The sequence below is a fragment of the Spermophilus citellus genome (assembly GCF_964194105.1).
Source record: "Spermophilus citellus genome assembly, chromosome: 1".
In the NCBI taxonomy this organism is placed as follows: Eukaryota; Metazoa; Chordata; class Mammalia; order Rodentia; family Sciuridae; genus Spermophilus; species Spermophilus citellus.
Window position 1 is genome coordinate 69,295,949 of NC_138182.1, and position 144,179 is coordinate 69,440,127.

The 144,179-nt window shown below is 36.9% G+C and overlaps 1 protein-coding gene across 11 annotated transcripts; it reads left to right on the plus strand.

Annotated features, from left to right (window-relative positions):
• The first annotated feature begins 10,997 nt into the window (after positions 1–10,997).
• On the plus strand, positions 10,998–109,732 carry LMO7 (LIM domain 7). Of its 11 annotated transcripts, none has more exons than XM_081307051.1 (31): positions 10,998–11,121; positions 11,620–11,726; positions 46,837–46,867; positions 47,784–47,897; positions 52,813–53,011; positions 56,008–56,260; positions 56,561–56,839; positions 57,147–57,428; positions 57,719–57,907; positions 58,791–59,510; positions 60,489–60,518; positions 68,489–68,606; positions 70,784–70,926; positions 72,195–72,618; positions 74,365–74,670; positions 86,225–86,339; positions 87,640–87,801; positions 88,520–88,710; positions 89,946–90,006; positions 91,649–91,705; positions 93,497–93,522; positions 93,781–93,885; positions 94,491–94,583; positions 95,142–95,500; positions 96,377–96,442; positions 98,708–98,760; positions 101,074–101,287; positions 104,176–104,487; positions 106,316–106,424; positions 107,578–107,680; positions 108,968–109,732. In XM_081307051.1, exons 1-31 carry the CDS (start codon positions 11,038–11,040, stop codon positions 108,988–108,990), a joined length of 5,328 nt encoding a protein of 1,775 aa, XP_081163177.1. In that variant the 5' UTR covers positions 10,998–11,037; the 3' UTR covers positions 108,991–109,732. The 11 variants fall into 11 exon arrangements, with proteins under 11 accessions (XP_081163177.1, XP_081163173.1, XP_081163174.1 ...); XM_081307052.1 differs by lacking the exon at positions 10,998–11,121 and adding an exon at positions 11,388–11,523; XM_081307050.1 differs by lacking the exon at positions 10,998–11,121 and having other exon boundaries at positions 88,601–88,710.
• Positions 109,733–144,179: the final 34,447 nt, after the last annotated feature.

The window sequence follows — 144,179 nt, forward strand, 5'->3', positions numbered from 1 at the left end:
GGACTTGCCATGTGCTTTTCTAAAAACCATTCTTGCTGGGTGCAGTGGTACATACGTGTAATCCCAGTGACTAGGGAGGTAGAGGCAGGAGGATCACAAATTCAAGGCCAACCTCAGCAACTAGCTAGATACTATCTCAAAATAATAAAAAGGGTTGAGGATGAAGCACAGTGGTAGAGCACCACTGGGTTCAATCCCCAATACAAAAACAAACAAATAAAACCATTTTGACATAATGACTTTGTTTATTTCATTTCCTCCCCTCTCTCAAGGGGAAAGGGGAAGTTTGTGGGCATTTTCCACAAATAAAACCAAAGCATGAGACCTCAGGAGAGAGTTTTTGTTTTTGTATTTTTTGGGTGGTAGAAACCAAATTTAGTTTCCTTTTCTTTCTCTTCTAGGTTGAAATAATATAAGAATTATGAATATAATTGCTATTTTCATTCAAGATTAGCACTTTTCTGGGTAGGATAGGCAGAAATTATGTTTGTATGGTTGAAGAGAAATTACTTATGAAATATTGGAATATTGGTTACGGGAAGGAGGAGACCATGTATGTTTGTAAGAGACAGAATAGTGATATAGGTTAGATTTGCTCTGTGCTTGGTCACATCCAACCTATGTCTTGGAGGAGTTGCTTTCTAGTGGTAATAAGCAAGACACTTTGTGAACACATTGGGGATTTTAACACTGATAACAAGGGGAGAAATGGAAAGATGATGTGGAACCAGTTTTTAAAAAAACACCTAGGGGTAAGATTTAGAGTATTTGTTCTCTTCTTGCATCTTATTACTGATTTTGTATCTCAGTGTGAAGAGATTGTCTACCTAGAAGATTTGGGAAAAACTTCCACCAATTAAATTCTCTGATTCACTTACCCTGGCCTATTTGTTCTTCTTGGCTTAGCCAAGAGGAACACTATTCTTACTGAGCTGATTCTGGTTGCCATATTCCCCATTTTCAGATGGATGTATATCAGCCCTTATGGGATAGAGAAGGGGTCAACATTGAGGACTCCTCAAAAACATGCTTTCTGTTCACACTCAACTCTTTCATTTCTTGTTTCCAATTTCTTCACATTTGATAAATAATGAAGATTATATGTTTCTATAGACATAGAATTACCATGCTCTTTAGATTTTGTTTTCTACAGATCACTGTCTTGGAATGAATTTTTACCTTAGATTTTGATGCTTCATTGAATTAAAAGAGAATTTTTATGTTTTCTAATAGAGACAGTGAATATTAGAGGATATTAGTAAACTTGACTAAAATCGCTAAATTTGGCTTCATTATTAAACTATACTGAAGAAATGTTTTTTACCCCAAATGTGAGCCACTTTCACAAATTGTGTAACTTTGCCTCAAACACTAAAATTTAAATTATTCTTTTTTTTTAAAGAGAGAGAGAGAGAGAATTTTAATATTTATTTTTTAGTTTTCAGCGGACACAGCATCTTTGTTTATATGTGGTGCTGAGGATCGATCCCGGGTCGCACGCATGCCAGGTGAGAGTGCTACCGCTTGAGCCACATTCCCAGCCCCAAATTATTCTTTTTTATATTTATTTTTTTAGTTGTAGTTAGACACAACACCTTTATTTCACTTATTTATTTTTTTATGTGGTGGTGAGGATGGAACCCAGGGTCTCGCATGTGGGAGGCGAGTGCTCTACTGTTGAGCTACAACCCCAGCCCCCAAAATTTCAATTATTCATAACCTTACTAGTTTGTCAATCTTGTTTTCTTTAAAACAAAACAAAAAACCTACCAATAACAAAACATGGAGTACTTTTTCTTCTAAACTATACTATATATTGTACTATAGATTTAACAACTTGTGTGTTGTTACACTTGTATCAGAGATTATAGCACAAAAACAAACATATAGTAAAAATAAGGTTGTTTTCCATGGTTATATGTTAATGTAAATGAGTTTTTGGTGATAAACATTTTACTGGAATTTTTGTGACTTACCGTCTGCATTTTAACAGTTTGTGATTATCCAATGTCAAGTCTGGCAAATAAACTGGGGATTGTGCTTTGGCTATCATAAGGTAACAGATATTAGATAGTAAATATCTGAATGCCTTAATGCTCTCATAAAAAACACATAAGTAAGTCTATGACAACTGAATTATTTATAAAGTATTCTCAGTACATTTTATGGTGACTTCTTGACTGTCTGCTTCTCTTCTGCTGCTTATTAAAGGTAAGTGTCACTACAAGTGGAAACTTAAAAACAGTGTCAACACTGAAGTTGCTTCCAATACACTCATGGTGATGTAGTGCTATAAAGCAGGAAACTCCTCTTTTATTTCTAGCCATAATCTCTTAATGCTGGTGCTGGCACATGTTTAGAAGCATTTCCCCAGAGTTCCCAAACCTTGCTTGTTTTTAAATCTAATTTCAACATTTATATGTCAAGTTTCAGCCTTGAGGGCAACTTTTTTTTTTTTAATTAATGCATTAGAATTGCTAAAGTAACCCTATAATTGTAGAGTTAAAAGATAATTGAGTGAAAAATCGATTCAGCATTTGAGTATTACATGATATATATCAGATTGGACAGTTTCATTTCAAATAAACCCTGACCACCTCTCTTTAGGTCCCTTTTGTTGATTAGGTTAGGTTTGGGGTTGTGGCTCAGAGGTAGAGCACTTGTCTAGCATGTGTGAGGCACTGGGTTCGATCCTCAGCACCACATAAAAATAAAGATATTGTGTCCACGTATAATTAAAAAAAGAAAGTGCAAAAGGAGCAGCAAATCATGTTGATAGAAATAGAATTGAAGGTGTAAAGCTGTTGGGAGGGCACAGGTCACTTGATGTATCTGGGGCCTATTGCTATCCATCCCTTTCTAGAAATATTTATTGAACATCTGTTGTGTGTCAGGCACTATCCTAGGCACATAGAACACAGCTGCACAGGAGGCAACACATCACTAATATCCTGACAGTGCCAGTGAAACTGGAGTTTTGAGATGAAACTCCATTCTCCACAGTTGCTGACAGGTGAGACCAGAGTTTCTCCCATTCTGCTGGCGGGAGGGGTCTGCGCAGGCGTCTGCAGCCTAGAAGTGTTGCAGCTCGTAATGGCAGGTCATGCTCACTAGTGTTGCAGCAGATCCAAGCAGCTCACTATCAATTTCTTCTTCTTTCCTAGTTCTTGTCTTGTGAATTTGAAGAATAAAATCCATAGACAAGGATGAGTGAGTGTAACAGTAGGGTTTATTGAAGAACGGGAACAGAACTTTACAGTTCAAGAGTGAGTGATAGTAGGTTTTCTCTGTCCAAGTGTATTAGTCTAGGGGCTTATAGAGTAGTACTTGGTTCATTGCTGTGGGCCCAAACTTATGCTAATTAGGGTTTGAAAAAAGTGCCAATGCTATTGGCCTGAATTTATGCTTATTAGGGCTTAGAAGTTTACTAACACTGTTAGGGTCTGTAAACAAGTCAAGATGGCGCCTGGCATTTTGCCAGAGGGAGTGGTTTGTGAAGTAATGCCAGCGAGCCATTAAGTGTGGAGATTCCTTATTGGTTGACTGCTGTATCTAGTTTATGTTAATTAAGATAAGCTGTGTATTCAGGAATGTATATATACCCCTCCTGTCCTACAATAAACGGCTCCCACTCCTGCTGTATCAATGTACACAAGTTGCTCATCACCCCCCGGTTATTTTGCTGTAGCCGGACTGCGGCAAAACACTATTGGTCAATTCTTTTTTTTTTTTTAAAGAATGTATTTTGACATTATACATATATGGAGTATAACTTCCCATTCTTCTGATTATACATGATGTGGAATTACATTGGTCGTGTATTTATATGTGAACATAGGGAAGTAACATCTGATTTATTTTACTGTTTCTTATTCCCATTCCCTCTCCCTTCTTTCCCTTTTGTCTATTCCAAAGTACCTCTATTTTGCCCTCCCCCACCCCCCTTGTTGTGAGTCGGCATCCATATATCAGAGAGAGCATTCAGCCTTTGGTTTTTTGGGGATTGCTTATTTCACTTAGCATGATAGTCTCCAGTTCTGTCCCACTTCCATTTTCTGGTGGCAGGCCAAAAGTGCAGAGTGTGCTTCTGCAGTAGGCATCCCCACTGCGTGTGGGCCGTGCTTGCCACTTGTGCTTCAGTTGGTCGCTGCTCCACTGCTCCACTGCTCCACCTCTTTGCTGCTGCTTCTTGGCGGGGCCAGTAGGCCTGCTGATCCTTGGCAGCCAGGGAGCCGTGTCACCAGTAATTACAGTGAAGGAAATATATGCCAGTTGCCAGTAGTTACACTGAAAGAATAATATAAATGGATAAAGAATGATTGAGTGTGTAGAGAAGTGGTTTAGAGAAGGTGCTAAGGACATCCCATATGAGTTGACATTTGATTAGGGGCCTGAATATAGTGAGAGAAGTATACCCTGGGGAGATATAGGGGCTGGGGGGAGTTTTCCAGATCAAAGAGCAGAGATCTTCAAGGAGGACTATGGGTATGGCTGAGTTAGGTAGGCAAGTGAAGTTGTGTGAAGCTTTGTGGACTTTGGTGAGTAGAGTGTATTTTATTTGATGTGTGATGAGGGGTGATTGGGGTATTCTGAGAAAAATTTAATTTGTTGGAAGGTAATTGGTTGCCTTTTTTTAATGGAAGCACATATCTATTAATATACTTAAACACCATTGAACTGTATGCTTTAAATGGGTGGCTGTATGGTGTGTGAGTTAATTAAAAATTAAAAATTAAAATGATCACAGTTGCTGTGTGAAGATTAGATTGAAGGCAGTCAAGAAGAGAAGAAAGCCAATTGAAGAATATTTTCAGTAGGTATGATGGTTAATTTTGTGTCAGAATTAACTTAACAGTGACAGCTCTTAGATACTTGGTTAAACATAATTCTAGGTTTGTTAGTAAGGGTGTTTTTAGATGCAGTTAACATTTCAGTCAGTAGGCTGAGTAAAGTATATTGCTTCCCCTGTGGTGGGCCTTATCCAATCAGTTGAAGGCTTAAATAGTACAATCAAGCTGACTCTGCTAGTAAGAGGGAACTCCTCCTACCTGAGCTGAGATACTGTCCCCCTGCCCCCTTTCTTTTTTTCTACTTTTGGACTTGAATGGAATGATTGGCTTTTCTTAAGTCTTGAGCTTATTGGCTTTCAGATTGGAACACACATAATTCCGTCCCCTCTCCTGATTCTCAGGCTTTCAGACTTGGACTAGCACTGCAGTGTCAGCTCTCCTTAGTCTCCTGCTTGCTAACTCAAATCGTGGGACTTCTCAGTCTCCATCATTCCTTGTTATAAGACTCTTTCCATAGACATCCCATTGGTTCTGTTTCTCAGAGAGCCTTACTAACACAGTTATGCAGGCAAAAGGGAGGTGGCTCAGGGACAGTTGAGAAGTGGTTGGAGTTGCCAAATGCTTTGATGGAAGAAAGTGTGCAGAAGCTGCTAATAGACTGAGGGTGTTGGGGGTTTTGCATCAGTACTTTACTGAGACAATAAATTGGGGGTGGAGGAGTGTTGGTGGTGCCAAGGGGTGAATCAAGAGAAAACATGTGGAGAGTGAGGCACTTGCAAAACATTATAGTTTGGTAAATTTAAGAAAAAAAGTGAACAGTGTCTATTTTAAATGATGTTCCCTGGCAACATCATGGAAGAGATGATTAAAGAGACATTTTGTGATTTAAATTTTTTTTTTTTTTTTGGTCAGGAAACAAGGTAATCACTAGAAGCCAATCTTGTCTACAAAAAATGAAATGCTCAGTTTTAATGAACCAAAATGTTTAAATTCATGCAGACCTAAGTAAGGCTTCTGGCCGTTTGTCTTAAGGATTTATATTATCCTGTTTATGTTAAAAAAAGAGTGAAAATGTGGGAAATACTGTCTAATTTATAGGTGTTATAGCAATGAAGTTTAGCTGGTATACTAGGTATCAAAATCTGGAATTAAAAATGATCTGGATGGGCCCAAGTCTCCAAAAGAATATTTATCAGGAATAGATATTAAGTGTATTTTAGTTGAAAGAAAGATTATATGAGTCCATAATCTTGAATTTTAAGCCTTTATCTGAGAACCCCACTGATATGATCACATGATTTTCAATTCAGATTCTTCTATATTCAACTTATCTTGCTTGATTAGACTGAACCTCTGTAACCATGAGCCAAAATATACTTTTCCTCCTCTAAGTTCTTTTTGTCAGATATCTTGGTCATAGTGACAAAAAACTAACTAACATGGCTGTAAGTCCTATTTCATAATACTTACTCACGTTGTTTGCCAAAAACATTGTTGTTTCCAAAGCCTCGTGTCATTGGGGGATCTCCTTCCTGTGCCTTCCGTGATGTAGTAGGTCTGAGATGGAGCTCAAGATTGTACATTTCTAATAGCTCCCAGGTGAGGCCAGTGCTTCTGTTCTGTGGACTTGGCATTCAGTTGCAGGTGCTAGTACTGCAGTTGTATATCATCAGCCTTACCTGGGGGCTGACTGCATAGCCCCCTCTCGTGTTTTGATGTGGCTAGTTGGGTCCGGTGTCTGCAAACCATTATTTTAAGATATGGACTCAGTTGAATTTCTCTGCTTCAGAGGGTATCTACAACCTCTTGATTGCTGATGCATAACTGCTATATGGACTCAGTTGAATTTCTCTGCATCAAAGATTATCTACAACCTTTTGATTGCTGACATTTAACTGCTAAGATTTTTAGCACTGTCAATTCCAGGGCAAGAGGCAGTGGCTTGGGTGATGCATCACAAAGAGGAAAGAAATTGGAATCACCAGGTCTCTTGGCCTCAGGTTAAATTGATCTATATCATGTCCTCGGGTTCAAAGGGCTTAACAGTCTCTATTGAAATTTTTTTGCGTAAAGTAGACACAGACCTTTTCTGGGAATTGCAGGCCTAAATAATCATGAGAAGTATATTTGGTTGATTGATGGGGAGAATTTCTAGATAATACTCAAAACAGTCCTTGATCTTGTGTACTCAGGAAACTTTTGCAGAAATGGGTCTAACTGGTTCAGTCTTCTAAGTGGACATAGAATAGACTGATAAACAGGAAGGACACAGGAATTGATGGTATTGATATCAGACTCTTTAAGTCAGTAAATGTTGCTGGAATTGAGAAATAGTTTTCAGACATAGATCAAATTCAGAGCATTGGCAGGAAAACAAGTTCTAAAGATGAAATTGAGGGTGTGGTTGTAAAATCCTAGAAAGATCCAAGTAGCTTCCTAGAAGGATCCAAGGTGGTGCCTGGAAGATCTGTCCAACCCAGCAGAAGGCTTCTAAGAAGCTTCAGGGTATTGTCCCTTTATCTTCTCAGAAGACCAGGTAGAGAGGGGCTTCTTCTCCAGAGATTCATGAGTGAGTGAGGCGTTTGTCTAATGAAGTGAAGTCTAGTAAGATTCACAGAAGATCTATAGGATCTTTGAGAGAATTGTATTTGCAGAAACACTGCCAACTTAGACTGAAAGAGACAGGATTATAAAATTAAAACTCCTTTGATTCCCCCAAATCTCTGTGGGAAAGATAAGAAATAGACTGAGAAAGCTACACAGCTGCAAATTCAAGCTACTTTCCAAGGAAAAGGGAAGATGATTTTTAGGGTGGAATGATGACTCTTGAGTGTGGAGCCAAAACCCATGGACTCTGCAAGACCCTGGTCTGTGTTCTAATAAAGGAACTTCCAGCCTGTGCCTTGTGGAATTTGAGAATTCCTGTTGGATCAGTGGCTCAGGTGTGTCTTTCATTTCTCCATACTTTAAAATGGACTATCTATCCTGAGGGTAGCACACCTGACCCATCATTGTATACTGAGAATAGGGGAGGATAAGCAATTTCCTTTTTGTTTATTGACAGTCCGGTTGAGAGAAACTCAAGAGCTGTACTTAAGGAATAATAAATACCTCAGGAACTCTGCTGCACACCTGAATCTGACTTAGATAATAAGGTTCTGGACTTTGAACTCATCTTGTAAAGAGATGAGAATTTTGGGCACCTTAGGAGGCAGTATTGAATTTTATATCTGGGCAAGACATGGATTACTGGGTTCCAGAGAATGAAATGTGGAAGCCAGTCCTTGAGTATGCCCCTAGTGATTCTCACCTGGTATTCATGTTCTTGTGTAATTTCTGCATCATAGGGCTGACCTTTGTAACCAATAGAATATTGAACACATGATGGAATGTGACTTTGAATGGTAGGGCATAAGACATTGCACGTTCATCTTGCTCTCTCTTGCATCATTGCTTCTGTCAAGAGGTTCTATGGAGATGTCTGTTTGGTAAAGAACTGAGGTTTCCTGTCAACAAGCAGTGCTGATTTTTCAGCCATATGAGCCAGTCACCTTGCAGACAACCCCCAGCCCCAACAAAATCTTTGGATGACTTCAGTCCTAGATGACATCTCAAGTACAACTTGATGAGAGATCCCCCAAGTTAGAATGATCCAGTTATGGCCATTCCCAAATTTCTAATACCTCTAAAATGATGTGAAATTATAAATGTCCATTGTTTAGGAGGTTAAGGTTTGGAACAATTTATTATGCAGCAATAGATAATTAATAGAGGTACTATGCAGAACTAATACAAACCCAAGAGTCTTTGTAGAGTTTTTTGTCTTCTTTATAGTTAGTTAGCATTCAGTTCTTTATAATTAATCAGGAGAGATAATTGATAATGAATCAGGTGGAGTAGATTTTGGAGAGAAAATCTTGTTTATGTTTCTGCCTTTATTCATACAGAAAAATTTTAAAATAAAAGGATTTAAATAGATATCTTTAGGATTTATTTTTAAAAAAATTTTCTAAGTAGCTGCTCTTGGTACTGTAAGTGTAGGGATTAGACATGTTGGCTTTTGAGTATTTTATGTAAGTTGGGTTATGAAGTATTTATGTGACAGATTGGGTGAGGGAAGATTGGGCTTCCCTCCCCTTACAGAGAGAAGTGTTTGTCCTTGTAATGAGTTACAGATCCACACTCTACTTGTTACAAAACATAGGGAAGATGGGGCCAGAAAGATTAACTAAGATTTCCAAAGCCATGCAGTTGGTTAGTGGTGAGCTAATTTGGAGTTCTGGCTACCAGTCCAATTAGATAAGATTTGTTTCCACTTGTCATCTATTTTTACTCTCATTTTTGGTAACTTCAAGTGAAAATGGTTCCATCAAATGAGGACTAAATACTTTACTGGGTATGACTAAGTATGGCTTCCTGATGTTTCAACAGACATGAAAATTTTATACTTTTGTATATTCCCTGAGGCAGCTATCTGCCTGGGTCTTTTGAAATAGCAAAAATAAATTAACAGTGGGCTCAAGTCCAGTAAGCACCATGTAGGTTAGTTCTGATCTAAGTACAGGCTGTTCCTGTTGTATAGGCCCTGTGTGACTTTATTTACCAGGTTTTTCTGCTTGAAGTCAACCATTTAAAAGATATTCTGCTTTTTGGTTCAGATAGAGGATTTACATAAGACTAACATTAATTGTTAATTGTATTTTTTCTTGAATATTGTCTCGAGGTGTAGTCACTTTAGATTTTAAGTGGTTTCTCCTTAAAGACTTAGATGGGTTTTGAGGAATGTGTGGCTTTATTTGTCCTTGTCAACCTGTACATATTGTCAACTAGATGAATGTTGATAATACTTCTATAAAATATGTGAAGAATTGTCTTGACTTGAAGTTCCATAAGTTTACTTTGAGTTTAAAGTATTATAATATGTTAGTTAAAACAGAGTTTTTTTTTTTTTTTTTTGCTGTGCTAAAGCCTTGCACACGCTAGACAGGTGCTCTACCACTGAAGTACATCCCCAGCCCAATAGTTTATAATACCTTAAACATTCAGAGCCAAATTAAGTTGGTGGGAAGTCTTCTATCAGTTTATTTTCCCATTTATTATATGAAATTGTTTCCTGTAGAATTTGGAGTATTGGTGAACCAAACTATTTGTTTTTGTCTGCTCCTCAGGGCCAGTTTTATACCATAATCATGTATCATCTGGTAATTACAGATAGTATAGTTTCTAGAAATTGTGTATTCAACACTACAATTACCTTTTGTTTCTCCTGGAATTTTGCCAATAAATTATTTCTTCTTTTTTCTACATAAAGTCAAATTAAAGTCACATTCAGTGCCTCTCATTGAATTACTCAACTTTTGACTTAAATTTTTTTTTAATCTTTGGAATCATCTTATTTAACATGATTCATGGATTTCAAATTCTAGCTAGGTAGTTTGCAGTGCCTTTTACTAAGAACATACTAGAGTGATCTACCACCTCTATGAATAGAGATTGATTTATGATGCCCCTTACTTCTCTAGCCATCAGCATTGCTTTTCTCTTGTCACCCCTCCTCCTGCACTTTCCCTAACTCCCCTCACTCTCTAGGAACCCAAGCTGTTCAGTTTGCTTCTTATCTCTCCTTTCTTTTTCTAATCATTCCCTCTCCCTTGGCCACACCATTCCTACTTTCCTTACTGTAGGAATGAGTGTCTTCTGGTCCCTGAACTCCTGGGGAGGGAGGTGAGGTTTCAGGGAGGCAGACAGCTTAGAGGAGGTGTTGCCTGCATGCTGAAGTAGACCAGCAATAAGTGTTGTCTGGTGAGGGGAATACTCCTGTACCCCAAATCCCTGACAAAGCAAAGACCAAGAGCTTACATAGGATCATCCCACATCGGCCCCACAAAGTGCTTTCTTTTTTAAAACTAACTAATTAATTAATTATTTTTCTTATTATTAGTTGTTCAAAACATTACATCTTTGTTAATAGTAGAGATGAAGCCCAAACTAATTTTGGTAACCAAATGTGTGTGGTTGAAATGCAGCTGATTGTAAAATAGGATACATAGTAGTCCGTGTTTGTACAGCAGTTTACATTAATGAGAAGCATTGGTTTGTGAGTGAAGGGTTTGGGTTTGAAATTAGATATGAGGAGAGCCTTGGATAGATTTTCTTTCTCTCTTTCTTTTTCTTTTTTTGGAGGCAGCTCTTTAAACAGGTGCAGGGAGTGAATAATGTGCCACTCCTAAACTGTGTGATTTAGCCAATGAGCACCAGGCTTCTCCTTGGTCTTATAGCATGGTTTCCCTGTCCGTCAAGAGCTGGCTCGGCAACCAAACCCAGATTCCAGGTGTGGTATTCCACAGTCATTCTGTAATTTGTAATCATAGAAACAGAACGTTCCTCCTCTTATTTCTTCCTTGCCAACAGTTTCTGGGTGGGTGAATGTCAGTAGCTGGAGTTATTTTTAAAGAGGAGAGGTGAGGCTTGTCGTGCAAAGCTGGGAAGAGGGCGTTTGTTTGCAGAGCAGAGCTGACATCAAAGTGTAGATTACTGCTCAGTGGCTAGGCACTTGTCCTATAACAGGTAATGTTTAACGTGCCAGTCACAAAGATCACAGAAGCAGTGTATGCTTGCACATAAGATAGCACTGCCTTTTATGCTCTGGAAGACTGAAAGGCTATTTGTGCCCATGTATTTTGTTTCCTGATATATGTTTGGATGGGTCTTGCTGCCGTCTCTTTTGCTGACTGTAATTGGACTTTGAAGCTGGGAAGTTGTATCATAAAAATTTGTAACCTTTGAGAACGAGCTCGGCTAAGCATTCACTTTCCAATTCTTTTCACAGGATAATATAAACGTATTTTTGAAAGCTTGTGAACAGATTGGATTGAAAGAAGCCCAGCTTTTCCATCCTGGGGATCTACAGGATTTATCTAATCGAGTCACTGTCAAGTAAGTTTCATTGGTTTGTTATATATTTTTTTAAACTAGGGCTTACAGCTTAAGTGAAATAATTGCTGAGAGCTTGTGATTACTGAAAATTTGTTCTTCTCTGTCTTCCTGTGTTCTCATTCCAGATTAGACTATTTAAAAAATGGCTCAGGGACTGTGAATGTGAAGTTGTCTGTAATTGGTAGCATTTCATAGACTTATTGTAAATCTCTGTACTGATCAAAGTGGTAGTTCATATTTTAATACTTGTCCAATGTGGTAGTGTTTGGTTGCTTATGTGGTGCATATTCTTTATATTTATCAAGTGTATTTAGAGATCATGTTATAGTTCATACAGTAAAAATAATTATTTTAAGATAGTTTTTCATGTATTAGGAATTAAGATACATAAAAATTTTATGTTAACATAAAAAATTAGAGTAGGACAGTGGTGAAAAAAAGCCTTATTAGTATTTGGAAGGCAGAAGTGCCTGAGACCAACATGTAATGCCGTGACCTTGTCAGTTGTTGCTTTTTTTAAAAAAAAAAAAATGAACTGTTTCTCACTTTTTCAGTAGTTTGGACAAGAAAGCCAAAGTGGGCTTGAAAGCATGTCTATAGGTATACTCTTGAAATTTAGGTGGAAAATGGTGTTCATGTGTGAGTGTATAGTTTCAGGAACTCTGATTTTAAGCTCTTCTGAGATTGTTTTTCTGTAAATTTAATTTGCTTTCAAGAAATCAGTAATAAACTCATATTGCCAGATAAATGTGACAGGAAAATTGTTTAATTTTTTAATGATGACTACCTCCATACCAGGGCTCTTAAGCCTAACTAACATTTTTCCAAGTGAGGAAATAAATACTTTGTTCTATCTGTAGAGATAATAAAAGTAAAACAAATCAGTTTATACTGATTTAGACAAAGATTTAGTTTATGTAGTTAATAGTCTCTGGATAGTGGCTTCAGTGTTCATTAAAAACTGAGTATAAAAATCTTAAATATGGCCATTTTTTTAAATGAAGGAAAATAACTACATAAATATTTTTGATCGTATACAGTGTCTTCTAATAGTACAATCTAAAATCTCAGGTAGCATTAGTTTTTAAAGTCTAACAATACATATTTTTAAATGAACAGTTTCAAACATACCTGCTTCTGTATCTGTTGAATGTTTTTCTGATTCTATGGCAGCGCTATGTGCATGTCAGGGAAGAGTTTGCAGTTTTGATTTAATTGAAAGGTAGTTGAGATCCTAAGTTTTATTACTGAAATGTTTCCTTCTGTAGTATGTGAGGTTGTGTTTAATGTCCATGAAAAAAATTTTCTTAATGCATTTGTTCTATTTTTCCTAATCAGCATATTCTTTCACAGCTGATAGGCAGAGAAACTGTAGATCCAAAAGTCATCTTTTGCTTGAGTAGTTGGTGTCAATTAAGAATAAGATTGCTTTCCCCTGAAATCCTATTGTTTTGAAACTCTGCATCTTATATTTGAGTAGGCTAAGGAATAGGCAAAACATGTTTGTTGGTTCCTAATTTCAAGTGTGCTATGTACCCCTTTCTTGGAGCTTATTTCGGGAGCTATTGGGTCTGAAATGTTTAAGAAAAATCAGTATCTGGGTTCAGCCTTTAATGAAATTAAATTACTGGCAAAGTGAAACCGAGAGGTCACGTATTTACAGCTGTAGTAAGAAGTATGCAGAATAACTTGTTTCAGTGGAAACCACAAGTCTATCAAAGCAAGGTGTGCCTCAGTCTTTCCAGCAAGGATGCCTGAGTGAGAACTTTGAGTAAGAACTTTTCCCCTGATCATTGGGATGAAGGGACGACTGGTTGGCTCTGGGTCTACCATTTCCAGAGCCCTGGAGCCTCCCAGCTGAGACACAAGAAAGCTGGCAAATGACTTCTTTAAAAATGTTGGCTAAACTCTTATGCCCTGAGACAGCATTTTTATTAAAGGAAGCAGGTTTAAAGGAAAGCAAATAATTGCTTACTGAATAGTAATGCTTTGTAGTTTTTAGTTTTTGTTCTTATGTGGAGGCTCCTATAGGTCAAATATTGTCCTATTATTATTGTAGATTAAAGGACTTGATTAGGTCAGTAGTTCTCAATGGGAGGCTGTTTTGCCTCCTTGGGGACACTTGGCAATGTTTGGAGACACTTTTAGTTGTCATAGCTGGGGAGGGGTGCCACAGGCATCCTCCGGGTCAGGGATGATGCTAAATACCCTTGAGTGCAAAGGACAGTCTCAATAATGAAGAATTTTTCTGATAATGCTGGAGTTGAGAAACTGGCTTAGAATTCCATACTTGAATCCTCTTTGCCAGCAAGATAGCCATGTGGAAATGAATGATACTGACAGTGACAGACTTTTGACACACTATTAGAATGCAACTACTTGTAGATATATAGTAATTGCTCCATTTTTGTGTTATGTTTATTATCTATTTTCTTTTGTTTTTTGGGGGGTGTATCAGGGATTGAACTCGGGCACTCAACCACTGAGCTAAATCTCTAGCCTTATTTTGTATTTTGTATTTTTTTTTTAATTAGAGAAAGGGTCTCACTGAGTTTCCTAGCACCTCGCTAAATTGCTGAGGCTGGCTTTGAATCCATGATCCTCCTGCCTCCCGCTCCTGAGCTGCTGGGATTATAGGTGTGCGCTACCACGCCTGGCTTATTATCTATTTTAATGTGAAGGCTTATTGTGATTTATCTGAGCATGTGGTAATGTGTATAAATACTTTGAGATTATTTTGCTCATCTATACATTCAGTTGAACCAACATTTGTCAAGCTCTGATTATTTTAAATGGTCTGTCATTATTCAGCTACTTAGGTTGCACCTAACAGTGTATAGAGCTGTCATTGGCCTCATTGCAAGTGCAATGTAACTGTGCCATACTGAGAGCAAACAGGAATGGATAGTTGATATTATCCTCTGTGCTGGTGAACTTGAGGTGCTTTTTGTTAGTGTGTGGAGAGAGTAAATATGGAGTGGGTGTGTGCAACCTGGGAGAGTTGTGTGTTGAGAATGACAGCAGAAGTTGCTAGTAGATAACTTCAATAATTCAGGCCCTTAAATAAAACTATTTTCCAGCAATTTGAGACTTACAGTTTAACTTTTCGAAAGTGAAACAAAACCAGAGTACACTTTATATGTCTGTAATTATATATACTTACATATGCTTTAATTTTCTAACTGATTTATTTTACATTACAGGAAGTAGTAGTTTGAATTCTTCCTATGTTCGAATGATTCCATTCATTTTGGTATTTCATCTATTCCAAGAGTCAGTTGCCACTTTTAATTTTGAGATCTTTGATTTAATGGATAGGATCCATCTTTACATTCTTTCTTCCCAATAGCAAATTTGTGATTTATTCTCCATAGCGGGTAGATGGAGGTCTGTTCCATTCTAAGGGTGTGAAATTCAGCTTACATTGTAATAGCCATATACCGAATTTAACATAGACACCCATACTGAATTTATCATACACAATCCACAGAGAGTAGGTGGTGTGACCTTCACAGAGCTGTCTATGCACACCTTCTGTAAAACGTCTGTAGAAGAGTAAGTACAGTGACCATATGCACATGCCACTGCATACTGGGGACGTGTGATACCAAATGTCATGGTCTCTGTGGTGGCATCTGGTCATTGATAGAAGTTCGGAGCAATTGCTTATAGGTGAAAGTAACTCAACAGGATAGGTCAGAGGTCCTGTATTGGTGTACTCAGAGTTGGAAGAAAGCTAGAACTTAACATTAACAATTATATTTTTACATGTTTAGCAACTTATCTTAGAAACTAAGTTCTGCATTGGAACCGTTGCTCTAACAGATTTATATCAAAAATTTTAGGTTGAGAATTTGAACAGATTGTAAACATGTTTTTACTTTCCACCCCCTTACTCTTTCAATCCAGCTTTTTTAGCACTTCTTCAGATACATTCTGTTCATAATATAATTACAGGATGGCAGTTTTTTGGAGCACAATATATTTCAGTCATTCAAATAAATTATTTTCTGGTAGAGACTTACTCCACCATTATTTAGGGTATTAATGTTTTAAGTATAAAATGTAACTTTAATAAACATTGATATTGACTAAATTATTAAAATGTACTAAAGTGAGGGTACAGAAATTAATAATCTGTCTTTACATGTGCTAGTTGCCAAAGGAACAGTGGTTGGAAGCAAAATTAGTGTTGACGTTTTCCATCATGAAAATAAAGGAGGCTAAAAATGATATTTTAAAGATGGAAGTGTTTCTAAAGCTTCAAAAGGGTGCTTGATTTTTGTGGCAATGCTGTAAGTCATTTCTTAGGAGTCAGGTTCCCAGATGACAACTTTTTCTAACAGTTTCTCAAATTGAGCTTGATGGGTGTGAGTGTATTAAGGTTTACTCATGAAAGTAAAAATATACTTATTTTGAGTTCTTTAATTTCTGCCCTATTCTGATTTAATCTAGATTTATATATATTTTTATTTCCCAAACCTGTGTCTTTCAAATGAATTTTTCAACATTTTAATTTTTTTTAAAGCAAGGTTAATTATCCAAGCTTGGATCTGTACCTTGAACATGGTGAATTCCACCTGCCAATTCATGTTATTATTTTCAAATGTTCCCTTACTATCATCTTGTGAGAAGGGAAAAACAGAAAGGAAGCTCATTGTACTGTATACATTTCTGTCCCATTCAGCCATTCTTTGGGGACAGGGATTTACTGGGAGGGGACATTAATTCTTCCAGATGTCTGAGCTTCTGTTTAAGGCTAGTAGCAAAAATGTGTCGCCCAGTTTGTAAATGCTCTTTTAATTGCATAGTTTGACTGACCAAGAGTCTTAGGTGCAAAGAAAAGTTGTGGAATATGAGGCAGGTCTGGGATAAGCTATGGCAGAACTGAAATTTTAATTGTGTCTCTTTTCTTCATTTCAAGTTCTTAATCTATTTCTCAGATACACAAGTTTCTAGATGCCAGTTCTCCTGACTGAGCTCTCTGCTCCCTCAAACCCCCAAAAGCCTTGGGGTCTGATTCTTCTGCCTGCTGGGTGTGACTTCATGCTGGATCTGGCCAGGTCTTTATCTTTAAAAGTTACCTCATGTATATTCATTGTTTCAAAGAGTCTCACTTGGTGCCTGATCTGATTAGCAGTTGATATGAGTCAATTCATGAGAAGATGACAGGATGACAACTGCAGTTTGTCACTTCCCCTGATCAGATAGCATTTATTTTATATCAAGGCCCTTCAGAGACTTTCTCAAAATTTTGTATGTAGGGCTGCTTGTGCTGAATGAATCTAACTTTTAAAATTCCACGCTCTATCATATCTATAGTTCTCTCAGCTGTTTTTGAAAATATGAGCTTCGCTAGTAACTATAGAAGTAGTAAGCATTTATTTTTAATCTCTTGAGTTTCGTTTTCTATTCTGGCCTGGTTTAACTGATCATTTGTGTAAGGATAGAGGTAGCAGGGTGTACATACTTGAATTTCTTTCTGGAGCTACAGAGTACAAAATGACAGTCTGGGGAAAGGAAATTTTGGTTTTAGAGAATTCATGCATTTGTCATCTTCTGTGTGACAGGTACTTACTTAATAGAGAGCTGCCCTCAGTGGGATTCACATGATAGTTGGGGAGATAGCCCCATGAATTCACCATTGGAATACATGTGTAAAAAAGGTACAGGGTTCTCTAGGAAGATAGAAATTGTATAAGCTTTTAATCAGGAAACTTTCTGATTGTTGACACAGTGGCTTCAGCTGGGTATCAAGCAATTTTCTCATCTATGTGTAATTTTTCTGAGACTATTTGAGGGCAGGGAGCACATATTATTTCCTTTTTCTCCTTGTTACCTGACACCATAGGTGTAAATGCTTATTTAAAAATTGAATTTTAATTTGGAAGACTTCCTGAACCTTTTAAAACCAAGCTTTGAACATGGGGAGAAATTGATATTGCTAAGTCTTCATCTATTTGTTCTTATCCTTCAAATGCAAGTAGGTCTGGCAAAGCAGCCAGTGAACTTTTGGTTTCAATTGCCTTTCACTTATCATGCCAGAGTAATGATACGGCATATTACAATGCAATCCGAAACTTGTACAGTTTAAAAGAGGGTTGGTTTCCTCTTTGTGGTGAGTAATAATATAAAATATGAACTTTGCACCATGTGCCTTTCGAAGTAGTCAGTGGAAGTTTCAATGAATTCTTATGTTGATGTATAAATGACAAATACTAATTGGTTTAACTGACATTGGAAGGATGTATATTTACATAAATATGTATACATGAAGTACTAGAAATATTCTATGCCTTTCTATCATTATTACCAATTATTTATCATCTTTTGAAATAAATATAAAATCTTCAGAATTTTGGGTGGAAAAATGTGATTATATAAGTAGTTGGAATATTTTGTAGAAGCTGCATGGCAAGGAATAGAATTTTTGAAGAACAAGAACCTGTAATAGAGTATGAAGAGTCATTAGTTTTATTTTAATAAGACTTTTACCAATGATTTTACTGTAAGGCTTACTGCTTCCATAGTCAAGCTGGCTGCTGTGGTCCCTCTTACCTTTGTCTAGCATTAAACACTGAAGTGCACCTCTCACCCCAGTCATACTAGCTTTGACTCTGGCATAATTAAAAACAATTTGAAGAATATGAACACAAAGAAGCTTAAAGAGAGAAGTTTAAATGAACTATCTCTATTAAACTCCAGGCTGAGTTTCAGTCACTTCTCCCTGGAATGGAACAAGAACATTCCATAGATGTGTAGCAATTTGTGGTGGACAGAAGCATCTTGGATGAGTGCAGAGGATTTGGTATCTCCTGATTTGAGTTTAATCATATCCTGTACTTTTTGGTGGCTGAATGACCTTACACAGGTTGTTTTTCCTCTTCATGCTGGATTAACTTCTCTGTAAGTTCAATATGGCAAATAATAGTTGACTGCCTGCTCTGTGTCAAGTTCTGTGCTAAACCCTGGGAGTACTTCAGTAAATAAGACAGATTAAGGACTCTTTGCTTGGAACTCATCCAACAGTACCCTTGGGTGATACCCATACCTCATAAGAATGTTGTGATGATTAAATAAAGTCATGTATGTAAAGTGTATGCCCCTGGAATTATAGTTAGTGCTCAGTAAATGGTATTGAGTAATTATTGTGAACATTTTCATAACTTGGCCATCCTTTTTTTTTTTTTGATCCTGTGAAGGTATGTGTACCTGTAGGGAAATATGGAGTAAAAAAAATCATCCTTGGTTACTTAAATTGTGATTATAAGCTACAGGACTTTATTTTTGAGAATGGCTGTTTCAGTCTTATGCCTTCTCTCTATTCAGGGCAGATATTAAAACAGATATGGGTTTTTTTTGACATTTATGTTTAGTTATCTCATTACATTTGTTGTTGTTAGAATAGTAAAACTGGAGACCAAAGTACAGACAGCTAAGTTTATTTGCTCTTGCCCCTGTGTATGTAGGGCCAGTTCAGTTTTATTAACTTTTTCGAGACTCAATTTTTTTCCTGTTTTTTTTTCTGACACATTTTATGTATTTTAACATGTCTTTAAAAAAAACTTTATTTCTGTATTTTAAAAAAGAGCATAACCCAAAAGTACTTTAATGAATTAAAAAAAGGCAATCTAGAATACTAATTTACATTCAGAGCTTTCACATTGATTGGCTTATTTTTATTGTTGCCTGTTTTCTCTTTCACTTATGTGAAAAGTTTTTTGTTCACAAATAGGTGATCTTTTAGATAGATGAGATCAGAACTTATCTGAGAAGTTTTTGTAGGACTTATAATTATTCATTTTGGAATAGGTATTCATAATCTTGTCTTTGCTGAGCTCAAAGACACACCACAGTTTTTTTTTTTTTTAACCCAGAAAAAAAACTTAGCTAATGTATAGTACAGTTGCCTTTTGATGGACAAATATGAGAGGTCCAAAATAGATCAGCTAAGTTTTTTTTCTGGGTTAAAAAGTCAAGAGCTTTGTAATGTTGTGAACAACCAATTAAAAAAAAAAAAAGGCAACTGTACTAACAGCATAAAAAGGCTTGATTAAATTAACCAAAGCATGTGGTTTTTGCCCTAGGTGTTAAAAATTATACATTGCAATAGGCATTGTCTTTGACTTGAAAAGACTTGCCCAGTATTTAGTTCTGGTTTTATTTGTAAACAACGAGAAAATGTCAAGAAACTAGGAGTATACTTTTATGTTGATGTGTGTTGACACAATTTGATACTTTTTTCTTTTAAAAAGTAAAATCTTTCAAATGTTAAATAGAATGGCATGAAAGATTTTTATTGGCTATTGTTTGTTTTTAAGAGTTTAGGTTAATGAAACAGTTACATTTTAGGGGTAATTGCCCTGGTATCATTTCTATCATGGTGATCCCCAGTCCTGGGTGAGAATGGTTGCTTAATCCATCATTTCTCAGAGACATATACCTTTCTGAACATCTCTTCTAAACTGGGAAACAGAGTTGTATGTTATCACCTTATCTTCTGAAGAGCTTAGTACTGCTGTTTCAGAAACCACTGATACATAGGCTCAGTAAATCGAAGATGGCTTGGCCCAGGAGTCACCGAAAAACCTTTAATTTTAAGGAAAGGTAGTCTGCTTACCATGTAAATCTAAATATCTCACATTAAAATTTAAAAATGTAAATGGTAGGTGTAATTTTTCCAGTGTATTCTCTCCTTCAAAAAGGAGTAGGTTTGAAAACATAGTTTAAGTCAACATAGTTCAGATAAGCCAATTTTTCTGAAGCTTAAAAAAAGGAAAAAGTGGCGATTTAGTGTACTGAGAGAAGCACCTGTTTTGAATTAAGCTCTGTTTGCTTTAAGTACTGTCAGTTTAACAAGGGTTTGCTCTGTGTGCTTAGAGCAATTTAGGGGAGGAATCCCTAAATAAATATCAAGTATATCTATTCTTATTACATTCATTGTTTTATTACATTAGAATCTTATTGATGGCTGCCAGATTTTTATTTTTTTGAAATGCTTTTCAGTGTTTTTTTTAATTTACTGAGATGTGGAAATAATCTTCAAAGGAATCAGTGTATCTGCATAAACAATTTGGCTGACATGTTGTTAGACATTTTTTTGGCTTAATACTGAGAAGGAAAAAATCATCTCAGTTTTGTATATAATTGTGTGTATTCACTTATCGAATGCCCAAGAATAAAGCACACACACACACATTTCTGAGGCTGCAAAGGGTGAGGCTCCAGATCCTTGAAAATTTTGGTGATGAACTTTTTTCAACAAAGGGGCTTGGTGTAATGTTACCATTAAATATTGGTACAGGGCATGCCAACTTGGGAAATAATAACTTGATGTTCTTTCTCCCCATATTTTCTGTTCTCCTTTTTGTATTGTTGACAAGAAAGAGAAAATTTCTTTATTACAGATGTGAACATCTCCTGATGGAAGCCTAAGCTTTGAGTTCTTGTTGCCAGAAGCCATTGTTTCCAGGGAACATAGAAGCAACATAATTGTGTTGGGCTGACAGGGGCAGTGGCAGGACTTGGCTGAGTGACTGTGTGAAGTGTGGTTGGGGCATTAAATGCCCTCAACTGTGGACCTTTTTCTTATTCGTTGTCCACCATCCGTTGAATATGTAATATTCAGCATCAGGTCCTGAACCCTGTGGGTGGGTAAGGGAAACAACACCTACTCCTGTTTGATCTTAAAATCATAAGTGTAGAATTGGAAACTCATTTTTAATTGTTGCTTTTGGATCTTAAGGGACTTTGAATTCTGTTGACAACTCTAAGAAAAATGTTGGATTTGGAGTGAAGAGTAGCAAGGAGATTGAGAAATCACTGTATTGGAGGGTCCAGAGCATCTCAAATATTCAATTACTGTTACTCAAATAGGTTTAAACAAACTGGATAAGAGCTATCTGGCACTGTCAGGTGTCTTACCTAAGTTATTTTCAAACTAGTAACTGCTCAACCAGGTGTTTCCCTTTGGCTTCAGATGCCTGAAGTGAAATGAGGCAGAGAAAAGACAGACTTCCTTAATTGTATGGCCATGAGCAAGTAATAAACCTAGGATTTTAATTCAAGTGCTATCTTTGTTGTCAAAGCCTGTTCTCCTTCCACTGTGTTGTGTAAACAGATTTAAACCCCTTGAAAAAATTTGCTGATATTTTTGTTAGTGCTGTGTTGCTAACATTGTCATGAGTTACTTTTTAACTAGGCCAGCTTTATTCAAAGTGAATTTGTGTATGTGATTGATACTACCTCATTTGATAAGTGGAAAATACCTTTGCATTATGATTTTAAGATTTTTTTCCTAGTTTTTGTGCTATGTAACTTCAAGGGGCTATCACAATATGCCATCAAATCTAAGATCACTGATTTTTATGATCTATTTTTAAGAATATTAAATAAAGATGTGTGCTTTAGAACAATTGAGATATGGTAAAAGTGTGATCCTGTAACATTGGCTAGTTAAGAAATAATAGAATATTTTAATTTCATTGATGGGGATATAAATGTCTTTATAGGTTTTATGACTTTCTTGCAGATATTTATGAAGTTGTACTTGTTATGAAATGCACTACTTGTCAAAAGCTGGAGATTGTAAACCCTTCCTAATCTAAATTGCTCAGGATTATACTCTCATACTTTGACCTTTTTAGCACCAGCATGGGACCTATCTTTTGGAACAAAACTGGTAAACATCTTTTACTTAGACTAATTCTTTTTTCACTAGTTTTTGATGCTGTGGTTTTCTTAATTTTGTTAAAAACTAAACTAAGCTATAATTCCCCCCTCTGCATAATCTTGTCTGGAATAAGTAGTCTTTGAGAGAGAAAATTTGACATGGGATTTTTTTTTTTTTTTGGTGGGGGGTTACTGTTTAGGTCATTGTATATTAAATTTTATATATTATAAAATTTATATATAATTTATATATAATGATTACTGATTTGAAGTCCTATTATAAAACCCAAATTATAAGTAGAAAGATAACTTACCTCTTTTATTGTATTAAAGAAGAAAAATTCTTAAAGTACATTGCCCATGGTCTTGTTATCTCTGTAGCCATTGAAAGGTTGGAAACAGGTGGTAAGCACAGCACATCAGTGTAACAATAAATAGCCTCCTCTAATTCCAGTAAGATGAAACTACTCTCTGGTTGCAAGAAAAGAAGTGGAGGGGATCAGACAGTGACTCAGAAAAGCAAAGTCCAAGAAATGACTCAAGTGCAGAAATACTTGAAGAATTCCTTTGCCAGGATTTACAATACATAGAGGGATCGCTTCTCTTACCAAGCTTTTAGAAACTATTTTTAAAGTTCTTAATGATTGACATTTCATTAATAGGAAGAAATAGTTACTAAACTTTCATTTTGTGAATGTGGTTTTAGATTATTACAAATACTTGAGATTAATAGTAACCTAAGATAAGAATATAGCAGAAAATTCTGACAAAAACAATTCTCCTTCAGATAACTAGTGGATGGGTTAGATGTGATACTAAATTGCAGCTTCAAGTTTACTAAATATGTAAAGGAAGGAGAAATACTCCTTTTGGGAGTATGTGGAGAATGAAAAGAAAATGTATGAATGTTTTGCTGCCTTGTGTAATCTTAGTTCTGCTTTAGAAGACAGGGTAGTTGTCCAAGTTTACAGGTATGGAACTTGAGACTGACACCTTAGTGACTTGCGCAAGGTCACATGCTTAGCAAGTGGAAATCCTTATTACAACTCCTAACCCAGTGCTCTTTCTGTTATCAAATTCTGATTCTAAATGTGTTCAAATGAAAGATATGAAGATGAATTTCTTTAATATGAAGAAATTTAACATGTTAATAATATCTGTCAGACATGAGCTCTGTAAAGCTGGGTGAGTGGGAAGGAAGATCTGCATATAATGGAGGAGTTTGTAATTTTTAGTAGACATGTGTGAAAAATAACTCAGACTTTATTGGGAGGGGGAGTGTTTTATTAAATAAGTGCTTCTCAAACTTCCCTTTGCTTATAAAACAAGAAGCAATTTGGTCACATGTGGCTCCATTCATCAGGTCTGGGGCAGGACTGGGATTCCATATTGTTAGCAAATGCCAGGGTTTGCCAGTGAGGACCACACTCTGAGTAGGAAGGGTTTTGACAAAAGTGATCACACACTCACTGGAGTGAAATTTAATGAAGATGTTGAGGATGTAAGTGTGGATCTCAAGGATAGATAGGATTTGCATGAGAAGTCAGAGACTACTACAAGAAGATTTGCACAATTTTTTATATTTCTGGTTGTATATAAAGCATGTTCACACCAATTTGTGTCTTTATACATGTACTTTGGATAATGATGTCCATCACATGCCACCATCATTACTAACCTCCTGCCCCCTTCTTTCCCCTCCCACCCCTCTGCCTTATCTAGAGTTTGTCTATTTCTCCCATGTTCCCCTTCCCTACCCGACTATGAGTAAGTTACCTTATATCAGAGAAAACATTTGGCATTTGTTTTTTTAGATTGGCTAACTTCACTTAACATTATCTTCTCCAACTTCATCCATTTATCTTCAAATGCCATGATTTTATTCACTTTTATTGCTGAGTAATAATATTCCATTGTGTATATGTGTGTGTATGTGTGTATATGTGTGTGTGTGTGTATATATATATATATATATATATATATATATATGTATGTATGTATATATCACTTTTTTATGCATTCATCTACTGAAGGGCATCTAGATTGGTTCCACAGTTTAGCTATTGTGAATTGTGGTGCTATAAATATTGATGTGGCTGTGTTCCTGTAGTGTGCTGTTTTTTAAGTCCTTTGAGTATAGACCGAGAAGAGGGATAGCTGGGTCAAATGGTGGTTCCATTCCCAGTTTTCCAAGGAATCTCAATACTGCTTTCCATATTATCTGCACCAATTTGCAGTCCCACCAGTAGTGAATGAGCGTGCCTTTTCTCGCACATCCTCCCCAACACTTATTGTTGTTTGTCTTCATAATAGCTGCCATTCTGACAGGAGTGAGATGAAATCTTAAGAGTAGTTCTGATTTGCATTTCTCTAATTGCTAGAGATGGTGAACATTTTTTCATGTACTTGTTGATTGATTGTATATAATATGAATTGTAGTGCATTCTGCTGTCATTCAAAAAAACAAAAAAAATAATACAGTCATCTTTAATAGAGTATAAACTTTCCTCATGAAAATATGAGTATGGAAGGCTTATGAGGAAATGGTTTTAATCCTCAACTCATAACTATTATAGATGTTTCTCTTTTTGTTATTTTTATTAATTTGAGATGATTTAATATTTTTGTTTTTATCATGAAATAAATTGGACATAAACTGAGGGGAGAAAAAAAAAAGATTGGCACATCCAGAGGCACAGAGATGAGAGGGTTCAGATCATACGTTTTGCAACGCCTTCTTGATGTGAAGTGATGAGTAAAGTCAAGACTTTAATAAAGTCTTGAGACTTATATTTTGGAGGAAGCTTGAGATATAAGTCTGTCCTATAGTTTGGCAGACTCTGGAGGCAGGACAACAGGTAGGTTGGGATGAACTGTAGTGGCATCTCAAGTATCCTGGTGAGGGAGTTTAAACTTTATCTCAAGTGTTTGTAGAGTTAGGAACAAAAGCTTTTGATGGAAGATTAAAATGTTAAAATCAGGGATTTGGAAAGATGGGATAATGAAAAAGTCTCGTGGATTGCATGAGATCCAGTATGGAGGCTAGCAGACAGAGAAGGAAATTGTTGCCCTTGGTGGGTGTTGTGATTAGGATGCCAGCTGTTGGAAGCAGTGAGTGTCAGTAAAGAGACAGATGCCGAACATGTTTGAACTAAAAGTTGGTGGGGATTGTTTAGCATAGAGGAGAAGCAAGAGTCAGCTTTTGAGCTGTGCAACAATTAGCACAAACAGGAAAGACAGTCGATTTGGAGACAAGATGGAATGTAAATTTTAAACACATTGTGTGTTGGATATTATGGCAGAATATTCAGATGGAAAGATAGGAGTTGTCAATATATTTAAGCAGAAATTAAGCCTAGCTTTGCAAATTGGGAGTCACCTATTAAAAAGTAACAACCATTTGTGGGAAAACAAAGGCCAGCTCTGAGAAAGTGAGGGTGGAAAGATAAGTATTCCTTTTTTTTTTTTTTTTTTTTTTTTAATAAAGAACACTTTCACTGGGCACAGTGGCACATGCCTATAATCCCAGCAATTTAGGAAGCTGGGGCAGGAGGATCACAAGTTAGAGGCCAGCCTCAGCAATTTAGCAAGGCCCTATGCAACTTAGTGAAACCCTGTCTTAAAACAAAAAATAAAAGGACTGGGGATATAGGTCAGTAGTAAAGCATCTCTGAGTTTAATCCCTAGCACCAAAATAAATAAATAAAGTAACAAAAATTAAAAGAACACTTTCTTGTATTACATTTTTTTCATGACTGTGCTTTCTTCTTTTTTTTTAACAAATTTTTTTTTTTTAAAGAGAGAGTGAGAGAGGAGAGAGAGTGAGAGAATTTTAAATATTTATTTTTAAGTTCTCGGCGGACACAACATCTTTGTTGGTATGTGGTGCTGAGGATCGAACCGGGGCCGCATGCATGCCAGGCGAGCGCGCTACCGCTTGAGCCACATCCCCAGCCCCTGACTGTGCTTTCTTGTTGGTGCAACTTGATGACCTTGACTTCAGAACCAAGCCATACCTTTGTGCTGTTTTCTTTTCCAGGAGACCCTTCTCACCCATTGTGTAATTTGCTTTAATTTTCCCCCAGGTTTAGAGTGGTGTGATTTACACACAATAAAATTAATCCATTTTATGTTTTGGTAATTAAATACAGTTTGAATTTTGGTAATTAAATACAGTTGTGTTATGATCACTGTAATCAAGATGTTAACCCTAGCAGCTTTCCTTGTGTCTCTTAAAAATCAAATCCCTCAATTGGTCTCTCACTACCATGCTTTTGGTCACTGTAGGTCACTTTAGTGTTGCCTTCTGCAGAATATTATACACATGGAACACACAATATATATATGCTTTGTGTTTGACCATTTTCAGTTTGGGTACTGTTTTTGAGGTTCATACATGTTGAGATTCTTGTATGTTGTGTAATTATTCTTGTATATCTGCATATATGGATTCCACATGTGGATATGCTTCAGTTTGTTTATCCATTTACTGTTTGATAGATGTTAATGTTTTCAGGTTTTGGCTCTTAAGAATAATGCTGTTACAAACATTTACATGCAAATCTCCCTAGGAATAGGTTTTAGTTTCTCTTGCATAAGTACTTAGGGATGTGACAGCTGGATCACTTGGAAGTGTGTGATCAGCTTCATAAGATGCTGCCATACTGCTTTTCAGAGTGGCTGTTGGGTTTCCAGCTGTAAGGTGGGAGATACCAATTGCTGCCAATCTCCCAACATTTATCATCATCAGTGTATTAGACTTTAGGCTCCCCACTTACTGAGTAGTGGTATTTCATTCATTACAATTTAATCGACATTTTCTTCAGGCTAGTGACATTGAGTGCCCTTTGTTATGTTTATCAAATATCTTCTCCCAGTCTGTCGCTCCCCACACACGCTTTTTTTATAGTTTCTTAACTGTATCTTTTAAAGAGCTAACTATTTGAATTTTGATGAAATTAGCATTTTTCAATTTCTTTTATGATTTATACTTTTTTTGTGTCACACTTAAGATATCTTTGCCTAGCCTAATGTTGCAAAGATAATTGTCTTTTCCCTTCTCTACATGAACTTAATAGTTTTTTTTCGGGGGGGGGGTGGGCAGGGAGGTACTCGGGGCACTCGACCTGAGTTCCCTCCATCTGGCCTCATCTGAGCCACATCCATAGCTTTATTTTGTATTTTATTTAGAGACAGGGTCTCACTGAGTTGCATAGTACTTCGAAGTTGCTGAGGTTGGCTTTGAACTTGTGATCCTCCTGTCTCAGCCTCCCAAGCCGCTGGGATTACAGGCATGTGCCACCGAGCCTGGCTGAACTCTTATATTTAGGTCCATGATCCATTCAGAGTTAGTTTTTTTTGTATGGAGTGAAATTAAGGTTGAAATTCATTCCTGTCAACACACATGTGGGTATCCAGTTGTTCCAGTGCTGAGTTTTACACGACGATCTTTTCTGGGTTTCATTATCTTAGCACCTGTTTGAAAACCAATTGCCCCTGTGAATGTGCATCTAGTTCAGACTCTCAGTTAGTTCCATTTAGCCATTCTGCAATGTATACATATTTTAAAACATGTTGTATGTGATAAGTATGTAGAATTTTTATTTGTTAGTGAAACATTTTCTTCAGATAGGCTAAGTTACTGTTGAAGGTTGGAGCATGTTTGTGTGTATATCTGGGAGCCACCTCCGTTGCCATCTTGACCCTAGTCTGGCAGGCCACTGGCAGGGCTTATCTTTACATTTCAATTTTACTCTCACAAATGAGTGAACTTCATCTTTTGTTTTAAGCCTTTTGTATGATTTGAATTTGATCAGATGGTTAAATGCTTTTGGTGTTTTTATTCTTGTTTTTTTCTTAAAGAGATTGGGTATCTTGCCTGTTCCTCTCCTCGAATCTTGTAGTGTACTTGACTTACACATTCTTACTCATGAACTTACCATGGCTCCCAATCACCCACCTTGTCAGGTCCAAACACACTCCTCTGACACACTAATTGCAATTCTGCCTGCTGATCAAGTACTTGTTCATCTGTTATTTCCCTTTCACACAAGCCTTGTCAACCATCTAGTCCAGCTACCTCTTTTTGTCCTCCCCTGGACAGCCGTTTATGGAAGTTTCCCTCCATCTGGCCTCATCCATGAAGCCATGTCTTCCTTGGAGAGGAAGCCAGATTCTGGCTACTAGTCTCAGTTCAGCCACTACTGACTGCAGACTCTAGTAAGTCCCTCAACTTCTTTTTCTTCCATTTCTTGAACATAAATTGGAGATAACATGAGTACTTCCTGCAGTAGACTATAGTGAGAAATGAGTTATTCAGGTGAAGAGCTTGGTTGTCTAACGAATAGCAAACTTAATAAATGTTAGCAATTTCACTACTGACACTCTTTTCAATGAAAGTTTAGACGTTTCTCTGTTCTCTGAACTCCCATGGTATACACAATCTCCATGACAGTTTTTTTCTATTTTTTTCATTTTCTAATCTTTATTTTATTAAAAATGTTTTCTTCTTTCCACGTTTTTTATTGGTTCATATAGTTGTACATAATGATGGGGTTTGTTGTTACATATTAATACATGCAGAAAATATAACAATGTAATTTATATTTTCTAAACTTTATGATAATTGGTTTCCCTTTTTTCTTTTTTTTTTGTCATTGCTGAAGATCAGACCCACAGTTTCACATGTGATAGGCACTTGTTCTACCACTGAGCTATATCCCCAGCCCTGTAGGTAGATTTTTTTTAACTACTAGCTCTCAGTATATCCAGAGCTAGATTGAATTAAAAGCATTTGGTCAAAGATAATCGGGTAAGAGCATGAATGCTGTGGAGGATGTAGGGAAAGTGTAGGGCTGATTCTTGCCCAAAGGTGTTATCCACTTGTATGACTTGTATCAGAGGAGAAAGTATTGCTGAGTTGCTGGCATTTTTCTGTTTTGGACTTTATTCTCAGAATATGGATGGATTTATGGATTTTCCCTCATAATAATCTTAATTTCATTCTGTTTATCTCAGTTTAAATCCTTCGTCTCTGATTCTAAGTAATTTCTTAATAAAATGCAGGTAAAAATGATTTTGTGGCTAGGTATATGGCTGAATCTTAAGAAAATTGTAAGAGTATTTCTTGGTGAGCCAAGCAATATGATTTTATCCTTGGGGGGAATAAGGCAGGAGGGAAAGTGGAGGATCTGTAATCTGGAGAGAAACCCTCCCAGGAGAGAAATATCTGCATATATGGAGGGAGGAGAGAATGGGGTGACCCAGGTGAGCATCCTGTGGACTCAGTCCTTCAACATACCTTAATGGGGAGGAAGGGCCTCGGGGTACTCTCAGTTTCACAAAGAAGAGATTTTCAAGAACAGTATTCCTGTTAAATCTAAATCTTAAGGAACAAAATCTTAAGGAACGAAAAACTATATATTAGGGGAACTAGTGAATTTTTTCCATAATGTTTGGGTATTTTTTAAAAAATAATTTTATGTTGTTGATAGACCTTTATTTTATTTATTTATATGTGTTACTGAGAACAAATCTAGTGCCTCCCACATGCCAGGCAACTGTGCTACCGCTGAGCCCTAGCCCCAGCCCCAATCCTTGGGTATTTTGATATAATAAGAGTTATAATCATTTGGGCTTATTTTACATAAACATAATGTTCAACAGTATTCTTAGATTAAAAAGGTGAAACTAAAAGTGATTCTGCATGCTAAAGGACATAAAGGTAGGGTTGGAGGTGTAGCTCAGTGGTATAGCACTTGCCCAACATGCATGAGGCCCTGGGTTCTATGCTCAGCACTTCAAAAAGAATGAAATACATAAAATTATAGAATAGTCCAGTAACAGTTCTTTATTTAATTCATTATTTAGGATTGATTGTTTTTATTATTTCCTTAAGGACTTGCTTATTAGTGCATGTTTTAGTCCCTTAATTTTAGTAATAGCTATTAAAGAAAATAATTAGGAAGTTAGCAGTAAGTCATTATGTCTAAGGGTTAAAACTTGATATTCATTCATGAGGAGGTAAGAGTTAAACAGGAAGGATTTTTTTTCTTTCTTTGTAAATATCTTTAGTTGTAGGTTGACACAATACCTTTATTTTATTTATTTTTATGTGGTGCTGAGGATTTAACCCAGTGCCTCATACATTCTAGGCCAGTGATCTACTACTAAGCTACAAACCCAGTTTGGGAAGGATTTTTCTTAAAGTTTTAACTTAATTCCCCTAGTGCTAAGGATTGATCTCAGGGCTGCGGCTATGCTAGCAAAACCTGTACCATGGAGCTATGCCCCCAGTCCTGATGAACTGCTCACTTTTAAATATTCATTCCCCACGGCATAAAATACATTCATTATTCATGATTCTCTTCTTCATCCCCTACTCCTAAATAAATAACCTGACTATCTATCTGGTGATTGATCTCTTTCTTATGTTCTATTGAAACTGTAAGAAGAAATTTGGGATTATTTGAATGCTTATTTTGTTTTTTTAATTGTGTCTCAGAATTGCTTTTAAGAAATGTCTTTGATAATTTACTAATTTTCTATTACCAATGACTGCAGTGGCAATTTCAAAAGAATTTTTAATTTCTGAAGACTTTAAAATAGGTATATTATGCACTTTGTCACTGAGCTACACCCCCTGGTGTACATATAAGGGAAGATAAATTGCATATTAAAAGTTGTCAGTCTTCAGTACCTCTGGAACATGTTATCCTACAATCATAATCAGGGTAATACATGGGGACATCTATTTATATCCATTTAGAGTGCTTAGTCATGACATAGTTGACACAGTGTGCATTGTTGTATTAGAACTTAACGGAAAGCTCTGAAGGGAGAAGGGTTTCCTAGGGAGACGTAAAGCTCTATGTTAAGTTTCATATAAACTTTAAAATTGTAGTGGGAATTGGTAATTTGAAAAGACATGTACTTCTGAGAATTTCCCTTTATAAGAGAATCAAAATATTGGAGCAGGAAGGTACCAAAAAGACAATCTTATCTAATGCACACTTCACAGATATGAAAATGTGGCCCAGAAGAAAGTGGTGCCTTTTGCGCTGTCAGCACTGAGCTGTGATGGGTGTTTGGACCTCCGTCCCACATCCCAATTCTGGGTATATTTATTTCCACTGTACCTAGTAGCTGCCAGCTTAGCCAGAGCAGCAAAAGACTTGAATAAGAGAAATATTCATTTTGAATATTATCTAATATTAACCTCATTTCTTATTTCAACTCTGTATATTTCTAGAAATAGTACTTTACATATTACTTTATAACTGTTCAGATTTAGGGATCTGAATAAAATATGACTGGATTTAAGTTTCAATGACAGCTTACCTGCTTAAATCAGCAGACCAAAATATATTCACATCATTACAATTACATAATTTCAATATAAAAAGGATGGAAATTTATTAATTTAGTTTAATAAATTAACATTATTAAAAACTTCAAACAAGGCAATTTGGCTTTTCTGTGTGGACACTATTCATGTTTTGTACCTATTTTCAAAAAGTTTGAACATTTTCCTGTTAAGTCTGGACCTTGCATTTACATATATTTATACAACTATTTGTATACAGACTACTTTGATGTTAAATTTTCTGTATAGTATTTTCCAATAAGGCATATTTAATAGATGAGGGAAAGGAAGTCTAGTAGAGCAGAGGAAAGAAAATGAGGGAGGGGAGAGAAGATAGGAAGAAAAAGGAGGAGGGAAAAGGCCAGGTTGGGGAGAGATCATGAACTGAAATCTAATTCCATGCATGTGTGAGTTTGTTGGGATGAACCAAACTACTATGTGTAACTATAATAAAAAAAGTATATTTAATCTTGCATTACATTTAGATGAATTAGTCTAACATTTAATTCATGTTTTCATAATTGGGAAAAACAGAGATTAGGCAATTAAGGAAAAAACATCTCTAGACTGGTTTCTTACCAATCACCCTTCTTCAGGGACTCAAAACAGGCTGCATGATGTTTTGAGAAAATTATAAAATGCAACAAAACCTGCTGAATAGCATTCCCTTAAAGCTGGCATTGGTTAATTTCAGAAATCTTAGGGAAGAAATTTCTTCAGTGCTGCTTGGAACATTTTGTTCTGTAGACTCAAGATATGGTGTTGCCCTCCCCGCCCTTCTTCTTAAGTGTTCTTTTCTAGGTCCATAGAGTGTTGGTGCTTATGGGGCATTAAATAACCAACTCAGTGACCTTCCCTGTCCTTTAGATCCCCTGGTCCAAGGCATCCTGTGTGCCAGCTTGGTGTGTAGTGATAGTAGCAAATCGAGTGCATTTTTATGGCGCTTTCTTAAGCATACCTAAGTACAGTGAAACATATTGAGGCTTTTTTAGTCAACACTCAAAAATCCTTGGGAGTCATTCCAGGCTTTTCACCTGGAGTTTCTTTGTGCTTTTTATTGTTTGTTTTTTAAATTCTACTTGGGTAGAGCCAGAAGAATTATGTTTAACTTTCCTTTTCAGAAAGCTAGCTAAACCTGTCAAAGCTGAGTTTTGTTTCAGGTCTTAAGTTTAAGTTGATATGTTTCTAGGGCAGATAATAATTCAATAATTATTCTTTGAATTATTAGTATGCATCAGAATCTACGAGATGGTTCATTAATTCATATTACTAGACCCTTCACCCCAAGGAGGATACACTTTAGGAAGGTTCTTGAGGGAAGCATCTCTGTGGAGGAGGAGGTATAAGGGCATGAATGAAAGCAGGCAATGATTTACATTTGAGAAGAAGAAATGCATTCAAAATGTATTAGAGGCTAGAATTGATGGGATTCAGTGATGGAGAAGTGAGTTTGAAAGACAGCTGTTTAGCTCTCTTAGCTTTCTGTCTCTGAAACTTGGGCCCTTCACCAGGGCTGAGCATTTGGAAGGATGAATAAGCTTAGGAATTAGGGGATGCATTCACTTAAAAAGAATTTAAATTTTAAATTATAAATAGGGATAATGACAATGGGACTATAAAAGACATAGCTCAGGAAACTCTTCTGAGAAGTACTAATAGAATTGGGACAGGAATAGATATGGGGAGTGGGAAAGTGTAGATGGGAACAATATTAGAGTCTGTCTCAGCAGCTTTTGAAAGGTATTCATAAATAAAATGAGAAAATCAATTGAAATAAATGTAAACTAGCTTAAAGGCCATCTGATTCAATTTGAACTTGAAGTTGACTAACACAGGCAGGGCAACCTGAACTTGAAAGCCAGTTAGGATATTTGTTTGAAACATATCTATTCTTTTTCAGTGGTTTATATAGGGTACTTGGTGATACTGATAATATTCTGAATTTCCAAATGTTGTATGGAAAACTAGGTAGTAAATGGAGTCTGTATGTTTGCACATGAATGTGCACATAAAATCAAGGGTGGTATGTGTAAATGGAAGATTTTAAGTAATTCATTTTGGTTACTTTTTAAAGAAAGTTAGTTTTATGCACATTAATTGGAAACAAAATATTGAGTTGAAGACAAATAAGTCTTTTCCCCCTGGACAGATGGGCAATTTTTCCAATTTCATTTATTTCTATTCCTGAGATACATTGGATTTGGGAAGTTGAGGAAATGTGTTCACAAAGAAGAAATTCCCTTTTCTAATAGCATATTTTTACATATTTGTCATTTATATGGGAAAGATGCAGTCTTCAATTTTTTTTTAAAAAAGCCTATTTTAAATTAATTGGAATTAAATAGTTTCTTGTAATTTAACAGAAATTTAGTGTTTTGGTTTTTTTTTTTGTTGTTGTTGTTCATTTTTTTTTTTTTTTGACTCTGGGGATTTAATCCAGGTGCTTAACCACTGAACCACATCCCCAGTTTAATATTTTATTTAGAGACAGGGTGTCTTGCTAAGTTGCTGAGGCTGGCTTTGGACTTGTATTCCTCCTGCTTCAGCTTCCCAAGCTGCTGGAATTACAGGCTTGTGCCACTTCGCTGGCAACAATTTAGTTTTGAATTTGAGTTTCACTGACATAAATACAAACAATGCTGCTAGCAGTGGGGGGCTGTGGATGAGGGTGGAAATGGAAAATAAGGAGTAAGTGTATCATTTCTCTGCCAGTTGATACCCATGTGATATGAAATTTAGGTCAAATAAATTTGGGTTTGAATTATAACTATGTAAGAAAGGTAACTTATGGAAAATTGCTTAATCTCATTAAACTTCAGTCTCACATCTATAAAACAAGGATCATGCACTATAGTACTACTGGTAAAATTAAGCTTCATGTAAAATATAGAGTAATATTGATATAATACTTGTTTTAGTTTCTGGTTGCCACTGTAGCAAATTACTCCAAATTTAATGATTTAAAACAATACATATTTATTCTGTTGTAGTTATGGATGTTATGTCAAAAATGAATCTAAAGGGGCTAAAATCAAAGTGTCCACAGAGCTAGATCCTTCTTTTGGGACTGGATTCAGAGGAGAATATATTACCCATGGATTCCATTGACTTTTAGAGGCTGGCCTTCCATGGCCCTTAACTGCCTCACTCCAGTCTCTGCATTTATGGTTATATCCTCTTCTCTACACTAGTCAGGTTTCCCTCTTTAATAATATTTGTGATTACTTTTCATATCAACTGAGATAATATAGGCTCTTGCTCTAAGATCCTCATTTAATCAAATCTGCAAAGTCACTCTTACCATATAAAGTAATATGCACAAGTTCTAGGACTTTAGAAGCAGAATACAACAGACACTAGTATTGCTGTATGAATAAATGTGGCTGTATAACCAAAAAAAAAAAAAAGAAAAATATAGACCTTATATGAAGAAATTGAATAAAATAAAAATTCAATCCTGTATGCAAATATGATATATTGGTTATATGTAAATAAAATATGGATACTTTTGAAAAAAAAAGAAGTGGGCATTCTTGGATAAATTATCAAGATTTTAAATAGAACAAGGAACAAAGAATTAATATTGAATATTTTTTCAAACTAGGAGAACCATGTATGATAATGTGATGTGGACTATTCAGAAGCACTAATTTATGTACAGATGCATTCTGGACAGCTGTTCTGGAATATGTGAAAAATAGGATCTGAAATGTGTAAAGATCACAAAATGGCTTAAACAAGACAGCGTTGGGGTGGGGTGGGGTAGGGGGAGCATGTAAGTTGATCAGACTTCCTAGGAATATATTACAGTGTTACTAATGGAGGAAAGGAAGATCTGATACCTCATTTCTTATCTCTTTAAATCCAAGACAAGTGAGCTTAAATGAGTGCTTTTCCAGGTAGCAAGAATTTTGAACTTGCCAGGAGTAATTCTTTCAGTGTTGAGTATAGAGTTCCTGAGTCTCTGTTATGATTCGGTTGAATTTGGGTCTTGTCTGTTGATCCAATAGTGTGTTTTCCTTTGACTTCTCAGGTCTATAATCTTTGCTTGGCTGTTTGCTTTGCTCATACATTTAATATCTGTTTCCGGATTGTAGTCATTAAATGACCTTTCAGTTAATTTTAGGCCCCTGGGAACCTCCAGTATATTCTGATTAGAGGAATTAGTTCTCTACATCAGTGGTTCTCAACCATAGGCAATTTTGTCCCACGAGGGACACTTAGCAATGTGTAGAAACATTTCTGATTTTCATGACCAGGAAGAGGTGAGGCTCCTGGCATCTAAAGGGCGTAGAAACCAGGAATGCTGTTTCACATCCTGCAGTGCACAGGGCAGGTCCCCTTATGACAAAGAAATATGATATTCAAAATGTTAATATTGCTGAGATTGAGATACCTTGGTCGAAAACTATATTATCTTTATTAGCCTTTGGCATAAATAAAATTGTGAAAAGCTTAGTTTTTTTAACCTTAGAATTGTTCCATGAAACATTAAAGAGAGGCATATGTAGAATAGGCAAAATTTAGACCGTAGAGACTTATGATTAAACTTGAGGGCTAGGAATCTCTTTAGGGGAAAGAGGGATGTTAATTTTTCCCATGGTTGAAATTAAAAATTTGAAACAAATCTCACTTATAGGCAAGGGAGAATAATTTATTAAGTTAATACAGAGATTTCTAAATGTGTTGTATGAATAGTTTGATATGTGTTGTTTTGGCTATGGAGTTTGTGTTTTTAATTAATTAAACGCATAGCATTTTTAATTTATTTAAATTATAGCTAAGGAATTGGTGTAATTATATAATACCTTACAAGTAACAATTTATATCATCTTATTCTTTACAGAAAACTTCCATATACATCAAAAAGGAAATATATATATATATATATATATATATATATATATATATATATATTAGATACTTTAAATATGTGTTCAAAGTGTAGGTTTTACAAACCTACAGGTAGCTATTATCTTCATTTCTTAAAAGAATGTACCTTCAGGAAACTAACTAAAAGATCTTCCCTTTAATTTTGACCATGCTTGATTTATAATCCTGTTTTTCCCCCTTTCTTTGTGGTGCTGTGACTCAACCCAGAACCTTGCACATGCTATGCAAACACTGTGCCACTGAGCTACATCTCTAGCCTCTGTAATCTTATTCACAGTTAATGGGTAATCTTCTTTCTGAAACCACACTTGTATAGGAAATAAATAGCTGGCAGATTGTCTTTCTGTCTGGGATTTGTTATGATGATGGTATTTCATTTACTTAGAAGGCTTTAAAAAAGTGTTTTGGCAATTTTCCATCTGGAATCCTAGGATGGATTGCATATGCAAAAATAGTATAATGCACATCTAAATTTTCTATTGTCATGTGGGAAATTTCTGCCATTGCCAAGTTTAAAAAGGAAATTGTTGTTGAAATAGGTAGATTTTGAACCAACACTCTGAGAAAATATTGCAGCCATATTTTAGGGCATTATAAAGAGAATTTATTTTTCAGGATGAAGGAAAAGTAAATAATTTTGAAAATTATTGTAAAAATTATTTGTGATTGCATTAATACTAAGATAGGATCTTAGGGAAATCTGTGAATCACATCAGATCCTTAATTTCAGAGTCTTAATTTCCTAATCTCTAAAGCATTAGATTGTACTGTGGATTAAAGGTGATAATAATGTAGAATAGTCAACATAAATGATATAACATGCTTAATAAAGGCAATTGTTATGATATATTAATTATATACTTACAAGTAATATAGTTTTAAAATATTTTTTTGGTTGTTCATGGATCTTTATTTTATTCATTTATTTATATGTGGTGCTGAGAATTGAATCCAGTGCATCACATATGCAAGGCAAGCACTGTACCACTGAGCCACAACCCCAGCACTCAAGTAGTATTTAAACAGAATACATCTGGAAAACACTTTATTAGTATATAATTGTTCTGCTAAAAATTAAAAGAAAAAGAATTTTTCAAGTATAAGTAAAATAGTCCTCTTGTTATAGGACTGATCATATTTTAATTTGCTATTAAATATATTCAAGAGGACAACATAGTATGTAACATCTAAAAAACAACTATTGCCTTGAAATCCTATTAACACTTGGCAAGTGTTTTCTGCTCCATGTTACACAGTTTGAGAAACACTTGAATGAAAGTATATTGCTTGCACAGATAGGATTGTTGTTCCAATGTCTTGAGTCTAAAACCAGAAGACTTGTTATTTATAGTTGAATTTCACATTGACTTTACTGAATGTGGACTAAAGCTGGAAGGACTTCTCTGAGTTCAGCTAAATCATATCCTCAGGAATGTTTGTGGTTTTGATAAGATTTTTGTTTCTGACTGCTTCTCCTCAAAGAATAAAAACGAGTGATTGTGCGTGGGGTGTGTGTAAGATACCAAAAGGGGAAGAAAATAATGTACTGGTTACTCCTCAGCCCTCATATTATTCCGCCTCTTAAGAGCATTGTTGATCCAGTTTGCAACACCATCTTGCTTGCCTTCAGTGTGGTAGGCAGCTCTGTCACCTGGGTGGTCTTCCTCAGTCTCTTTCCCAATTTCTCCTCTGCTTCTTAACCCTTATGTGTTGGGTTTCCAGGGTTCCATCCTCTTTGTACACTGTATTTATTTTTTTAGGTGATCTCATTCAGTCTTACAACTTTCCATTTCATTTAGATGCTGACAGTTCCCCAAATTATATCTCCAGTCTAGATTTCTACCTTGAGCATCTTACTTTGAATGTCTAAACTCTCAGTTACCGACTCATCATTTCAGCTTTGTTAAGTGTCTCAAACTTTGTACCTAAAACCCAAATCCACCATTTCTTTTCTTTAACTTTCCTTTAGTATTTTTTCCCTTTTTAATAAAAAGATCAAAATTCCAAAACATTACAGAAGCAAAAGCAAATGCTATATTGCATCTTATTTTTTAATTTCTTCTTCCTCTTCTCTTTTTATATTTATTTTTTAGTTTTGAGTGGACACAATATCTTTATTTTACATTTATGTGGTGCTGAGGATTGAACTCAGTCTTTCAAGCATGCTAGGCGAGCGCTCTGCCACTGAGCCCCAGCCCCAGCCCCTCTTCTTTTTTTTAATATTGATTATATTTTTTAAATACATGACAGGAATGCATTACAATTCTTATTACACATATAGAGCACAATTTTTTATATCTCTGTTTGTATATAAAGTATGTTCACACCAATTCGTGTCTTCATACATGTACTTTGGATAATGATGTCTATCACATGATAGATAATGATGTCTATCATTGCTAACTCCCTGCCTTCTCCCTTCCCCTCCCACCCCTCTGGCCTATCTAGAGTTTGTCTATTTCTCCCATGCTCCCCCTTCCTATCCCATTATGGGTCAGTCACCTTATATCAGAGAAAATATTCCAAACCCACCATTTGCATTGCTGCAGCAACCTAGCATGTTACCAAAAGGAGAAAAGTATGAGTAAGTTTCTTCGGTTGATATCCCCTCCCACTATACATTTTATTTGATTGAATGTCCTAACTTCATTTAATAAACAGTTCATAGAAAATGAATCTAAATTCTGCATTGTTGTTGTATTAAATATATTCTGTTTCTGATTTAACATGTATCAGGATATGCATAAAAATCTCAACTGTGAAGTCGGTTTTAAATGAAAGTGAACATATTGCATAAAGTAAAAAGTAGAATTATAAGTCTCTGATTGAGAGAGCTTGAGATAAAACCCATCACTCAGCTCCTGGAACAGTGCTCTTTAATTTTATTATTTAAGTGGAATTGTGTGCTGTGTCTTCAAAATGAACATGGATTTTTTTTTTCCTTTAAGTGAAACTGCTATTTTTATAGTGTGTGGGAGGGGTATGAAATTTAATAGCAAATTATTTTTAACAAGAGGGTGCTTATTCATGTCAGGATTGGAATAAGCATTATGTTGCCAAGGCAAAAAATTATATTTCCAAGAGTTTTTTCTCACATAGGTAAGTATAGGAATTAAATTTATATATTTGTGTTCACTAATTATCTCTAGGGGTGGTGTTATTTTCTCTATTCTCTTTTTTATGGTTTCTACACTAATCAGATAAAATTGCATTTTTGTAGAAATGGCAGATTTAAACCTGTGAGTCATACATCTCCAGCATAACTGGAAGGTTGTCAAATGGAATGCAGTTTCATTTTTAGGATGAAGGTGGGAGGGAAAGAAGAAGAATTTCAATTTCTTTTTTTCTTTTAATGCAGCTTGTTTTTTTGAGAGAATGAAAGAAAGAGTGAAGTATTCTAAGAATTCATCTCTGGCTTCTTTTATTCACAGCTCTTTGAGACAATGAGACAAAGTTGGTAGTATTTATTCTATTTTAAATAATACAAAGAATGAGCTTCCACTAATAGAACTTCCATTAATAGAAAATGAAGTCATTAACCCAAGAGATTTCTAAATTTCTAATTGATTCCAACATTTTGAGTAAAAAGCTCCCCGCCCGACTCACTTTTTGGTATTGAGGATTGAACCTAGGGGCACTTAACCACTGAGCTACATCCTCAGACATTTTTATTTTTTATTTTTTGGACAGGGTCTCACTAAGTTGCTTAGGGCCTCACTGAGTTGCTGAGACTGGCTTTGAACTTGCAATCCTCCTGCCCCAGCCTCCCAAGCTGCTGGGATTACAGGCAAATGCTATCATGCCCCAGTTCCCCTTCCTTTTTTGACAGTAGAGTTAGAAATTTTCTTGCTGTGTTTTAAAAAAAATCACTTAATATTCTGGGGTTGCTCATAACTCTTAGACTTTCCTTCCATTTGGAGATAGGCTGTGTTGTTGCATATATAAAAATAAGGCCACTTGCTATAGTCTGAACATGTTCCCCAAAATTCATGAGTTGGAAAGTTAATCCTCAGTGCAGCAGTATTGAGAGGTGGGACTTTTAAGAATTGATTAGGGCTCTGCCCTGATGAAGGGATTAATACTGCTATCACAGGAGTGGGTTCCTAGTGAAAGGATGAGTTTTGTCCCATTCCCTTTCTTCTTCTTCTATTCTGCTCTATCTTTGTCTCACTAGGTATAGGTCCCTTGCCCTGGACTTCCCAGCCTTCAGAACTTTCCAAGTTACTTTCCAAGTTACTCAGTCTGTAGTATTCTGTTCTAACAACACAAAACAGACTTAAGATGAGTTATCCTCTCATCAGAAGGACATCTGATTTGAGTTATCTGCAGTTCCCACTGCTGAGTGCATAGCTCTGCCCTTACCCCATACATATCTGACAGATTTAAACCAGTTACTGGTCCTATAATTTTTGTTCTTGTGGCTATTTAGGAAATCATGATTCATGGCCCCTTTTCTTGATTTTTTTTTTTTAAGTTGTGAACAGGTGGTCAGTTGTGTAAGCAACAACTGGAGAGCAGAGATTACTTAGTAACTTGGAAAGGGACCAAGTATCTGAGGAGCCCAGCTTCTGTAATATCAACCCACTTTTCCAAGAGTCAACACCCAGGTCAGCTGTTGCCACCCAGGGCAGGGCCCGGTCTCTAGGAAGATTCCATGCTTTGCTCTGGGAAGTGGCCTCAGGAAGTTGAGGGCTGGAGACCTAATACTCAATAAGCTTCAGTTATTCTGAGGAGCAAAGGAAGCAAGGTTTAATGTTATTCTAGAAGCAGGGAGAAGACTGAACTGCATAGTTAACTTTGCTGAGTCCCTTGTAGAATTCCATATTCTTTGTTAGCCAGAAGGCAGGACTGGAGGCTTGGAGTCATGGCAGATGAAGCCAGACTTTTCACCTTTTCTGTTCTTCTGCTGTACTTGGGGCAAAAGCATTCCTTCTGTATTAGAAATTCCAGGATGAGTTTTAAGTCACGTGTTTTCCATGTACTGATTCAGTGAGAGAACTCTATTTTATCTTTTTAAAAATCTTTTTCTTTCTTTTTAAATATACATGACCATAAAGTGTATTTTGACATACGTACATGGAGTATAATTTATTCTAATTAGGATCCCATTTTTGCAGTTATACCTGAAGTGGAGTTTTACTGAACATTCATATATGAACATAGGAAAGTTATGTCCAGTTCGTTCTACTGTCTTTCCTATTCCAATCCCCTGTCCCTTCCTTTCATTCTCCTTTGTCTAATCCAATGAACTTCTATTCTCCCTTCCCCTTACTGTTTCAGCATCCACATATCAGAGAGAACATTTGGCCTTTTTTGGGGCGGGGGGGATTGGCTTATTTACTATATTTGATCTTGATCAATTTGGCTTGCACAGTGAAGGGGTTGGAATACGGGGAGAAAAGATGATTTTAAAGCATGGGGAATTGAACTCCTAGGGATTTGTGATATTGTGGCAGAGCCTGGGAAGATTGGGTTTTCCAATGTTGCAAATGACAAAGGTTGTACTACCCTGGAAAAGACATACTGAGACACGGGAGAGAAACAGAGACTGGGATTTCATGTCAGATCCTCTGAAGCTTTACTCTTTTTGGAGAAACATTTTTCCTGTCACTTCTGGCTCTTGATGTGCTAGGTTGGCTGTGAGTGGCTTGAAGTAACATATATGAACACTTAAATGCTTGGCCTTTCCCAGGCCGTGATTGGCTCTGAGAAAAGAGCCATGTGTCTCTACAGCCCCCAAGGAAACTGCTGGAAAGGCTGTGGCAGTTGCATGAGTGTGGGTCCAGAGTTAGCTCTTTGAAGATTTTTAGAAATATTTTTAGTGCAATCCTAGAACACAGCTGGCTGGCACATACTGGTAAATGTTAATCTTACCTATTAACACTTTGTTCTCAAACTGTACTGTCAGATATGAGGGATAGATTTTTGGATTTGCAGATATATATATTTTTTCCTCAGATGTTGGGCTTTTGGAAAACTTAAAGGGTACTTGGTCAGGGCAGACTGTAGACCAAGGATGGGTGGGGAGGCTGGTTTGGTGCTAACATCAATGTTGAGAAAATGATAGCCATACCATGTCAGTTTGCTTTGCCCTTTGCTTGACCTTATTCTAGAAATATTTTCTTATTCTTGATTAAAGCCTTCCATGGCAAGAGGACAAGGAAAATATAACCTGGAAGAATGTCACAAATTGTTCCACAGAAATATCTCTTCTAAGGGAAGAGGGGAGAAATTGACCTCCTGACACTGCCCTTTCCCCCCAGTGGTTTGATTTAAATGTATAATTAGGGGGTAGTTGTGAAATGAATTATTTATTTTTTCTGTCTAGGTCAAATACGTTTAAAATCTTTTGTTGAAACTCAATGAGGCCAGCACTGCTCCTGTTTTACAGGTGTGGCTTTGAGGACAGAGTTAAGTGATGTGACTAGGTTCTTCGATGTTGAGCTTTTGGAAAACTAAGCTAGCAAGACTGGATCTAGATTTCACCTGCAGGAGAGCTGAACTCAGAGCCCTCTTAGCTGAGCTGCCTCCTGATGGCAGGACCCAGCATAGCATCTCTGGGGAGAGTCAGAGCATCTACTCAGACTATTTCCTTAGAGTTTCCTGATCTTAAGTTTACCAATTAGCTGTTAGGATACGTGGCAGCTGGTTAAATTGATAAGCACAAAGGTCAGAGGTTTGTGATAGACATGTCTTCTGGACCTTTGTCAGATAGCAAAAGGATTGCCAGAACTATTCCATTAACAGAAAATATATATGTATATCTATGCTATATTTGCTATTTTGTAAATATTAAGTATAGTACTAAAAAGTTGGGCTGGGGTTGTAAGGCCCTGGGTTTGATATATTGTGTCCAACTACAACTAAAAAAAACAAAATAAAAAATCTAAAAAAAAAATAATGTATGATCCAAGCATAGACTAAAGGCTTTCAATATATTCAAGGTAGTCATTTTTGAATATTATTTTAAATATTACTCAACTATTCTATCACTTTTAACCTGAACTTTTGTGCCATGAACTGTGCTAGGCACTTTTAAACAAGTATTTTTATTCCTTCTCAAGTGGGCATACCTTGTTTTAAGGTACATGGGAGATAGCAGTGAACAAAACCACACAAACTTTTTGGATTCTGGTGGAAGAGAGAAAGATAAAAAATAAATGCGAATAGTAGATGGTTGTAAAAACCAAGGTTGGGGGAGGGAAAGTCAGGGTAAATATGGGAATTAGGCAGGCAAGTTGGAATTTGAATACCAGGGTCCTACTTGACTTCACTAGGAGGCTCTATATGCAGAGTGGGAATAAGAGAGCCTTGGTGTCATGTAACATACTGTCAATTCTGAGAACTGTTTATTGATGAACTCTTCCTTGGGAGGCTAGGGATTCTACTAAGTACTTGTGTATATTCCTCCTTAGCTATTGAAATAGGGGGCATTAGCCCCAGTTTATCCAGAAGCAAACTTATTCTTTGAGAGTCAAGTAAATAACTCAGGTATAGCCAGAGAGACCCAGATCTGACTCTAAACCCCTTGCTCCTTAAACCTAGTACTAATCAGTGTCAACTATGGATGCATTTGCTATGGGAGAATAACTCTGATGATAGGACTACCTCATTTTTGGTTCTGATGGATTGGTTGTGCAGTAAATATGACTGACTCACATTGTCTTGTTAACCCTAAGCTTCTCCACCCTCACACTTGTTCTATTTAAAAGGCCTTGGGGCTGTGCCTCGGGGTTATCCCAGGCAAAGGAGTCTCCTGATTCCTGATATCATGCAGTGGGGTATTTGTTGTGTGTCAGTGTGAACTCTCTTTATTCCAGCAAATCATTGACTACTTGAATTCCTGGCATTACATTTCAGTGATAGGGCACTAATTTGGTTGGCCTGTGTATCACTGTGTTCAAGAGTATGTTGCAAATTCCTATATTTAGAAGGAAGGTAAAATGAATGAGGGCAATAATGCCAAAGTCACTGCTATAGTGAGTGTCTACAACACAATAAGCAGTACCCTGTACTTGCAGTGCTTGCTGTGTCATGACCAATAGCTCTAAGCAGATGAGATTGTTGGATTGGAAACTTTTATTGAGGGCTGTGCAAAGGAGGTCAGGGTTTTTTTTTTTTTTTATTGGTTGTTCACAACATTACAAAGCTCTTGACATATCATATTTCATACATTAGGTTGAAGTGGGTTATGAACCCCCAAGGTCAGGGGTTTAAGAGGGCTTTTTGCTCCTTCTACTCTGATATACTTATGGTAAAAGTGGGGCAACTTTTGGATTAGTACATCTTTGTACTGTGTTTTGATGATTCTTTCATGTTTTGGATAATTTAATATTTTAGTTGGGTATGTTAGTCATTAATCTAGTAAGGGGTATGAGTTTATAACTGTTATTTTATTGTCAGTTTCTTGTGACTTTCTCCACTAACTACTTCCGAAATGAATTGCTATTAATTTTTACAAGATGATTTTCTTTTTACTCAAGAGACAGTGTGAGCATTCAAGCCAAGAAATTTGTTCTATTTATTTACTTTTTTTTGAAGTAGACATATATTCAGAAAAGTATACATATGGGAAATGTACAATTCACATATTTATTTAGAAACTGAACACACATAGGTAGCCAGCTTTTAGAGCAAACTACAAATTTTTAGCATTCTGATAGCCCCACACTCTGCCAATGACTTCTGCCACTCTCTCCCACAAGGATAATCACTATCTGGTCTTCTAATAGCATATCTTTGTTTTGCCTGGTTTTTATTTTATATTGTTTCATTCATATAATCTGTATGGTTTTTGTGCTTGACTTCTTTTTTTTTTTTTAACTTCCCGTTGTTTGTGAGATTGTACCAGTTACTTGAAAATAGTTTGGAGATTGTTTGTTCTCATTGTGTGGGTATTCCATAATCCTTGCTCTCTTAAAGAGCGAATTCTCCAGTTTTTGCTGTTGTATATAATGCTGCTCTAAACATTCTTGTATATGACTTTTGATAAATTAGTAGAGGCTTTGTTGTAGAAATGGAATTACCTAGAAATGGAATTACGAGGTTGTGAATTGTCAGTGTGTTTAGCTGAAATAGATATCACCAAGCGGGTTAAGGGTGTGAATAGTTGTACCAGTTTGTATTTATATGAGAACATGAATTTTTTGTTGAGATGCTTTTTGGGGTTGGGTGGGAGATGTGTATTATTCTTAAGTTCTTATTTGTTCTGTGAAAGGAAATAATCACAGTTGCCTCACTTATTCTTTCAAAGATAAAGTTAAATAATTGTCTCTGTGCACTCCAAACTTACCCCTTTGTTTTTTTTCCTCTGCGTATATATTTGTGAATGCACGTTATATGTCTTCTACAAACATATTGATAATTGTATACAATTATCAATGTATTTTATTTTGTAATTGTATTTTTATTTTATAGTTGTATCACTTGTAGTTTGGCTGAAAAGCCATTTTAGAGGCCATCTAGTTCAGGCTTCTATGGTCTCTGAATTCGCATTGATCCTGTGTGTGTCTGACACAAAGCCCATTCTTTTAGGGTGACCCTACTCTTTGTTCATAGTTTATCGTTGCTGCTTCCACATTGAGATGATATTCTACTTCCTTTTAACTTCTCCCTTAAATATCATGCCCTACAAGTGAGCCAAACTCCCATGATTCTTAGTGACTTTTTTCAGGAGGAGGTTCATAGCCATTTTCTAAACTGGACTTTCAACATGTTTAGGGTCATGATCTCTGAGCCATTTACTGTGGGGAACTTGAGTGCAAAACCTTGTGGACAGTGAAGGAGAAATGTCAGCATGTGCCTGCTTTCTCTCCTCGCTCCATCTTCCTAAGATTTTTTTTTCTTTATTTCCCAATTTTCCTGTCCTAAGCACACATCGATCCCCCTGCCATTGGACTTAAATATTGTTTAAAATTAGAATGCAAAAATCTAAATAACATTTTAAAAATAAGACCATATTGGGTAAAATGAAGAAAAATTACTTTTTATAGAAAACCGTTATATTTGGTAAAATCAATAAACATGGAAAATTTTTCTCATGTGTAATATGTGCTGTTAAGATTTCTGAATTACCAGGTGATATTAATATTCATAGAACTTAAGAATAAAAATGAATTTCTAGTTATAATTAATTTAAGGTTCATGGATATTACTTAATAGATATTTTATTTTTCTTTACAGACAAGAAGAGACTGATAGAAGATTGAAAAATGTAAGATATATTTAATGAAGCATTATAGTTTTTACTTTGATAATCCTTAGGGAAGTAATAGAACTAAAATATACTCTGCATCCTTTTTCCAATTAAATTTTACATGGAAACCACCAGTCATAAACTGTAAATATAACTAAATATATGTATTGCAGTACATGGTTAGAACTTATATTCTCTGACTTCATAGTATAAGAAAGTAGGCTAGATTTTGGAAGCTAGTTATTAAAAGTTACTAATGTGGTAAGGGCAGACCCATTTTATAATTTTTTTAGGGGAGCAAGTAGAAAACCGTCATAACAGACTTTAGGGGAATACATAATGTTTAAGGATGCTGTGTTCAGTGTAGACTTATAATGTCCTTAGTATTCTGCATAGAAGAATGTCTAAAGTGGAAGCTTTGTTTTTAAAAAGCTTCATAGTATCATCACGGAAGCTGAAAATTATTGATTTTAGGTGTTCATTCTGTAGCTGCTGAAAAAAAATATTGATGGATTTAAAAGTTTCTTATGGTTTCCTTTTATAATATAGCAATAATAATTAAGATTTTTTTTTGTTTTTTGTTATGGGGATTGAACTCTTGGGCACTTGACCATGGAGCCACATCCCCAGCTCTATTTTATATTTTATTTAGAGCGAGGGTCTCACTGAGTTGTTTAGCACCTCAGTGTTTGCTAAGGCTGGCTTTGAAATCATGATCCTCCTGCCTCAGCCTTCTGAGCCACCGGGATTACAGGCATGCATCACTGTGCCACACTATAATTAAGATTTTCAATGAACCTTTCCCTTCCCATAAATTTAAGGGAGTTGGACTTTCAACCATAGAGTAGTAATATGAGCTATCCTTTATCTTGAGTATTCACCTGAATTGAGCTTACTAAATAGACTGATTTGTTCATGAATTTTTTTTTCAAAGGTTTTGATAACATTGTACTGGCTGGGAAGAAAAACACAAAATAACCCCTACTACAGTGGTCCCTATCTTAATTTGAAAGCATTCGAGAAGCTTTTAGGACAAGCTCTGACTAAGGTAAGGAAACTACATCTGTATAAAATGACTGCTACAGCTAACACTATCACTTTCTCCTCCTCCTCCTCCTTTCTTTTGCTTCTCTTCCTCCCCTCTGACAAATAATGGTGGGATGTGTTTGCTCTAGACTGGGCTGAGTAGAAAGGATTGTTAGTCTTTGCTGGCTTTATATACTACCACCAAGAGTCAGTGAGCCTATTCCAGAGCACTTTTTGAGGCATAAATTTCTCTCTTAATTTTAGGTAGTTTGATGACATGCACATTTACTTTCTTTCTTACATATTGTATAACTTATTTCTATGCTCATTATGAATTTAGCCTGCAGCAGAAAGGCATTTCCAGGACAATTAAAATTAATGGAAGTAAATTTCTTTATATTAATGTATTCTTGGGCAATTAATTATCACTAATGTCCGTATTCCAGTATCACCATACTGCCTTTATTTCCAAAAGAGTAGTGAATGCTAAGTGAAACTTGATAAGGTTTTAACGTTAGAATCTTTGGTTTTACACACATTTCTATTCCTTCATATCCGGGAACCTGTGTGACAGCCTTTTGAATGTTTAAGGTTTGTTTGAGAAGAATCAAGTGCCAAGACTGACAGTTGTTCTGCCAAGACTTCATTTATAAAAGGCCCAAGTGGAAAACTAATTTCTTTGTGGGATATTTATTTAGGGGAACTGATAGGGGTCAGAAGAAAATATGTAGTCAAAATAAATAAAACATTAAGAGTAGATGCTTTAGGGGTCTTTCTGATGATTAAATGATGCTCTATTAGTAAGGCATTTTTAAAATTAGTCTCTGACACTTTGTAAAAAAACATAATAAATTTTTTTTTTTTTAAAGAGAGAGTGAGAGAGGGGAGAGAGAGAGAGAGAGAATTTTTAATATTTATTTTTCAGTTCTCGGCTTTGGGCACAGGGAGAGCCTTGCTTTATAATTATTTCAGCTAAGGAAACTTTCAATTAAAAATGACATGGAGGCTGGGGATGTGGCTCAAGCGGTAGCACGCTTGCATGGCATGCGTGCGGCCCGGGTTCCATCCTCAACACCACATACAAACAAAGATGATGTGTCTGCCAAAAACTAAATAATAAATATTAAAAATTCTCTCTCTCTCTCCCTCCTCCTCCTCCTCCTCTCTCTCTCTCTCTCTCAAAAAAAAAAAAAAAAAAAAAAAAAGAATGACGTGGAACTTCAGCCCATGAAGTAATGCTCTTTAACTTTTTATGACAATCTGACTCGGGTTGAATAATCTTAATATAGTGTTTATGCTAGGAATGCTTCATTAAATGCTGTTTCCTGTTACCAGTTTCTGTCAGAGTGGTCAAAAAAGTTTTGGTAGATAGCTGTGGTTCTGTTATTCCACTCTTACTAAGTGGGAATAGGCATGAGAGGCATGTGATCATGTCACCTGTTTTACATTCATTCTGTTCCATCTAGATAGTGCTTAAGGCCAGTCCATTGTATCAATTAAAAAATACTTGGTGTAATACTTGTGCTAGTGTCATAACTGAAGGTGACTCATTTTGGGGACTTGTCAGGGTGAAATCCTCAAAAACCAAGCTTCAAGGGCTGGGAATGTAGCTCAATGACATATTGCCTGCTTAGAACCAAGCCATGAGTTCAATCGCCAGTACCACAAAAACAAAGAAACAAACAAAATGGTTTAAAACAAAACAGTCAAACTCCAGGGTCATACTCAGGTTGTCTTTTAACTATGGTAGCCCATCATCAATAGCTTTAACTTTATGATGTTAAATTTCATCTTGGCATGTTAGCTCTTAGGTTTCAAAGTATGTGTTAAAAAAAAAAAAAAAAACTGATGAAGCCATGCTTGTTGGTGTGTGCCTGTAATCCCAGTTACTCAGGAGGCTGAAGCAGAAGGATTGCAAGTTCAGAGCCAGCCTGGGCAACTTAATGAGACCTTATCTCAAGGGGGAAAAAAATACACTGGGGGTAGAACTCAGTGGGTAGAATGCCCAGTACAGCCAAACAAAGACCTTGATGGATCTGAAGATTTACTTTACAGTGGTTACTCTCATATTTTGTGAAACATTCTGGTACCAACACTAGGCCTCATTTCCCCATCTTCTTGGGGGCAGGGTATAAGGTAGGTGCTGGCGTTTTCATGACAGGATGGGAACTCGTGCCAGGATTCCTGGTCTAAAGCTTATGAAATCTCTCTTAAATCAACTAGACCCTTATTGGCGTTTTAAACACTTGTCAAACATTTGATCCAGAAATTCATCGTTCTATTATTAGTCAAAAACATGCCTGAGCCAGCTGCTAATTATTCTTTTATACATTTTCACCTTTTTCATGTTGAAAAAGTAATATGACAGATGCCCAGGTAATCATCATCTGACTCAATTATTAAAGATTTTTATATTGGCTTATCTACCCACCCATCTATGTTTTTAAAGTAACCATCTTAATTTCGGAAATATCTCATCCCAAAATATTCAGTATGCATCTCCTGAGAATATTCTTCTGTATAGCCACAATGTATATATTTAAGAAATCTCATAAATATTCCCCATTATTTATTATCAAGGACATATTAAATTTCCCAATTGTCTTCTGTTTTTCATAGTCTCTTTTCTTTAATATGAATTGTGATTTACTCAAGATTCATATGTTACATTTGGTTGTTAGTTATTCCTAGGTTCTTTAAACTATTAGTAAGTAATATCTGTAAGTAATATCACTGATTTTTTTTTTTTTACTATAATGACAAAATTACCTTTACCATATTTAAAAATTGTAATTGCTAGGTATTCATTGATTGCAGTGTCAGGACTATGCTAAGAACTTTATAAATTTTACTTAAGTTAAATCCATATTTAAAATACCCAGTTGTATTTTACCATTAAATTTTATAAGTGTTAATTAAAAATGGTTATTTTGATTAGGTTCTGTATAATTTACAAACCTATAGGTTACAATATTTGTCATATTTCTATCTCTTAGATGAGCCAAACCAATGTTTAATTTAGTTCCAAGGAAGATAAGTCTTTTGGGTATTGTGGGGGAGGTTGCATACCAGGGATTGAACTCAGGGGCACTCGAACATGGAGCCACATCCCCAGCCCTTTTTTTGTATTTTATTTAGAGACAGGGTCTAAGATACTTAGCACCTCACTGTTGCTGAGGCAGGCTTTGAACTTGTGATCCTCCTGTCTCAGCCTCCTGAGCTTCCTGGGATGGCATGTACCACCACACCTGGCTGGGAGATAAGTCTTACATGTTTGTGAATAAGTATGCTTCCCTTGACTCAGCAAGCGAGACAACCTAGCTGCCAGTACCTCAAATCTAGGTTTTATTATTGGTGAAAATAAGTGAATTCTCTGATGTGGGCACAGCTAGACATTAACAATGTCTTTGTGATTCCTATTTATTTATTTGTCCTAAACCATTTATTTATTTATTTAAATCAGTTAATATATAACATCAGAATGCTCATTGTACACAAATGGAGCACAATTTTTCACTTCTCTGGTTGTACACAAAATAGGGTCACATCATTCATGCAATCATACATGTACCTAGGGTAATGATATCAGTCTCATTCTATCATCTTTCCTATCCCATTTTCCCCTCCCCTCCCTTCCCTTTGGCCAATCCAAAGTTCCTCCACTCATCCCATTATGGATTAGCATCCACTTATCAGAGAAAACATTCAGCCTTGTGATTCCTTTTTTTAAATCTCTTTTTGTGCATGTGATACTGTAGAGCCATAGTTCTTGTTTTTTCCCCCCTTTAGCTATTTTGGGTTGAGGGTGGTGAATGCACTTAAAGAACTTTATTAATTCTTTTATGTTTACCATAATCACCCAAAATATTTCCTGGAGATAGACTGAATAATTTTACTGACTTATCTCCATTTGGATTTTTAAATTAAAATTGGTTTTTCTCTTTGACTCCTTTCATGTTTATTGTCAGAGAACTGTAAATAATCATTGACTTCAGTGTTTCAGTGTTGTTTTAATGAACTTTTGTTCATTAAACTATACCCTCTTCCTTATTTTTAATGGATCATACTACTTTATTAAATAATGTCAAATGCCTCCTAATCATCACATTAAACATCTAATACTTCCTTATCATATTAGTTGTGGGGGAAAATGTTACAGATGTCTATTCTTTTTTTGGGGGGGGGGATTCAAAATTTATTTTTCAAGAGGCAGACAGCATCAGCAGATCGTACAGGGGTTTCTCCATCCATCACACATTCACTAGGGGCTGTGAGCTCAGCAGTGAGAGCCACTGGTATGTTCACTGTAACAATATCTGTGTCATAGTATAAACAGGTGCTATGACTGTGTTTACTTACAATTCCAGAAGAAAAGGCACAACTTGGCAAAAGTCAGGTGCAATAACTAAGACAAAACTTTGAGTAACAGTATTGATCCACGTTTCAATAAGGGCCTTCCACACAGCGGAAAAGAATCCCTGACCCCAATGTTGGGTCCTTCTTTCTCTTTCCTCATTCAACCATTAGAGCAATGTTTTAGCCTCTGCTCTACATTATCACATACATAAAAGGCGATTTAAAAAAGGAATCACAAAGACATCGTGAATGTCTAGCTGTTCCTACCAATAAAGCAACTCTTAGGTTTAAGACAGGGCCTGGGAATACTTCAGAGGTCATAAAATTACAATGTATATTCTGATTTTTATCAGCTCTTTTCTTATGTTCAATAGGTAAATCACATTGCCTTATCTAGCAAAGAAGCAAAACATTTATGTTTTTGGAAGTTCATACTAGCTTACTATTTTTTTAAAATAACTTTATTTTATTTTTATGTGCTGAGGATTGACTCCAGTGCCTTCCACATGTGAGTTGAGCATTCTACCACTGAGCTACAACCCCAGCCCAAGCTTACTGTTTTTTATAAAATGTTTTTTTAGGCACTTGAAGACTCCAGCTGCCTGAAAAGAAGTGGCCGGGACAGTGGCTACGGTGATATCTGGTGTTCTGACCGAGGAGAATTTCCTGCTCCTCCAGGCAGCCAGAAGAGGGAAGATTCCTTTGAAAGCTTAGACTCTTTGGGGTCCAGATCATTGACCAGCTGCTCCTCAGATATCACATTGAGAGGAGGACGTGAAGGTGAGATATGTTTTTGGCTGTCAAATTATTATTTAAAAAACTGGAACAGGAGTGGGAAAACAGAATAAAACTAGGCAAAAATTTCACCAGAAGTAAATGTTAAGAAAGTCTTAAATATATTTGGGGTTTCATAATTTTTCTTTTCCTCATAGTGTTAATAGTTTCCAATTTTTTCTGCAGTTTTTGGACAGGACTGTGAGGAGACAGCTTCCTATGATTCGTTTTGTCAGCAATAATTTGTTCCAGGCCTAATAATATGAGGCCTATCAGCTGATATAATATAGTTAAACATCAAAGAAGAACATAAATAAGATTCTGCAAAAAAGTCTGGTTTCATTGCTGAGTAATTTTCTTTCTTTCTTTTACTTTACTAGAAAGGATTAAAAACTCAAGGAAAAAACAGAAATATTTTAATAATTATATTTCGATAGATTTTTAGGCTCCTGTTTAGAGTACCTAATGTGGTGGGAGAGAATATCTATCTCTTGGTCATGTCAGGGTCAGAGCTAACCCAGGACAGAGAAGGCATAAAAGGAGCAGTGGTAATGCAGTCTTTCTGTTGTGGAAGGGACCTTCTTGCAAAATTCTAAGCTTATGGTCAAATCAGTTATTTAAATGCATGTCTTATTCCTGTGGCTACTAGTTAGTGTCAGCAATTTCTGACTAAATACTTAGCTACTCTGAATTGACTACTGGAAACTACAAGTAAAATTTCTTAAAATGCTGGGAAAATGAATCTCAGTGCTGAGGCTCTAGATTCAATCTCCAATACTGCACCAACATTTTTTTTTTCTTTTAAGATATTTTTGTGCTTCCACTATCATGATGATGAAGGGTTGAATTCTGTCTGGGAATTTATGCTCAGTTGTTAAGGATTTCACTTTGCTTGTTTGTTATGAATATTATTTTATATTGTAAATGTTTTTTTCTAAGATTTTATTATGAAAACTTTCCAACTCTACATCAAATGAATTCGTTTTTCAAAAATTAAGCATGGGAACAAAAACTAAATTCTTTAGCACTTAAAGGAGTTGTGGTAATGGTAATAGTAGTAGTAGTAAGTAGTATTTAAAAAATGTGAGTGGCTATTTAAGCAGTTAACATTTATAATTATTAGTGCATTGTTGGCCGTTTGCTGTCTAGGTGTGACGTTTTTATAACCCAGATGATGATTATAATACCTTTAAGGAAATAAATTGAAGTTTATAATGCATCTGAATGATTAAAATTATAAATGCTGAGGCTAAAGTTCGCAACCCACTAGATTACTTTGTCATGACTGGAAAACCTGCAAAACGCAGTATTTAAATTTGCATCTGGTCAGTGAAGAATAAAAGGGGCTTGTGGGCATATCCAGACTTCAGTCCTTACAGTGTGGTGGGCACTAGTGTAGGATCTAGGTCCTTTTCTTTAGTCAGGTGTGTGTAACCCAAAGCAGAGGTCTGCAGTCACCTTCCTTATTGCTGAAATGTGTTGCGGACAAATCTTGCTTATAGAGCTTGGAGGTCTTGGCCTTCACACTTTAGTAGGTAGAGGGGAGTACCAAGATAAGAAACCATTTCTGAGATTGGTTTATTAAAATTCTGCTACCCACCAGATTGTAGTTGATGGTCACCAAAATTTGGGATATTTTTAGGATAAGAATTGCAAAGTAAAATTTCCTAGTTTTGTATGAAAACTTACATCAAGATGATATTTAGGCAAATGAAAACTCTGCAGAACACTGAACTGAGCTAAAAAAAGATTTTAACTTAAAAAATTCAAAAGTAGAATAGCCTGTGATTTTAAATTTTCACATGTATATTTTAGTAGGATTCATTGGCACACATTTTTAAAATGAGAGAAATGTCTTTTTTTTTCTTAAAGGAAGTAGTAAAAAAGGCATCAGATTATTGGCTGACCCTCTTGGGCATAGCTGCCTTGCATTCTTCCTTTTCATTTCCCTTACCCTGTGCCTTTGTCACAGCTGTAACCATTTCCTGTGGACTATTCTCAGAGTTATTCACTGTAGATTTCTGCTGGGCAGGAAGAGGAGAGTAGACTGCCTTTAGTTTTGGCTAACCTCTGCTGCTGTGCATGGGCGAGCCTGGAGATATGGGTGCTGTGCTTAGCCAGTCTTGGGAGGGGACCCTGGTGGGAAGCAACACTTGAAAACCATCTTTACAAATGTTCTCCAGGCAGAATGAAAAGAAAGCAGGAAAGAGACTTCTGAATCTGTACTGTTCTATCCTCTCTTTTTTTTTTTTTCTGTGCTTTTAAAAGAGCAGGTTTATGTTCTTTTTTAAAGAAGGTATATTATATATATTTATCTGAACTTGAGATGTATTAAAGGGTATCCTTCTGAGTTTCTTTTTAAATAATTTTGAAGAAAATAGGAGACTCTCACTGTAATTTCCATGGTCACAAGAAGTAGCATAAGTTCTGTGCTCTCATTTGCATATGACCTGAGATTCTGTGGGGACTTTAGATGTCACCCAGTCCATCCTCTCTTGTATTCATAGGGGTCTCATAAGGATTCGTCATGCTCCTTCACTATCTTGTGTATTTTTACTTCTATTCCTTCTCCCCTTTTCTCTCCTCACATACATTGGAAAGATGTGTGCTTTAATTTTAAATTAGTTTCCCTAGAATTTCTTTTGTATCTCATTGTAAGCACCTGCAACTTTCCTGCTAGGTTTTATTCACATGTATTACTTTGACAAATTTGATGAAAGATCCTGGAGGCAAAGATGATTGGGAAGGAGGGGCTCAGCAGTGAATAGGGACTTTTTCTGCTTAGAATGTGCGACAGCAGAAGAATGTACTGCATATGCCTTCAATATGCAAAGCAAGTTCCTCCTAATGGATCTTATCACAACTTCATGACAAGTTCTAAAAATATTTCCCACAGTAGCAGCACTGGGTTTCCAAGGGAAAGATAGAGCAGACAGGCTGAGGGGTTTTAATAAAGTGAATAATCTGAAGAATAAAACAAATTCTTGTGCTTTGTTTTATAGGTTGCGAAAGTGACACAGATTTGGAATTTACATTCAAAATGCAGGATTTTAACAAAGATGATATGTCCTATCGAAGGATTTCAGCTATTGAACCAAAATCTGCTTTACCATTCAATCGTTTTTTACCCAACAAAAGTAGACAGCCATCCTATGTGCCAGCACCGTTGAGGAAGAAAAGGCCAGACAAAAATGAGGATAACAGAAGAAGCTGGGCAAGTCCCGTCTACACAGAGGCAGATGGGACATTTTCAAGGTACTGGAATGTGATGTGATGGTGGAGTTCTTTAAGCTTTGTGAATTTGAGTGGTATTTAAGAATGGTTCTTAAAATGTATTTCAGAGATAATGAATTTCAATAATGAGAATTTTTTATACCTGTTTTTAGTCATATATATATTGAAGATATTTGTTCTGTTAACATGTGTCAGCATATGATCTGCTAGGTCTTATTTAGGTGTGTGCCTTCAGTTTATTGGTATTTTCAATGCACTGGATGACTAATATTGTTCATTGTGAGCTGCCGTGTTTTCTTCCATTTTTTTTGTTGATCTTAGTGGACGTGAAAAGAATCCTTTATTTCCCCATCAAATTAGCAGAGCAGAGTGTGATTTTTCATATCCAGCTTCCTGTAAGGAGGTGTGTGGTTCTGAAAGTGGTTCAGATACTGAGGATGAACGAAGGTTGCCTGACGTGATTTTGGATGACTTAGCCAACCGCAGATTCCAAGTGAAAAAGAGGCCCCTGAGTTTCATTTCGAAAACCACCTCTCTCCACTCTGGTCTGCATATATTTTCTCCTGATACATTAGCCTTTGGGCTACACACACTGACAAGGTCAGAAATGTATTTGTCCTGGATCTGGATATCTGTCATGCCGTTGATTTAATTCAGAAAGTCATTCCAAACTGCAATTTGTCTTTCTTTTAACATCTAATTAAGTGTCCTTAGCCGTGTGTATCTGGCTGTTCTCTAACTAGGATGAGATGGCACCTTAACTTTGTTCTAGGAACTGTGGTGACAACAGTGGGAGTTACTTTGCTTTCTTCACACTGCTGTAAACTGTGAGGTTGAATGCGTGCCTTATGTGCTCTGGTTCAGATTGCTCGTGCGGTATCTTAACCTGGTTGGATGTTTTGAACAGTAACCAGAGGAGAACTGGGAGCACCAATGCAGAGAATTGGGCAGCAGGCCGAGAACCTTCAAACTCCTCTCATTACTTGGAAGAGGAAGAAGAAAAACCAACAAGGTTACCCAACATTGTCAAGGATGATCTGTATGTGCGAAAGCTAAGTCCAGTCATGCCAAATCCAGGGAATTCTTTTGATCAGTTTCTTCCCAAATGTTGGATTCCAGAAGATGTGAACTGGAAAAGAATAAAAAGGGAAACCTCTAAACCGTGGTATAAAGAATTTCAGGGATTCAGGTTTGTCTTTATGCGTGTTTCTGTCCTTCCAGTGTTCATTCCTTACCCTGACCTTTGCATTCTTTGTGCATTGTTTTTTTTTTTGTGTGTGTGTGTGAGAGATGGAGAAAATCTAATTTTCCCTCTAACATCTGTAGAACTTCTAAAATTGAAAACATGTGTTCAAATTTAAACTTTAGAATCTGGATCTTAAAAAGCTCTCCTGTATGTAGTCATAGCTTGACATTAATTTCAGTAGTCAATTCTTTTCTTCTCTCCCTCCTTCTTTTCTCCATGTCACTTTACAATAGAAGGAATTCAGACTCTGAGGATGAGGACTCGGGTTCAACCATTTTTAGTAGAATACAGAGAGAACAGTGTAGGCTAGATGGCAACTGCCAGAGATCTTCACTCTTGCTGGAACTAGCTACTCAACAGGCCATAAAATTACCGGACACGCACACAGCGAGGAAAAGCAGTGGAGTCTCAGAGGAGCCCAGGTGCAGCTGTCGCCTGAGTCTGCTTGGGGATCTGGCATCAGATACCTGCTGCTGCCTACTTCTGCTACATTAACCTGGGACCTGACTATGCTCAATCTTGGAAACTTAATATATGTAGTACAAAAGCATAACCTATAACATATTGCTTTCTGTGTGAGCATGTAAGCTTGGAAATCTGTAGGATTTAATGTTCTTTATTAGCACAATAATGTTTCAGAGAGTATATTATTTACATGTGACATAGTTCTTTTGGAAAGCCATTCCAAAAAGGCTTTCCAAAAGATTACCTAATTTTACAGTTGTGCTGTGTATGGAGATGTGGAGAAAGGAAATAACTTTAGAGACTGGGAAGGGTAAGTCTTATGGGAGAATGAAAAAAAAATTCATCATGTTCTTTTATAAAACTTAAGAGCAATTAATTTTTTCTTTTCATTCTTACCTGTATCTATTGCATAAAGTACATGGTGACCAACTCTTGAAACTTTCCAAAGTTATTCTCTCTTCTCTAGTGAGAATATTAGGCCATTCTAATAGAATGAAGAATTGGGCACAAAGGAGTGTGTGTGTGTGTATGTGTGTGTGTGTGTGTGTGTGTGTGTGTGTGTGGTGTGTGTGTGTAAGGTGTACCCAATCTGAGTTCTAGGCCTAGGCCCATCACCTGGCCTTGATAGTGCCCAGCAGGGAAGTATACCCTGCTCTTGTTTCTTTAAATGGTACCCAGGAATGTCATGAGTGATGGCATTAAATGCTAGTCTGTCTTCCTTGCAAGAGTCCCTCCCCAGTCACTAAAATAATTCACCCATGGAAACTCTCTACTACCTAATTACCTTTTCTCTTCAAACTTAATAAGCTTCTCCCTTCCTTTTTCTTTTCTGTGCTTCAGTCAGTTTTTATTACTTCAGGCCCTCCAAACATACTCTGATGACATCTTGTCTTCTGAAACAAATATCAAAATTGATCCCACTTCTGGACCAAGGCTCATAACCCGCAGAAAGAATCTCTCTCATGCACCAGGCTATAGGGGAGATGACTTTGAGATGCCAACTCTGGATCCCGACTTAGAAAATGATGATTTCTTTGTGAGAAAGACTGGAGCTTTCCATGCGAATCCATATGTCCTCCGAGCTTTTGAAGACTTTGGAAGGTTCTCTGAGCAAGATGATTCTGTGGAGCGAGATATAATTTTGCAGTGTAGAGAAGGTGAACTTGTACTTCCAGATTTAGAAAAAGATGACATGATTGTTCGCCGAATTCCAGCACAGAAGAAAGAAGTGCCTCTGTCTGGGGCCCCAGATAGATACCAGCCAGTCCCTTTTCCTGAACCCTGGACTCTGCCTCCAGAAATTCAAGCAAAATTTCTCTGTGTACTTGAAAGGACGTGCCCATCAAAAGAAAAAAGTAGCAGCTGTAGAATATTAGTTCCTTCATATCGGCAGAAGAAAGACGACATGTTGATTCGGAAGATCCAGTCTTGGAAACTGGGAACTACAGTGCCTCCCATAAGTTTTACCCCTGGCCCCTGCAGTGAGGCTGACTTACAGAAGTGGGAGGCCATCCGGGAGGCTAGCCGACTTAGGCACAAGAAACGACTGATGGTTGAGAGGTCAGAGTGTGTTTCTGCAAGGATTTGGCTTGTAATGGATGGTCTTGTGTAACTTTTCTTGTACAAAACAGCATGATGTGTGCTATTTTGAAGCATTGTGTTAAATATATATATATATATATATATATATATATATATATATATATATATATATATTTGCTCTAAGAAACTTGTAATTTTGTAGAAAAAGTGCAGTTCCATATTTGCACATCTCTTAGGCATATTTAAGAAGGTGTATACATACATCTTACCTTTAGCTATAAGTCTGTGGTACTCTGCAATATGAAGTTTCCTAAAAATGTTTTCCAATTATATTTACAGACTTTTATTTCCATGTCCAGGCATTTCTGTAGTAGTCTAGTGTCATTTGGTTCTACATGTTTTTCTCATAATTTGGAATGTCTGCCTTTTTGAAGTAAAGATTTCCCTTAAAATATGGCATTGCAAATTTCATTTAACTTGACTTTTGCTTTTGACCTAGGTTTCTTGGACTATCAGTTTGTGATATTTTTATTTATAACTTAAACTTCAGTTCAAACTTTGTTAAAATGCATGAATGTTATCTACTGTCTGCTGAATTTTACATGTATGCAGTTGTGGCCATTTTGGCAATAATCTATGTGTTAGGCGACTTGTTTGTTTTTTGAATTGTTGTTTGTTGAATTTAGGGATGGACAAATCTGATTAGGCTTAGTTAAATTAGTAGACTAAATCTAACTTGTCAGCTCTTGACAATGGAGGCCTTTTCCTATGGATTTGTTTGCTTAGTAAGTTAAGCCTGTATTATGCTTAATCTTAGCTTCTTGAGATATGAGATTGATGAGAACTTGGTACATGATCAAGAATATTGCTGAGGAAGCAACCTTTTGAGATTTGCCCATCTTCAGTTAGACATGTTAAAGTTGTTAAACAATTAGAAACTAACAAAATTGGCAAAAGTTACTTTTTTTTTTAATTTTTGGTTTTCTGGTTTCTTAGACTCTTTCAAAAGATTTATGGTGAGAATGGGTAAGTTTTGTGGTTCACGTTAAAAATAAATCTGTGCATATTGCTTGTTGTTTGTAATTTACCATTGCATTTCTGTCCTGGCATGTCACTAAATGGGGGTGTTGTATGCAGTGCATGAGATTTTAAAATGGGAAGTTTTTAAAAATTAACTTTGCAACCTAATGGTAATATTTCTGTGTCTGAGCGCCTATTGCATGAAGTGCTGTACTCAACAGTATAATATCTGTTGTATTGAAAAATTTAAAATTAGCTCCATCTCCTTTTCTGTTTTTCAAATTTAGTGAGTTGCTCAAAAGTAATAAGAACACTTGTCTAAGATCATTTTGGTATTTGATTGCCAGATAAACTACGTTTCTGATTTCTGGTTGTTGAAACTCAAACAACTACATTTTAGAAAGTCTGTGATGGAAAAATATAGTATGCACTCAAGATTAGAATGCCTGCAATTGCCATAATTCATATACTCAGCTCACGGGAAGCTTTGTTAGTGGGGAAGTTGAGTGGCATTGATCGTCCATTAGAGTACATAGAAATATGTTCAAGATTCCTAATCAGGGTAGAGAGTTATAACATGGCTATGTGTAGTGTAAAACTGGACTTCCAAAATTGCAAAAACTAAAACTTTGATAGTTTTCAATTATTTTTCCAAAGACTGTATTTAAAACTAATTCTCGGTTTTTGTCCACTGATGTTTAATTCTACTTATTTGGTAGACATGATAACATATTATAAAACTAACTTTCCAGATTTTTTTCTATTTCTAGAATAACTGAAACTTAAAAGTAAGTCATTCATTCTTAGTACAAAATCACCAGATGGTTATATCTTATATTTTCCACCAAACTTTCTGTAACTTTTTGTTACTAGTTTTGGAGCAAGAGGAATAAAGTTTAAGGATGTCAGATAGTTTAATGTGCAGAATGTCTTCTCCTACCAGGATTTATTTCATGTCTAAGAATTGCTACTTTTGATAACTTTTGAGAATTTTGATAGTCCATAAATCTTGTTATGCTACCATGATTACCATTTCTTCAAGCTTCAGCTTATTATAAGTACTTCTTAGCCACTGATTTTAAAAATCAGGATCTCAGTATGTTTTCATGTGCCATGTAAAACAGGTTATCCCCTATCCAGATCCTTATGTGCTCAAAAACGTTTTTATCTGTGAGAGTGAACCACAGTCTTCAGCATGACAGTTAAGCATCTGCTCTTCCCAGTTCATTGTGGGAAAGCTGTTTTCACTTGATTAAAAATCTCTTTGCAGCTTCAAGAATTTTCAATAACTTTCAGAAAGAATTTTCATTTGTAAATTACATATGATATTATAACATAAGGAAGTCTCAGGAAGAGTTATTTTTCTGGAAGGGGTTACAAATACCCAGAATGCAAATAGTTGGTGGGCAAGTAAACATACCTAACCACCTCACTGACTACATGTTCCTCCTTAGTGTAGGGAATGTTATGTGGCTAAAAGGAAACCTTTGACTGAGGGTAGAACTCAGTGGTAGAATGCATTCCTAGCATGGATATGGCCCTGGATTTGATCCCCAGCACCAAAAATAAACAACAAACAGGATTTTTGTGAACTATAGCTAGCAGCAGCAAATGCTTCCTGTAGACAATTCCAAGATTATTGTTTGGCTGGGACAGTGTTTGTTTTAAAGGCTGGTCCCTATGCAGTTTAGTGCCAAGAAGGCTACACATAAAAAAGCAAGATAATCTGTAAATTGAGACTGATGAATAGTGCATGACTTGTCTAATAATGGGAAATAATGTGTCTTTAGAAAACTCAAGGGTGTTTTAGACCAGTTGAAGTAAAATCTGACATATAGGATTGTTTTTTTTTTATTATTTTTTTTATCAGCAATGCTTTCCTTGAGTTGTTCTCTGCAATGAAAATAAAATGGAAATTCAAATAGATTACATGTAGGCTTTTAATCTACAACATGTTTCATGTTTATGCTCAATGATCTTTCTCTGAACATATGTACAATGTTAAACCAGTTGTATTTTCCTAGAAAAGCATTATTATTATTCAACATCGTGTAATTGAAAACTAATTGCCTACAATGTAAATGCTTTTCTTTTCTATTTGGTTAGGACCTATTTAAAGAGAAGTAGGCAATGTATTTCAAGTTCTTAGGCAATTCAATTCTGGCTTGCTTTTTTTTTTTTTGGTTGTTTGTTTTTGCTGGGGATTGAACCCAGGGCCTTGTGCATGTTAAATAAACGCTTTGTCACTGAGCCACACCTCCAGTCCTGTAGCTTGCCTTTTAGTTGGCATTTAACACTAACACCTGTCAGTGTATTTTTAGTGAGATGCTTTATATGTGGCTGTCATGTCTTGTGTGTGCTTTTTTGTTGCATGCATTTATATTGGTCTCATTCTATGAAATTTGAAAATATGGTGAAAATTATGCCTTTTGGCATAAGTTGTTAATGACAGATAAAAATTTGTTATAAGGATATATGGAAATAATCTTGTAATGTGATTAAACCATTGAATCTCCTAGGAAATAAATACTGATTTAAGGTGAAGTTGTAGTCAACAACAACAGATTCTCCTTTATTTCAAGATCTGACCAGAAGATTCTGTAGACATAAGATAGCAGAAAGGAAGGGAAAATAATGCTCATGTGGGTTACTTTCTGGAGATTTGTTTTCACCCCAGAGGATATCTTGTTAATGTCAGGAGACACTTTTCATTGTCACACACACTGTAGGTGGATGCATGCTTTTAGAATTTGATGCCTTTGTAGCCAGGGATGCTACTAAATGGTCTGCCATATGCAGGATAGCACTCTGTAACATAATTTTCTGACTCAAATATCTGTAGTGATACTATGATTTACATGATAAATGTATAAATTAAAAATGTCCATTATGTTGCTGTATTCTAGTTTATGGTCATTTCAAAGACTTACATGGGTTTTAGCTTTTTACCCCCCCCCCACAGGATTTCTATAGTGCCTAACACAAATACATTTAGAGGTACATAATAAGTATTTTCATAGCTCCCTCTGACAGTTGGGAATCCCTAACTTGGTATTTTGGAATTTCTATTTGCTCTATAAAGCTATTAGTGATTTTATATTCAGGAAAATTTGATTCATATTCATTCTTTTTGATCCCTTACTTCTTATATATTCATCTATAAGTTTCCTGAAATTGGTTTTAAAATAACATGCCTTAACACTAGCCATAAAATGCCAGGGGCATCTTAGGCAATTTGAGTAGTAAGAGAAGAGAATCATACTTTGAGTGATTTTGTTTCATGATTAATACTTTCTTACTTAAACTTTTTCTTTTCTTTCTGTCTTCCCCTTAAATGCTATTATATATTAATGCTCATGCACATATATAACATGTACACATATATAGTTTTTCTATGTAACTGAAAAGGCAAGATGTTACACCTGTATATGTTTTGGAAAAAATCCAAGTGCAGTTGTAAATTGGAGCCTTTCCAAATAAGGAAATACAACTGTAGCAGGTAGATGAATTATGAGAGAATTATGATTGTCTTACCAGTGAATAGTCCTTTGTTCAGTAAAACAGACTAGATATGTGTAGTCCTTTATTGTTTTCCCAGTTTTCCTGATGCTACCTCTGGTGCTTATTTCAGTTCTTTGAGGTAGACAGGTAGTTGTTATCTGCTTTATAAAGACATGGGAGAAGGAGAAACAGTGATTGCAACTTTCCCAGGGATGTAGACTTATGAGTGGTAGAACCGGACTAGGGCTTTGCCCCGTGAGATAATCCACAGAGACTGCTTGGCAGTGTTGCTGGCACATGGTAAAACCCTCAGAAGTTTAGTAATTATGCAGTGAATGCTAATAAGGATGGAAAGAGTTTCATGATCTGATTGAGAGATTCCTGTCCTCTAAAAGTAATAGATTTTATCAGTGTGGTTTGGGCTGACTTCTCTTATTTGAAGTGGCTTGATGAGTTAGCTTTTAGGAGATCCCATGCAATCATATTTGCTTTAATAAGAATTGGTATGTAGCACCCAGGTAGTTTTTAAAAATGCAACCAGCACAGACTTATCTGGTTATCATAACAATCACCTTACCAGACAAGGAACTGAGGTTTAGAAAAGTGAACTGCTGCATGAATGGTGGGTGAAAGCTGGGCTGGAGTCCTCCCCTCTTGTCTGATTCATGTGCCTCCTATGGAGTATGCTTAGCTTTATGTGGGTAACTTGATAACCTTAGGGAACAAATTGTGCTCACATTTCTGCCTTTCCAGAAACTTGTCTACTCCAGACCATGTTTTGTCACCGTGTTCCTATTGAGGATGTCCTGGGTGTCATACTCTGCTTGGTACTGGGTGTACAGGGCAAGAAGGATGCAGCCTTAGCCTGGATGAGCACACTTTACAGGAAGATGCATGTTAATATTTGCAGCGCAGGAGAATGAGAGTAAAGAGACAGCAGCCATGGGAGGTCCTGAGGGCTTACTGTGTGTCAGATTGCACTATCCAGCCTTCCTCCCCTAAATGATAAAGTATTAATTAACATTTCCATTTTTGTCCTACAGTGTATTTAACTTCATGTATTGGGTTTCCAGATTTCCTTCATGCTTTGGTTCTGAACATTTTTTTCTGTCTTAGTGAGTTTGTAGTTGTGCTCGGTCAAATAGTGCCCTTTCTATTTGTGTTCAAAGTGAATTTATATTCTCAAATTCACACAAATCAGTTTTATGTGAGGTCCTACAGTATTAGCTTTTCATTACTGTGACCAAAATACCTGACAAGAATGACTTAGAGGAACAAAAGTTTGTTTGGGGCTTATGGTTTCAGAAATCTTGCCTGAGGTGAGGCGGAACATCATGGTAGAAGGCAAAGTGGAGGAAAGCTGTTCAACTCATGGCAGCCTTGGAAACAGAAAGAGAGGAAGGGGCCAGGAACAGGTAGAGTCCCCAAAGCCACAACCCCAGGGAAGATGGCTTGTCCCTGTAGCCATGCCAGTAGTCAATTTGAATTATTAGTCAATCAAATGGATTAACCTACTGATGGGGTTACAGCTCTTATGATCTGATCTTTTCACCTCTGAACATTGCTGCGTTACCCAACATGAGCTATTTAGGGCAACATTCAAGATCCACACCATAATACATACCTACTGAAATACATAGTACATAGAGTGATTAATGTATTTTCACAAGTGCACTCATATGTATGAAACTTATTCTTTAATCCTTAATAAAACTTTGGAGAGCACTAATGCTTTCTCAAAGAAAAAATTAGAAGCATTTCAAATTTAGTGTATTTTGATTAATTAAACATGATAAAACTTACCTCATTCTTACCACAGATATTAAATGAATGTATCCTACATGCCTTGTGCTGTGTCAGTGTGTTTTCCTTAAAGGCAGCATATAGCTTGTGAGGGAGATAAGCTAAGGATGCATGAACACATACTGTATAACATGAAGCTGAGTGTTAACTACCATGAAAGATATATAAATAAAGCATTAGAGCATTATTCTCTAGGTAATAGTCTCCCACTTGGAGAAAGTCTTCCTATCTGTTCCATATCAGCACTGTCCTATCCTTCTTGCAGTTGCTCTAGTGCTTGAGCTATAATATCATTAACACATTTATGAAGCAATTAGCATCAATTGGCCTTCATTTTTAGGATCAGCAAACAAATCAGATATAATTCCTACTTTATAATCTTACAGGGAAAATCAGTTGAAATGTAAATAACTATACATCTCAGGTGATAGTAAATGCTATGTAGAAAAGAGGGTAGGGATAGATAAGTCTGGAAGAGGGGCTAAGTAACATTTCTGCAGTTGACTGGAAGCTAGAGAGAAGCCACGTAGATGTTTAAGTGAAGAGTATTCTAGGCTGATTGAAGGGCATGGGGAGAAGGAAGAGGCCTGAGCATGAGCAGCGAGGCCATTTGGCAGGAGGAGAGTGAGTGAAGTGTGGTAGATATGATCCTGGAGAGGTGGATAGGAGCACATAGCATCAGACTTTGTGGGTCTTGGAAGAACCTGCTTTTAACTTGAGTTAGATGGGAAGAAGATGGTGAGTGCTGAATAGGGTATGCCATTACCTGGGTGCAACCTGAAAAGATCTCTCTGGCTGTTGTGTTGAGAATAAACTGTTGTGCAGGGAGGTTATTATGAATCTCCAGATGGGAGATGTGTTGGCATGGTCCAGGTAGTGATGGTGGAGGAGGAAGAAGTGTTGGTATACTAGAGATATTTAGAGGGTAAAGCACGGAAGGATGGAGATGAGGAAAGTGGAAGATGAACAGGTTGTGGAGTGAGCAATGTTATTACTCTGTGACAAGTTACATTTGAGATGCCTGTTAGACTTCAAGTGGGGAGCTGAGTTTAATCCAGCAGATATTTTGAGTTTTTTTTAAAGGTATATATATCAGAGAAGAGCTTTTGAGTTGGAGAGAGCATTTGAGGAAAGGCTTTCTTTGGGTGATAATAGAAGCATCTCCTTTGGAAGTCTAGGTAAAGGTTGACTGTTCTCTGATCTAGGGCGTTGGCAGTAGAGATGGAAAGAAAGAGATACTGAATGAGAAGACTTGATAACTAATTGAAAGAGGGGAAAAGGGAGAATCAAAAGTGAAAAATGGTTCTTGGGTTTTAAATATGAATGATTTGGTGGGAGGTACCACCTTTCACCATGGCAAGAGGAAAAGCAGGTTTAAATTTGGCTACATTAACAATAACCATGTGTTCAGTGGGTTACAGTTTACAATATCCATTGAAGATATTATTTCAACTGGCCCTTTTACAGTTAAGGTGCTTAGGTGAGATCCATGCAGAAGTGATTATTAAATGAGCAGTTAGAAATGAGTCAAAGGAGGGGACAGATCCAAAGTTGCAGACCAAAGAGTCATTTGCATGGAAGTTATAGTTGAATTCCTGAGTTAGCTAAGAGCAAGCTATTATGAGGAAAGCGTGGTGGCAGAACTATGGGGAAGGCAAAGTTTAGGTGACCAAGATGAGGTAGAGTTACTTCAGTAACTAAAAGTGTATTCAATTACAGTGAAATGAACCCAGAAGCACAATAGGAAAGGACATTCGGGGTACTGCACCGTTAAAAAAACAAAAAACCTCCCCCTCCCTCCCCCCTCCCCCCTCTCATATTCCTGACTGCTTTTCAGTATTCAGACCTGACCTCTTCTTTCCTGGGAGACCTTTCTTACACCTTTTTTTTTCTCTGGTGTAGTTAATGGGAACATACTGACAGCAGACATGTGCCTGTGACCTCCCCCGTTCTGCCCATTGCTTTCTTGCCTGACTGAACTCTTCAGAGCTAAACCTCAGCAAAATCTTGTGCAGGGGTTGCAAGTTAAACACAGAAACACTGCTTTAATCAAGGAGATGGCAGCTGAGGTGGTTCTAACTGGCTACCAGAAACTACCCGTGGTCCTTTGAGAGCAAGTCTAGTTCTGTGGTGGGAAGATCTTATTAGAATCATTGAGAAGTAGAAGCACATCTAGTCATGGTATTGAACTTGAGGAGAAAATATCAGGTAATCACTAAATTATTTAGTGAGTGCCCAGAAAATGCAGCCAAACCTTCATAGCTTATCTTTAGGGAAGGTAGAAAATAGGTGATTCTGGTGACTGGTACTTTTGTTTCTAAAGTTATCCATTTGTGCATTGATGCCTCCAAGTCTGAATGTTGGAATAATAATAATAATAATAATAATATTTGTTGTTGTCAGACTTATATAGGGTTAATTTGGCCATTTGATGTGTGTGTGGGGGGGAAGAACAAAAAAATTCACACCCAAGTTGAGTACTAGGCTCTTGTTTCTGCATTTTGGAAAAATACCATTTATCTTTCCAGAGCTATTTCGGTGATACTATCGCCGAAAGTGTCTAGGTGGTACAGAAGAAATTTAGGTGGAATTTCCAAATATAAGCCCAGCCTTCATTTTGACCTTAAGACCAGACATGCAAACCTTTGTGACTGTGGGTGTTTTTGTTCTAGGAGTAAGTCCATGAGTGACGTCAGCGCAGAGGATGTTCAGAACTTGCGTCAATTGCGTTATGAGGAGATGCAGAAAATAAAATCACAATTAAAAGAACAAGATCAGAAATGGCAGGATGTGAGTATTATTAAATTGGGAAATGGAGAACATGCATTTGCTTTTCTTGAAAGAGAGTCAATATATTTGAGAGTTTTTCTTGCTATTTATAGCATTCAGTTCTGGAGAAAGTTGCACCAATGAGTTTTGAGCCTGTTTTACCTGTGACTATTGCATATCTTCTAAAGACCACTGGTAAAAGTAAGAGAATATTTAGTTCTTAATATTCTCTGTGAGTTTTCAAAAAATACAAAGCTGCTTCCTTGCAGCAGAGTGGGCTTATTTTCTGGCTTTTGTGGTTGAGTTGGGGTAAAACTGTTAATTATGCTTTTGATAGGAAAAGACCCTGCTCAAGATTGGGATTGGTCTAACATAGCTCTTAGCATTAGTAGGGAGAGATGAAAGGGTTATTAAAATTTATTAAGGAGATTGGGGAAAAAATTAACCAAGAGTAATATTTTGGCTGAAGAAGGCATTATCTAGTATGAATCAAAATGAGATGTTTTAGTTTTGATCCTAAAGAATAAAGTATAATTTTAAAATTTTTTGAATGGAGTAATTGTTATAAATGGAAAGAATAATAAGAACAAAAACAAATAAGTTATACATAGTTTGAGGACAACTTTATGGTAAGAGAGTTGAATAGTAGCATGAACAAAAGGGCCAGATATAGTAAATCTTAATTTTTAAAGGAATTAAAATATTTGTAATGATGATGAAGCCTGTCTTGACTTCAGTTTCAAATTCCAATGCCTCTTTTATTGGGAACTTAATTTAATTGTCAAGAAACAGTAATTCTTTTCACTTTGCCAAAATGCATGGTGAATATTTTGGTATGAAAATAAAAAGTATTGGGGGCTGGGGATGTGGCTCAAGCGGTAGCGCGCTCGCCTGGCATGCGTGCGGCCCGGGTTCCATCCTCAGCACCACATACCAACAAAGATGTTGTGTCCGCCGAGAACTAAAAAAATAAATATTAAAAATTCTCTCTCTCCTCTCTCTCACTCTCTCTTTAAAAAAAAAAAAAAGAAAAGAAAAAAGTATTGAGGGGTTTTTATCCATTAAGTCAGATGAAAATTCATGCCTCTTATTGTCTAGGACTAAATGCACACTCCTTTTGTTCTTTATGGGAATAATTCATATTGATTTCAGGCTGTTTTAGAAGCAGGATAGTCCTGTCTACCCCCCACAGGGTATAAATCAAACTTTGCATGCCTTAGGGGTGAGGTTTGGCTTTGTCTGAGACCTTGGATGCACTTCTGTTTGGACTGGAATGCCTCTTGCAATCCTTAGCATGGGATTTCTCTGTTTGGAGACATAGAAAAGTTTGTACTTTTCAAAATGTTTTAAACCCCTAAGTGTCAGAACTAGCCTAGGCTATTAGGGAAATGCTAGGGGGAACCAGGATTAGGTTGTCTGTCCTGATATTGCTAGCTCGGTTAAGCTTAACATTTCTAGGGATATGGGAAACAGCTATTGGCTTGTGGCTACCTGATCTTCCATATTCCCTTGACCCATTTGAAGTGTACGCTCTTTGACATCCTATATATGAGTCTCCCCTGGCCAGTGAAGCAAATTTGAAGACTTTGCAAATTCTCCCCATATGGAAGTAAAATTAAACCCTCTTTATATAAGACCCCCACTCTCCCATGCAATCTTGTCACACTTATTACTGGACTTTATTCACTTGTGTTTCTCTCCCTTCCAGGCTGAGTTTCTTGAGGGGAACTACATCTTATTCATATGTGTTTATAGGGATGGAGCTCCTGTTAGTTAAAGGAGACTATTCTGCACCTGCACTTACCTGGTGCAGTTAACACATTGTTTCCATTGTACTAGAAAACATATCCTTTCACATAACAGCTAGGTTTTTGGAGTAAGACAAAAATGAATTTGTAACAGTTCCTGATCTGCCTAATTTGACACCTAATTACACGCATTTAGCATTCTCTCTGAACTGGGCAATGAGGTGACACTTTCTGAGAAAACAAAAATGGGAACTATCTTATTAGGTCAGTTTTTTCAGAGAGATGCATGAGATAAAGAAACACCGGCTATAAAAAGCAAAATTGGGGCACCTTGGCACAAATGGGAGTGAATGGCTTTGGTGATGTAACAGGATCCTCTGGCGCACTCTCACTGCTGAAAAGGGTGTGTAGGAACTCAGGTATGACCCGGCTGATGTGATTTTCTGTCAGGACCTTGCAAGATGGAAAGATCGTCGGAAAAGTTACACTTCAGATCTACAGAAGAAAAAAGAAGAGAGGGAAGAAATTGAAAAGCAAGCACTTGAGAAGTCTGAGAGAAGCTCCAAGACGTTTAAGGAAATGCTGCAGGACAGGTAACAGGGCCGAATAGACAGGTCATGGTTGGAGATGCTGGTGTTAGAAATGGAGGTTTTGTGTAAGTGTGGTGTGGTATGTGTTTAACCATTTTAAACTTAATCATGTATGGAATGAAACATCTAGGATTTTGCTCTGTAGTTAAAAAAATGCTAAAAAAATGATTTGAATTAGCAAAAGGAATGAGTACTCAATATAGGTGGACAGTATTTCTTTTTTTCACATTGCACATTCACACACAAAGTGAAGCTATTGGCTGTATTTGGTGCAGAAAATATACTACTTTTTGCCCTTTTAAAGTGAACTTAGGAATGGAATGGGCAAATAAAATCAGCTCTCACTTTTAACTGAATTGTATAAAATACAACAAAGTTCTTTTTTTCTGTTTTAGTGATAGAATATAAATTTTATCTTAAAGGAAGTCTTATATAAGCATTAATGTATGGGTTTATTTATTCTTTGCATTGCAACATAGCAGGGTAAAGGTCAAATTTAAGCTCTCCTGTAAAGCAGTTACTGTGTGAAATCTTAGGATATTTATAGGCTCTGGAGAAGGCAAATATGCTTTAAGAATAATGTCAAAGAGGAAATATGCTGCCAGGTGAAATTAAACAAAGCTCCTTTGTGTCTGAACAGCCAACGATTAACAATTTCCTTTCCTTAAATGCAACACAATTAGCCTTACTAAATGTTAGATGAGCGTGTTTCATCAATGCTTTAAAAATGAATAGTTACTTTTAGTCTGTTATTGTTATCCATGGAATTTCTATCAAGCTGCATGAAACAATGACTGGATCTTCATTAAAGCTTGTGCTTTGTCCTCTTTTACTAATGTGTTATAAATTTTATATAGCAAATAGTTCACAATGCTGTCAAGGAATTCACAGATTTGGAGGGTTCAAATTGATTGTCAGTCATTTATTTATATATAATGTTTCAAATTTGTAAACCTATAGCTTTTGGATAAAATTTTATGAATAGCCCCTTGTTAAAATTTCCTTGTTAAACTATGATCTCCCCCAAAAGTAATATCTTTATGAAAAAGTAATAGCCTGTTTAATAATAAAAAAATGAACTTCTTATAACCTTTGTTAGTTGGGGCATTAAAAAATTATACATCACCACACTCTGATAGTGTTATGTTGATTATTTTGTTAAGTGTCAGTGGTGTTTTTAGTCCTAGATGTCTTAAATTTTAATTACAGCCCCTCCACTACTGGTGTCAAATGCCTAACCTTGTTGTGATGGTGTGTTTCTCTCTGTGAAGGGAATCTCGAAATCAAAAGTCTACAATTACATCTAGGAGGATGTATTCCTCCGACGATGTTTTGAGTGATGAAGAGCTACCTGCTACGCTGACTCAGTCCGAAGCCAGTTACCAGAGCGAGAGAGTGGAAGAGGAGGGAACAACACATCCTCCTGAGACTCCTAAAGAAGAGCCTATAACTTTTATGGAAAGACAGGACAGTGTAGCATCTGAAGTTCAGTTTCCTTCTACAAGCTCTGCAGAACACCCAGCCTCTTTGTCTTCTCAGCGTTCCCTGAGTATGCAAATAGAGTCAACTCGAGTTTCATCTTCTCTCCCTAGAAGTTACCAGAAAACTGATACAGCCAGGTTAACATCTGTGGTCACACCGAGACCTTTTGGCACACAGTCAAGGGGAATCTCATCACTCCCTAGATCCTTCACGGTAAAAATGTCTCTTAGTGTATTTAGTCTATTCTGAAGAGCAAAAAGTTGGGGAACTTTAAATTCAGTGAAAGTAGAGAGGATACATTTTAAATAATCAAATAAGAGAAATGCTAAAGCAGTGCATTTATTCTTTTCAACTACTATTTTTTTTCAAATACATTTTCTTGTGCTGAGGTTGTAGCACAATAGTAGAATACTTGCCTAGTGTACATGGTACTCTGTGTTCAACCCATCACACTGCAAAAAAAAAGTCAGATACTGCTTTTGTAAAGTATGAGGTTGAACAATATGAAATTGCCAGTAGCTACCTCTTTTCAACCTATAAATCAGCAATTTTCTGGAGTTTAACCTAAGTATTTTAGGAGTTTATATACAGATTGCTATTTTATCCTAATTTCTCACATTAGAACTTGATATGTTTGAATAAAATTATTAAAATAGTTTATTCCAAGATACATATTTCTGTTAGGATTTTGAAGGATAAACAATATTGCGGCATTTTTTCTCATAATGAATTATCACACATCCAGCATGTTTATCTGAATTATGTGAAAGGAAGCAATGCAGTCTTAACATTAATATGCAAAGTCCTATTAGTTCTGCCAATGTACAGTCTTAAATTAGAGAAGAGAAAAAAAAATAACTTAAAACAATTGGAGTATTTGAGGTGAGGTGAACCTGCCAGGAAACCTGTGATCATTATATTAAGGAAAGTATAGGCATATTGACAACATAAAAATTAAATTGAGGGCTGGGATTGTGGCTCATTGGTAGGGTGCTTGCCTAGCATGTTGAAGCACTGGGTTTGATTCTCAGCACTGCATATAAATAAACAAAATAAATCCATTAACAACTAAAAAAAATAAATTGATATGATGGACGTCATTATCATGGTTAAGATGATTGATGGAGTCAAGAAAACTATTATAGATGAAGGGTCAGTATCTCTAAAGTATAAAATTTTTTCATACTTTGGTAAGGGGAAGATAAATAATAGAAAAATTGATATAGAAAACATGGCAAATATAAGGGCAAGGAAATTTAAATGGCTGATAACATAAAGCACATAGAAGCATATTTGGTCTCATTGGAGCAAGAGTGAGACGTATAAACTTCCACCCATCAGACTGACAAAGATTTAGAAGGCTGAAAATGTCTAGTGCTGGTTAAGATGCAGAGAAATAGGCATTCTAACAGGTTTTGAGTACATTCCTAAATTTTAGAAATTATATATATGTTCATATAAAATATATGATATATGCATATATATATATGATATATATGTAGATGCAAATTTTGTTCATTATAATTAATCTAGCAAAATTGTGTGGGGGAGTTCCCACTATAAAGACCTATGGGATTTTGTTGTGATATTTTTTAGAAGTGACAAAAAACCTTGAACAATTTTAAAGTTTTGAATTATTGCCATCTACACTATGAGATTTTCAACAATTTAAAGAATTAATTTAGGGTTCTAGGGGTACCAGTTTAGAGTTTTCTCTGTTGGCCTTGAGTAATGTAAATAAGCAGAGCAAGTTTCAGAAATTTGTATGAAATCCTATATTATAACAATAATTCTTCTTTATAAAAGTATGTATCTGTTGGTGTGAAAGAATGCCAAGCTTTTAGCAATGCTTTGCTGTGTGAGGTATATTTTACTTTTGTAGGTTTAACATGTAAATGTTTTTTAAGCAGAAAATAAAGCTAACAGAATATCAAGTTTAAAACAGTGTTTCCTATTTAGATGGATGATGGCTGGAAGTATAATGGAGATGTGGAAGGTAGTAAGAGAATCCAAAATATTTCATTCAACACACCTGCCCAGAAGCCTGACAATAGCCAGTTAGTCTCAAGCTCATCCAGCAAGAGCGAGGCAGCTGCAGGAGAAGGTGTGGTGAGGTTGCCCTCTCCTACACCGACCTTCTCATCTTTCTCCCAAGACCATACTGCCACTTCTAAAGCTACATTGTCTTCAATGTCCGGCCCAAACTCAGTGTCTGAGTCGGGAGAAGGAAGAAATTCACCACAAAGAGAGGTCTCCAGGTCCCAGGTGAGTTTGGGAAGGCTGTTATCATTGCAGCTCAGGCACCTAAGGATTTATTTCTGGAAGCCATATTACTGACTGTTGAGTCTAGCTGGTAACATACAAAATGATATTATGTTTATTTGTGACTCTTCCAACTAACCCTTGTGATGATCTTTTTGTGTGAAAACCTAATGGACCAATCTCCTTGGGGTTTGTCTGGTATTTTCTCTCAAGTTCACATTTCAGCAAGAATCACTTGGAAGGTTTTAGATACAGATATGATATACATGTGGGTAAGCTTAGCCTCTTCCCAGGGAAGCTAACTGGCCAGAAGGAGAAATCTGTGCGCATGATATATGCTAGCCTCTAGGAACATAGCAGTTTTTTCCTCTTTTATCTTAACCTCCTACTGACTTTTAATATTAATTTCTACTTTAGAATGTGCAGAAGTTTGGGTTGTGCATTATCTCTTAATGGAATATTGAGGCTTAGTTACAGTATAATGATTGTGATCCTTAACATTCGGAGTCCAAACAAAATATGCCATCAGATGAAAATTTGTTGTTTTTCCTATTTAAAATCCTGATGGAGGGGCTGAGGGTATGGCTCAGTGGCAGAGCACTTGTCTAGCATGTGTGAGTCACTGGGTTTGATTCTCAACATTGCATATAAATAAGTAAAATAAAGGTCCATTGACAATTAAAAAATGTTAAAAAACCCTTATGGTTAACTTTTAAGAGAATTATGTAATAAATGCTCTTTTTAGTGAAACGTACTAAAAGTATTTGCAATCAAATAGAAAGCTTTTCTCTTTTAGAAAAAAAATCTCATTAAGCAACTTGTTAGTTGTAAGAACCCTTTAGCATGGAGGAACTTTGTGGTTCTTTGGCTTGGTCTGGAACTCTCTTATCTAGCTGAATGAAAGACCAAGTGTATGACTTGGGGTAAGTAAGTATTGTTAGATTTTTATTTGTATAGAAAAGCTTTAAAAACTTAAAATAAATTTTCCTTTTTAAATTTTCTGATTATAAGGTACTATATGCCTAAGAAAAATTGGAAGTGTATGAAGAATAAAGAATAAAAATCTCTCAGGGGCTGGGTAGAGCGCTTGCCTTGCTCATGCAAGACCTTGGGTTCGATCCTCAGTACCACATACAAAAATAAATAAGTGAAATAAAGGTATTGTGTCCAACTACAACTAAAAAATAAATGTTTAAAAAAAAAATCTCTCTCGGGGCTGGAATTATGGCTCAGCTGTAGAGCGCTTGCCTAGGATGGGCGGGACCCGGGTTCGATTCTCAGCACCACATAAAAATAAAGGCATTATGTTGTGTCCATCTACAAAAAAGATTCATATTCTCTCTCTCTCTCTCTCTTTCTTTAAAAAAAAATCTCATAATTCCGTCATTAAGAAATAATCACTGTTAACATTTAGGGTTTTTTTCTTTCAATTTTTCCCATGCATATTTACAAACATAAGCCTAAAAGCAATTTCTTCAGCTTGCAAAATTATTAATTGTAAATTATTTTCTTATATTTTTAAGTAGTTGGAAATATGTAATTAGCATTATAGGTTTCAAATGGAAAAGAACAATGGCCTGTATTATAGTTGGGACATAAGGTACCAGTGGATGAATAATAAAAACAGAGGCAAGGTATCTTTTGTTTTATGGACTTGTATGTTTGCCTCCACCTATCAAACAACAATTGAATAGAACAGCCTGATTGATGTGTTGCTTGCAAGGTGATGGGACCTCCCTCAGGGTGGCAGCTGACAAGCCTCATCCAGGGATGAAAGAAAAGAAGCTACATGTGGTGTGTGGGTGTGTTCCAAGCTATTGCAGCTCAGAGGAGGCCAAATCCATGTGACATTGTTTCAGATTTCATTAATAATGGATTTGTGCTCTTTTGCCACCAAACTCGAAATAGTATTCCATCAGGAAAAATTAGGCTATGTTTAACTTTGGAACTCTTGGAAATCTTGAACATTGGTATATTTCATCTGGTGATGTACCCATGTATGATGCTTTGGGTATTCATTTTTGTCCTAATGTAAAAGTAGCCTATGGAGTTTACTAACTTAGAGGATATGGAAGCCTGATGAGGAATATGTAAAGGGCCTTGCACAACATTCTTCCAAACTTTCCTTCAAACTCCAGAACCTCTAGGTGTTCAGAGAACAGCAGAATCAAAAATAATATGTGACTGAATATATAGATATTTTGGTAGATGGGTGAAAGGGTGTTCTTCTGATCTTCTTTCTCTTTCCCATCTTGCACTTTGCTGGTAGTGTGCTTGCATGTCTTTCTCTACAGTCGGGATCAGTGTATCTCCTGTCTATCCCAGCTGCCACTACCCTAATTCAGGTTTGTTTTCTGCAAATGCATATGCTTTGGAAGTAGTCAGATGGTTGTACATTTCATATAAGACTGTTGATCAGATTCATTTGTCCTGATGTCAGGCTAGACTTAGTTATTTCTGTGCTCCAGAGAAACTGTATGATGTCAGCACCATCATTGTTACCCCAATTTTATAGTTGTGAAATTTGATGCATGCAATGGTTGTGTTACTTGTCCAAGGCCATACATGATACCAAATGGTAGAGTTAGGATTTGAACCCAGGGAGTCTGATCCAAGATTGGTGACATCATGCTATGTCATAGGGAAGTGGGGGTGATTGAGTTACACAAGGAGAGATGACATTTTTCTTGGGCACATCATATACTTTCTTGACACATTTTATTTGTTTTTATTATTACCCCATGTGAAAATGTTGGCCTCACCTATCCCTGCTGTTTTATGTCCTTTTGTTCCTTCAGAGCCTAGGAGGACTGCTTCCTTCATGAATCAAGATGTCACATCTCCCTAGCTGGAAATTGAACTGTGCAGTCCTGAAAGTTTGATTTGTTAGATTCTTCCTTGCTCCATATATTTAGGTATTCCCTTTTCAGGGATAATTCTCTGTGCCTTCCATATAGCCTTTGTGTATCATTGGCAATTAATATTAATTTGAACTGCATTCAAGGCCTTGATTACTGCTGAAGTATGAACTTGATCCAGATAGTAATTTAGTGTACTTATTGATTATTTAGTGTGGGAATTTAAAGATTAAGGAGTGTCTAAGGAATGTAAGCTTTGTGATGTTATAGAAAATTATTTTAAGAAAGCAGACTCTGCAGGTGAGACTTGTTAGGTACCCATCACAGAATTATTGTTATAAGGTGGTTTATGCCATAATGTGGCCTCATTTACAGTTTGCCCACAGGAATTCCCTTTCCCTCTCCATTGCTGAGATGGGGTTTTTGTTTTTTCCCCTCTGTCCCCCACCCTTTCTGCCCCCTGCCCCATCTCCCTTGCCAATCTGGACTGCCAGGGCCTTTCTGGGGATGACCCAAGGAAAGAGAAGGCTTTCATAATTTTTCCCTAAAACTGCTTACAGGTTTCCTTTTTCTTTTCTGTCCTTTCAGAATTCTCTTATCTTATATCCAACAAAAAACCACTGCCCTTCTAAAACCTCTGCTCCAGACATTTTAAAAACAGTACCTTAAAGTAGGATGGTGGGTATGGAAGGAAGCAAGCTTTATACACATCTCTTTCCTGATCTCAAGCCTGTAAGTGCCTGTTTTAAGTAGCCAGAGCTTTTCTTATCAATGGCTTTGTACCCAGCATTTTACTTGTCTTGTCATTTCATGAGACCCTGTTCCGTAGGGTAGAAAGTAAGTCTGTCTTTCTCCCTATTAGCACTGTGCTACAACTGTAAATGGTTGTTGAATGCTGCATGAGTCAGCTGGGCTTTAGAGCTAAGTGTGTGAGAGTTAAATAGGATTTTCTTTAGTTGGGTTTTCTTTTAGTTTGAAAACTGTTTAGCCAGTGCATATGTCATATTTAATGTTGTTTCTGTGGAAAAAGAAAATAATTACTAGGCATCAACTATGTGCCTTGGTACCTTTTAAATATTTTATTTAATCCCTTTAATAACCTTCAAAGTAGGTGGTGTTATCCTAGTTTTGCTAGTGAAGTACTTGAGATTTGAGTTATGTGACTTGCCCGAGGCTGGTAAAATGCTTAGGCCACATATATAATTTCTCTGATCCTATATTTTTTATTAAAAAATTTTTGTTTATTTATATATGACATCAGAATGCATTATAATTCTTATTAACATATCAAACCCAATTTTTCATATCTCTGATTGTATACAAAGTATATTCACACCAATTTGTGTCTTCATACATGTACTTTGGATAATGATATTCGTCACATTCCATCATTGCTAACCCTATGTCCCCTCCCTTCCTCTCCCACCCCTCTGTCCTCCCATGCTCCCCCTCCCTATCCACTATGAATCAGCCTCCTTATATCAAAGAAAACATTCAGCATTTGGTTTTTTGGGATTGGCTAACTTCACTTAGAATTATCTTCTCCAACTCCATCCATTTACTTGCAATGCCATGATTTTATTCTCTTTTATTGCTGAGTAATATTCCATTGTATATATGTATGCCACATTTTTTTTATCCACTCATCTATTGAAGGGCATCTAGGTTGGTTTCACAGTTTAGTTATTGTGAATTGTGCTGCTATAAACATTGATGTGGCTGTGTTACTATAATATGCTGTTTTTAAGTCCTTTGGGTATAGACTGAGGAGAGGGATAGCTGGGTCAAATGGTGGTTCCATTCCCAGTTTTCCAAGGAATCTCCATACTGCTTTCCATATTGTCTGCACCAATTTGCAGTCCCACCAGCAATGTATGAGTGTACCTTCCCCCCCCCCACATCCTCGCCAACACTTATTGTTGTTTGTCTTCATAATAGCTGCCATTCTGACTGGAGTGAGGTGAAATCTTAGAGTAGTTTTGATTTGCATTTCTCTAATTGCTAGTGATGATGAAAATTTTTTCATATATTTGTTGATTGATTGTATATTATCTTCTGAGAAGTGTCTGTTCATATCCTTGGCCCATTTATTGATCAGGTTATTTGTTTTTTTGAATGCTTAGCTTTTTGAGTTCTTTATACACCCTAGAGATTAGTGCTCTGTCTGATGTGTGAGGGGTAAAGATTTGCTCCCAAGATGTAGGCTCTCTGTTCATCTTACAGATTGTTTCTTTTGCTGAGAAGAAACTTTTTAGTTTTGAGTTCATCCCATTTATTGATTATTGATTTTAATTCTTACTTCAAAGAAGTCCTATTAAGGAAGTTGGGTCCTAGTCCCACATGATGGAGATCAGGGCCTACTTTTTCTTCTATTAGACGCAGGGTCTCTGGCTTTATTCCTAGGTCTTTGATCCATTTGAGTTAAGTTTTGTGTATGGTGAGAGATAGGCGTTTAGTCTCATTTTGTTGCATATGGATTTCCAGTTTTCCCAGCACCATTTGTTGAGGAGGCTATCTTTTCTCCAGTGGATGCTTTTGGTACCTTTGTCTAGTACAAGATAATTTTACTTTTGTGGGATAGTCTTTGTGTCTTCTATTCTGTACCATTGGTCTACCAGTCTGCTTTGGTGCCAATACCATGCTGCTTTTGTTACTGTTGCTCTATAGTATAGTGTAAGGTCTGGAATAGTGATGCCACCTGCTTCACTCTTTTTGCTAAGGATTGCTTTGGCTATTATGAGTCTCTTATTTTTCCAGATGAATTTTATGACTGCTTTTTCTATTTCTATTAGGAATGTCATTGGGATTTTGATTGGAATTGCATTAAATCTGTATAGTGCTTTTGGTAGTATGGTCATTTTGACAATATTAATTCTGCCTATTCAATAGCAAGGTAGATTTTTCCATCTTCTGTGGTCTTCTTTGATTTCTTTTTTTTAGGGTTCTGTAATTTTTATTATATAGATCTTTCACCTCTTTTGTTGAGATGATTCTCAAGTATTTTATTTATTTATTTTGAGGCTAATGTAAATGGGGTAGTTTTCCTCATTTACCTGTCAGAGGATTTGTCACTGATATACAGAAATGCCTTTGATTTATGGGTGTTAATTTTATATTCTACTACTTTGTTGGTCCTAAAATTTTTAATTAAATATATTTTTAATTGTAGATGGACACAATGCCTGTCTTCCTACCTTTCTTCCTTCCTTTTAATGTGGTGCTGAGGATCGAACCCAGTACCTCACATGTGCTAATAAGCAAGTACTCTACCACTGAGTCACAATACCAGCCCTCTGATCCTAAATTTAAATGTGTGTGTGTGTGTGTGTGTGTATATGAAATACTTATGAAAAATATAAAATGAGAACTGCCTTATATATTGTTAAAACACCAAATGTTGACTTATTTTTACTTTGGATATTTTTTAGAATTTTAGAACTGGTAGGAATTGAGATATCTTCTGGTCCATAAAGATAAAATCATTTTGAGGAAAGGTGGTATATTTTTGCTGAAAATTAAACCATAACTGAGTCTATATCTAAAATGCAGGATTTAAAGTCTATCAAATAGGCAATAGGAGCTACCAGCAGTTTTGAAATTGGGTTTGATATAATAATCAAATGTTCTGTGACTGATGTTCTGGCCGCTGTGGGGAAGGTAGAGGAGATGTGCAGGGGGCTGGAGAGATAGTTAGGAGGTGACCACAGGAGATGGGGAACCAATCTGAACTAAGACGACAGCTGGAGGGAGGGTGGGAAGGATGGAGCAATTCAGGTGGATTTATGGGTTGTGAACTTGATATTACTTTATTAAAAATCATGTGTGTGGGGCTGGGGTTGTGGCTTAGTGGTAGTGCACTTGTCCAGTATGCGAGTGGCCCCTGGGTTTAATTCCCAGCACCACATATAAATAAATAAAATAAAGGGCCATCAACAACTAAAAAAAAAAAAAAGTTCAAAAAAAAATCTGTGTGTGTGTGTGTGTGTGTGTGTGTGTGTGTATGTTGGAAAGTGTGTGGTTTGTTGTGTGAAGTTTGGGGAAGCCAGAAGAACAGGGCCTAGGAAGAATCCAGTGTTTTTAACTCAGGCAACTGGTAGTTAGTGATGCAGTTACCCAAGATTTGAAAAACAAGAAGTGGAAGAGCCGGTTTGAGGAGGAAGATAATGAATTTTAATTTTAGAACTGTTGGACTTAAACCATGGTTGGATTCATGGCAGTTAATGCTTTTTCTCAAACATGTAGTGAAAATGGTTAGAGGGCAACTGGGGAACAACAGCAAAATGAAAGTAGGAGAGAAAGAAGAGGAGCAGCCTGTGGGGAACAGAAAAGTGGCCACAGAGTTGTGGTGGGGGAACAAGAGAAACTGGGGTAGTGGGCGACTTAGAAGTCTCTTTCCCAAAAGTAGTTATCCTTGGCAGTGCCTGGTGTGAAGCCTGAGGTGGCATGGAATGAAGACTGAAGAGGGCTTTGGCTGCAGGATAAGCTTGGAAGGCATTATGTAAATCGGTAGGGGTGGAAACACCACTTGCCTCTTTGGAAGGAGAATGGTGTGGATGATGGAGGAAAAGATTTAGATATCTCTTTGGTGAGAGAAATTATCCCTGGGTCATAATTTGATGGTTGTTTACCTCAGCTTTCTGTCATTGTGACAAATAACCTGAGATACCTGAAAAGGAGGAAAGGTTTATTTTGGCTCATGTTTTCAGTGGTTTAGTCTATGGTCCTTGGCCATGTCACTTTGGGTCTGTGGTAAGACAGACTATCATGTTTGGTAGGGGTGTATGGTGGACCCAAGTTGCTTACTTTGTAGCAGTGTGAAAGCCAAGAAAGAGAGAGGAGGGACTGGGTCCCTATAGTCCCTCAAGGTGATGCTCCCAATAACCTGGCTTCCTGTAGCTAGCCCCACCTCCTAAAAGCTCTGCAACCTCCCAATAACACCACAGGCTAATGTCCAAATATTTAACTCATGAGCCTTTGGGGGAACATTCCAGTTCCAAACTGTAGCCATGTTGTATCCCACTAAATCCCTGAAAGACACTAAAGAACCACGTGGACACCAATCCAAAGATTGTGTTTCCTCTGTCGTTCCTGACTTTACAATCCAAATCTATTTTTAGTGTTCATTTTCTCAAATAAATAGGCTTCCTTTAAGTCAACAAATTTGTCTAATTGAAAAAGTCAGAATAGTTTTGTACTTGATAAAACATAAGATTGACTCTGTTCTTTATTAATTCCCTTCTGTGGTGACATGAGAATCTTAATTCAGCAGATCTAGGAAAAATAAATCTTACTCTTATGCTGCAGATCATTTTGTTTTTCTTTAAAAATTTAGAATCTTCTGCTTCATCAGGCTAATGGTGGCCTAATCTTAGCTTTCAGTATATATGTGTGTTTAAACTGTACTTAATTTGAGGGAATTTGATTTTATTTTAGATGCTGCAATGTTGGAAGAGAACATCTCAGCATCTCTTTTCTGGCACGGAGAGCTAAAACCACTTGATCAAGAATCTTGGTTTCCCCAGTAATTTATAATCTTGTTCCATCCATTGAAAAGATAATTCCCCCATTATCAACTTGTGACACTCGGCTCCTTTGTAAGATGCTTACCTGCCATATATTTTGTAGAGAAAAATAAGGAAGTAGAAATCCTACCTGAAATCATTGTTTAGTGGCTGGGGTTGTGGCTCAGCAGTAGAGCACTCACCTAGTGCATGTGGGGCCCTGGGTTCAATCCTCAGCACCACATATAAAAAATAAATAAATAAATAGAATGAAGGTATTGTGTCCATCTACAACTAAAAAATATTTTAAAAAAATCATTGTTGGATCATTTTATGTTTAATATAACCATAGCTATGTTCACATGCAAGGCATTTCAGAGATAATCTACTAAAAGAAGGCATGTGCAGAGGTGCCTCAGGGAGTGACACAAGGGAGAGGCTATACAAGCAGGACTCCACAAGCCGTGTCCTGAGCTGTAGTTATAATACTTTCTGTATATTGTTTTGGGGAGGAAGCAGCCTGAATAAGATTTTCATTTGAAAGTAGGGTTTTGAAAGTAAAAAAACTTGAAAATGAGTGTCATAGTGACAGAGAGAGGCTCTACCAAGCTCAGTGACATACCTGAGATCACCTGGTTATTGACAGGAGTGCACCTGTTATTGCCCACATGGCAAGGGTCCGTACAACAGTCTGCCAGACTGTAACTATAGGTAGGTGATCTCCCCTGTTAACAGTTTGAGAGAGGTGGTTTTAACATGTTCAGAGACTTATTCATTTCCATAAGAACAGCCTTTAGTGGGGTGGTTCTTCTGATCTAATGTAATTGTGAATCTCTTCCCTCCGTAGCTCAGGCTCATTCTCCTTTAGCCTATATTTGGTAGAAAAGGCTAATTTTCACTTGCTGTCTCCCAGAGTATGTAGTTGGAGACTATTTAGTAAAACTCTATCCTGTTTTTTATTCTTCATGCTGAAAAACCTCAATTAGTGTTTTGAATATCTAGCCCATCGTTTATCTCTGTTCTTATATAGCAATAAATTCTACATTTTAATTGGCTCTAAGTCAGATTTTTTTTGTGTGTAAGCATGATCACTTATTTTCATCACCACAAGTGAAGATGACCACTTTTTTCATTTAGTCACTCTAAAATTTAAGTGTATGATGCTTTTTGTTTAGAACTAACCAGTAATTTTTTCTATTCTTAGTAAAGGTTTTTTTTTGTTTTTATATTCAGATTGGTATTCATGAGACTTATTATTAATGAATGTTATGACTACATCTGGACAACCCTATTTAAACTGCCTTTTGCAAAGGGCTTTCTGTTGAAAACTTTTCTATATTATTAGCAACATGTTTTTTCTTGCTAAAAAAAAAAATCCTGTACTCATTCTTGAATTGTTAGTAATTATTTCTCGAGAAAAACAGTTGTGCCTAACTCATCTTTATTTTCCAAAGTTCTAAGTACTTTCTCTTGTACAGAATAAAGGCACAAAGTGTAGAAAAAATAAATAATTTTATAACACATTTATGTGTCCATCTGGCATAGCAAGTCATTGATTCTTTATTCAGTGCCTTCCTTGTTTTTCTTTTTTACTTCTCCTTGTTTTTTTTTTTGTTTGTTTGTTTGTTTTTGTTTTTGTCCTGGTAAGGGGTATTCAACCCAAGGATGCTTTACTGCTGAGCTATATCCCCAGCACTTTTTTATTTTGAGACAAGGTCTTGCTAAGTTGCTGAGGCAGGCCTTGAACTTTTGATCCTCTTGCCTCGGCCCCCTTGGTTGCTAGGATTACAGGCGTGCACCATATGCCTGGCCCTTGCCTTTCTTTTAATTCTTAGATTCTCTTCCAAGTTTCTCCTAGAATGTGGTCACTTGAATTTTAAACTTATTTTATGGGTGGAAAAACTTAGGCAAAAATTTTTATTACTTGCCCACTGGGCCCTAGGTTTGGATTTAACTGCCAAATTAAAGTGAAGAATGAGTAGGTTATCTTCTTGAGTCAAATAGCTTGAGGAAGAACTTTTTAAAATAAGTTTCTTATAAAATACAGAACTAAAGGACTACTCTGGTAAGCTCATTATATGAAAAATCTATGTCTTTTTTACAGAGTAAAATATGTAAATCATAAAAGGTGAAGTTTTCACAATTTACTGAGTTTACTATAAAACTGAAATCTGGTTTAGAAAATGATTTAAGAAAGTCCTGGGAAATTTAAGAATTTAGGATGTGTTTTTGTGTGGTGAACATGAAATTACAGAAGTGGAAATAAAATTCTGCCTTTTGCTGAACAGACTATTATTCTTGGACATTTATAGGCTGATGTTACTTCTGTGAAGTCATGATCTGTCGCTCAGGATGTCTCATAGTGATCCTCTTGGCATCTTAGAGAGTAGGTTCTCGTGGGTGATAGCATTGTGCATTTTGCAGCATGTGTAGCAGCTATGCTTTATCATCATGTCCTTGTGTGGCAGTTGAACAAACAAAAATGCCTTGTCAAATTTGAGATCCCTGCAAGGGGGATGGTAGTAGTCCTTGATAGGACACCACTGGTAGATGAATTATGTGTCTATAAACCACTTGAAATTATTCAGCTAAATATGGTCAATATTGGAGTTAGGTTTTGTTTTATTTATAAATATGTTATTATTTTAAACATAAATTTAGCTAGGTGTGATGGTTCATGTCTGTAATGCCAGTTAACTCTGGAGGCTCAGGCAATAGGATCAAAAGTTCAAGGCCAGCCTCAGCAACTTAGAGAGAGCCTGTCTCAAAATAAAATAGGGATGTGTGGTAAAGTGATCCTGGGTTCAATCCCTAGTGCCTAAATAACTAAATAAATAATGCAAATCACTATGCTTCATTCCTGGACAGCAAATAAGTGGTTTGTAAATTAGATTTTAGGCAAAAACCTATGATTTATCAATGACTAAGTGAATTATAGTAGTATACAAAGAAAAATATTTATTCTTGATAGATTTTTCTCTTATTTTAGCAGAAAAAGTAATAAACTTGGTGATACTTGTATAAATAAGTATTTTATTATACTTTTATGAAGGCCAAGGAAGAAAGGATGAAGCTTTCAGTTTATGATGAAATAATTCAAGTGTGCTTTGTGTGCAGCTTCCCGTCTTGCCTGGATAGACTTTCCTCTGTGTGGGTGCCAGTGACACCTGATACCAGCGTTTCATGTTTTGTTTTCAGGATCAGTTCAGTGATATGAGAATCAGCATAAACCAGATGCCTGGGAACAGCCTTGACTTTGGGTTTACAATAAAATGGGATTTTTCCAGGATCTTTGTGGCATCAGTTGAGGAAGGTAAATCATAGATTTTACTCTACTGAACTGTCTTCTCCTTTGTTATCCTATCCTGGGGGGTGGGGGTGGGTGGAAATTGCAGAAATTGGTTTGTTTGTTATAAGAGAAAAAATATATTTACTAATTCATTTTACTAATGTGAAAATTCATTAGTAAATAAAGAAGATGTACCCTCTTCCCTGAGACTGTTAGTTGGGGTTGCAGATTCATACATTGTTTATTCCCATTGCCTAATTAATTTCAGTTTTGAAGAAGACTTTTTACAGAATTTTTCAATTTTAAGCTTATTTTTTTGAAATGCTAACAAATAGAATTTAATTGCAGATTTTGATTGGAATTTTTATCAATAGCCATTGTGTTTGTTATTTAGTGGTTTTGGGGATTGAACCCAGGAATTGGCACCTGCTTGGCGGGCACTCCACTACAGACCTACTTTCCCAGCTGAATGTGGTGTTTTTTTGCACATACTAATATATCTATTGTTTATGGAGTCTCATGGAGGCAAAAGGTCTTGAGATATTTGTAAAGGGATTACCTCCTCCACCCAGGGTCATAACAAGTTAAATCCAGAAACTTTGCCAATTATTATTATAAGGCCTAAAATTAAAATGAGAGCTATTATATTTAAGAGGAAACCCTTGTTTATATACTTTAGCTACATAAAATTGCATGTCAACATTGATTTTTCTTTTGATTGCTTCAATTAGGTAGTGGTATTTTAGTTATGGTATTAATGTTATATAATATTAATTGTCCTTATTTCTTTCTTCTCCCTTCCAGAGAGTATCAGATGTGCAAACTCAAAGTATAGTACATATCACATTTAAAAATTTTTTTAAATAGTTGTACACAATACTTTTATTTTATTTTATTTTTTTATGTGGTGCTGAGGATCCAACCCAGGGCCTCGAACATGCTAGGCAAGCACTCTACCACTGAGCCACAACCCCAGCCCACATATCAAATTTTTAACCTGAAAATAATTGAGACTTTCTTTGTCCTTAGGAGGTTAATAAATTTTATTGGATAGTGAACTTATCATTTCTCCTTTCAATATCAATGAAGATGCATACTACTAGAATTAAAAAAATGCCTTTGGTGCCTTGTTTGTTGTAAATACTCACCCCAAATATTTGATAGCTTAAAAAAAATCTAGTAACTCTTCTGCATCTGAAAACAATGAGAAGTTGTTAGTTGAGATTAAGATGTTATTTTTCCTTAATTTAAAGAAGCAGTGACTAATAGACCATAAAGGATTTTAAGACAATTGATTGTTTAATTTACTTTATGTTAATTTTAGGTAGCCCAGCAGAATTTTCTCAGCTACAGGTAGATGATGAGATTATTGCTGTTAACAACATCAAGTTTACATATAAGGATACAAAAGAGTGGGAGGAAACCATGGCTCGTGCTAGAGAAACTGGAAACCTAGTGATGGATGTCAGGCGCCATGGGAAGTCTGGTGAGTGAGTTTTACTGTGTCTGGCTTTGTAAGTTGGGAAACTGGTCTTTGGCAAGTGGTTGTAACAATTTGCTTTAATAACTTTGTATTTTTTCATTTTACTTTGTTGCTTAAAAGCGTCTTGTTTTTATGTTGGAACAAATCTTGTATAATACCTCTTTCAGTATGCTGTCTGAAAACTCTTCACTAGCAAACTTACTGAATTCTACATTATATGACTAGTTTATATCCTGATCGGACTGAATGCAAACATCAATTCAATGCAAATGTCACTGCATTTGGAGTCATTTGTAAGGATGTTGAATATTAAGAAATACTGTGCTTTAACTTTCTCTGCACTAGTGAAACTTCACTGGTATAAAAGCATGATTGGTCATATTCCTATTATTGTTCTCGAAGAACTTTCAGTATACATTTTCTATCATTGTATTTCTGAGTTCCCAGTTGAGGTTGGATGTGAAAGGGCATACCTACCATCTTATTACATAAAAATATAATATTTAGTCCTGGTTTATGGAAAGATTCAGTAAATTTGCTAGTCTTTTCATGACTAACATGATTTAACCTTTGTGTTTGGGAAGGTGATTCTTCTGCACACTACTTGATTTTTCTGTCTGTCTTATATATGTGTGTTTTGTATATGTGCATTTCAGTAACTTTATTCTTTCCACTTCATCATTTATGTGTACTCATTTCTTGATCTTCATGTGCCAATCAGATTGGGGCAAAGACCAGCCTTCCCTGCCATTTATACGGCATAAAACCCTCAATCTCACCAGTATGGCTACCAAAATTATAGGTTCACCCGAAACAAAGTGGATTGATACAACTTCTGGAATTTACAATTCAGACAAGTCTTCAGATCTATCAGTAACAACTGATTTCTCCGAAAGCCTTCAGAGCCCTACTGTAAGTAAATTTTGAGAACTGGGAGTATACTACAGAGACAAAGCCATGATATAGATTATATCTGCAGAAGAAAATTTATTTTTTAAGCAATTTAAATTCCACATTTAAAACATAAGTAATTCAATAAGGTAATGTATAGTAAAGAGAATAAAATGTACTTTTGAAAGTCATATGGCCTTACCCATTAATGGGGTATTATTAGTGACTTATGTAATGGTAAAATCAAAAGATCTCATAATGTTGTTTTGCAAGTATTTCTTACCAATCTTTCATCATTACAACAATCTCTCAGATCTCATGAATGTGAAGTAGCAATTATGTAAAATTATACACTAAAACTTTTCTATATGTTCTTTAGTCTTTACTGGCAAAGGGAATGTAGTCATTGTGTGCAATATAAAACCACATCAAGAATTTTTAGTTCTTGTGTGGGTGTATTTGATAGGTAGAATTATGTGTGTGATTAAGATATAATCAGTTCCATTAATTGATTCTAAAATTATGCAGAATTTTTTTAGGTGTCAAATAATACTTTTTTTATATAGGCTTTGAAAACAATGTGTCTATTTAGAGTGTGAATTTTTCATTTAAATTAATAATTTAAATTTGTAACTAAAACTTTTACTTAATAGAGATCTTGCTACATTCTGAAGCAACAATTTAAATGTTAGAGATTCCTATATGACCATTTTACTTAGTTATTAAGTTAAGCCAAATGGATTAAAGATTATTTTGTCCACCATATTTCTTTTTTTTTTTTTTTTTGTATTCTAGGAAAACATTTGTTTCACTTGTTTATTTACATACGTATGTATACATAATAGGTAAAGTTTGAGCAAAAATGAATCAAGAATCCAACACAAAAAAATAAAATAAAAAGAATATAACTTATATTTCTTTTTAAAATGCCAATAATCATCCAAGGTACCTTGGACAGTAGCTACAAGCCAAGTTAGCCTTTTCCAATCATGGTTCTGATTGTCCACCATATTTCTTAGAATGTTAATGTCTGATTAAACTTAAGGTCATCCTTGCCTGAAGCTAGTCATTAATCTTTCCACAAATAATGGAGGATAATGAAAAAAATGTAAGTCTCTGCTACATGTAAAAAGCTTTGAGGATCAATAGCCTTAAAACCAATCTTGTTAAAAGTTACTCTCTCTGATGAGAAATGCATTATTTAAGCTCAAAGTCCAATAGAAGAGAATATTAATTAACATGTTTGTCCTTTCTAGTACACTGAATCCAAAGAAATCAATGGAATTCATGATGAAAGCAACACTATTGAATCAAAAGGTAAACATCACATTATCATTTACATCTGTAATGTAGAAAAAGTCATAGCTCCCAAGTTCTGCTATTCTAAAATTAATTTCATTGAGAGAAAAACTGATCCACTGCAAGTTGAAACTAAAAGGTTATCACACAGATCCAATTGCAAACAGGTGGAAGGGCATTTGATTCCAGCATTAAATAGTTCAGGAACTGCAAACAAAACTTTGGCAGCATGTTCTGAGTCCTGTGTGCCTAAGCCAAATAAGAACAGGTTTTCCTGAGACCAGCAGCTTTCTGGCTGTGGCATGCTGGCAAAGGAAATCTTCATTAAATAAAAAACAATGAATGAAGTTTCCTTTTTCCCTTTATTGTTGTGAAAGAGACAAACTTGGACACAGCTAATCTTAATAGAGAACTGCCAATTGTAGTAACAGTTGTTAGTGGTCACACTCATTATTTAAAAATAAAAGCACAATATCTAGGGAAATTTGGAGTTATCATTCTCTTTCTTTTTCTGCTCAGACACAAATAATTTAGCTATTGTACACCATGTGACATTCTTCAGGCATACAAAATACACAACAAAGATCTCTCTGATCAACATGACAGGGAAGGATACCCAAAGAAGATGAAGCTTCATTTACCATAAAATCAGGCTGCCAAGAATGGGATGGATTTGTATAGTGTTTGTTAACTTTGCCACTTTATTGTACACTATGTCAAATCCAACCTAAATTTATAAATTTCCTTTCCCTCATTGATTATTTCTCTTTATATTTCATTTCCAATAAATTACTATATTTTAATTTTTTAAAATTTATTTTTTAATCAAAGGAAGTTTTAAAACAAGCATTTTTAAATTTTTCTTCCTGATACCAAATCTCTAAAGCATCTTGGTCCTCTTCTGCCAGTGGCCCAGGCAGAACCAACTGATAAAGACATCTAATGCTTTAGTGACAGTAGGACTATACGCAGGCCCTGCCATTTGAAGATTTTGTTTAGAAAAATAAACAGCAACCAGTATGAAGTAATAATCACATTTACATTTTATGCCATACTCTTGTCACAGATATGTGGGAGAAGTCACTGTTTTCTAATTTTTTTGATTGAACTTCATTTTGTCTAAGTTATCAGCTATAAGATTTTGAAAACTAGAGCAAAATATTTTAGATTGAAAAAAATCATAATTTCAGCATTTGTTTTCATTTGATATTTCTGTAGCTGTTATTTATTTTGTTGTCCTCCTCCTCCCCAATCATTTTCAGTTCTTATTCATCAGTGTTATGAAAATTCTTTGGCAGAAAAAAATGTTGGATTGATTAACTTTAGCAAAATGTGTTAATTTTTATTTCCCTAAAGCTTTGTGACCTAGCACGGACTGTATGACTTTCACAGCAGTGAAAGTATGAATGTTGTCTACTAAAATTTATTAATGAAGATATTTTTTGTTCCTTTTACTAATTTAAATGTAATATAGACTACTAAAATATGTGTGTCTGTATCCCTTAAAATAATTCATGTCTTCTGTGGCTGTAGTTTTGTCATTAAAAAAAAATTGCTACAGATTTGAAAGGTGTGTCAGGTATCATTTAATTTACCAGTGGTGAGAAATTAAAATGAATGATATGGTATTTATTATTATTTTTTTTTATTTTCCAACTAGCATCTGAACCCATTTCTTTGAAAAACTTAAAAAGACGATCACAATTTTTTGAACAAGGTAAACCACAAAGCTAATAGTATGTTCCCTTTCATGGACTTGTGCTCATTCTCCATTCTTCTGATGGTCTGTGGTTCTGGGCACTGTGCCTCTTCAGTTTGGCTGTCATTATGACCCAGCAACATAACCCATTTCCATTCTTTCCCTAGGCTCATCAGGCTTTTCTTACAGTTCATGGGTCTACCTCTGTGGTAATGGGTCTTTGTGTGTCCTTTGTATAGCTATAAAGGTTTTTTCTCTTTTAACTGATTAAAAAACAAATAAAAACAAAAAACTGAGATGCTGTTAAACACACATGTCTTTCCACTGGGTGGTAACAGTAAGAAATGAGGAGTTTCATTTAAATCTTACTACTTTCTACAAATTGCATAATATTACACTACACCAACATACAATTGACCAATCTTTAAAAACTGACCCATTTTTGGTTGTGAAAATGCTCTGAATAAAGAGTAGAATTATTTGTTGCTATGGGATGGTGGCTTTGGAATGTCAATGTGACTTCAAAGTAATAAATGAATTTGAATTGCATCTGAGGACAGGTGCATTTTGGGCTTCTTGATGTTGGTGTAGTTGGGCAGGGCTGTTTCACAAATACGTGATGCATGTGACATTTCCTTCCTTTCACGTTTGTCGGTTGCTCTGTCTCATGAATGGAATTTGAGCTCTCTTTTTTTGCTATGAAGAACTTAAAAGTAATGTTCAACATTCGAGATGCAACAGCTGGAGCAGATTGTGCTGTTGCTGTCTAAAATGTTATTCTTCCTTTTAAGATTACTGAAACACAAACCTGTCTTATAACATGATACTGGACTTGTGTATATTGTGTTAATCACCTACTGTTCTTCCTTTGGTGGGTGAAGGTCACTTTTTAACCAGAAATAGCTTGCATGTCTGTTTGTGTCAGTATCCTTAGTGTTTTGGTTCATCTTTTAAATTAAACTATTGTTTTCTATGGTTATTTAAGTGAAATAATATTATACTCCTACTCAAATTGGCCAAAATAAAATAATTCCTTTTGTACCTTGATTCTAATTTTGATTTTATTTTCTTCAATAAACTATTCTAGGAAGACCATTTTTCTGTCTCAAAGCAGTTTTCTTAAAAAAATTACAGAAGGAAATACTTTGACCACTGAGGTTTCAGGAGAATTTACAAATAGCGTATACTAATATATTTTCTGAAAGTTTACATTTTTATGATCATTGTATTATGTACAGACACATACTAATGTAGGCTCCTAAGGATAAAAATAATAAGAATGTGCCCTGAAGTTCAAACATGAAACTTGACTACTTGTTTTGCAAATGATAGTAAAGTTACATGTTCTTGAATATGTTGTAGTGGCATGTTTTTTTTTTTTTATTACTTGTAGCTGTCATACTATAATTACACAGTTGCAAGTAAATAACTGAATTTGTTATATGTTATAACATTTGAGATTCTTTTTTTTTTCTGTTAGACCAAACTGTGAGATCTTTTATTTTTTTTAGTAATAAAAGAACCCTAAAATGCTTTCAGGATGTCCATTGATTTAGCTCTGGTATCTGGAGCTAGTGTGTGCCTTTGGCACCCCTGGATAATCTTCTTGTTATTGGCTTTGAATTGGAAGAATAACAAATGAAACTAAAGGGAAAAAAGGATATATTGACTTATTTTTTAAAAGTTTATGTCACTTAGTATACTGACATAGGGATAATTAGGATGTAACTTTCTGAAAGGAATTATTTTATAGAAACAAAAAGACTAATATTGTATTTTTTCCCTCCTTGCCCACATGCTGCAAAGCAGGAAGCTCTGACTCTGTGGTTCCTGATGTAAGTAGTATTCATTTGAAGTTGGGAATAAGTAAGATGAGCTGGTGGGAACAAACTCATATGCAGTAGCTTTGCTTACATTATTTTCAGTTGCATAGGGTATATCCTCCAAGTTGAGAAGAGTTACTTTGAAATATTAAGCTAGTTCTTCTCTGGTACAGTACAAAGCAGAGTGTAAGATGAATAATTGATATTTGTCAAAGTGGTTCAATAGATGACTTAATGAAACTCCATTGTTGTTCTTTGCTAACTTGTTAGCTTCCAGTTCCAACCCTCAGTGCCCCCAGTCGCTGGGCATGGGATCAAGAGGAGGAGCGAAAGCGGCAGGAGAGGTGGCAGAAGGAGCAGGACCGTCTACTTCAGGTAGTGTGGGATGGCATGAGTGAATAGGAATTAGGCTTAGCTTTTATGGCTTCTTTCTGGTCCATGTCAACCAGTATAGAAAAGCAAATTTAAAAAAATAAAACCAACAGTTTCATCTCTATTGTTTTGTAGGTAGCACATTTTGCGTTAATTAGATTTCCATTTTGAAGATTTCCAGAGTTATCCTTTAAAAATCATTTTTATTAGCTTTTATATGTACTTTCAGAGTACATGAGGGGTGCACTCAGGAAAGGTAAATAGTCTTTATGAGGACTTAGTTCTCCTCAGTGATTGACTAGGTTCGATACGGAATAATTTAGTCTTTCTTACAGCTGGAAGCTTTGAGGAATTATATCCATGGTAAAGGGTAGATATGCATCTAATTTGGTATATGCACACTTTTCTGACATCTGCATTTAGTTCCTTAAAATTCTCTGCTACTTTAGGGACTAAAATCTGGTTGGTTAAATGAAAATAAAATCATGTATTTAGAGGTTGAGGTTAAGGAGAACCAAAGTGTTAATGAAAGATTCTGCTTAAAATGTAAAGTTATTAAAAAAATGTAAAGTTATTAATATTGATCAATACACTGTGTTTTCTCACAGGAAAAATACCAACGTGAGCAAGAGAAACTGAGGGAAGAGTGGCAAAGGGCTAAGCAGGAGGCTGAGAGAGAGAATTCCAAGTACTTGGATGAGGTATCATTGAAACAGGCTACTTACTTCCTTCTCTTTACCTGGTTGGTGAAACTAGCTGAGAAGCAAGGGACTGCTCATTTCCTCTGAGTTTGGCCACACATTCACCTCTCTAGTTTTTTGAAAAAAACTGGTTTAGAGTTTGGCCTTGATGTTTCAATCTTTCTCTTAGTTTTTCTATTATATCATTAAATAATTATATTAATAGAACTTCAGTGCTTCTTCCTCTAAGTTATATCTCAGTCACTTGGGAGGCCTTCTTTAGCTATTATCCTAGCTACTCGGGAGGCTGAGGCAGAAGAATCGCAAGTTTGAAGCAACTGGGCAACTTAGCAAGACCCTCCCTGTCTTAAAATAAAATAAAATAAAATGACTGTGCAATGGTATAGTGTGTGCCTAGCATGTGTGAAGTCTTGGGTTCAATCCTTATCCACCAAGAGGAAAAAAAAAATCAATGAAATTTTGGGCAACTATAGTTAATACCTAAAAATTAGTATCTATGAATGTGAAATTATTGATATACAGATTGAGATGGATTTCTCTTTTCCACTGGTCACATAGGAACTGATGGTCCTAAACTCAAACAGCATTTCTCTGACCACACGGGAACCCGCCATTGCCACTTGGGAGGCCACCTGGAGTGAAGGGTCCAAGTCTTCTGACAGGGAAGGAACTCGAGCAGGAGAGGAGGAGAGGAGACAGCAGGAAGAGGATGTTGTTCATGAGGACCAAAGACAGAAGCTGCAGGAACAACTCATTCTTGAGAAAGAGGGGAAACTGAAGGAGCAACAAGCTCAGGAAGAAGAGGAGAAGAAACGGCGGGAGGCTGAGGCTGAGGCGCAGAAGCACTGTGCAGAAGAGCGGAAGCGCCAGGCAGAGATAGAGAGGGAAACTTCGGTCAAAATATACCAGTACAGGAGGTCTGTCCCCACCACTGAATGTTGCAGGAGTTTAAATAGGATTGGCTTCACTGTGTGCATTACACTTCAAAGCACCTTGTTGGTCTTCTGCTGCTACCATCCTTTCTCTGCACAAGTGAATGCAAGAATCCCAACAGAGCCTTTAGATCACAAATCTAATCATGTCACCATGATTCCCTGCTCAACTCTCCAGATGGTTTCCTGTCCCCTTAGAACACTGTCCAGTCCTCAGCATGGTACAGAAGTCTTATCCAAGCCATGTCTTGGTCCCTTTGTCTACCACTTAATGCCCACCACTCTTGCCCATATTTGTCTGCTGCAACCATACTGGCCTCCATGTCCAACGTACTCTGCATCTGGACTTTTATATTTTCTGTTTCCCTGCTTGAAAATGTCTTTCCTCACCTATTTGTGTGGCTTACTCATTTTATTCAAATCTCTGCTCAAATGTCACCTTCTTAGATTTTCCAGAATACCTCATTTAAAACATATGACTTTTTCCTTCTTGTCTGTGTGCCCTTATCCTGCTTTCTATTATGATGTTGTCTCTCTGTTGGCCTGCCTGCCCCAGTAAAGTGTAAGTGCAAAGAGGCCAACAAATTTGTTTTGTTTACTTCTGTAGCCTAGCCCTAGAGCAGTACTGGGGCATGGTGGGCACCCAGTACCTACTTGTGGAATGAGTGATGTATGAGTAACCAATATCTGTTGGCAGCAGAAGGAAAGTAAAGCTCAAAGTGATTGGTTGAAATACTTTATCTTTGGTTATTAACCCACAGACCATTTATATAAAGAGGCTAGAATAACATTATTTTGGAATCCTTGTCTCAAAGTTTTATATTTTGATTGTAAGTTTTTATTTTTTGGTCAATCTTTTAGGCCAGTTGATTCTTATGATATACCAAACAAAGAGGAAGAATCTTCAGGTTTTCTTCCTAGTGACAGGTAGGTAAAACATTTTTATTTGTAGTAATTGGTTTCACCTAAATGGCCCCAGTTCCGCATAGAAACTATTTTGTAAAACTACTTTGCCCTTTGTCTTTTGTGGAATACAAATAGAACTTGCTGGTTAATCTCTGTTATCAGTTAGCTTTTGATGTCTAACAACTTCCCCTAAACTTAGCGACTTATGATTTTGTGGGTCATCTTTCTGGATTGAGCTAATCAGGCAGTTTTTTAGTTGACTGGGCACCCTCATGTATCTGCTACCAGTTGGCTAGCAGCTGGGGCAATAAGAGCAACTGGGGCATGTGTCTTTCAGCATCCAGTAAGTCAGTGGGGTCTTAAGTACATGGCATTGCTCAGGAAAGAGAGGCTTAAAGAGAGAGGAAGCCTACGAGGCTTAGGTCTATGCTATTGTCTATAAAGTTGCAAGGCCAGCTCCATTTTATAGAGGGGAGGAGTCACATTTGCAAAGAGAAATGGACATGGGAAGAATTGTAGAATTGTGTCCTTTTACTTTCCTTTTTTTTTTTTTTTTTTTGGTAATAAACCGTAGCTTTAAAAAAATTATAAATAATGGCTTCAGATTACCTAAAAATAGGTTATATAAGGGCATATACAGTGAAAATTGTGATCTTTCTTTTAGTCTGTTTGGAACCAGTTGCTCAGTTTTGAGGAATGAAGATAAAATTTCAGATAACTTTTCAGATAAGTTTCTGAAAATGTGTTTTAAAACTTCCTAAAGCATTAAGTTTTAATGTTTAATATAATTTTTATTTTTTTTTTATTTTTTAATTTTTTAATGTAATTTTTAAGGTGCTTTGCAGTTATGAAATCATTAAGGACTTCTGAACAGAATTGGTCAAATAAATATCTAATGTAGGACCAATAGCTTATTATTGAAGAGATGAAATTCCTCCTTGGGGAAATTTGTTTTTATTTTTAGATATAAGGGAAACTTATAGGCAATCTGAATGACTGAAAAGGACTCAGAGTATAAAGGAAAAAGGAAAGGAATGACTAGGTAGGAATGGGCCAATAATAACTATAAAAAATTATCTAGTGATAAAAGACCTTATTTATAATGAATCTGAGTATAAGTCATCAAAATGTTGATCCATCTTTTAGAACTATGTATATTTAAAAAGCTTTATTTATATAGCTTGTTACCTTGGGAAAAATAGTTACAATGAAGTGAAAGAAAACTTAATTCCAGAAAATATGAAATCCTCTAGACATTGCTGATAAAGCCCTAGAGGTATCAAGAAGTGTGGCTCTATACCTGGTAATAACTTTTTTTCCTTTGTAAATAAGTAAAGTTTTTCCAAGAATGTGTGTGTCTATCAGTTGTGGTACATTATTATGTATTATAGATTATTGCCCTGCGTACATAAGTATGTTGTATTCATATGAATAACACTACATGTTATTGTAAAATACTCTATATTATTTTGTGTTATGATTACTATTATTATTACTATTATTATTACTATTACTATTATTATTACTATTACTATTATTTTTGAAGCTCAGTGTGCTTAGTACAGTGAGAATAAAACATTTTCAGAAGCTGCTATGCAGGTTGGGCATGATGGCACACGCCTGTAATCCCAGCAGTTCAGGAGGATCACAGGTTCATAGCCAGCCTCAGCAAATTAGAGAGGTCCTAAGCAATTTATCAAGACCCTGTCTCAAAATAAAATATTAAAAGGGGATGGGGATGTGGCTCAGTGGTTAAGTGCCCCTGGATTCAATCCCTGGTACCTCCCCCCCCCCAAAAAAAAAAAAAGAAGTAGTAGTAGTAGTTGCTATGCAGTAAGTTTTAGTACCTGTTTGGAGTGCTAGGGTAGTGTTGAGTAAATTGCTGTTCTAGAGTAATCAGTGGTCTAATGCCTCAGAAGTTGAAATCATGATGTTGGGGCAATGTGGAATGAACAAGATAGTCTGACTTTGGGTGACCTGATGGCAGATGCTTGGTAAGCCCAGTAAAATTAAGGTCTGGAAGAGTGAATGTTGACAAAATCTGGTCAGTAATTATATTCTTCATTTTTGTATTAGAGAAGTATTATTACTTATTCACCTCTTCTTATCATTTCATTTTTCTGTTTTCTGCTAGTAACACAATATAAAAAATTCCTTGGTTTAAAATAAATATAGCTCTCAATAGGAAATAAATCAGCTTCTTTAAAAAACAGTCTTTTTGGTGTTCTTTATAAATATGAAAAATATGTTCTTATTGAAACACATTTAATATGTTCTTTTTTTTAGGAATAAATCCAGATCTACTACTGAATTAAATGATTACTACACAAATAAAAATGGTAAATGAGATTTTTTTTTTCAAACTTCTTCAGCTTGATTGTTTGTTTGTGCTATCACATGCAATGGTCAGTATTTTTAAGGGCAAGATATTTCAGAATTCATTAAGATTACATGATTTAAATACTATTTTCAGTATCTGCATATAATAATAAAACAACGACCCTGTTTTTATCTTGGCTTTATTTATAATAGAAAACTACTTGGAGATTAAAATGGTTTTTAAATAGCTATTTAAATATGTGAGATATTGGTAAAATGATGCTGATGCAATTTTATTTAGTAAATTTAATTGCAGCTGAAGAAATGGCACAGAAAAGATTTGCAGAATAGATGAAAAAGTTGTATACAAATTTGAAGTTGTGTATTGAAATGCTAAAATATGAAAAAAATTCCAAAATGATAATGATTTGATTGACTCCACAAAAATAATTTGGAATCTGATCTTATTAGTATAAAGTTTTTTGTTGTTGTTGTTGAGGTGTGGGGCCCCATCCTAGTTCCCGCATATTGTTGACATGTGGGAGCATGCAAGCCTCTCATTGCCAGCTTTTTCTTTTATCAAAAAGAGAGGAAAAAAAAAGATCTGTTTTTTTACGTGTTTTCTTTTAACCATTGATAAGGAATTTTAAAAACTTTTAGATTCTCCATGAGCAAAACAACAATATGTAACAAGTCAGAATGTTCTGGTGGCATCTAATTTGTAGCCCCTGGTAAGAGCTTGTAGAATTTATAATTTCCATTAGGGGCTCTGTCATCATATTTTCCTTTGAATTTGTAGGACCTTCTAATATCTGGTCCTAGCATACTTTTCCAGTCTTTTCTGCTCTTTTCCCCTTTAGGAACCCTTAAACATATCCAGATTGTCTTCTCTTAATTCTGAATTTGTCAGATACTTTTTGATATGGTTCCTCTGGTCTTGGATCTTTTCCTATTTGGATTTCCCATTTCTTCTCCCTGAATTTGCCTCTAGCCACCATTAAAGTTATAGTTTAATCTTCTCTGAAATACTTTTTAAAAAAAAAGTTTTAACTACTTATACATGACAGTAGAATGCACTTTGACACATCATACGTAAATGGAGTATAATTTCTCAATCTTTTGGTTGTACATGATGTAGAATTACACTGGTCATATAGTAATATATGTAATAGGATAATGTCAGATTCATTCTACTAACCTTTCTACCTCTATACCCCTCCCTCCCTTCACTCCCTTCAACCTAAGTAGTAGCCATATGCTTTCCTGAGTGAAAGATCTGTTAGTAACAGCAGATCTGACTCAGAAATAATATTGTTTGTGATTCTGGTTTGTGTCTTATCCTGTGTGTGTGTGTGTGTGTGTGTGTGTGTGTGTGTGTGTGTATTCCCTTTATGAAGTTTAAGTTCCTGAGTGGCAGGCAGTGGAAATTATTAACTGTTTAGAGGAATAACTTGATTATACCAGTAAGGTTCTTTTAAAGTGGAAAATGTTTTCTTTAAAATTCAACCAAAGTGATAAGCTATGTTAAACTTAGGAGTATATAAGAAACCTTTGGTGGTTCTGCTCTTTGCTTACTGGAAGATGAAACTAAGACATAGATAAACTATGAATTTTGAAAGAATGACAATAGCAGTAAACATAGAAAAATAAAATAAATCCTTGGATAAAATTTTCTAATTGATATTAAGGCACAGATGATACTTCAGTGGATGATACTTAAATCTTAATGTTTTACCCAAATCGTAAATCAGTCAGCAAACCCAAGAGATAAAGCCCTTAGGATAAAACCTGACTTAATGATCATTAATAAATGTGATAATCCAAATTATACTTCTGTAAGTTCCTTAGAACAGAAAGAAGCATAACATTTATTTGGATGGTAACTATCATTTGGATGCCTGAGCTGTTTTTCCATTTCAGAGACTGAATATGTTCTTAGCCCTGCAGTTTGGTGACATGAATACTCAGGTCGGGTCAGCTAGAAATTTGTGCCTCTGTGGGCTTTCTTTTCCCAAGGGAGTGCAAAAAAAAATTTTTTTTTAAAGAAAACTTCGTGTTCTTACACAGAGTTGTCATAGCCAGTGATCTAGTGATCCCATTCTGGCTCTTCCCTTCTACAGGCAGCCCCTGGATGTCCCTAGTATGTTCTGTGTTGTGCCTGTGGGTAGGGAACTGGCATCTTCAGAAACAGGAGACAGGTGCTTTCTGTGTCATTGCAGCCACCTCATTGGAAGTTGATAATATGTAAGCATATGTCAGATGTTAAGCTGGACTGTCTTTGGAGATTTATCCACTGTCCTTTCTTATGTACTTTTTGTGTATTTTTAATTTAGGAAGCAACAAATACTTGGACCGAATTGGGGGTACAGGCTTTTCACAGAGAAGCTCCAAGAAAGATTCAGCCCCCTCAGAAGCAGAGCTGGAGAGACAACAGATTCTTCAGGAAATGAGAAAGAGAACATCCCTTCACCATGACAATAGCTGGATCCGACAGCGTAGTTCCAGCATAAATAAAGAGCCAATCTGTCTGCCTGGGGTCATGAGAAGGTGGGAGAAGGTTTGGGAATTGCTGCTTCTTTGTTGTGAGACAAATGCTTAATTTCTAGATGTGCTGGTGATTTGTTTGGACAGAAGATATATCATAATTTCTTCTACTTACCTGAGGTCTGGCAAGAGGAAGAAAAACATTGGGCTCTATCCTATGTCGACCATGAGCCAGATGCTTTGTCTACGACATCTCATTTAATCTGGAGAAACTGGTTTGAAGTAGGGTAGTAATTCTGTGACTCAAGCAGGTAATATAGTTGGACAAGACGACATGGTTAATAGGTTACAAATCTGGTTCTAGAACTCTGAAGTGGGATTGGGATAATTAAATAAGCACTTAGTGCTTTCTGGGCTGCCAAACTTTAAAAAAGGTATTGAAACTTCTGTTTATAATGAGATGATGATTAGATTGGAATTATCAAAATGGGATTTGCAAAGTGTGAAAAATCTAAGTTTTCTAACTTTAAAAAGTTAAGTATACAGAATAAATTAGAGATGAAAAGATGAATATTTTAAAAGATAAATCTTGGTAAACAAATCCTGCAGCTACTTTGAGTCAGTAGTTCCTTATTTGACAAACTGGGCAAAGTTATTTTTAACACCCTAGAGACAAAAAGCTCATTTTCTCAGCATTCAAATATCTTCTTAAAAATCAGTAAATGAACCTTAATGACTATAAGAAAATAGGTGATTTGAGCAGGCGGTTTATAAGAAAAAGAAACAAAAAGACAATCAATGTATGAAGATCAACACTATTCCCAAAATAACAATGATATGTCTCTTTTACTTAGGAGATTTGGAAAGAATTATATGATTGCTTAAACTTAGTAATTGTATAAGCAAATAGGAATTCTTCCCAGTTGGGTGGATAGCTTTTCAGTGTGTATTAAGCAAAGTTTTATACATCTGAATTCAGTGAACAATTAAGTTTCTAACATTCTTATCTTCTGGATGTATTTGGATAAGTCTACACAGATATATCCAAAATGATGAACACTTACACATTATTAATAATGACTGAAAAAAATCACCATGTCCTCTGTGAAAAGGGTACTTAATAGTTGTTCAATAGGTAGTGGTATACCAAAAAGATAAAATACTATATAACCATTAAAGGAAGAGAAAGACATTGCTGCATAATATAGCACTTCAAAACCTAGTGGGTTAAAATAACAACTCGTTCTTTCTCTCAGATCTGAGGGTTGCCTGGGAAATTTTTTGCATGCAGTTGACTGGGGCACTTGAGCAACTGTAGTCATTTAGAGTAGGAGCTGGTAATTTAAAAAAAATAGAATAACATTTTAAAAAGAAAAAATAAAGGACTAGACAGTAAATAAGTTTTGTTGGCTGCAGAGGTCTCTGTCACGTATTTTTTGTTTTCTTAATGACTCTTTGAAAAATGAGCTATATATATCTTGGCAATGGGCTGTAATTTGTTGCCCCTCATGCAGAGGGCCCTCTGAAGAGCTTAAGCCATAGCTAGTGGTTAGAAATGCCTATTCTTACCTGTGCTGCTCCACATAGCTGCCTGGGCTTCCTCATGGCATGGCACCTGGATTCAAACAGGTAGACTGGCAGAAGGACATACCCTAATATGTAAGTCTTCTTCCATTCTATGTGCATCATGGCTGCTGATGCCTGTTGGCCACAGATCAAGCCTAAAGTCATTGGCAGGGACTACACAATAGAGTGGATTCCAGAAGGTATGGTTCCTTGGGAACCAGCAAGGTACCATCTGCCACATGAATAGGCATAAAGTTATATGTTAAGTGGTAAATGAGTTATTGAAGACTGTGTTATAGCATTATCCCACTTAAGAATGTTAACAGGCAAATACCTTGCGTGTGTATATAAACACATTTGTACTTCTGAAAATTTGATTGTATATGTAAATATTTGCACATGTGAGAAACGTGTGAAGGACCTATAGTTAGCACAGGTTAGGTTAGGGCAAGTGTGGTAAGTGAGGGAAGGGACCCTTGAAATCCCTCATATACTGTTCTGTGTTGCGTGAGTTTTTCCATGTGATATATTCCTCTTATAATGTTAAAGTTAAATGCATATTTTAAGCTTGACATATGAGAATATTTAAGAGTAATAGCAACACAATTGATAAGTGAGGAAAAAACTTATAATTTGCAATTAATATTGGTTGATCAGTATTAATGTATGTATACAACTTTAAAAGAGATTTTTCAGAAGGTGTCTTTAAGTCAGTTTGTGAGCTAAATGTGTTTTCAATTTAAGGGATTGGTTGGCAAATGCTTCTGGTAATGTGGATATTAAGCAGTTGGAATTTAGGGTTTTGGATGGTGAATGAGCACTTCATGGAAGGCTGGTGTGTGTTATTTTGAAATCAGGGTGACTGGGTTGAAAGCCGAGTACCACCCTTGACTAGCTCTAACTGTGGTCTGCTTAACTTTGATGAGATTTAAAAAATCTTTTATAGAATTGTGGAGATTAAGTTTAATATTGTTGTGAAAACATCTAGCCTAATACTTGTCATATTTAAGTGCTTAAAATATAGTTTTGGATTGAATTTGAAAGACTAACATTTATATGTCTAAACTATCAAAGATAATGGTTGTCTGTCTTACTGTTAGCTTTTATCTTAAAAAATACTTTTCTTTCCACTTTGTTTGTACTTATTTTATCTAAGCACCAAGTGAATGAAGTAAAAGTGAAGGTTGATTGAAATGTGAAACCTCATGCTAGCTCTGATGATGAGCAATTTACCTGTTCAAGGTAATTTTCTATGTAAGTGGATGTAAATTAATACCTGCTTTAGAAATACACAGAATGGACCTTTTAATGGTTGTAATGATGTGTTGAATAGGTTTCTAGTTGGATGCCTAATGCTGTTTTGATGAGTCCTTTACATGTTTCAGAGGTGAGTCTCTAGATAACCTGGACTCCTCGCGATCTGCTTCTTGGCGACAGTCCCCTTGGCTTGGTCAGCCTGCAGGCATGTATGCTTCTTCCTCTGTTCAAGACTTCAGTCGCCCACCACCTCAGCTGTTGTCCACATCCAACCGTGCCTACATGCGGAACCCATCCTCCAGTGTGCTACCTCCTTCCGCTGGCCCTGGGAAGGCCACCACAGGAGGAGTCACCAACCAGACCCCTACCCCTCGCAGCCACTCCCCTTCCACTCCACAGCCACAGCCACAGCCACAGCCAGGCACTCAGCCCCGCAGCAGGTGAGGCCCTTTGTTTTTCTCCTCTCCTTCTCTTAGTCTCAGGGTTTTTTAAATCAAAATTTCCCCTAAATCTTGTTCAAGCTTTCAGTGAAAAAAGAATAGCACTTTTGAATATGTCACAGTCAGATTGAGAAGACTTTCTTAATATCTCTTCATGCTACCCTAATAGTATTTATAGATGTCTCAGGAGTCAGGGGAGACCTTGAAGATGTCTACCAGTTGCCAGGGTTTTCTTGGCAACTGGTAGACATCTTCAATATGTAAGACATATCTGAATAGTCCTCCATGTGGAATCATAAAAACATATACTAGATCACAGATGCTTTTCCTATTTATGGGTAAAAGCAGTATTGTAAAATGTTTGGCTGTTTTAATGACACTGCAATACAAACTCATTTTATAGGAACTGAGTATAAGAGAAGACATTATAATCAAGTGTTCATAGTCTGGTGAGCTTTAACAACCTGGGTTTAAAAAAATATTAAGTAGGTTAGGTCTTTGGTTTTTGGATTTTTGATTGCCAGAATCCTTGCTTAGCTGTTATCTGGTTTGCCATCACTTTGTTCAGGCTACATCAACTGAGTTCCATAGTTCACATGGGGTGGGAAGTGTGTGAGAGTTTAATAGCATCACTAGCCACATGCCTTGTGCTGTGGAGTGAAGCTCAAATGTCAGAGTGGGTTTTGTTGTTAAATCTGCATAGTATCTCCCAGATCTTTTGTGTTTCGTGTAAGTACATGCTTCTGTTGTCACCCAAAGGGAATTCTGGCACATGCTACCTTTTTTTTTTTTTTAACAAATGGAACAATTTTTAAAGGTAGAAATACATTGATATTAAGATTTTTTTTAACTATCAAAGAAGAGACTTTTATAAGGAATCTTTTTATAATCCAATATAATGTTGCCTATGCTAAAATCTACAAAATGTATCTTAAAGAGTTTGAAGTAAAAGAAAAGGGGTAAGGATTTATGATCAGTTTGTCAGCAGAGGCAAAGTTTGTGCAGAGAGGATCCATTTATTTACTGGGACCCCCACTTACCACATGCTAGAAGAACAGAGGTCAGAGGGATGATCATTGAGCTTCTCTTCCCTGAGAAGATCTCTATGGCCTTCAACATTGGACACTCAGCAGCTATGCACTGCTCAGCACCACTAAAGTTCTGTGCTCATCCCTAGGGATGCAGAGGTAAGGAGGAAGTGGTTGTCACTTCAGCACTGCAAGAGATGAGACCTACATTCAGAAGTAAAGTAGAAACCCCTTCTATATGTAAATGGTAGCTGCCTGGCGGTATTTATTTTATTCTCTGCTGAGCCAGTTGTTTAGACTAGAGACACAGGCAGGAAAGCACTGACACTTTGTTTAATTAGAAAATTGGGCAAATAAGAAAGAATCAAAAGTAGAACTCTCAATGCCTGTTGAGGGAAGTTGGGGCTCTTCAGTCTGAGGTATGGAGTGACATGATTAGAGTTGCATGCTTTGGCAGGTTTAACTGGCATGAAAATGTAATGGATTAGAGGAGGGGAGGTATTGCTAAGTAGGTCTATAATCTAAGGAGAATAGTGTCATAAAGTGCCAAGTGGACTAATTACACTGGAACTGTTCATGTAGGTGAGTATTTGTCTGGGGTCCCAGAGCTTCCATGCAGATCATTCACAGTTACAGTATAATTGAGGCATGCTATGCTTGTCTGGTAAAATTTTTCTCCCACAGATACATACAGCCTTCCTTAAGTTGCTATTATGGATGCGAATACCAGAGTGTGATTTTAAATATGAATCTCGTGTGTTCAGGTGAACGCTTCCATTCCGTTCTTGTTCTGTGTTTAGGTCAGTCAGTGGGAAGCGAGTGTGCTCCTACTGTAATAACATTCTGGGCAAAGGAGCTGCCATGATCATCGAGTCCCTGGGTCTTTGTTATCATTTACATTGTTTTAAGGTGAGACTGAGATAAATAGCCTGCAGGCCTGCAAAGCTTTGCTTGGAGAGTGCATGGCTTCTTTGAGCCGATGGGTGTGGATGTGCCACTAACAAGCTAGGTGCTATATTTGTCCGTCTGTGCTTTGTTGGAATCAAAGATTGCTTGCTATTACTTAGTTCTCAAATTTTGAATCTAATCATAAGTGAATCTGGAAACACTATGCATTTCCTATCTCTAATCTCTGAGAATTCTATAAATAAAATTTACAGTGCATAAATGTTTAACATGCTATCATAGGCATACTTAAAATATAATTTACCAATGTTATTGAAGGCATAGGGACCTGAAATTATGACAGGGTCTAAAAGCTTACCTTGGAATAGGGAGAACACAAAGGAAAACCATTGCAAATATTTAAAAAATTGCACAGCCTGCTTATACCTGACAGGTTTTTGTACACAAGAAAGTGCTAAGGCTGTGACTGTTTAGCATTGTCTGTCTCTAGAGGCGTATGTATTTGATTCTTAGACTTACTTTGGGCCAGAAGAAAGGCCCCCTGTTGATCCTGGATTCCTACAGACCATTGTTGGTTGAAATATGTCCATAGCTGGCTTGCACTGTTCCTAGGCAGAACAGAATGACTCAAAATAATTAGTGTTTGAGCCTTGAAGGGAGGAGCCTGTGGGAACATTTGCCAAGCTAGTGTGGCAGGAATACTGGAGGTGGCTTCCCCCAGAATGGAGTGCCAAAACCTGAACTCCATTCACTTCAGCCAGTTCTTTTATGTGGTGATGTACTCTCCATTCCCCTGGGGGCTATGAAGACTAAATCTCCTTAAGCCAATTAGCAAATTATTTCTACTTTATTTGGGGCTCTATTTAAAATGGTCATCTTGGTTCTTAAAATTGACTTTATGAATTTTTTAATGTCCTATCTGGAAGAATTGATTTTAATCTACTAATCATTTCTTGGCCTTCCCCCCACCACTTTTCTTTTTCTTTGTTTGAAATGTATCCAAGAGCTTAGAAGCTGCATTTTGCTTCTTTTTTTTTCTTTACTTTTTTTTTCTGGGTGCACCCCAAGCTTCCTTGAGCTAATTGTACATGGCTTGTTTTTTCTTTTTCCTTTCTTTCTCTCTCTTTTTTTTTTTTTTTTTTTTTTGGTCTCCCAGTGTGTGTCCTGTGAGTGTGACCTCGGAGGTTCTTCCTCAGGAGCCGAAGTCAGAATCAGAAACCACCAACTGTACTGCAACGACTGCTATCTCAGATTCAAATGTAAGAGAGCAAATCAGAGAGAAAATTTCTTGTCTTTTAAGGAGACCGCGGGTTCCCATGCATTTCCCTGAAACTGCAGCCATGTCCCCTTCAGCTTCACTGCCATAGGAATCTAGATTTTAGGGATCTTAGTCTGTCCCCTTCGAAGAGGGTATGTAGTATATGGTTCACTGCTCGGGGTCCAGCCACAAGGGTGGGTTATAGGGTGGTGGAACTGGAGAGGAACTTGTACCCAAAAGTCCAGACCCTGCATCTCTTGTTATCTGCATAGGGTCTGAATAACTCAAGGGGACAGTTAAACCAAAACAAAGTGACTGAGGGTTGATCTCTCCCCAATGGCTTGTTTTTATTGTTTAACAATGAGCTTTGTTATGTGGTTTAGAATATGACCAAATTTGCAAGTGATCATTTAGAGTACTGGAGAATATCAGCTTATTCTCTATGTTACTGTCTAATCAGATATCATTACACACAGCATTTTAAAAGAGCCTTAATTCTTATCTGACTATATAGTGTTTAGGTGTCATTTTTTGCAAAATGCATTTTCCAAAACTTCAGATGCTAGTTGTGTCTAAGCATTTGTGTGTTATAAAATATAGGGTAGCATATTTGGGTTGTGTGTTGTTTATAGCTGCAGCAAGACAAACATTAGTGCTGTGTATATTTTGAACCTTGATGCTGGTAACATGTTTCTTCCTTACTGTGAAGTGGTGTCACAAGTGGTATCAGCAAAACCATTTGCTTTTGAACTCTGAGGTATTTATATGACCCCTTATGTGAAGAGTGCTTTGGAAATAGTTTAAGCCCCATCAACTCTCTCTTATCTGTTGGTGGCTTCTGAGCCTTCTTTCCCCAGCTGTTCAGTCAGTCCTCCCTGGACACTGACGCTGAGGTTGGAGAGTGGCAAGGCTGGGCATGGCTGGGGAGTGTGTGTATTGTGTGTGCCCTTTTCTCTCTTTGCTCCAAAGCCAAATATAATTGATTTTTAGAATCATTATTATAAAATTGCCCATGCCTTTTTTTTTTCTCCTTCAATGCAAATAATAGAGAGTTGAGTGTAATTTCTTTCTATGTCAGCAGTTCATTTTTATTCCATTTTTACAACTAAGGAATTCTGGAGCCCAGAGGCTGCGATTTGCCTAGCTTTATCCTAAAACTGAGTGACAGGTTACTCTCTCTACCTCACTGGGCCACTCTCTGAGTGATGACTGCTATGTAGCCCATGAAGCGATATTCACTCGTTTCTGAATCTAAGCACTTTTCTCTCTTCTCTCCTTACCTGATCAGCTGGACGGCCAACCGCCATGTGATGTAAGTCTCCATATGAAAGCACTGTTGCAGATAGAAGAAGAGGTGCTTGCTGCCGATGTAGATCTATAAATATGTGTCTGATATCTTTTTTGCTCTTTTTTAAAAAAGAATAACTCTTCTTCTTTTTTTTTTTTTGCCTTATTAGATTATGTAGGACCATTGTAGTCTTGGTAGACCCTATATTTTTGTTTGTTTATTTATAAGAAGGTAATTTTGTGTGGGAAAAAGTGCAGTATTTACTTTTTTGAAGACAGCATCATAAAAGCACAAGGGAAAAAATAAGAACTTAAAAATATTTTTGAGGCTGATGATGATCAAGTTTTGACTATTTAGTGGTGTTTTGAAGAGGGTATTTTACTGTTTTTTTTAAAAGTTCTTAAAACATTATTTGAAATAGTTAATATAAATATATAATTGTACTTGCTCTGTTTATTGTATACTAAGTTAATGTGGAAACACATGAAAATTTTCATTTAAATCCATCCCTAAATTTGCTTTCTGTATCCTTTTATTCCACTTATGTAATATGATTGAAAGAAATTTTTAGCTTATGTAACATTTTATTTTGCTTGATGAGAGCTCAGTTTTCTTCACCAGAACTGTTGCTAAGCAATTCAGTAGAAAGCTGCTTATTTTCACTAATGAAAAATAACCATGGTTTGTATCCTAGAAGTTTTCTTCAGAACCTAATGAGCCTTTCTGTTCAGCTGCATTTGTAAATAAACTTGTTGATGCATTTAAGGAGTTGTCCTCTTTCTTGTGTGTATGTGTCTCCCTTTCAGTCCTTTAGATCATATTTTGGTATATGGTCTTTCTTGACACTTTTATTTAGCAGCTTTACCAAGATATAATGCACAGATAATAATCTACACATATTTTAAGTGTATAATTTGACAAATTTTGATAGTGTGTAAGCCTGTGAAACTATCACCCATAGTCTCAATGGTTTTACTGAAACATTTTAATGAGGAATGTTTTAGTCAGCTTTTTTATCACTGTGACCAAAAGACCTGACAAGGACAACTAGAGAAGGAATTTTTATTTTGGTTCAGTTTCTGAAGTTTAGACCGTGGTCAGCCAACTCCATAGCTCTGGGTCTGAGGTGATCCAGAGTTTCATGGCAGAAGGGTATGGTGGAATAAAGCAGCTCAGGACACAACAACCAGGAAGCAGAGAGCTCTGCTCACCAGGGACAAAGTATAAACCCCAAAGGCACACCTCCAGTGACTTATCTCCTCTAACCACACTCTACCTGCCTACAGTTGCCACTCGACTAGTCCATATCAGTGGATTAATCCACTGATTACGTTGCAACTCTCATAATCATTTCACCTCTGAACATTCTTGCATTGTTTTAAACATGAACTTTTGGGGCACACCTCATATCTAAACCATATCAAGGAACTTGATTTTTTGATAAAAGATATATTTCTTAATACAGTAAATTTTTCTGGTAAGAGGTACTGTAGGTGATGAATTATTGGTTCATTTTAATAAAATCTTCACTTTTGTTGCCCCAGTAAATTTAGAAAATCTGCAGAGCAAAAAATATACTCTGTTTTAGTAATTTGGAGTTGGAATGCAAGAATATAAAACTTAAGCAAAAATATAAACAACTTGCTTGAATTCTTTAGAGTAATATAAGCAGAGTGGGTAATTCCAGGAAATGAGAACTGTGTTGAAATATGCTTAAAATATGTAATTAAGAAGTGGTAATGGGGGAGAAAATTAAAAATTTAGTTTCAGATTTTATTTTGTTAAGCACTTATTTGTTATTTCTGATTACTGAAGTAGTTATATTTATTGAAGAAAATTTGCCAAATGGTCTACAGTATAAAGAATTTATACTCTCAGTCCCAAACTCCAAAGAAAAGAGCAGTATTTAAAGTCAGTCTGCATATAGATACTTATAATGCCTTCTTAGTTAAACTGGATTGTGAACAATTTTCATGTTCTTAAAATCATTTCTGTTTTAGTTATTCTTTTTGGTGCTGAGGATTGAACTCAGGGCTGTGAGCATGTTAGACAAGCACTCTACAACCAAGCTACACCCCCAGCTCTCTCTCTATTTTGAATAGTTGCAAAGAGCTCCATTGTTTGGCTCTACTAATATATAGTTGATAATTTCACTATTATGTGCATTTTGGTTCCCAATATTTAAAAAACTTTGTATATATAATTATAGTACATAATGTAAATATATTTCTAATATAAATACTATATGACCATGATCATATCTATTTATTATTTTCATATACTTGAGATTATGTGATTTAAGGCTCCCCTGACTCATATTGCCAAAATGGTTTACAGTAAAGTGTTACCAGCTCCGACCCTCATGAGCAGTGTTTGGGCTTGTCCATCTCATGACATATTTATGAAGATGAATTTCTACTGCTTTGTGCTCTGCTTATCATATCAGCCCTCAATATGCACTAGTTAAATAAACCACTGTTTCCTGTTTCAGTTTCTGCCTTTTTGCTCTTCACTGCCCCCAGTGCATGCTTTAGTTCTTGCATCATGATTTTAGTGTTATTCAATGTCTTTTCTGACCATTACTCCTTTTCATCTAAGCCTTTTTTTAAAAAAATATTTTTTAGTTGTCAATGGACAACTAAAAAATTATTTATATGTGGTGCTGAGAATTGAACCCAGTGCCTCACGCATGCTAGGCAAGTGCATTACAACTAAGCCATAACCTCAGCCTTTTCATCTAAGCCTTTTGTGTTTTCTTTTTATCCTGGAAATAGAAATGTAGATTTGATTTTTCTTCTCTGTTGTTGTGACTTTTCTCCTCATTTCTCACACTATCTTGGTTTACGATACAAGTTTTGTTAGTACAAATTGTTAAGTATGGTTTCTGAGATTTTCTTTTAGGATACTGGTTCTTCAGTATCTTTGTATTATTAAGGCATAAACCCATTGGTATTTATTTGTCATATCATTGAAGAATAAGGGAAGATTCAATCATTCGATAAATTTTTATTCAAACTTTGTGTCAGGCATTGCTTTGGATACTGTGACTAAATACAGCAGTGACTAAATTCTGACTGGGTTTCTATTTCTCTTTGAGGGAGATGATAAACCAATATATGAAAATAGGATATGCAGGTGGTGAAATGAATAATGGAGAACAAATAGCCAGAGTAAGAAGGATCCAGGTATGGATCATATGGATGGGCAGAGGACAGCCTCTTAGACAGTAGAGACAAAGGAATGAGTGGGCAAACCATGCACATCCTTGAAGGAAAAGGATCCCAGACCTGGGGCACAGCAAGTACCAAAGTATTAAGGCTGGAGGTTAGTTGGTGTGTTCATGAAACAGCTTGTAGTTGGAGTGGAATTAGTAAGGAGGTTTATAGATGTGGGGAGGGAAGCCCAGACAGCAAGCCATTGCAGGACCTTGACTTTTATTGTGAATAGTATCAGAAGACATTGGAAGGGTTTGAGTGAAAGAGAGAAATGAACTGACTTATGCATTAAAAGGACTACAGACTACTGTGTGAACCAGAGCTTGCAAAAGGATAAAGGTAAAAGCAGGGAGACCAGTTCAAAGAATACTGGAATTGTCCAGGCAAAAGTCGATGTTTTTATCAGCAGGGTAAAAACAGGGGAGATGGGGTAGAAGATTATGTGGGGTGTGTGTATGTGTGTAGAGTGTCTGTATATTGACATTAAGCTGACAGAATTTAATGATGGATTAGATATAGCATCAGAGAAAAAGAAAAGCAAAATTACTTAAATGTTGGCTTTAAGGAGCCAGAAAAATTAAGTGGTCATTTTCTGAAGTGGAGGAGATTGTGGGTGGAGTACATTTTGAGTGGTGAGGCAGGAGGCCTACTAAATATCTATATGGCTTTGTTGAGTAGTCAGCTGGCTATGCAAGTGTGGAGTTAAAGGGAGAAGACTAGACTTGAAATAGAAATGTAGAATCAGTGGTGAGTAAATTGAATTTTCAAGCTGAGAGTCAGGAGGACATCACCAGGATTCTGACTGTAACCAGAGTGGAGAAGATGTTCAAGGACTGAGTCCTGAGATTCTTCAGAATTATGAATCAGACTTGTAAAAATGTGTCCACTCAGCCAGGAAAAGAGCCAAGGCTCTGGTGCCATGGAAGCCAAGTCAAGAGCGTAGTTCAAGAACAGATAATCCTGTTATAACAAATGTTTCTCAGAGACTCAGTAAAATGAGGAAGAAAATTGACAACCAGGAATCTCCGATGGGCTTTTTCCCTTGTCCTGCATGTATTGGTGTTGGTGGACTGCCCTTCTCAGAAAGTCCATGTGAGCCCCTTCCCATATACAATTCCTAGCCCGTTTTCTAGCATCTGGCAGCCTTTAACTCAAGGACCCTGCTATTTTTGCCTATTTCCCCAGTGATTTGAACCTGAAAGAGAACATGGAAAGTCATTTCTCACTCACTTTCTATCTGTACCCGCTTTCATACTAGCAACTGGAATTGCACTTCCTGATGTGTTATATTTCATCTCAACATACATGGAGTCCTACCCTCCTCTGTGGCTTTGTGGAAGGGAAGATATTTGGTTGGAGCTACCCTGACTGCTTCAGGATTCAGAGCCAGCCAACTGTGTGGCATTTCTGCTCTGATGTGTTCTGATACTCAAATTTCTGGTCTCTTAGCAAAGATACAGGCAGTTGTCATGCTGCTACATTTCACGCTACAAATAAGCTTTGGCCCTTAAATGATGGTTCACAATTCATGCAAGTAAGAATAGTATTCAAAAAGCTAAATTAAAAAGATAAAGTATTAATCTTTGGTTAACAACCATCTTTGGGGCAAGAAAACAACTTCTGGATTCTTCCTTAGAAAACATGTATGTTGTATGATGAATACAAGGCAAACCTTACACTCATGAAGGAGAGGCACATATCCAAAAGATTCTAGAGACCTGAACTATGAGAGAAATACTTTGTTTAGGAATCCAGGAGTCATTTACACTAAGGGAGTAGAAGTGACTTCACAGTTGATGACATTTGAACACATCTTTAAAGGCAGATAACCGCTTAACAGGGCATATGGGATGATTTCCACATCCCAGTGGTTCTCCCTACTCCTTGTTCCCATCAATACCTTCCATAGTTTGGCCTGTTTTATGGAAATATGAGCAGGGGACTAGATACACTCTGTCAGATAATGTGTCTGGGAAGTGGCAGCTATCTGACTCAGTACCAAAGAGAATTAGTACCCCAGTTCAAGGTTTTACAACACAGCAGCAGGCACAACAATTTATTACCTATTGTATAGGGGCTGGGGTTGTGACTCAGCTTGCCTAGCATGTGCAAGGTCCTGGGTTCGATCCTCAGCATCACATAAAAAAATAATTAAAATAAAGGTATTGTGTCCCACTACAACTAAAAAATATTTTTTAAAAAGAACTAGGAGAAGAATTTGATAGTTTCAAACACAAGGAAATGATAAATGTTTTAAGGCCATGGGAATCCTAATAACCCTGACTTGATCATTATACATCAGATACATGTACCAAGTTATAACACGTACCCAGTAAATATGTATAATTATCATGTCTAGTCTGCTTCAGGTCTGTTTCCCTAAATGTAGCCAACTGGTCTGGGGGTGAGATGGAGGCAAAAATGTCTTTCATTTTTTGAGTTCACATAAGGTACAGGAAGTTGTAGAAAGGGTCTAAAGAACTGGATCAGGCCAAACTCACACCTACTTGTAGAACTGTCTTCCAAAGAAACGTGTCCATTCCTGCTCCCTCCCAGCCTGTTCAGTGGACAATGGCCACAATGCCACCCGCGTCTTCCCCTGTAGACTAGTGCTGTTTGTAGTGCCTGCTGCTCCGGCTCTGGCTGCAACACTCTCCCACCCCATGACCAAGCATCCATCTTCATCAGTGACAGACCCACCAGCTTTGGCTGCAGGTTTTCCAAAGGAAGGGTCTGTGGAGTTCCCAACAATAGCACAAACACCCACATGGCAGCAGTACCTCTGAGCAAGTAGCCTTCGAGATGCCACAGGTCCATAGCAGGCATGGCATGCAGTCCTCTGGAGAAAGCCTCGTCCTCCCAAGGCGCCTGCATCCGTGGCCCTTCGTAGTGCTGTAAGCCCTTTCTCATTCTGTCCTTGGCTGATTCTTTTTTAATAGAAGCTTTATTTTTTGTGCACCTAAGCTGACCATGTGAATGAACAAATCTAATAGCCGGAAGAGCTATACTCGTTTTTACAGATTGTCTCCCGATGGTTGTCTCCCAGTGGTCTGGCTTAAAACAAATCAAGTGGCCATGATTTGCTTGACCTTGACTACCACATTGAAACTAATTTGGGAGAAACCAGCTTTTACTGTTTTTGAAAAATTACATCTTCACCCTGTTAATTTAACAAGGAATGACTGTGCCAATAAAAGGTTTTCCCTTTTAAAAAAAATTATCATGTGTTAATTTAAAAAAAACACTCTGAGAAACATTGCCCTAAAGTTCTTTTTTTTTTAATTTGTTTTTTTTTATTGGTTGTTCACAACATTACAAAGCTCTTGACATATCATATTTCATACATTAGATTGAAGTGGGTTATGAACCCCCAATTTTACCCCAAATGCAGATTGCAGAATCACATCGGTTACACATCCACAATTTTACATAATACCCTATTAGTAATTGTTGTATTCTGCTACCTTTCCCATCCCCTACTATCTGCCCTAAAGTTCTACAAACACTGCATTAAAATGGGATAATATTTCCAGAATCACTTTCCACTGAAGGGTATGTCTGGCAGTTCTCTTTGCAGATGATGAGCTGTAGTCGCTGAGACTGCTTTATTCCTTCCAGATCATTTTTCACTCTGTAGTTATTATATATTTTTATATTCATTTAATAATTATTTGGGTCTACCAGAGCAGTGCAAACTACATGGGAGCCGGGGGTTCTCTGTCTTCTAAGGCTGTATCACTAGTACCCAGAACAATGCCACAGGGAGTGCTTGAACGATAAATAATGAACAAATGGGAAAATATGTCTGACTCGGAGTGACTCGTCTGCAACAAGGAGTAGATAAATGAGAGATTGAGACTCACCCATGTGATGAGACCCAAAGAAAAATGAAAGAATAACTCTTTGAGACCTGAAGACTGGGTAGCATGGATACTAATTTTTGTTGAGAGAAGAGATGAGTTCTGTTTTGGATAGAACATACCTTAAGGTTGACATTTAATAGAAGTGTCTACAGATAGCTAGAAATAAGGGTTTGAGTTTAGACAGCAGGAAGAAGTGATAATTCATCAATGTGTGTTGTATTTGCAGAATTAAATTGACATGCAGATAAAGAAATTTATTTCCTCACCTAAGAAGAAGTCAAAGTTGATTCTTCCAGTGGTTCAATAAGGTTATCAGAAAACTTTTTCATCTCAGGCTGTTTGGCCATCAACAATGCTGGCCTGATCCTAGGACTAACTGCTACCACGGTAGTAAGATGTGATAGGCTTTGTGCTGCTTTATTCTTGCATACTGGAAAAGAGACTGAGTTCTTATTGCTCCCCAGTGTGTAGGAGGACTTCCCAGAAGACATGAGCAAAATATGTCTCTTCTCATCGGTCAAACTTGTTATTTGCCCATTTTGAACCCGGGGTAATTGTGTCTCCATAGCAATCAGGGCCTCCTTCCATAAAGATCAAATTGCAATCATATTATTGCTAATGAACAAGGTTATGATGGAATGAGTACTGGGGAGTCAAGTTAATTCTCAAATAATTATCACATATTTGTATGATGTAAAACCTATCTTGTTTTCAGTGAGTTCCTTCAGAACCAATGTAGAAAGAATAGGAGGGGATAAAGATATTTTGGTTCACTGTACCCAAGGATCATGTGTGGCCGTGGTTATGTGATTGAAAACTTTATGTGTTCCAGAAAATATAAAATATCAGCTTATGGTAATGGTGAAGTGGAAACTGGGAAACCTGAGTAGATTGTGAATACTTAGTAAAAAGTGTGAGAAAGATCACATACTTTTTCAGACTTATGAAAAATCTCATGGAAGCAAATCATGGATTGAATATTTATGCTTTCACAGTTAATTTGAAATACATAACTTTAGTATTGTTTAACATATTTAGGTGACCTGGTAAGTCTCTTGTTCTGTTTGACAACTCTGTGAAGCTCTTTGATACTTACACTATAAAGTTCCTTAAAGTACTTTGTGCATAGTTAAGTGTTTTTTATAACACTAATTCTGCCAAAGATTATGAGAACTACTTGCTATTAAAATTAGACAGGAGGCTGGGGCTCAGCAGTAGCATAATTGCCTGGAATGTGTGAGGCACTGGATTCAATTCTTAGCACCACATATAAATAAATAAAACAAAGGTCTATCAACAACTAAAAAATATATTTAAAAAAATTAGACAGGAGAAGAAATAAGACTGACTGAAAGTTCAATACAAGAGAGATCTATTGGGATCAATAGAATGATGCAGCATTATTTTCTGTTAACTTGGTTTTTAACTTGCATGTTTTTGTGTGCTACTTGCTATTTTTCTAAGGTAAAGTACTTATTAAATCTATAATGAATTCAGTGTTTCCCACCTGCATGTGAGGCAAATTTCCCCCTTGCTGTTTCCGGTCAAACAGAATGTTCCTCTTACATTTGCCAGGAGCTCATTCTCTTTCAACTTGTTGCATAGCATCGGGGAAACATCCTTCAAAGATGGCCTGAGGAATTCCCAGTTCAAGGCCTCCAGTGGTGCATCTCTTGAAGCCACTCCTACCTCCTAGTCAGGCCAGCTGACTAGGATCTCTGAGCTGTTAAATGTTAACTGCTATGTCTGCCACTGTTCATTCAGGTGTGGGATGAGGTTTAGAGGGTTCAGGATTCCTTTATTCTACATCTGTTTTAGTTCTTGTTTCAGGAATATAGCTCACAGTTGAAGAAACCAGATGAAAAAGGGCAGGAGAGGCAAGACAAGAGAGTGCCCCTGTCCCATGGAGCTCATCTCACCAATGTGTGTGTTGAGTACTTTCTATGAGTGAGGGTTGTTAGGTATGTGACACCATGTATGGTATTTTATGAAAATTAACATTTTTTCTATGATTGAACTTAATTGGGAACTCCATTCCTTCTGAAAACAGGACACTTTATCTTGTTTTGTCTATTCTCTACAAATTATTCAGATTAAATCCCGTCAAAAGGAGGGATTTTTCCCTCTTCTTGCCCATGAGTGGCTTCTATGCCCTGGCTATGTTTACATAATGACAGTGACAGCACCCTGTGCTGGGCCTATGGAGGCTTAGCTCTTGCTGGTTTCTGTGCTGATGTTTACTGCAACACCTGGCATCCTATCTGGCTTCCCCACTTAGTGATTTATAATGCCTCTGGTCCATGGCCTGAAGGTCTGTGAGCACAACTTAGCTAGTATTCAGCTTCGGCATCCATCCCTGTGTCACCAGCCTGAGACTCCTTTGAGTCAATAGCCCTGCTCTGCCAGCAAAAGGCCATCTCTACCCCTGGATCCTTATCATATCTGCAAAGTCCTTAGCCATATAAAGTAGTATATTTACAAGTTCCAGAGATTAGGAGGAAAGCATCTTTGGAGGATATTTTTCAGCATAGCACATTCACTTTGATATTTATCAGCTACAACCATGAATTAATAACCTCCCCTCATGGCTTTATTTCTTTAAAGGGAATATGTTAGTATGATTCCAACTATAAATACTAATATTTCTCAAGTCATCTTTGTAAATGTGTGTTCTTCTATAAAAGATGTAATAAAATAGTACTCATATTCTCAGTAGACTCAACTCTCACGGGGGCAGGTGGTGTTTGAATGACCCCCACAATGCCTGTTTTGCCAGTATGGAACTAATTTGTTGTGTTAGTGGTATCCAAATTGAAGTACAATATAATCTGTTGTGTTTGTAGGAAGAACATAGTAAAGCACTGATTTATATGCACTTTTATGTTTGGAAATAAAAATTTAAGCTTTCCTAACATCTCATAGCAGGGTTGACCTACATACGCCGACTTTATGACTCTGTTTGTCACATGTAGCATAGAGAAGATGAGGTATTTTGAGGCCTGAAGGGGAATTAATTCCAGCTGTGGAAGGTTGGTGGCAGTGCCCTCTCTGGGTTATTTGCTTTTGGCACTTTGTAATGTCTTACATTTAACTTATGCATCATTTTAAACTAAGCATGATGTATACGAAGAAAAATGCCCACTAGTTTTTCAGTGGTGCTTACGCTTAGTCAAGTGAGATTGAATCCTATCATAATAGGTTATAATACACTAAATATGATAAATGTTTAGAAGCCTCTTCTGAGATTTTTTTAAATAATAGAAGATGATTAGGCAAATAACTTTGCTCTTCCTGTTGAGGTTTGAATGACTGAAACTATTTACTGAAAATAACATGGAGATTCCTTTGTCAGCAAACATTACTGGGAGTGGCACAGAAAATATTACGGAAATAAAGAAGAAGCAAGTATAAGAACAAATAATTCAGTGTGGGAGGTTTTTTCCATAGTCCAGGTGTCTTCATCATATCTGAATTTATAGTATATGCAAAATTCTGTTTCAGTAATGAATACAAAAAAACTTCTTTATGAGCCGTCAGAAGAAAAACCATTCTGGAAGACCAGATACTCATTAGTAAATTACTTCTTTATTAAAAAAAATTATGATAAAATGGAAAGCTTCCCAATGACAGAATAGCTTTTTTTGGAATAAAAAGATTCCAGATTAAAGTTTCACAGAGCCTCATATTATTATAACAATACTATTTTTATTCCATTTATTGCAAGTTTTGGCCTCAATTTCATTCCTGAATGTGGTTAATTTTATAAAAACAAGATCTTTACTAGAGTAAACTAATACTGTAAAGAGATAGGGAATGGCCATGAAAGTCGTCTTCTTTTTTTGCCACATAACTGTTTGATGGCTTTGTTTTCATTATTTTGTTTGGTAGTAGTTGAAGATGTTATTCATTTTTTTTCTTTTGTAAAAATACACTGTCCAAATTTGTTGCTTTTCCCTTGATAAATTAGTTCTCTGTTGTTTTCCTAGTAGATATCTAAAATATAGATACAGAAACTTAATCATATTTTTGTAAGAAAAGAATTTAAATCTGAATAAAGTACTCCTTTTTGAAAGAAATGTGTCAAATAACATTTTGAAAAATAATGTTTAAAAAGTGCATCATTGTCTTTTCTGCCAAAAAAAAAACCACCTTAGTTTCACACAAAAATGTCATTCAAAGTCATTATGTTGGGCTGGGGATGTGGCTCAAGCGGTAGCGCGCTCGCCTGGCATGCGTGCGGCCCGGGTTCGATCCTCAGCACCACATACCAACAAAGATGTTGTGTCCCCCGAGAACTAAAAAATAAATATTAAAAATTCTCTCTCTATCTCTCTCTCTCTCTCTCTCTCTCTCTCTCTCTCTCTCCCCCCTCTCTCACTCTCTCTTTAAAAAAAAAAGTCATTATGTTAAAAAATATTTTCAAATGACATATTTCTAGCAGGGCTTGAAAATTTTTATTAATACACACTTAAAAGGAAGAGTCAGTGAATGAGTGTGGTAGAATAGAAATGTATTGGATCAATTTTAACAAAACCTTTGCTTAACGTGCAATGAGATCCACGGTTAGTAAACTAGTAAACCAGCCAAGGACCAACTTCCACAAGTATCTGCACCCTTTTGTGACAGCCATACAAACTAAGGATGCCCATAACACTGGTTCACAAACACTCTTCCACTTTTTAAAAAATAATTTCTTTTTTAATTTCCAATTTTTTAGTTTGTTTTAATTAGTTATGCATGACAAAAATGCATTTATGCACTTTGATATACATAGAGGGGATAGAATTTCTCATTTTTCTGAGTGTACATGTTACAGAATCATATTGGTCATGCAGTCATATACACACACACACACACACACACACACACACACACATATATAAAGTAATAATGTCTGTTTTATTCTACTATCCTTTCTATCCCCACATCCCTTCCCCTACCCTCCCTTCCCTCACTTCATAAAAAGACTATTCAATCATATTGATCAATAAATAAATACTTAATAAATACCTAAATACTGCTTTTTATATTTCCCTTTTAGTCTTTTAAGCATATTTAATAGATTATATAACATTATAGTACTTATACAAGATTAATACATAAATATGCATATTGAGCCCCCCCTCCCCATCCCCAACTGAGGTGCATCATTAAAGTGGGACTTCCAGTTCTGGCAACAGAGTCAAAAAAATGAAGTGAATGGATGAAAGTGTCTCAGACACAGGATTTTAGGCTTTTTAATTCCATGATAACGTTTCTCCATCTTACATCTTTGTAACATATGGGTATTTTTATGACTGTGTGAAGGGAATTGCATTAAAATGTTTGCATCTGCTGGAGGATCCACCTGGTGTAAAACTTAAAACTCTCCGATCACCAATTTCCATGTGAAAAACTTGACAAATCACGTAAAGGTCTCCCCATAGTTTTCTTTTACCTCCACAACAAGCTTTATTTGTCTCCAAGGCTTTGAGGGTTCCATCCACATTTTCTGATTATTTTGTATGCCTTCCTGGTGATTAGCATTTAGAATAAGAGGCAAGATGGTGTGGGGCTTGGTTACTTCCTCCATGTGTAATCTCCACAGACTTTCCCTCTTGGTGCTTCATTTTTCTTATGTGTAAAACCAAAGCAAATGAGGACTACTGGTAGCATATCTCTGGTGACCTTCTCATGATCAACACCTGAGGGAATTCAGGTGCATCTCTTAGGAATAAATGATTAGCAAATAAAACAATGCATGCTAACTCAGCTGAATGGTGAACACTGAGTTTGGGTAGAAAGAATAAATAAGCTGTTTTCTAAAAATGTGACTTCAGTTTTTGAGATGAAACAGGATTGACTAAATATTTAGAAAATCACCAATAAATAGCACTACATGCTCCAGCTTCCCTTAAGTCTGTACTTTTTGGCGAGGGTTCCTTCGCAATTTCTTTTATGTGTTCCGAACACTAGATGGCAGTGTTAGCCCAGATGGAGGAAAATCGGCGGGCTCTCCTGACCCCCTTCCTCTTGCCTGTTTTTTTTTTTTTTTTTTTTTTTTTTTTTTTTAACTTTTTACTCAGCTTCTGCATCGCCCATCAGTCCAATATTATCAGTCTGGAGACACGCTGGCGCCGAGTCCAGCATGACACTGGCTGAAGAATAACAGGACATTTAAATGATGATTGCGAATCTGGCCTGTTGCCACGTGGAGAAGCTGCCTTCCCTCTCTGAGGCGCTCACACCGAACAGTAGGGCGCTCCTTCTGTGCGGGAGTGGACCGAGGCATGCTTTGGCTCACTAAGCTGTGATTTCCTCAAAGCGAGCTGCCAGCTTTGATAGAAGCCATTATGTTTCAGAAATCTCAATATTACCCCTGCTAATGAGCCCACCACCCTTTGCGGGTGGCATTTTGCTGCAGTCATTTCTTTCTGGTACTCTCAGTGGGAAAGGCAAGAATTTGCCAGGACACACTGTTCTTGACTTTTAAAAACTGCCCGTTTTTAAAATTTTATTTTATTTTATTTTTGTAGCCTGGAGCTTCTCTGAGAAAGATAAGAGTAGATCACTGGAATTAATTCTGGTTGAAATGAAAAAATCCAAAATGCAATGGATTCAGTGGGCCTTTGCATAGAATCCACAGGACTACTTGATTCCAGAAAGTTCCCAGCAGGCCGTTCGTTAGGCCCTTTTTTCCATGGGTAGTACATTCCAAAACCCCCAGTGGATATCTGAAACCAGGAATAGTACCCTATATGTAAGGACTATGAAACCCTGATAGCTGATTTGATTAGCTACCAAGTGACTAACAGGCAGGTAGCATATACAGTGTGGATGTGCTGAACAAAAGGATGATTCACATCATGGTGGGATGGAGTGGGACACCATGAGATTTCACTATGAGCAACTTAAAAGTTATAGTTAATGTATTTCTCAGATTTTCCATTTAATATTTTTGAACCATTGTTGATTATGGGTAACTGAAACGACCAAAAATAGTACCCCAGAAAAGGAGGGACTACTATATAATCACACACATTTTTGTTTATTCTGAAGTAGCCCCCAAAGACCCTTACCATAATCAGGCTTCTCCAGAGACCCCCACCATAATTAAGCTTCTTGTCAATAAGATTTTACAAAGAATGTCAGCAGGAATTTTGCAGAGAGCTCTCATTGTGGCTTGTAGCTTTCTCTTTCTTGTAAAAGCTAAGTCTGCACAATGCAGATGAACAGAGGAAGCTGCTCCTCCTATAGAGTATAGATCATATCGAGGAAAACCCACACATAGCTATGTCAGTAAGTACTGTGAAGTGAAATGTATAAAGGCAGGGAGTGGAGGGGGACAGAGAGACTGTATTCCAGACAGAAATTTCTTGGAAGGACTCTTGGGTTTTGGTGATGTCAGAGCAGACACCTGCATGAAGTGAAGGAGTGACCTGTGACCATTTCTGGGGAAGAATGTACTAGGTGGAGGCAAGAGCATGTGCATGCTCTGGGGACTTAGGTCTTAAGACACAGACAGGCAGGGGCAGATGCAGATTGAAAGAGGCTGGAGCTTATGAAATTTGTTACCCTCACTTAATTAAACTTAAAAGTTTTTTCTCAGCAAAAGACACAATAAGAGAGGTAAATAGGGAGCCTACATCCTGGGAACAAATTTTTACTCCTCACACTTCAGATAGAGCCCTAATATCCAGTGTATACAAAGAACTCAAAAAATTAGACAATAAGATAACAAATAACCCAATCAACAAATGGGCCAAGGACCTGAACAGACACTTCTCAGAGGAGGATATACAATCAATCAACAAGTACATGAAAAAATGCTCACCATCTCTAGCAGTCAGAGTAGTGCAAATCAAAACCACCCTAAGATACCATCTCACTCCAGTAAGATTGGCAGCCACTATGAAGTCAAACAACAACAAGTGCTGGGGAGGATATGGAGAAAAGGGTACACTTGTACATTGCTGGTGGGACTGCAAATTGGTGCCGCCAATTTGGAAAGCAGTTTGGAGATTCCTGGGAAAGCTGGGAATGGAACCACCATTTGACCCTGCTATTGCCCTTCTCGGACTATTCCCTGAAGACCTTAAAAGAGCATGCTACAGGGATACTGCCACATCGATGTTCATAGCAGCACAATTCACAATAGCTAGACTGTGGAACCAACCCAGATGCCCTTCAATAGATGAATGGATAAAAAAATGTGGCATCTATACACAATGGAGTACTATGCAGCAATAAAAAATGACAAAATCATAGAATTTTCAGGGAAATGGATGGCACTAGAGCAGATTATGCTTAGTGAAGCTAGCCAATCCCTAAAAAACAAATACCAAATGACTTCTTTGATATAATGAGAGCAACTATGAACAGAGCAGGGAGGAAGAGTAGGAAGAAAAGATTAACATTAAACAGAGACATGAGATGGGAGGGAAAGGGAGAGAAAAGGGAAATTGCATGGAAATGAAGGGAGACCCTCATTGCTATACAAAATTACATATAAGAGGTTGTGAGGGGAATGGGAAAATAAACAAGGAGAGAAATGAATTACAGTAGATGGGGTAGAGAGAGAAGTTGGGAGGGGAGGGGAGGGGGGATAGTAGGGGATAGGAAAGGTAGCAGAATACAACAATTACTAATAGGGCATTATGTAAAATTGTGGATGTGTAACCGTCGTGATTCTGCAATTTGCATTTGGGGTAAAATTGGGGGTTCATAACCCACTTCAATCTAATGTATGAAATATGATATGTCAAGAGTTTTGTAATGTTGTGAACAACCAATAAAAAAATATCTAGTTCAAAAAAAAAAGAAAAAAAAAGAAATTTGTTACCCTCTTTAAGAAAGAATATAAACTTACAGACAAAGGTGAATATTTAAAATCAGGAAATTCCCCCAAATTGCATATTTTAAAATGCTGATGAATCATGCAAGAATGAAAGCCCCAGAAAGACATTTTTATTCATTAACTGCCTGACACGTCCATAAAATGTTTTTTTTTCCCTACAGTTTTGGCTACATGTTCCTTAATGGCTTCTTGATGGTGTAATACATTTTCAAACGGAATAATGTCTTCTTTATCATGGTTGAACAAAATATTGACAGTTTATGCATTTCTTTTAGATCCACATTTTTGGTTATGCCACAATAATTTCTAAGAATCTGGGAGTTGGAAAACCTCCACTGAAATTTCTTCATTTATGAGCTGAAAGATTTGAAAGAATTTTCCACTGACTAGCTTCTGATTTTGTTTCCTTCAAGCCTTGTTTTTAAAAATTTTCCCCTACTGCCAAAGATTTCTAAAGCTGGATGCCACATTTATCTGCCCTCATGTTTTCACATGGTGATGTTGCAGGGTGGGGCAGTGTGGAGGAGGACAGGCATTTCCTGAAGCCATTCCTGTTCCAAGACAGCTAACAACACACAGAAGTCACTGCAAAGCCACAGGACTCTATCTCACACAAGCAACGTATCCTTAAATCAACTTTTCCTTAGTCAGGTCCCCAAAATATTCATGGCCACTCCACTGCTTTCTGACAGTAAGGGAGATATAATAGAGGGAAAGCAGGTATGGAAAGAGATAGAGGTCTCAGCTGACTGTGATTAGAATATCTTTCTTTTGCCAATTATTATTACCTCTTATGGCTGGGTGTGGTGGCGCACACCTGTAATCCCAGCAACTTGAGAGGCTGAGGCAGGAGGATTGTAAATTGAGGCCAGCCTGGGCAATTTAGCAAGACCTTGTCTCCAAAACAAAAATAAAAAAGGGGCTGGGAATACATCTTGGTGGGACAAGCACCCAGGGTTCAATCTTTTTCATACTAGGAGGGAAAAATTCTTATGACTGAGTGGGATTGCTATCTAATAAAGAGACCTGAAGCTTAAGCTTCATTAACTCCATGGTCATTCACCTGTGGCAGAATGGGAAGCTATTCTTGTCCTAATGTGAGGTCATTGTGGGAAAAGCAATCCAAGAGCATAGGATTTGTTTGAAGTATTAAAACCTAGGTTTCAAACATTCCCAATGTGTCATGGCAGACAGATTTCTCATCTTATTCAGTTGTGCTTCACCGGTGGTGGCCATGGGATCATGGTATAAACACCATAGCTCTGGGGTGGTGGATGTAGGGTAGGTGGGACGAGGTGATTTCACTGGTAAGTTAGTCATTGTTAGGTAGGTAGTTGGCCATGAATGGGTGAGCAGGGAAAGGACAATGAAGGGACTGAAAGACACAGGGAGACTTATCTGACAGACAAGCACCTGGAAGACAGGGTCTTGGAATGTCAAAACCTCCCCAGCCATAATTACAAACCCTACCAGGTGACTGGACCGTCCCTTACCACTGAAATTGCCAACCCACAGCCAGCCTGGCAACCACAACATCAAGACCCTCACAAAGAAAGCTTGCTGAGGGCTATCCAAAGGGTAATAAACCAAATAAGGGTGCAGGAAATTGAGGCAAAACCAGGGGGACTCAATTTCCTAAACACCTCCAACTCCCTGAGCACCATACTGTTCTCTCTTTGATGCATCCAATTCCCATGCTGTCAGTCAAAAGGGGTCCTGGGCAGGACTCTGGAAACTTCCATGGGAGGGCAGGAGGCTGTGCCATCTCTCTCCTCTCTGGGAAGACCAGCCTCCCCCTTTTCCTGTCCCTTCTAATAAACTCATGTCTGTTACTCCATGTCTGAAATCTTTCTGGTGTGATTGCAAGCATCATGGTGAAGAGGGGACCTCCTTGGCTCCTCAGCTCTGCAGCAGACCAATGCCCTGTAATCGTAGTCATTTTAATATTGGAATATTAAAAATAAGTAAATCCCATTGATAAAGTATGCAGACTCCTGAAGAATTTCTTGTAGTGGCCTACTTTAGGGACATGACTAGTGCCTCTCCTTGCTGTTAGGGCGTTCTTAGTTGAAAATTTAAGAGAGGTGTCCTTCAACTGAATTTTCATCCTGTAATTGCCTGTGATCCCTTGTGTTAGCTTTTCATTGCGGTGACTAAAATACCTGTCAAGAACAACTTAGAGGAGCAAGAGTTTATTTTGTGCTCATGGTTTCAGAAGTTCAGTCCATGGTTGGCTGACTCCGTTGCTCTGGACTGGAAGTGAGGCAGAACAGCATGGTGGAAGTCTCTGGTTCCCTCACCCCTGGTGACCCTGATGGAGGATGGCTATGCAGTTTGTGACAGCCAGGAAGGAGAGGTGTGGAGCAGGGGATTTGCTTCTTATTTGCACTAAGGACAAAATATGATCCTCAAAGGCATACCCCCAGGGACCTGCTTCCTTCAGCCACATGCTACCTGCCTGCAGTTACCACTCAGTTCAGTAATCCTTTTGAATTATTAATCCATCAATTGGATTAGTCCAATAATTAGATTCCAGCTTCCATAATCTAACATTTCAGTTTTGAATATTCCTGAATTAACCCAGGAGTTTTCTGGGGGACACCTCATATCCAATCCATATATCCAAACCTTGAATACGAGCATGACCCTCTGACAAAGTTGGAGCTCATTGGTTTTCTTCATAGGTTATTTCTTATGGTTATTTGTATGATCTGCTTTTTTGATGAGAAGCAATCTAGCAGAGAGGTTAAGACTACAGGTTTTGGTACCAAACTATAATTTTTGCCAGACTTCACTTTTTCCTTTCTGGACAAATTAATCCCTCTGTATCTCAGTTCCCTCCATTGTAAAGTGAGGATCCTAGCAGTCAAATCATGCAATGGTGAGGAGCATTAACTGAATTAAATCTTCGTATAGAACGGTGCTTGGCATAAAGCATTCAATCTATGCTATCTGCTTTATTTTAAAAAATGTTTATTAATTAATTTATTTATTTTTAGTACTAGGGATTGCACTCAGGGGCACTTAATCACTGAGCCACATCCCCAGCCCTATTTGGTATTTTATTTAGAGACAGGGTCTCAGTGAGTTGCTTAGCACCTCACTTTTGCTGAGACTGACTTTGAACTTGTGATCCTCCTACCTCAGCCTCCTGAGCCATTGGGATTACAGGCGTGAGCCACCATACCTGGCCTAAAAAAATGTTTATTCTTTTTTAAAATTTTTTTTGTAGTTGTAGATGGACAGAATGCCTTTAATTTGTTTGTTTATTTTTATGTGGTGCTAAGGATTGAACCCAGTGCCTCATGCATACTAGGTAAGCATTCTGTCACTGGGCTAGAGCCCCAGCCCTAAAATGTTTATTCTTAATAGTCAATAACTATATATTAATGAAGCCCATGTGATGTTTTGAAGTATGTTTGCAATGTGGAATGATGAAGTGAGGCTAATTAACAAATCCATCACCCCATAGACTTATCATCTTTTTGTTTTGTTATAGTTAAAGCTTCATCCCAGGGTTTCATAAACTGACTTCCAGACCACTCATGTATAATCGAATCAAGCCTTTATTGAAGCACACCGGTGGCGGCTCACCAGAACATAAAGCTGTTCCCCAGATCAGCCCCAAACAATTGCAAGGGCACTCCTTATAAGCCTGAAAACCACAAAAGGGATGTTCAGGGGGTCTAGCCAATGCAAGCAAGCCAGGTTACAGAAGCGGGACAGTGCAGTCAAGTGGAGGGAAGCCTAACCAATCACAGTTAGCCCAGTCACCCCAGTTACAGAAACAATACCCCATTAGGTAGTTCTGTGTTCTTAAAGGTTTCTATAGCAGGGGCTGGGGATGTGGCTCAAGCGGTAGCGCGCTCGCCTGGCATGCGTGCGGCCCAGGTTCGATCCTCAGCACCACATACAAACAAAGATGTTGTGTCTGCCGAGAACTAAAAAATAATATTAAAAAAATTCTCTCTCTCTCTCCTCTCTCACTCTCTCTTAAAAAAAAAAAAAAAAAGGTTTCTATAGCAAAAGGAAAAGAACATCTTGCCCCAGTCATGACTTTTTTACTTGGCATGGTTGTTTTACAGGATGAAATCATGAAACAAAATGGAGTCACATTTGCTTCTACTACCACAGTTTGGTGAAAACAGTTAAAATCTACCTTTTAGCAATTTTCAAATATATAGAGCATTATTTTATTTTTTTTAAATTTTTAATATTTATTTATTTATTTTAGTTCTCGGCGGACACAACATCTTCGTTGGTATGTGGTGCTGAGGATCGAACCCGGGCCGCACGCATGCCAGGCGAGCGCGCTACCGCTTGAGCCACATCCCCAGCCCATAGAGCATTATTGTTGTCATGTTCTGTGCAATAGGATAAGCATAAAGCTTATCCTCTTACCTGAACTTCACAGCCTTTGATGAGCGTTTCCCTTCCCTGTTCCCCCTGGTTCCCTCACCCCTGATGACCATTATGCTCTGTCCATGTTACTCCTCAGCCTCTTCCCTTTGTGGTCACCACTTTTCACTGGTAAGAGAATTGGTTGGTATTCATGGTGACAATCTGGAATATGTAAGAATTAATCACGATGGGACCTGTCACCAGGCATCATGAGGACCATGGTCTTAGGTGAGACGTATTATTAAAAATGATCAGAGCAGAAATGACTCTCACCTCAAACACAGTTACAGTAATGTGGCTGCTTGAATTGAGTCAGGTGGGGTCTCAGAGTCCTGCCTAATTGTCTCCTTCCTGGTATCACTATTCTTCTCTTCCAGAGAACCCTCCAAAATCTTATTGTTCCTGAAAACTCAGTATGAAAACCCCTCAGATCAGTATATTCTCTTCCCTAATTTTCAAAAGAAAAGGCAGATGTTTGACTAAAGACAGCCATGCCACTCTGTCATGTTAATGGGCCAGTGTTACCAAGGGCTATTCATCCACCTATAAATATATGAAGCTGTCTTTGACTTTGGTTTCAATCTTGTCGGCCAACCAAGCCTCCAGCTAAACTTTCAATTTGAAATTTATAGTTTTAAGATAGACAGTCACAGGGAAATTGAGGGTAGGTTGTTTTTATTTCAGATTTAACTTATGTATTGAACACCTAGACATCATGCCATGAACTCTCATTATTAATCTGGAAATGAGTATTTCACTTTTCAGATTAGTAAAGGGAGGCACAGAGGCATTAAAAGCCTTGCCCACAATAGAACCATAATGAGTTATAAACATTTCCAAAATTGTGGATTTTATATCTAAGTTCTAGTGCAAGGTGAAAATGATAACAATTTGCATTTATATAAATTGGTTACATGTGTGTTGCTTTTCTGTCACTGTAACAGAATATGGAGAAAATTAATTTACAAGAGAAAAGGTTTATCTTAGTTTATGGTTTGAGAGGTTCTGCTTATGATCAGAACCCATTGCTTTTGGGCCTCTAGACGGGGTGTCTGATGACAAACTGCTTACCTGTGTCCAAGAAGCAAAAGAAAGTTGGAGAGGGCTGGGGTATCACTGTCCCCTTCAAGGGTACACTCTCACTAACCTAAAGACCTCCCCAGTCTCCCCCTCTTAAAATTTCCCTTATCTCCCCAAAGTGTCACCCCAGGGACGGAGCCTTTTGTGCCTTGGCCTTTAGAGGTACATTTAGAATCCAAAGTATAGCAATATAGAAAAAAAAAAATTTCACCCTTGGGCACTCAAATACAGTTCTTTTGGCCAATTATAGATTCTCAAACTAGACTTTTTAGATGATAAAATCTAGTCTTTGATGATTAGGTTAAACCACAGAGCAAGTAAGAGATATAGCTGGTTCAAATTAGTTCATCTGGCTGCAAACCACCCCCAGCCCATCACTACCCCAGAGAGAGGGTTATTATCCCTTTTGTCCCAAGAAGGCCAGTTTCCTGGAAAAAAAAAATGGTGACCCCTATATCAGGGTTTTCTTAATATGTATCGACTTGGCTCCATTTACCCTGTGGAGCTCAGCTCTCTCTGATGATAAGCATCACAGGCTTTCAACAACCATTTCTGCCTGGCTCAGCCAAGTGGCAGGAGGACCAGCCATGTCCAGCCCCTCTGTTACAAAAGGAAAATAGCCCTTATGAAAAGAGGTGAAGGAGGCCAGTACTTCTAGTATCCACTAAATATACTGCTTAAAGTTACCTTTCCTTCTAGCTTCAAGTTGGAAAGAAAAAACAAAAACAAAAAAACAAAGAGGTACACTGAGACCTGCATTCCAACACTTCTTCTTAAACATGGACCTTGGGGAATTCCCTTCACCTTTCCAGGCCCTGGGGTTCTAATCTGTCAAAAGAGATGTTCAGGGGCTTTGTGCAACCCTCATGCCTGAAATGGGCCTGTCTTACCAGCAGGGGGCAGGCAAATACAACCCCTGGGGTGCTTGTGCATTTCACATGAGTAAATGATGAAAAGTTTCAATACAAATACATTTTTGGGGGGGTTTTTATTTTATTTATTTTTTATTGGTTGTTCACAACATTACAAAGCTCTTGACATATCATATTTCATACATTAGATTGAAGTGGGTTATGAACCCCCAATTTTACCCCAAATGCAGATTGCAGAATCACGTCGGTTACACATCCACAATTTTACATAATGCCCTATTCGTAATTGTTGTATTCTGCTACCTTTCCTATCCCCTACTATCCCCCCTCCCCTCCCCTCCCATCTTCTCTCTCTACCCCATCTACTGTAATTCATTTCTCTCCTAATACAAATACATTTTGTAAAAAAATTAAGATTTAAAGTGAAATAAAATCTGAGGCTTCTGGTAGGATCTTTGAGTACTTTCAACTCTAGGCTACATTCTTCATGTTGTTTGGGTTCTATTGTCCTTGTTGCATGCCACAATAATGTCTACCATTTATCGACTGCTTGCTGTGTGCAAGGCACTGTGCTTTACATGTTACCTTTAACACCTATGATACCGCTGGTGATGAGACTCAATCAGGGTTGAGCTCTGTTTCCCTAGATGTGAAGACTGAACATCCAAGAAACACCAAGGCAAGCACAGAAAGCAAGTTTTATTTAAAGGATAGAACAGAGACAGACTTCCCCTGGAGGAAGAAGGGAATCCGGAGCTGGTATCCAGAGAAGCGGGGATGCCTTGCCCTTTTTATACATTTTAGATTTCCTTTGTTTTTCTGCCCTCCTTCTCCCCTTATCTTGCCCATGTGTCCAAAAGGTGGGCCAAAAGTTGGAGTGATCCTGGGTGGGAGGGTAGCAGCCCAGGAGGCATTTCCTGCAGGGAGGAGTAATTCCTTGGGGGTAGATTACCTTGGCAACAGGTTGAAGGAAAGTGGGGGGAAGGGCTCTGGAGGTCTTAGCATTTGATTTCCTTTCCAACCAGCCCCCATTTCCCCTATTGAACCCAATTATGTATTATTTACCCTGACTGTCCTTTTTGTCTCCCACCTCATCTACATCAGACTCTGCACATTGAGTGTTATCTACATTTTACCCAAAGGGATGCTGAAGCTCAGAGAGGTTAAGTATCTTACCCACAGGTATCTAGATGGTAACTGGCAAAGCTAGGATTTGGCTACAGATCTGATTGCCTTGAACCAGGCTGTTTGTTTGTTTGCTGCTTGCAGGTGTCCATGGTTCCCCTCACAACACACAGCCAGCCTCCTGGGTCTGTGCACACGGCCCATGCCATCACTGGAAACGTGACGTCATGGAATCATTTCTTTTTGTGTCTGATTCCAGTTTTGGGAAATGATGTCAGTCTTGATTAGATTAAATATTAAGTCATGAAATTATTTAGGAACATTATGGATTCACCTGTTCTGTCTCCATGGATCCTCCAGAACTCAGAGGCCCACAGGACACTGCCTTGGCTCCACTAAGGCCTTCCTCCTCTAGCTCTTCTCCTCTTCTCTGTTGGGAGCTGATAGCTGCAAATGCTAATGGCACTCATTGGACTGTCCCATTGGACTTCACTGGTCTCCATTCGCCTGGCTTCATCTCACAGTAGCTGGGTTTTGCACGAACCTGCTATTTCCAGCCACATCAATCACCATGTATTTCCTAACAAGATCTTTTATTTGAAATAGCCTTCTTTCTTACCACCAATAAAGTACTTCTCATTTAAAAACAACAACAACAACAACATTTTTTTTTGTAGTTGTAGATGGACAGAATGCCTTTATTTTATTTGTTTATTTTTATGTGGTGCTGAGGATTGAACCCAGGGCCTCATTCATGCTAGGAAGCGCTCTGCTACTCAGCTACAGCCCCAGCCCCTACTTCTCATTTTCAAATGTTGAATTAAAAATGTCTTTTCCAAAATGCTTTCCCTGAATATCAATACTCAACTCTAAATATGACTTTGCTTAACCTCTATTTTCTATTTCATTAATTGTATTGCCTTATAATATTACTTCTCAGATTCCTGCTTCATGTGATTATAATATTCTACTAAGTGGACTTCAAATTCCATGACATCAGTGGTCATTTGATTTTGCCTGGTTATTTAAGTGTTAGTAATAGTAAATACTCACTGGACTGCATTCCCTATCTTATCCCCTTTCTGAGGCAGGGATAAGATCCATGCATCATTTCACAGCTCTTAATGGATCATAAAATATTAAGTGCCCTGGGTGAGATCTATAAGCACTTGTAATGTTCCAGATTCTGTTCTTTGTGCTTTAATTCATGATCTCATATTATCCTCCCCAAAACCCATGGAGAAGACACAGTGGATCCTTGGCTGAGTTTCAGCAAGCAGGCGAGTCTGGTTATGGCTGACACTGGTGACACTGCTGGGTGTGTTTAAGGCAATATTGAGGGTGATTAGATTATGTGGGGCAGTATTTCAAGAACAGAAGCTCAGGAATCCAAACATGGCTGATTATGGGCATTATCTCATGAATTAAAAAGTACAGATTCTAGGCTCTACCTAAGACTGAATGAAAATTTATCTTGGAGTTGAGAAGTTGCATTAAAAAAAAAATCCCAGGTGATCTTGATAATCACTTTGAGGCAACACATACCTAATCAAACATTTCATACTTCTTCTTTTCTTTTGAGACTTCATCCTTTCATATTTGTGTGTGAGATCCAGGACCATTTCCTTGGTTATATAGGTCAGTCCGTCAAGCAAAGTACTAAGTAAATAGGGCATTCAGAAGAATTTATACTTGTGTGTGTGTGTGTATGTATGTATAATGTGTTTGAAATATAAGTTTAAGTCTATTATTAAACCCATTGAAAATGTGGAATTTTAAGCATTGGTTTCATTACACATTTCATTATAAAATGATAATGATTATAATAAAAATGATCTTACACAGACCCCATTACAGTGGTGTTAATTATGCATCATCGCTAAGACCATGGCACTTTTAGGTAGTCTTTTGCCTAATTCCACAATCAGCCTCAGATTTTTCCCTTCTAGGTTAATATAGTTGCAATTTATTGCCTTCTAAACTTTTTGTCTCTCATATACTCTCCAAAAATAGAAAAAGACTAGTACACTCCCCATAACCACAATTACCCTTTCCCTGGATTTTCTATTATAGGGCTGCAGTTTTGAATTCAGAGTTTGGCCAGTAGGAAGTCTATATTGAAATCAGCATCATGCCTCTAAGTTTGTTTGGGAATTACTTCAATAAACTCTGGTAAATAAAACTCCACAGAAAAAAAATCAATCATACTTACCTGGCTGGAAGCCAGTTGTAAAACTAAGGTCTAAGTCACTGGTTATAATACTATTTCTACACTAAGTAACAATCAGTGTTCTTACTTGTTTGAAAGTGGTAATAATAAACATGGTGACTAGGTACCCACTGTGATGCAGAGAGATCAGTGGAGGAGACACTGATCACTTTAAAAATAAATTTAGAATAAATTGAAGAAACTTCAAATCTGCAATTCCTAATCAAGTGTCTCTAAACTAAATATTGGGGAAGAAAGCAGACTTTCAATTTAAAAAGTTAAAAAATTCTAACACCATATGTTTACTAAAAAGATCATATTAGAAAGCGTTTGCTAGATATTGCTTTGGAAACAATACCGTGAAACAGTTGACACATAAAGGTATTAATGGATGTAATAAAAGTTTGAGTGAATGAAAGTGCTTTGAGATATTCATACTAAAGAACAAACTGGGGTCCATGTATCCAATTATGTTTTGTAACAGAGGCTTGAGCATATCATTTAGGATAGTGGTTCCCAATGTTTTGAATGCACAAAACTTCATTTATTTTCCAATATTCTTCCACATAATAGTATTCATACTTTCATCATATAATAATAATAGGGGCAATGTATAATTATAAGACCATAATACATTTAATACTACTTTAAATAATTGGTATTTCTTAAATCAGAGCCACACTTATAAATTGTATAGACTAAAAACAGTCACAGCTATATACGTAAAACTTTTTTTAAAAAAATCAACAGTTTTTTGTGGATACGTGTTTTAAAAATATGAATTCTTGTATCCCTCCTTGCATTAACTCCAAATCTCCAGGGTATGCATTCACATATTGAAGATCACTACTTTATAGATTTTTTTCTATAAAGAAAACAAGAACAGCGGATGATTTAATAACTTATTCCAGAGACGTGCCATCAAAATTCTCTCAGCTGAAACATATCCTCTCCTACTTATATCTGTATTTAGCATTAGTTGCATCTGATGGAGCCACTTTCCTCCCCTGGTCATGATGGAGAGACCTGGGGAGTGTGGCCAGTTTCTAGAACCAGATTAGGATTTGGGGCTGATCATTGTTTCCTTTTTCATTTGCGACATAAAGAGTATTGTCTAATACTCTTGTTATTGTAGCCTAGCTCGTAGAGTACTGTGAAATGATGTTACATGAAGAAACAATATGAAAGCTTTGGTAAAAGGTTATTTAAATGCCTGTAGAAAACCTTCCAATTATGGATAAGGATGTGGAACTGATGTTAACTTGTGTTTTTTTTTTCTCTCATTTCTATAAATTAATGACAGGAGGTCTAGAACATACAATTTTCTTACATGCATTTGATTCTTTTGCTAGTAGATAGAAATAAAGGCACCCAGCCTATAAGAGAATATTTGGAATAGTGAGACCAAAATAGCGATTTTGTTTTCCCTCTCCTGTGGCTGTCCTGACCTATAATTCATGGTTTAGATTCTGGCTGAGCACCCCTAGGGCCACATAATACCCAATATTCAGTGGTGTGTAAAGATTCTTTGCAAGTTGCTTAGATGAATACATAATAATTTTTCATACATTCAAAATGCTGTTTATTCCTTAAAATCACAAGAGAAGAACTTTAATCATGGCAATATTAAGTACTATAATGAACCACAGGGTAGCAGAGGGGCCCAGGGGTAAACAGTTTCTGTACTATTGATTTCCTTATTTGATTTCCTTGTAAAATGTCCATGACCTGAACCATTGCTGTAGAATACAAATGCAGGTTTTTGATTCAAGTCAAGCATTAAGATTCTTTTTTAAAAAGAATCCAAGTGTTCTCTGGAAAGCAAGGATGACTAGTTAGTGTCTTGGACCCGGGACATCAGTGTTTTGAAGTTTAATCAGGTTTGTGAGGGCGAATCCTTTAGAGAGTGCCACAACTTCTATCAAGACACTATCAATATGATTTTCTAGAAACATCTATATAGAGTTCCATGTCTGTGTGGCATTCTGTTGAACACTATCATAACAGAGGCTATTAAGACATAATTCTTGTCCTCAAAGAAATACACATATCTATACAGTTTCTTATAGTTTCAGAAGATGTTCAAACAGATGATATACAAATTTAAATGCTTCAGGGCCTCCCCACCAATTAGTATCAATGCATAAAGCTGCCTGTAACACCATGGTCAGAAGTTGGGGGGCTTGCAACTGAGACATGCACTATTGTTTTAAGTTTAAATTCACATTTAAAAAGCCGCTCAGATGATAAAACATATCTGGTAGCTACTTTTACCCTGTTGGCCTCTTTTCAGGTGCACATACTCTTCTTGGAGCATCTAGTAACTATATGAAGTTGATTTAATTGACACAATTTTGCAAATGAGGAGATAGGGGCTCTGTAAGGTAAAGGAGTTGGCCAAGAGTGTTAGTAATAGAGAGGGCACAAGAAATTGAAGTTCTATGGACACATCACCAGCTATTGTTTATTTAAAAGCACTAGTGGAACAGGAAGAGCAAATATGGTTAGCCATTATGGCATTTGCTCACTCTTCTACTATCTACTTGTCATTTAAGGGCACCTCTACTGATTTTCCCTGTCACTTTCCTCATCTTTTCATACAATATTGGAAATAAATGTGTGCCATCTTTTATAATCAGCAAGATTCTCATATAGCAGAGATCTCCAGGTCGCTTTCAATACATTGATTTGCTTACCAAAGACCGGAAGAAGTTGCTGAGCAAAATAACTTGATGCAAAACAGGAAGTTGCTAGCTTGTGAGTAGGTTGGTGTATCCAGAGCAGACTCAACACAGAGCTGTTTGACTTCCTTAAGGATCCTGTGCAGGATGGTTCCAAAGATGGACACAAACAAGAGACTTGGAGTCTTATTTCAAGGCCAAACTCATGTGGACAAAAACATGGGTTTTAGAGTCAGGAAAAGTTGCATTATACAATCTCTGGTCTTGGGTGACTTTGAGCAATCTAATTAACCCTTGAATATAAAAATTGTGTTGCTTGAGGATGGAGAAAAATGTAGCATGAAAGTTAAATAAGTGATATATTTAAGTTAGGTGCTGAGTGCAGCAATTGGTGAATTGCAGGTGTTCAGTCGTTGCTGGTTCTATTCTCCCTGCCTTTCCTTCCTTTGGCTTCATACCCAGTGGAGAGCTGGGGCCCAGGCTGGGAAACCTGGAAGACCAGTCTTCATTGCCACAGTGGTACTGGGTTGCCAGGGGCACTATCTGCCTTGGGGTGCTTCTAATACTTTGTGACTATTAAGGGACACTAAATAAGTAAGTGAACTAAGTTTTGGGAAACAAAGTGAAATTTCTGGAAACTGCTCGAATAAAAGCTTTGACAGGGTCACATGCAGATTAGCATAATTTTTATTACATGTTCTATTTTTGTCCTGTGGAATACTTATTTGGATTTCATTGTGCCCATTGAGCAGCTTTTGTTCTTTGGCTGTGAGTTTAATTATTTAGTTATTTATGAGTGCATCTGGGCATAAGTGCCACAGTTTTATTTCAGTGACAAATTTATGGTCAGTGAATTTTAGTAATTAATGAATAAATTATTTCTCCTCTATAAATGCCTAGGCAATTTGTGATTTCCATAACAATTCATAATACTTAAGAAAGGTTCTTTATTAGTTGAAAAAAAAAAACAGTGCTAATGAAATCAGGAAAGAGAGATTTCGAATTGCTTTAATTAATTTTATTAATTAGTATCCAACATGTGTAATATATTGAATTGGCTTTGGTTGATTGATTAGAAGTTTAGTTGCCTAAAAATCTGGCTAAAATATGAAGGTACTTTATAAAAATAAATTTTTAATGCTTTTGTGAAGTAAATGGCAGGAGAGAAAGGATTTCTTGTAGTTTTGACTCCTGGTGTAGTCTTAAATCCTTGAAATTTGCAAAAAAAAATATGCATCAACAAATCTACACATTAACTTTCCAAAAAGGAAGGAACCATAAAGCTACTTGGTGAGTTGAAGGGAATTAGGGAAGCTTATGACAGTTTGTATGCTTCCAATCTTTTTCCAGTCAAATCAACACAAACAATAAAATTCCATTAAACCCTATTCTCCACAAATCACTTCTCTAAGTGGACTGGGTTGAAGACAGATGAGTAAGGATAATCCCTGTCCTATGGAGCTCCCAGATGAGGGATGATGGGAGAGTTATTCAAATGAGCTGAGGGAGTATGGAGGACCCAATGAGGATGGATGGGCTGTGTACAGAACTAACCTGGCTCAGTGTTCAAAAGCAGAGCCTTGCTCTTCTGGTTGGTAGGGCCTGCCCTAAGCTTTACCTTAAAAATGAAGGCCATAAAACTGTTTCCTTGAGGATAGGAATTCTTAGTCTTATTCCTGACTTTTTCCTCACATCCATTTCCCTTCCACCAACAATTCCCATTCAGCTCTATGTTCAAAATAGGTATCTCATCTGGATCCTTCTTTCCACTTCCTCTACTGGTACATAGTCCAAGCCTCTGCCAACACTTCCTGTTTCCATCTTGACTTGCTCCATTTGGAGATCCAATGGTCAGAGTGTTTCCTTTTCAGATCCAGTCATATCCACCTTTTTGTTTCTCCAATGTGCCAAATCTTAGTCTTGACCCAGTGTCTTTGAACTTACTACTTCCTTCACTTACTGCCTCATTCTGTCCAAATATTGCCTCCCCAGAGAGTTTTAACTGACAACATTATCTAAAACAACCTAACCCTAATATCCACTGATTTTTTTTAATGGTGCCTTTATCAGTTGAGGTTTAAGCCAGAAAATCACCTATCTATCTATCTATCTATCTATCTATCTATCTATCTATCTATCCATCCATCCATCCACCCACCCACCCATCCATTCATTCGTCATCTATTATCTCTTCTTTTTTTTTTCTTTCTCTCTCTACCTCTGTTGCTGGAGTGTGATGTCCACAGGGCAGCAGTCAGAATGGGAAGGTGGATGTACAATAGGGAGATCAAGTGTGGCTGGAATCCCATAAAACCTTTTTTTTTTTTTTTTTGCCTCTGGGCCTTGCTGACAAGGATATCCTAAAAAAAAGTCAACATCCTTCATTAAGGAGCTAAATACACACACCTGGTCCAGATATCAGAGAAAATAGAAGATCCAGGAAATTGGTTCTAGCTGCTGCTTCTGGGATAACAGCAGATCAGCAACAACATAAACTATGGAAAAGTTGCTATATCCCTCTGCTCTTCTTCCAAGAATCCTCGTTGTGGCCTAAACAGAAAGATCTAAGAAATGGAATTCTGGGAAATGCAGTTCAGCGTAGCCAAACTAACCCATTACAAAGCCATCACAGTATCTATAGCACCTATCATTGTATTCATATTTGTTCCATGAAGCAGATATTTTTCTTGGGTGCAACAGAATAGTATTTAGTGCGTAGTTGGTATTCAACAAATATTTACTGAGTGAGTTTGTTAACTAAAGATGGTTGTTGATTTTACAGATAAATTGCATAGTTAACACATTCCTTGGTCTGGGGACAGGAGAAATGATCAAATCAAGAGGTCAAGAGAGTATGTTCAGCCAACTCATGCTTGTTATTGGATGAGCTAGACTCTACCTGAAGACTGAGTAGGAAGCAGCCCCATCTTTCTTCCACTGGTCCCTTAAAACACTCCATCTGGTTCAGACTTCCCACCCTTGGATGAGACTTTAGGCAGATTTCGGAAGATTTCTGATATGTATAATAAGAGCAGTCCCAACCATTGGGTTCCTCAGTCTTCAGGTAGAATTGAATCAGATCCACACCCAGAGTCCTCAGGCCCTAGGGAACACATGAGCTGTCCAGGTGGGCTGAGTTTATGTCTGAAACCGGGGGAAGAAAACCCTCTCTGCATGAGGGTAGAAATTCTGGAGACATGACTCAGAAAGCTCTCTCCCTCAAAAAATGTCTTTTCTAGCTTCTTTTCCCCTTCCTTAATGAATTCTGCATTGGATTGTTGGTGTTTCTGGATGTGACTCAATGGCGACTGGTAGGGTAATGGGATAATGCTGCCCTAATTAGTTTCAAGGTCTCCGGGCACATCCCTCATGTCTACTTTAACACCCTTCTCTAGGTTGTAAAGTTAATTGTGACTTACTTTAACTGTACTTAGGACAAAGAGCTAGGAGAGTTCCATTCCCACACCCAGTTATAAAGGGGAGAACATCAGAGATGTGATCTGTAGCAGCGTCTTCCAGGTCACCATCTGATTTCCAGACATCTTCTCCTCAGCCTGTTGCTATTGCCTGAAATAAGAAAACCACTGATTCTTCCCCTTTGTTATTAAGCATTTGTTGTAGGATTTACAGTGCTGAAATGACTTCATTCAATTGACGAAGGTGATCACTTTTTTGGTTATGTGCTTAACAAAGATTTTATTCAGCCCTGATAACAATTCTGAAAATAGATGTTATTGGCTCCACTGCACAGGTAAAGAAACTGAGGCTTACAGAGGTTGTTACCATAGTGAGGTCACATAACTAACAGTAGGGACCTATAGAAATTAAACCCAGGTTGCTCTAAGTCCAGAGCTTATTTAGTTGAATTCTATATGTAGGTAAGTAGAGTACAAGTGTTGGACTAACTGAGATCATTGTTTTCTTCTGAGATTCAGTAATCAGCCACCAGCTTCTGGGGTCTAGTCTTCTGTGGGTGTGACGCAGGGTGAAAACAGGGTAGGAATGGCCAGCCATGATGTTGAGGAAAATCAAGGAGCTAAATTAGAACCAAACAGAGGTGGAAAAATTCAGAAGATAGAATACTAAGGTGCAATTTAAAAAAAAAAAGGTCCAAGAGACTGGTTTTCTTAGAGTGCTTAAAACTGAGAATAAATAAATATGGATTAGGGAACTGTAAGAAAAGAATGAATGATGGGCAGAAAAATTGTGTCCTCAAAAATATGTTTGCTTTTCTTTGATTTCCTGGGCGCATAGCTGAACTACATTTCCTAGGGCCTTTGCAGTTAGTTTGAGGCCATTCGACCAAATTCTATCTAACTGGATAGGGGTTGAAGTATGGGCATGCCATTCCAGGTCTGGCCCACACTCAGCTCCTATGCATGACCCTTCTCACTTCTCTCTCCTTTTTTTTTTTTTTTTTTTTTTTTTTTTTAGCAGTCTCAGAAACGACCTTGAAAGTAGCAGCACTTGAAGGCTCAAGGATCCTGAGCACCTGGGTCCCCTCTTACTTACGCTCCCAATCCATATCACCATTCCACGTTGAATTGTGGCATGACAGAAAAACACACCTGTGTTGTGTCAAATCACTGAGAACATAGGTTTTTGGTTCTATAAGCTAATGTGACTTATCTTGTAAGAAAAGCATGCACAATGGCCCAAGCTGAATTCTGCTCAAGGTGTTAATGCTGTACTGTTTTCTTCCCCTGTTTCTCCTTATATTTTCCATCCCAGAACACAAGGTCTCCAAGTGACTAATGAGAATCAGAAGTTGGATGCCTGAATTGAGAGCTGAGGCATAAGCTCCCTGGGTCTGGGGCCAAGCAGAGCTCACATTCAGTGTTTGCTTCTGTTTGGGTCCCTGAAAAAAATAGTACGCTTTTTACTGGGGAGAGAAATGAAAATTCTCAGAAGTTCGGCACTGACTAGAGAACAAATGAGAGACCAGAGGTGTCACATCCCACAGGGTTTCACATCCTGTGTGGCACTACACTGCTAGGTGAAGAGTCCATGAGATGGAAAAGAGGGAACTTCAGTGGTTTCGGAAAAGAACTGCAACAATACATGTGGCACATAAGTGGATCCCTAAATCAGTGATGGTTAAGATTTGAACTGTGAGATTAAAAGGAAGCAGTGGGCACAGAGAAAGGAAAAGATCAAAAGATGTTTGAAGCTATAAAAAGAACCTTAATTGGTGACAAAAACTTTAAGAATGGGAGCAAAATGAGTCAAAGATAAAAGTTTGACGGCCGAAAGAGTTGTGAAGATGAATGGTGGTGTCATCGGCAATGACAGGGACAGGGATTCTTGGAAAGGGATTTTTTTTTTTAATGAAAATGGGATAATTCTGTTTTGCATGGATTAAATTGGCAGTGACTTTGAGTCATCCAGCCATGCTCAGTAAGAAGTAGATGAGGTACTTCCCAATCAGGGAAGCTCTTCTTTTTCTTTCAAATACAATAAGAATAAGGCCTCTGAATATTGATTTATTATTTGGCTTTTGTTTTTGTCAAACTAAATCAAACTACCCAAGTACTTGATATGTATGTCAAGAAGGTGAAGATGTTTAATATTGCCACCATTCTGCTGCTACCTCTTGTTCTTTTTTCCTTCCCACTACCACGATTAAGGAGTCTATACTTAGCTCTCACTGCTAATGTATTTATAAAGAATGGCCCGGCTGCTCCTTCATGCCCTTGCTAGTTGCAATTTATTTTCTGCCTTGGCCTTTTTGACTTGGCCTCAGCATGTGTCAAATTGTCTTATACATGCCCTTGATCTTTTGCCCTACTAACATTTTGCATGTGATTACATTTCAGGGTTTAGAATCTTCAGTGATGCAGTGGAAGAGAGATGTTGCATTAATTTTAAATTCAGGAGATTGAAAAGAGGTCAACTTGGAGTTACAGATTGACTAAATTTCTGTTAAGAGGTGGAGTGCCATAAAAGCTTGCACTGTAGCCAAATTATTTTCTGGTCCAATATGTCCTTGATATTCTTTAACTTCAGATCTCCAAGGATGATGAGAAATTGACCAGTAGAGGCAGGTTTACTTGTTAAGGGGCTAAGACCCTTGAGACTAATAATCAGGGAGAGAAATTAATGATTTGGAGGTGACAACCAGTTATTACCTATTACTTGTCAGTTTCTCATCATACTTGAAGACCTGAAGTTAGAGAATATCAAGGACTTTTTGGCCCAGAGAAACCTGGGGGTTTAGGTCCCCACTGGATCTCCAGGTTGTGCCAGGAGAACATTTGTCTTGAAGAACTTGTTAGTACTTTTGCATTTCTCTCTGAATAGCAGAAACATGCAGGAGAAACTCCCTTCTGTCTCTGAGCCTATCAGGTACCAACCTCATTGGCCTTGGTGTTCAGTGTTTTCTTTTATACCTTTCACATACGCAATGCAGTTTCAGCTGGACCATTTGCCACTGACCATTTGCCACTGAGCGTAGGATGGTCAGGGAGGTGGGGGCATGTCCCTTTAATGATGTGCTTATTCCAATATGCCCTCTGTCCACTAATGCTTGTAGATGACCTCTCACTGTCAAAGGCTGGCCTCTCTGCTTCTGCAAGGGAGACAGAAGTGTGTTCTTCCTCTTACCATGTCCCCACTTTAAATCCCATCAGTGAATATGTAGAGATGAAGATTTTTCCCTTTCCCACTTCTTAGGCCAACTCCACAGTTAATTGCAAACTGGTAATATTATTGCTCTGGATTGTATGGACTGAAAAACCAAGAGATGAGAGTGATGATGAGTACCGATGAGCGTAGGGTAAAATAATAGATGTCTGCAGTGTGAGCCGAGCCATGCACAAACATGAGCAATAAGGTTTTCACGTCATCTCAGTGTACAGAGGGCATATTAGAATTAGTAGGTTCATTCTTCTTAAAACATACCTATATAGAGCACATTTCCTCAACCTCCAA

Coding starts and splice junctions, on each gene's coding strand:
- LMO7 (XM_081307051.1), top strand. CDS start 11,038: ATGAGCACCAGGCTTCTCCTTGGTCTTATAGCATGGTTTCCCTGTCCG. Junction 56,840..57,146: donor GGGCTACACACACTGACAAG/GTCAGAAATGTA, acceptor TGTTTTGAACAG/TAACCAGAGGAGAACTGGGA. Junction 74,671..86,224: donor GAGAGGTCTCCAGGTCCCAG/GTGAGTTTGGGA, acceptor TTTTGTTTTCAG/GATCAGTTCAGTGATATGAG.